This window comes from Lagopus leucura, unplaced genomic scaffold, assembly GCF_019238085.1.
Source record: "Lagopus leucura isolate 7727_CA_CO unplaced genomic scaffold, USGS_WTPT01 Super-Scaffold_100049, whole genome shotgun sequence".
In the NCBI taxonomy this organism is placed as follows: domain Eukaryota; kingdom Metazoa; phylum Chordata; class Aves; order Galliformes; family Phasianidae; genus Lagopus; species Lagopus leucura.
The window spans coordinates 956302-1100480 of NW_024962295.1; positions in this window are offsets into that span (position 1 = coordinate 956302).

Here is a 144179-nt window from a genome sequence, read left to right on the forward strand (position 1 = left end):
AGCCAGGGCAGGCAGTGGGGAGAGGTCTGATCTTGTGAACAGAGCCCAGGCCAGGGGAGGAGGCAAAGGCTCGTACAGTATCGCAGTTCTGGCGAGTTCTTGCTATAACTGCCAAATTAACTTGTTTGCCATAACTTTAATAAAAGCCCTGGAGAGCTCAGACTGATGTAGGGCAACTTTTAGCTTCTGTGAAAAGGGGGCTGTTGTATGATTTGTAACCAGTTTGGAAATGGAAATGAAGCTTGAAATGCTCTGCTTTCCTCGTGTTTGATTCAGATGTGCATCAGTAATGCTTTTCAAAAGAAATCACTGTGCGTCATGATTGAATGGTGGAATCTGTGGTCAAAAATGCAAGAAAGATGGACCAAAGGATGAAAGCTTTTCATCTCAGCTGTGAGGAGCTATGAGTGTGAGGCTGTGTCTGCTGCTAGAGATTGAGATGTTCATGGTTGCAGACAACAGCCAGGGCTCACTGCAGTGCACAATCATGCAGTTGAGACCAATGCTCAGCTGGCAATCTGTTGATCCTTGTAGTTTGGAGAAATCTGCTCTGATGTTATCCCCTCCAGCTGGACTTGCTTTCCCAGGAAGCTCCAACACTGGGCTGTGCTGGAGGCAAATAAGTGCTTATCAGTATGCTCATTCTGGCTGTCTGATGGGGCACAAGGCTTTAGTTCAGAAGTTATACTTTAGCTCAATGAGAGCTTCTGTTGGAACTTGCTGTTTTGCCAGTCATTTCATTGAGATTTGGGCAGGCCTGTCAGTATCTGAAAAATACACCTGCTAGGTTATAGGAGTTATTTTGTCTTTGTCAGATCTCTATAACCGTGTCAAAGGTTATTTAATCTCAAGCAAGATCAAACCATTGCACTTACTGCTATCTGTGTTCCTTGGGTGGGATTCCCCTACTGGTATTGGATAGTGCAGGTGCACTGCCATAGAGAATTGTGGCAGAAGAGCATGAGAATAGGCCCTGAAGGCATAATTTTGTCTTGTCTAAGCTGGTGGGATGAAGACTTTTACTACTTTGAAAACGTGTCCTGGTTGTGCAACTTAGAGTAAATCAAATCCTGAGATTACACCCTTTCTGCAAGGTCATGTTGCTCCCTCTTCATCATTTGGGAGTTTCTGCCACCTCCTCCCCTGAATATTACAGCGTACTGTAGTGTCCAAAGCTTGCTTTTTGAGAGGTGTGTTTGGAAGTCAGATAAAAAGGCAAAACAGAATGGTGAGATATGCTTTATTTAATGGTATCTTTATTTAATGGTATTCTGTTCTGAAACCCATATGCTGCATCAGTTAGCAGCTTTATATAGGACCCTGATTCTACTATGATTGTGACAGATGACCACAATGGCTGCAAGCACGTTTCTCCATCACAGTTAGCCATGGCCATGAAAATCTGTGACTTGGAACCCTGACAAGATGTGAGTCCATTCCACACTCTTTTTCAAGAGTCTCTGTGCAGGATGTAATTGTGTTCTCTTTAGATAATCTGCTCTCACCTGACCTATAGATGGAAGTTGTTTGCATTGTGTGCTTTTTTTCCCTCCAAGCTTGCTCTTGGTCCACCTTTGGTGTTTTCCATTTGAGTGCTTGAGAGCAAATAGTGCACGAGGAGGTATGTGGTTCACCTTGACCCTGAAGAAGGTTCTTGCTTCTCTGGTAGGTACTGATAGGAGTCTTCATAACTTCACTGTAAATTGCAGTGACACTAATTTGTTTTCAGATATATGCTCCTGTCTTAAAGGTTTAGGTCAGTGTGTGCTGCTTCTGGCACGCAACATGACTTTCTAAACCCAATGCTTCTTCTTTATCCTTGCGCCCTGGAATGTGGTGTTTTCTGAAATCCTCCAAAGTCAAACAACTTGTTAATGGGAGCACTATTGATTTAAGTTGTATCTTGATGCCCAGAGCTGTAAACATGAGGAGCAACTCGATATGATTTGTGATTTCTCTTCTGTTCTCTATCATTAAATTCACTCGCGGCGGCTGTGATGGGAATCTGACAACTCCCCTTATTCTTGTCTGCATTGCCTTGAGATACATATTTCCTGTTCTTCATTCTTCAGAGGCATAAAGCTTTCAGTGAGTTGTCTGAGTGCTGAAGAGCAGTTACTTGCATTGCCTATGTACTAGAGAAAGCAGCAGGCATATGCAGAGTTTCTGACACAGTGAAATATTGTTTTGCCTTTAATGTTGAAAGAAAGCAGAGGGCTCCACCTTTTGCAGCTCTTATTTGAGTTCCAGCAGGCTTTGTGCTTTTTTATCAAATTCAGAACAAGGTGGAAAGGCTTCAGTGTCACTGTGCTGATTGTAAGCTTGCATTGCCATTCCATTAAAGCCAGTGAGAATGGATATGTAGGACCAAGAACTCTTCATATAACGATAGTGCTATGCCTATAACCTGGTCCTTTGCTAGTTGCACAGATGAATCTGCTTACTTCTGCCAAACTGACAAATAGGTGTGGGTAGAGAAGAGGGAAAGTACTCTGAATCAGAAAGAAAGAGGATCCAGGGGAAGTGTAAGTCACAGTTCAAGTTTCCCATCTTGGAGCCACAAAGCCTCTCTGAGTTCTGAGAGAATGAGAAAGAATAACTTATTCATTAGGGAATTAGAGGATTCAAAGTAAAGGTATGAGTTATCTTTCTCCTCCAGTGAGAGGTCACACATTGTAATTTATAGCATTGAAAGAGAGGTGAAAAACACAGACGTGTTAACTGTTGGTTAATTGTTGGTATGTTGGCTGCCTGTGACACCTGCCTTGATCTGTTATATCTATCTCCTTTCTGAGTTTTCAACACCCTTAAAAGCCCCATCCTATGGTGGAAGTTGGAGAGTTCTGCTCCCCTTTCAGTAGAAGGCAAATATTTTCTGCTACAGAGATTTACGTGATCTCATGCTGAGTTTTCAGATGGACATCCCATGTTATCCATATGTATCTTGCTTTTAGCCAATCACATCTTGTGCACCTTGTCCTAATTTTATTTAAACAACTTTTATTTCTTTCCCTCTGTTAAACAGCCGAATCATAAAGCATTTAACCAAATAAGATGACAAGGGGAAAAGCATCCTCAAATTCATAAATTTAAGTTCATCTCCAACTGTGATCTTACTGATTGTCTGAACAATGTGGATGAATCACCTATGCCAAGAGCTGGTGGGATTTCTCCTTTATTTTGCGAGTGTGCATTTCAGTATTTTTAGCAAGATTATTACAAATAGTATCTGTCAATACCCAGAAATTGTCTAATGATATACTTTCCATTTCTGCATAGAAGCCAAAGTATTCCTTTCTCAACTGCTCGTCTTAGGGGTTATGTTTGTATGATAAACAGAACATTATCGTAATTGTCAATTTTGCTCGCACTGCAATGCCATGGAAAATGGCTGTATTTTCAATGTGACTGGGAATTGAAATATTTAACTGAGGAAGCCAAGCGTAGCCTTTTCATGATTATGTTATAAGAGCCAAAGAGAGAAGATTAGCAGCAGTGAAAGTGATGTTTATATTGGAAGTGTGAGGGGCTACATATACTGGATTGCTCCCCCCTTCTGAGCAGCTGATCCAAGGACAAAAGGTATACATGTCCCATATGTAATGGTTACACACTTAAACTATGCTGTATTAATTACTTGGCAGTGTTTCCTGTCAGGCTTATTGACAGGAAATTACTTGGAAAAAACACCATTGTAAACTTAAGGCAAGCACTGAACTCTTGGAAAAAGCAGCGTTGTTCCTCAGTCTGGTTGGAGTGGCTCCTGCAGCGTCAGGCTTTGTGCCTGAACGTCACACTGTGCTGTGAGCAGCATCCTTTGTAGTGCTTGTATGAAATGCAGGTTTTAACAGGAAAGCATAACGCAGATTGTGTGTCTTGTGTATTTCAAGGTATTTAGATAGGTGCAAGAGATGAGAATCGATGTCTCCATCTCCTTCGTGGGTATGGCAGGGTATTCTGAGCAGTTCTTTACAATGCAAGGTGTGAGAGAACAGCCAGAAGGAAAGACACGTGCCTCCTTTGATGCTTGTTTCAATGTACTGCACGTGGGTTCTGGGGAAGAACACAACTGGCTCCAGCAGCAGGTGCCTGCGAAGCAGCCAGAGCCAGCAGTGCCTCCGGGTGCTCACAGTTAATCTGAAATAAGTTACTAAGATTTTGATCTATGAATCCTCCCAAAGGATTTCAGGAGAATCCTCTGTGGAGGACACTGGTAGTCAGAATGAACCAAAGTCAACACCTGGTTCAGGCACCTTCCAAGCACAGGTTAATTAGTTATCTCAGTGTTCTTTCTCCTCTAAGCTGTGAAATTTATACTCTAAAACAGTCTGAAGAAAATGGCTTCCTTCAGAGTATGACTTGAAGCCGATGTGTAGAAGAGAAAGGAAAGAAGCATGATGAATGGTCTGATGTTTTTTCACTGGAGTATCCAGGGATCAGTCTGACATTTGTTAAATACTGGTTTCAGTTCTTTTCCTCCTGCATATCACTTCACTGCGTATCAGGCAGTCTCCTTACTCACATCTGTCCTTCAGGCGTATCCCTTCCCTTGGAGCTAGAAGATGGTTTGAGAGCTATGATTTTGGTTTGCTTTGGTATTTGTAGCATGTTGCCTCTGTTTTCAGTTTGAACTCCTTTTTCGCCCCCTTCTGTCAGTGATTTCCCTGAGTCGGATGGCCAAGCTTCTCCAAGACACATCTCCTGAGTGCTTGTCCTACTTGCTCCCTAAATAACTACATGTGATGAGCTGAAAAGGACAGATAATTGACTATTGAATACTAGTTAGTGAAGGTCAAACTGTTTGTTGCCTGGCTTACCCTGTGCTTGTCAAACAACTCTATTATTACAGGCCCTATTCAAACCTATGATCAGCTGAGTTGTGCTGAGATGGAACCTTCTGCTTCACTGAACGTATTTTCTGCTGCAGTGCAAGGCTTTGTCCACCTTGGCAGTACAGACAAAACATCCACTGACTTTATATTCTGAAGCCATCATGTTTCTAGTTCTAAATCTCATTTTAGAAACTGGTAAAAAAGAAAATGTTGAAGATAATTGTGTCTCAATAGCCAGTGCTCCTAGTGAGTATATCTAGAGGATATGGTCTAATCCTTCGTCTGATAACTAGTCTCTGAAGTCTTATAATGAATTACAGCCAATGTTGGCCTATTTCTTCAGCATCTGTGAATGTATGCCAATTAATGAGCACAGCATTGCTAAGGACTTGTTTTTTCCTTATTTACGCCTTGGTCTAATTACAGAAGGCAATGATGGCACTGTTTTATGCTTTTATGCAGGCATATGATGTGTACGTAATAGCAGCACTACTCTGTCAACTCTGTGTTAGTGCCTGTATGGATACTTGATGAGATTTACGTAATAAACTTCTAGACTTGCTAATGAGCGAAAGCTGGTTTAGGACTGAATTCTACTGATCTGCTTCTTGAGGCAGGAAGTCTCAATGAATCCTAATGAAGAGTTTTACAAGCATAAATTTTTTCAAGTTTTGTTTTTTTGTCAGTCTGGCCTTGTCCAAATTAAACTCAAACCTCACTCTTCCTTGTCTGTTTGAGCTGAAAGATGTCTGGGGAAGAGAACACAGACCTCCCTGCGTGTGGTTTTGAGGCTGGCTGAAAATTAGTTAATGCAAATTTTAGACATCCTGGTCTCAAGTGTCTGCCTTCTGTGAGTAGTTCAAAACCACCTCTTCTGTTTCCTTGGGGAAAACGGTAGAAAATCTGCTAGATTTTAGGTTAGGAAGGCTGTGCCAAAGGACTTAAGACTTAATACAGAGGACCAGATGCTTCAAGAGGATGAGCAACTGGGTCACCTCCAGTCTTTCAGATCTTGGCTTGGATGTTCCAGATAACAAATCTTCTGCTGTTTCCTCGTACCATGCCATTGGAGGAGCACAGCAGTAGATGGACTGAGTTAGGAAATTTCTGAATGATAAGCTACTAAAATATCTAATCCAGAATCATTGGAGTGGACGAGAATTTGGGTGAGATTTTATGATCCTATGTGTCTTCTGTGGTTATCATACTGACTTGCAGAGAACAATTCTCTCTCTGACTCAAAAGCGCAGTTTTCTTTTTGCAAGAGATCACTGTTAAAGCTTGGCACTAATGAGATTTCTAAGAGCTGGAGGTGATCAGTGTGGAGGAAGTACTTAGTGCTGCTCTTGCTGATATGAGCTGCTTTTGTGCAACAGTTCTTGGAACTGGAATTTTTGGTCTGTGAGTCCATCTTCTCACCAATTTCTTGGTGATAACTATTTTGCAGGCTAGCTGTTTCTTTCTTAACCTAAAAATATCTTCTTTTGGAGCTTGTTTTTTCTTCAGGAAAAGCATATTCTTGACCTTCACCCCTGTTACCCTGGAGCCTGCTGCTCTTGGATTCCAGAGCCCGCATCTCACAGGAATGCATGGCGATTCTCTGTGCCTGCCCAGAGTGTTCCTTGCAACTTTCAGCGTCATTAGACAGAGTAAATTACATGTTACAGTATTACAGAAATACAGCTTTGGTGAATTAGCAAACAGTGTGGGGGAGAGGGAATCCAAACTATCTCGAAACAGAACACTGCTCTCAAAGGAGTTCAGAGCCTTTGTCTGTGTAGAAATGCTCGTGAAAGAGGAGAAGCTGCAACGTTACAGCTCTGTATTTACTTTCCCTTAATATGAGAACTCAGATCTCACGCATCTCTTTGGAGCTATTTTATTGTAGAGTGTTTTTGCCGTAGAACGACTGGTAAAATAGTCTCTGAGCAATGCATACAGCTGCTTCACATAGGGTGGTCTCTGGAGCTGCAGCCTCTCATGGGAAGGAAAGTAAAATGTATTCCCTGCCTTGAGGTTGAAGGGAACAGCAGTCTCTATAGAGGAAAACATCAGTTTGAGGGTGAAATTCCTTGAAGAAGCATTTGTTACTCTCCTCTGTTCTAGGGCTGTCGTATTTGAAAATGAAAGAGTTGTTGAAAATCAACCAGGTTCCACAGCAGGCTCTTCCTTCATTAGACTTCTGTCACAAGTGATGCGAGCGAGCTGCCTACCTTTAAGCTACTGCCAAATCATTTTGATTTACTCAATAGGATGTGAAGCAAAAGTCTCCGTTTTCTTTCTCCTCTTATGAATAAGCTACTTCCATCCCTAACTGACACCTGATGTTATAGAATACACTTTCTGAATGCCTCTTCTCCGCAGAAAATGAGTGTGGAGTGAAGAAGAGGCTCTGGTCCCCTTGCTTGCAAACAGAGTACAGATGGAGGAATAAATTGTCTTTTCAGAGCCTATGGTATATTCTGTGCAAAATTTGATGGTACATTCAGCAAAGGAAGAACCTGGCTTATAGACCGAGAAAGATTACTGGATGCTTTGAACTCTTTGAACTCCAGCACAGTGGAGTCAGAGCGGTGGAAATGGCATTGGTAATTCAGGAGATGAAAGTGCATTGCCTTTCCTACGCAGACATTGTTCCTGCTCCCTGTGAGAGATTCCAGCATCTCTGCACTGTCAGTGAATTCCCTTATTCATGCACTGGGAGGAGCAGAGGAGGAAGGGAGGGAGTTAAAGCAGTTCAGTGTATACAGAAATCAATAGAAAGACTCCCATTAACTTCAATGGATTTTGAATTTGGAACTTAAACTCCTGCTATACAGTCTCTTCAATAAAAGACCTTCTGTTTTTCCACTTAAATGAGAGTCCTTGAAGACTGAACTGAACTTCTCCCTAAAGGTGCCTGTGCTGTGGATTTATTACAGTTGTGTTAGAAGCAGCCAGTTTGGTGCTTTTGATACATTAACAGGCTGCCAGTTGAATGAGGTTGTATGTTTGGGTGGAAAAGAAATCCAGATATGTGCTATAGACAGTGCTTGCAATGGTAATTAGAATGGCAGTTCATTAAGATTAGCAATGCAAAAAAGGTTCCAGTTAATGAACAATGAAAACATTTTGGCATGAAACGTTGATATTGCAACGATGCTCTTGCTGCTGTAATTTAAGCACCTAATGTGACTGTCCATTATCAGCTCGGATTCTGAGAGGTTTGTTCTATCAAAGCATTAATTCTAAGCTGAGAGCTGGCGTGGAAGACAGGCGAGTAAGTTGTGTTACATGTACTATGTATATACTTAATGGAGACAGACTTGAAAGAAGCCACTAGCCAAGATTCTTCAGTTCCAGATGAAAATTCCTGCTCTTTTGTCTTAACTAGAAGGTCTTGGGAGAGGCTGCATGGCCATGACCAGATGCTGCTTTTGGAAATGGTCCTCTTCAGTTTATCTGCAAGTACAGCTCCAGCATGTCAGCATGATGGGTCTGTGGAAGATGCTCATGAATGATCCACCAGCTGTGCTGAAACAGGCCTCTGACAAGCTTTGCTTTTAGAGGTAGAAGAATGCAGGTGCTAAAGCCATATTAAGAAACAGAGAAGAGCATTTGGCAGCTGCTGTTTGACTACTCCAGTGTTGCCATGGAAGACACTTTTGCCTCTGACATTAGTGGAAGCAAAGTTAGCACTGGGCTGACCTCCATAGGAATGTTTCTCAGGGGAGGAGCAGAGGATAAGGTGGGTGGGATGATGGCTGCTGACCTGCAAGGCCTTCTCCACGATAGTGAATAGCTAGGCTTGAGTCTGGCTCTGAGTCAAGGACTTCAGACTATTTGGCTTTTTGGGCTTCTTGCTAACTATTGAAAGAACTTGGTTTTAATCTAATATGAAAACAAAAATACTCCTGATTTTTCAATTGGCTCTAGTCAAAATTGTCATCTTGGCAATCACTAGCGCAGGAAAACAAAACACAAGTACTCCAAAGTAATATTTTTTTAAGGAAAATCAGGGTTAGTTCTGTGGAACTGAAATGTCTTGAATTTGTAGTGAGGAGTTCTCTTGCCTCTTATTTCCCAGTCTCAATTTTTTTTTACATTGATTACTTCCTTCCATCTTTATTGCATGTGCTCTGTCTCATGGAGCTTTGAACCAGCAGTCCTGCATGCCTTCTTCCTCTCTGCAGCAGATGGTGTGGGCAACCTGGCCCCATTTCCACCATCAGTGAGCAGCTTACAGTAGTGCCAGGTTGTTGGCTGCTGTAGGTGCCTGGTGGTGGTTACCGTTTAGCTGTAGAAAGTGATGCTCCCTGACAATTAAGCAGCACAGTTGGTATTGAGCACATGTGAATATTTTCATCCAGAAAATGGTGGGGGTGTTTAATCACTGTGACTTTCTTGCTGTGAAATTATCTGTGAAAACGGGAGCTTGACCTGATGCTTTGGCAAATCGTGCACGTTATTCCCCTCGATGGTTAATTCCAGTCAAAGGAACTTACTTTCCCCCTGATGTCAGAGGTGTTTTTGTTCCATCCCTTACCAGTTGTCTTTCCATATTAATTACTATGAAGGTGATTGTTTTATATCCACACTTTGGATTAGATTTGACTTGAAAATGGAAGCTTGCTTTTATTATTCACACGGGTCACTAGGTGTCAGGTTTGATTTGGTTGTGCAGTGTTACCAAGGAAGGAGTTGGTCCTGGGCTGGGTTCCTTCACGTGCTGATATTGCTGGGAATTTTGTACTCTAAATTTTGGATCCCTGTTGCAAATTGTTATACGCTGGGAAAGACACTGGAGGTTTTTGCCCTACGTTCCTTCATTCCCCTCTTCTGTGGACTGTTCTCTTTTCTCATTGCAGACAATCCATAAAGAGGATCAGTGCAGCACAAGGAGATTTGGCTGTAGTTCTGGATGAGTAGAAGGCAGACATAAGAGTGTTATAGCCAGGCTGGTTTTGCCCTGTTTCTCCCAGCAGGAGAAGAAGAGGTGGTAGTTTAGAAGTAATGAGGGGATATGGGTGAGGTGGAGAAGGAAGATTATGTATAGAAGACAGTGCTTGTGAAACACATCAATTCGATTGGAAACTATTGGCCTGTAGCCCTGAGGAAAAGATGTATCAAAAGCATCAGTCCTTTGGAAAAGCCAGGGAGAGCACCTCACTCGATCTCCCAGGTCAGCACTTGGTGTACCAGGTACTGTGCCTGCCAGCTGCACGTTGTTATTCTGACACATCAGCCATTCACCAGCTGATGCAACACAGTGAGCTTCACATTGCTGCCACATCGCTGAATTGCATGTCACAGTCATGCCTCCTGGCCTGGTCAAAGCCCGGTTTAACTTCATTCCATTAATGGTCGTCTACAGCCACAGGAGATCTGTGTGTCATGCTCTTAACGGACATTTTCACAGACTTATTGAGATGTGCAGAATGCACAGTTTAGTTTTGATGTATGGATTTTGCTTACAATGCTGTATACGATATGGCTGTCATCTTTATCAGTTCTTTGTTCAGTGATCAATGCAGAGGGCTCAAGCTATGTATCTAGCTAGTGGTGGTGGAGCCTGGAGCATCTCCAACTCCTTCAATAAGAGCTGCCAAATAGTGACCTGACTGTGGGAGATGAGGACAGCAGAACTGAAGAGATAAAGATGTGGGAGTAGCAACCCTACCGTGTGGGGATGGGGTTGCCTTCCTACCTGAGAACTGTTTCTGACCTGACATCCTGTGTTTTCCTGAGGGTCTGTTGTAACTTCATATGAATAGTTTCTCCTTTCACACTGCTGCTGTGATGCTTTCATGAAGACAAATTCGATGCCTAAATGGCACCTGGCCTCTAGAAAACCTGATCCCAGAGATGCCCCTGGAGTGTCCTGTACGGGCAGCCTTTAACAAGCCATTTGGCTGAGCTCTGTTGTGGTGGTTGCACTCGTGCTCTCACCCAACAGCTCTTTTGCACTCCTCGTTCTGTTAGGAGCAGCACATGGTTGTTTCCTTTGTCAGATTTCTGTTCATGCTGGACATTGCAAGCTTACAGCTGCAGGAACAACACTGTGGCTCTTCTAAGCTCCGGTTACAGTTTCTACCATTCTATTGAGTTTGTGTTTTGTTGCCAAAAGCAAATGCATTAAGATAAAGGTTCTTGCTGAGAAAAAAAATAGTATTTAGTAGATATGCTAATTAATATCTAACAGCTATTTTCTTTAATGAATTTAAGTGCAGAAACATCTTAGCTATGTGAATGTGCTTAATCAAGTCACACCTCCATTTCTTCTGCAAATTATATTAGAGATAATACTGAACATGCCAAGCAGATTTTCTGCTATGGAATATGTTGAAATTTAATGAAAATATAACAACTATTCTATTGAAACTAATTTAGTAGCTTATTTCAGACACTCATTTAATGTGTTAGCAAAATAAATTGTATGCAATTGTAAACAGCAGCCTCACAGTGTGTGTTACTGATTTAACAATAGGATTTAGAAAATGTGGGAAGTTAAAAGGATAAGAAGCAGACTTGAAACCTTTCAAATTGAAATGGTTTCAGCTAACCATAATGTTCAGTGGGATTCCCTTTCTCGAGTTCTTGTAACTTTTAATTCTTCTCTGTCTTTTTCCTTTTTTTCCTTTGCCATGGTAATTGCTACAAACTGGCCATCAATAAGCTAAAAGCATGGTAATACAGATGGACTCAGAATATCGTGAGCTGGAAGGAGCCCACAAGAATCAAGGAGTGCAACTCATGCACTACATAGATGTTAAATAGGCAGATACTTTCATGCTAGTGATGTGAACGTAATGGTTATCGACACCTCCTTCAGAAGTGTGTCACGATTCTCTAATGATTAACTTGACTATCTTAAGAGGCCTAATCACTAAGAAGTGATGACAGTGAGTCCTCAGCAAAACTGAGAGCTGGCTGAGGTTTCCCATCTTTGTTTTGGTTCTGGGAGCACAGCATGGTTTTACAGGAAAATCTTTTAAATACCGATATAGTCATTTGCAAGAACTGGAGGATCTTGAGTAACTTCACTCTGGGAGAGAATGGACCATGTCTCAGTGACTTGTTGCACAGCAGCAGGTGACAGCTTGATCTCAGCACTGCAGCAGCACTGGCACAGGCTGCAGGGAGCTGTGTTTGCTTTACCTGCAGCTTGGCAGTGCCAGGCCATGACTACATGTCTAATGCTGCCTGGCCACAGCTCTGCACTGGGTAACTGTATGTATGGAGCTTATTTGGACCTGTGTCAGAACCAGCTCATCCGAAGGAGTGACAGAGTCTGCCTGAAGATGCTGAGATCTGCTTTACTGTTGGATGCTGATTTTCTAGATGACAGAACAGCTATGCCTAACTACCTTGGAAATTCATCTGGCATTCATCAGAATAACTACACATTTGCATCTTGCTAACATGTTTGCTGTATAATTCCTTTCCTCCGTGCTATTCCTGCATTCAGAAATGCATCCAACAGTGCTGCTTCAGCCAGAGCTGAGGGTTATGAAAGGCTCAGGAGTGTGGATGACAGGGTGTGAGTTACCTGCAGAGCAGCAAATGCTGGGCCCACTGCTTGTCCCTGACAGGGCAGCACAGGCCTGAGTGCTTTGAAGGAGTTTTTCCTGTTTATAAATTGAGGAGAGAAACTGGTATGATGTGATAAGGACATGACTGAGCTGCGCAAGCAAGAATTTTCCATCTCCACTGGGCTCCCTTGTCAGCACTGGGTGACAGGCCTGCTGCTGGTTGTGGATCGGGGCATTTGGTTGCTCAGTGTGCGTCTCATCAGGAGAGCCTAAAGCCACCCATTTTGCTGAATATGAGTCTTTGTCCCCACCTGGTGACTGGACGGTTCAGGTGGTGCACAAGTGACCCTCAAATCTATTAGGCAAGAGGATCTTATTTCTCTAAGAGCCCGTTCTGTGTCAGTGTCTGGGTACCTTGGGGGCACAGTCCTGCCCTGCTAAACTCCTGTCTCTTTCACTGCTGAAAGAGAGGAGTCAGATCCTCCTCACACGGGCTGTATGAGCTGTGTGTGTCTGTGGTCACCTACATGCAGACACCTCACATTTGTCATGGTGACAGGGCAGCCCAGAGATGCTGCTGCACATCCCTCAGTTACTTTTTCTCTCAGCTGGACCATTAAGCTGCTGCAGTACCCCGGGTGATTCCTTCAATATCTATGTGGCAGAACATGCTCTGTACAGAGACAGTTTTTAGACTTGCTTCCTTTTGTCTTGCGTGCGTTTCTTCTAAAGCTGTACTCAGATTACATGAACCAGCATTAAAACGCCTAGTGCTATTCTGGAGAGATATTACATCGGCAGAACACTTTGCAGACCATTCAGTACATGATGCACATCATAAGATCACATTATGTCTACTTGTCCTCATGTCAGAGCACTACCAGTAGGGATAATGCTCCTGCAACAAGTGAGCTGAGCTCAAGGTTACTTGGTTCGCTGGGGACAGAGGGAAGAATAAACCATGCAGACCTACTTTACATCACACCCAGACTTGAAACTTTGAAGATTTTAAAATTAGGAGGCGTCACAGAGAACAAGGATTCTCTACCCAGTGTCAGATTTGTCTTCTGTGGCAGATTTGGAAAGAACTCTCTCTTAAAGCTCACTGTCTCAGACACAAGCAGATTCTCTGTATTTCCATAATGGATGCTTTTTCTCAAGAAGCCCATTTGCTTTGCTGGGTTTTGAGTGTGCAGGTTTTGGACCATGAGGTGAATGCAGTGCAGATGTGCATGCACAGGTCCTGCTGAGCTCGCCTTGCTTTTGAACCAGGGAAACGGGCGCTAGTTTGCCTTGCAGGTGCAGATTTAGGCTTGTTGTACGAATTCAGGCTTTAAAACTAGGTATATTTGTGCTTGCTTTCTCTGAAAGCTTGGTTCTCCTGGCTAGAAGATACACTTCACATGGAGGGATGGTTAGGACTGGGAGAGTGGCCAGCCTGGGTGTGTAAATACATCTTCACATGATCACCGTGCTCAGGACAGAATAGCTTCTGACAGGTGGTTGTTTGACCCCACACATAAGCTGGAGGTCCCAGCTTTATTTCCAGTCTTTCAGTAAACCTCTCAGTGATCTGAGTCACTTCACCTCCTCAGGGATTGTTTTTTTTCTGTTGCTATATGTGGTATTTGATTTAAATCAGGATTCTTCCAATTCTTTCTTAGAGGAGGCTGCTGTGAGGGCTGAGTGGATTGAAAAGGGCTGTGAAGATCAGGTTATATGAGTGCTAGGGGCTTGAAAGCTCTTTTTAAAAACAACATATGGAAGAATTTTCATCTTGTTGGACTGAAACTCATAAGGATCGCATGGGCTTACTTCTGTGGGGGCAGTGCTTTATGAGGGCGATGCAGAGATTTAGAAATGTAGTGGTTTCTTATGTGCCTTAGGCACTCCTGTGCTCCTGGGGTTCCCTCTGTGAAGGGAATGCAACCCTCCACTACGAAGGCTTGTACTTGCCAGCTGTATTCTCACCTCTTCTGGCAATCCTGTCATGTTGTATTGGCTCAGGAGCCTGCTTCACCAATACCTTGGGGACAGAAAAGAGAAGAACACGAAAACCATTAACCTTTTAGGGCACACAGGGGTGGAGGAGCCCAGAGGGCAGAGAAGCTGCTGTGAAAGCAGAGAGCTCAGTGTGCGTGGAGCCCAGGTGCTGCAGTGGAATCCAGAGCTCCTTCTACCAACCCCACTCCAGCATGCTTTCTTAGGTTTTTACTGCAGTGTTTGTGCAGAGATGTTGTCTGCTAATTGCTTTTACAGTAACTGCTGCAATCTGGAAAAGGGAGCGCTGCTAAGACATCAGTGCGTATATTGCACAATCATAACTAGAGGGTTTTTTTATCGATGGGATTAGTACTTACATTTACACTCAGATGTATTGGACATGGTTCTATAATCTCCTGTGGCTGCAAAAGAAAATCTCCTATTGAATCTTTACTAATTGGGGAAATAGTTCAATACATCTGTATAACACCATAAAACACACTTCAAAAATACATATCCAGTTAAAAAGAATTCAATTTTACTTTCCCTGCTATGTGGAGTAATACCATTCCTTACTAGCAGCCCAATTGATTTCACAGGAACTGCTCACAGAATAATGCTTGATGCATTAAAAGTGGTATTCATCTTTGAAATGATTTCAGCTTTTATAGTGATCATCTCTTTGTATATTTTAAAGGAGAAAAAAAATTGCTACCATGTGTGTTCAACAAAACAGCTCAGTTAACCGAGCTATGCATTCTCTGTATTAATAGAAAGCAAATTCCAATTTGTAATTAAGCCTCGCTGAAAATCTGACTTTGTATGGAGAAATGTGACTTGTGGAGATGGAGCAACCGTTGTCTGGTCAAAATCAGATTGCTCTCTGGAGCAGCTGCTGCTTTCAATTGCTCATGCAGGGAGGGCAGGTGCTGAGCTCCCAGTGCTCAAGCCCAGGTACCCCAAGCTAGCCTGGGTGGGTTAGCTCTGTCCACCACGGCGTGCATGATAGGAGATAATCTTTGCATTGAAAATTATTGTAGTGTAACATCAAAGGGAGTAAGCAGCAATTTAAAAAGCCTTTTTGAGGTACTCCAGTTACTTGACAGTACCAGATTGGTCCCTTAAAATCTGCTTGCTCCAGGATCTGAGCAGTGCATGAGGATTGAGCCTACCTGAACCCAGTGCAATGCTTACACACTTAAAGCCATCCTTCAAGTTGGCAGTGTATGATTTATCCATGGGTAGCACTGCAAACTTTGGGAATTGCTCACAGGTTTCATATACGTCTGTTAAGTTTTTATAATGCGTGTGCAAAAATAGAAACAGACAGCAGGTAATGGGAACAGGAGAAACGGGATTAGGAAATTCCAGATCTAAAGCGTGCTATGGAGAGCATAAAACACATTCGTCAGGCTTTGACCTTATGGGTACGTGGGAGACAGGTCTTGTGCTGCTCAATTCTATTAGAAATGATATGAACCGAAACTGAATTACGATGTACTGATAAAGTGCAGTGCAATGTGTGAAAAAAAATGATGGACTGGCAGAAACTATTTGAAGTTTGCAATTGGAAGCAACAGTGTGTTGGGCAAAGCCACCCAGCGATGTGAGAGCTCACCTCTGCTCAGCATGATATATTCCACTGCAGTTAGTCAGGAGTTTAGCAAAGCGCCTTGTATGACTCCTCTGTGGGCTTCAGTGAAACCAGCAACGTTCCTGGAAGCTGAAAAATGAATCATTTTCCATGGTTCCTGTTTTATGGTCCTACGGAGTCTTTCCTTAGTTGCAAAGGAGTGTTTTATATAGGAGTCCTTTACAGTTCATTAGGTGGTTAAGGTGGAATTAGGCAATTTGTAACGTTTAAAACCTGCACGGGGTTCAGAGGGAGCAGAAAGAGGCAGTTTTGATATGAACTCAGTAAGGAGCTTTAATGAAATTAGTAAAGACAACACGGTATTGAATCAGGCTGTGGAACTCATTGCCGCAGGGAGCTGTTGACGCTGGGAGCTCTGGAGATCAGCTGTTGATACGTATTTCAAAATGTATTCACTGTTGTGCTGTTAATTTTCTTGGAGGGCTATAAAACCACATCCTATGATTTTAATGGCTATCATGCGAGTCAGTAGATATTTATGGAGAAAAAGAAAGGCCTCTCGTCTTCCAGTTGAAATTTCTTAAGTTTTCTTCAGAGGCTTTCAACAGGGGCCTCTGAGACCTTTAGATCCAGCCTAGTTTGACAGCGCTGTATTGAACATACATGTCACATTTCATACTTGTCCTGTGAAAAGCTCTTGATTTTATAGAAAATCTTAAAGTTTCTGCAGTTTCAGCTTCATTGAATGTGTGCCAGCCTGCTGCAGTTTCACCAGTGCTATGGCTCAGGAGCCAGGCTGACAGTGAAATATGGTCTTCCCAGAGTCCCTAAGTATCAGTTCTGGTACCTGAGAAGACTGTGCAAAGCAGCAGTTAGTTCCAGCCTTTTATTATATTAAGAGATAGAAATTACTGCATTTTTTCCTATTTTCCTTCACTTTCTACATCTCAAGGATAGGAGAAACTTGAATTGGCTTCAGTGGTAGCTTTGCTGGTTTGTACTGGCAGCCTGTGTTTCTTTCGTGTGCAGACCACTCAGTGTCCCTGAGTCATATTTGTTTCCCAGGTTGTGTTGTTGATAACACTGGCTAGTGTTTTCTTGTTTTGCTTTTCTGGAAGTGGAAACAATGAATTCCCTACTACTTATCTGTAGTTTTTGTTGGTTGATCTCTGAGAATCACAAGGTTTAATACAGGATACCTGCAAAAATAAAGTTGTGGGTGCCTTATGTAAAAACAATGGCCAGAAATCATTCTTTGCTCTGTTTGTGTTAGTAGGGTCAGTGGAGCTTGACTGATGGAGTAATGAGAAGCTAAATATTGCCAAGTGTTTGAGCTTGGCAGCTAAAGGTGTTATTGCTATACAGCTCTAACCCAAGCACATGTTGGATGGATCTTAGTGGTGAGGTTTTGTGGGTTTTCTTTCAAGACCTTGATTTCCATTTCTGGTTCAAAAGAATGTAGGAGAGCTTTGAGGAGCTCGCTATGCTTTTACTAATGCAACTGCACTCACAGTGGAGTATCTCAGATAAAGACGTACTCATGATGTTCAGCAAAGTCAAGTGCAAGGTCTGGGTCATAGATAACACAGGTACCTACTTCATGAAAGACTTTGCTGAGATCTTCAGCATGGGAGTTCTGTCTTTTCTGTCTTTTCCCTTACTGCTTATATGCTGTGATGATATATGCTCTGAGATGGCACTGAAATCACTAATTTTTGGACCAATTACGAAGCAGAGAACTGTCAGATCCTTTAGTGCTTCAAAAAATCACCTTTCTATCAAGCTACCTTTTTGCTGACTCTTGCCATATTTGTTCTAAATATGGTTAATCACTACTTTGCATTGAACACGTGTTCCAATGAAGTGTGGGCTGCATTCCAGTCAGCTGCAGCACTGCAGGTCTACGTGGTGAGCAATCTCATCGCTGTGGACTTGATGTGGAATATGTCAAACCACTATTAGCATCTCCAGTTATTTCATGGAATCACAGCAGGGTTTGAGGTTAGAAGTGACCTCCGGGTCAGTCTGGTCCCATCCTGTCCCAGCAGAGCCACCCAGAGCAGGATGCCCAGCCCTCCTGCAGCTGGCTTTGGCAGAAAGCTGAGGAGACCCCACAGCCTCTCTAGGTTATTCTCTCAAAATTTCTTCTGATAGTTCTCTGTAGGTTGATTATCGATTTCTTTAGGTCTGATTCAATATTTATGGAGTTGTCTGACAGGTTCCAGATACAGTTTGCCCTAAAGCAGACAGCTTTGGTTTCTCCTTTTCTCTCCTGGTGTACTGGGAGTTTGCCTAGAGTTGCCCTGGGTTGCAAACAGGAGCTCTCATCTTCCTTAAAGCCGTCTTCTAATCACTTGCAGAGCCTGGGGACATTTCATCAACACAGCAAGAGGAGATTCTCTGTGGGGAGTAGTTTGCCCAGTTTGTATTGTTAAAACTTAATTAGTTAATGCAATTGACTCTGTTGCAATTATTTCTTAGCGATGTATAACAAGTAGCTGTTCTTACAGGCTTATAAAATGTTCCAGAGCTCCATTAATTTGCCCTTCATTAGCTATGTAATTTTGCTAATGATCCAGGATATTTAGAGGCGTTATGTCCTATGAGAATTATGAGTTTGACTGTGAGGCCTTATGGAAGAGTTGTGCACATTGCTACATCCCATATTAGTCCCAGAAATTTGTTCTGCCCTGCTGCATCTAATTGTATTTTTCCCTTCTGTACTGAAGTAGAGTCATCTATTGATAAATGAATAATTATTTCATATGTGAAATTACACATTTAATAGAAGTTTGAAGTGTTGGTGTTAAATGATTAGATTTGTTAATTGTGTAATATTGCTGGGCATAATGATGCATTTAACCATTAACATTTTTCCAGTGTGCTGCCTTTTAAATTCTCATGTGGTGCATTACATGTTCTCGTTGCCTTTTTATCAAATGTTAATAATTGTAGAAAATAAAGATTAGAGACTAGAATTGGAAATATCCTAATGGCAGTAACAGGAGGAAAAATGGTGTGCATCACAGCAGACCTCCATTGCTAGGTCAGGGTCTGAGATGTAAGTAGTACATAAATCATTCTGAAAGTAATACTTCCTGTTTATTTCCGTGGAAGTTGCAACAGATACGAAGAGAACAGTAACACTGTTTGACAAAGCAAACTTTCAGGTACCAAACAGTGTTTTTCAATGCAATTACCACCATTGGCTATGTATTTTTGCCACTGATGAACGAGAGTCTGCATGCTGTGTTCCTTAAACACCTGCACCAGCAGAAGTGACCGCTGCCACCATTGTGAAATGCACCCCCACCCCTCACTGCTACGTCCACTGCTTGGCCTCCATCAACGTTCAGCAAGCATAGGTGAATGTCATTTAGTGCCATTTTTTCTGAGTGTAGGGAATTTAGTTATGCAGCTTTGCTCCATAGGCACAGGCTGCCCCTCTGCTGCCATCTGGCACACAGCAACAACACATGATGGGATGGACATTGGTGGGAAGGTTCAAGCTCTGCTGCCATCCCACCAACGTCTGCATCTGATGTTGTGGGCCAAACTCTGCTTGGAGAAAGGGCTCGCTTAGATGTGCCACACAGCCACTCCTCACATTTTCATTTTCACATTGTATTTATAGCAAAAACTGCAAATAGTGAGACACACCAGGGCTGTAGATCCTGCTTCACTCTGTCTGCAGTTTCTTTCAGCCTAGGAGATTTGGTTGGGATGTGCCACATCTCCTTTTCATGACATTGCAGCAGGATGAAAACCTACATGAGATCTCAGAGCTATCTCTAGCACGAGTATGTGAACGTTTGTGTAGGGTGTGATGCAGAACATGGGCAGTGAGGCAGAAAGCCAGCAACTCTATGGCCTGTGCCTGCACCTACAAAAGTTATAAGCAAGATGGGCTGCAGCTTGGCTGGCCCTGGGTCCCACAGGGAGCTGTGGGGATGTGGCCATTTCCTCAGCTTTGCTGCAGCACAGTGGCTGTGCAAGTACCAGGGTCTGACACAGGGTGTAACCAGGCCTTGACCTCACTCTTCTCTGCAGGTGAGCTGTAGGTGTGAGCAGGGAGGTGCTGAGAGTGGGCAGCAGAACTGGAGGGAAGTGCCACATTTACGTCCGCAGCATCAGCTCAGCCTCCAGATTTACCCTTGTTTGCAGCTTACACCTGCAGAAAGCTGATTGGCCTCTGTGTTTTGGGTACAAAACGGTCTCCAGAAGGATTATCTCTACAGATACTGCAGTAAATCACCTTTCACAGATCAAGCAGATCAGGCAACATCACATCACCGTTAGACCAAAGTTGAAACAATCCTTAGAAAAGCCAGAAAAGCCTCGGAAACTGCCTCAAACATTATCTTTGAAAGGAAAGCCATTTTACTTCAAGATTATCATCGCAATTTAGATGCTGTACATTGTACTAGGATAAAGAGGGAATTTGACAGATGAGCTTTTGCCTCTGGAGCCCCCAGATGACTGGAACAAGCTTCCCTTTCAGCTTAAATCAGCAAACAGCATAATCTTCTTTAAGCCTGGGGTTTAAACTGCTGTTTGAAGGAGGATTGTGTAAAATCTATTTCCAGTAATATGGTTACTGGAGCTAAAGAGTGCGTGTTGTTTTCGTGAGATTTTGGATGACTCTGGTGCGTATTAAATTATTTTAAGATTGTGTTTTGCAGTTGATGGCTTTCATTTAATCGTTATGTAGAAAAAGGCCAGTGGCTGAGGACAGCACTTTGATTCTTGGACATTTCTTTAAATGCAGTAAAAAGAATAGCTGTCAATGCCCTGAGCAGTCCCTTATGCTGGCTGGAAGAAAGATTGTGTCCATTGTGCCCATCGAGAGTCATTGTCCAGGTTTCATTTTTTGATGTGTCTAGTATCAGCAAGAGAGCCACTGATCTTACTAATTCAATGGCAGCAGCCTTTCCTCTATCAACAATTTAAGGGTGAAACAGCCATGGACTGAAAACAAAGGTGCTGGGGGGACAGGAAATGGAGTTTGTGTCTTTTAAGTTGACGAGGGTTAATTGAGAAGTGGCCAGCCCACCATTGGGCTGCTTTGTTGCTGTGTTAGCCACAGGAACATTAGTATTGCCACTCTCTTCTTGCATGTTCTTTGTGGCAAATAAGTGGCAATGATGCTTTTAAACTCCATTAACAAGAGCTTGAAGAGGCCCAGAGTCTTTCTAAAAGAGGAAGCACTTCACCAAGAGCTGTTGTAAGTGGTATTCTGCACAGGTGGTAGGCAAGAGGTTGATCTTCTATTTGAATCATAGGTTGCCCAAGAGTTTTTCTTGGTTTTCTGCTTTGTTTAAAGAGTTATCAGCCATCTGGGCAACTAGCTAACTGGGGCAAAATGGTAACTTTGCACATGGATGACTCCAGTGCATGCTCTCTGGAGGCTTGCGGCAAGTAATGAGAAATCCACGTTATTGGAGTCTGCCTGCTTGAACACTCCAAGAAGACTGTCAGGTGAAGCCCTCAGGGACTGGAAAAAGGGAGATATCACTCCTATTTTTAAGAAATGGAGAAAGGAAGATCTGGGAAATTGCAGGCTGGTGAGCCTCGTGTCTGTGCCCAGGAAGATCTCCCTAAGATCCTTCTGGAAATCACGTCGAGGCACTTGTGAGACAAGCAGGTGATCTGAAACAGCCAGAACAGCTTCACAGCTTCACCAGGAGCAGACTGTGCCTGACCAAGCTGGTGGCTTTCTACAATGGCAGGATGGCATCACTGGACAAAAGGAAGGGCAATAGATCGTATACGTGAGCTTGTGCAAGGCCTTTGTTAAAGTCCCACATCGCACTCTTATCTCCAAGTTAGAAATATACTGATTTGAAGGGGGATCTATTCAGTGGATGGGGAGCTGGGCTGTGTGATTTCTGATGTCACCAGAGAGTCACTGTCATCCCATGACCTCACAAACAGATTCCAGCCTGTGTTGCCAATCCTGCTGGTGACTCTTGAGTCCTCAGAGTCCTCCTCTGGGATCACAAGGCACTGGGAATTTGCCAGCAGCACGCAAGACACCAAGATGCTGGGAGTGGATTCTGAGGCATTAGCGATCTAGCTTGTAGAGCTACGAATGTCAGAGGTCCTGCCAGTGGCACTCGAGGAGTCTCCCACTGGCAACATCACACAAGAAGTGCTGAGGACTGGGATCTGCTGGTTGCTCTGCAAGAGGCAGCCTTTGGTGAGCCATCCAAAACCCTCTGTGCCAGGGGAGCTATTGACGTGAGCCAGGAGGTGCAGGTGCAGCCTTGAGGAGGACAACAAGCCCCCTCTGTCTGCCCGCATCGGCCTATTGGTGCTATCCTGAGCCTCCTGCCATGCTCCACAGGGGGCATCTTGACCCACTGTCTCCAGATAGTGTTGGGAAAGAGCATTTTCCCAATGCTCCTGGAGCATGTTTCCCCAATGTGCAAAGTGCAGCCCCTCCGGCCCCCCTGGCAGCAAGTCTGCAGCCTGTCTTGGTGTAGTGGGAGCATGACTGGTCCAACTGGTTCCAATCACTGCAGGGCACTGAGGATGCTGAATGGCTGAGCTGGGCTAGATAGCAGCTGGCAGGTTCTAGAGAACATGCACACCATCACACCAGGCCCTGCTTCTGAGCAGGCAGCCCATCCTCACGTGACAGCAAGGGAAAATGAAAGCAATGGTGGTAGAGAAATCTGAGATGCTCCACAACTTTTCTGTCTCAGTTGCCCCTGGCTCTTCCTTGGACTGCAGTAGGAGAAGTGTCACCAGCAGCTTGAGATCATCCTTCTGTTCCCCTCTGCTCACCCCTGGTGAGTGTCCAAGTTGGGTTCCCCAATCCAAGAGAGACCTGGACAAGTTGAGAGAGCGCAGGAATGGCAGCCAAGCTGCTGGGGGGACCAGAGCATCTCTCCTGTGAGAGAAGAGAGCTGGGAGTGCTCCTCCAAGGAAAAGGCAAGGGGGATCTTGTCACTGTCAGTGGGCAATCGTGCAACTGATGGTAGAACAGTTGCTTGTATTTCCTTTTGTGAGATAAAATATAAACTCACCTTGGATCCCACTGTAAAGAGAACATGGAAAAAATATATTGGTCCAAACAAACCTATCTTATGATATTTTTCTTTGCCTGATTGCTCGAAGAAGGGGTCTGTGCTGCTTGCTGAGCCAGCAGCTGTTCTGCTTTCAGAAGCATCTCTGGCGGAGACCAGGTTGCTTTCTGAAGCATCTGGTTGGCTTGGAGCTAGCTGCAGTGTTGTACAGAATCACAGCATGATTGCTCTGTCCTTAGCAGCGTCTCATGTGGCCCAGTCTGCAGTGAGAACTCAACCCTTTGAGCAGCGTTCTGCTCATCAGCATCCTCCAGTATTTGGGTGTAGCGTTTTTAAAAAAAAAATGCCTATTCGTTATAGTGCTGCCTCCATGAGAGATTAACTGTGCTTGAATATTTATTAAGACTACTAGCAACAAACTTCCCTTCAAAGCTGCAGGCAGTGCTCTAAAATATCTGAGCTAAATTACAGGTTTCTGCAAATAAAATGCTGTGTTCTCAGCCTCTGTTAGAATCACTGACAGTGGTTCTGCCAAGAAATGCACACAGCAAACTTATTTCTTCTTAGATTTTTGCATCTTTATTGCTTTTGTTATCAATGCAATGTTTGGACTGTTCCTCATTCTTTCCTGCCTTTCTTTGCATGAAGGGGATGAAGGGGTAAGAGAGAGAGCTGTTGGAGAGGGTCCAGAGGAGGGCCACAAAGATGATCGGGGGGCTGGATCTCCTCCCCTATGAAGACAGGCTGAGGGAGCTGGGCTTGTTCAGCCTGAGGAAAGAATGCTGTGGAGTGACCTCATTGCAGCCTTTCAGTACCTAAAGGGAGCCTACAAACAGGAGGGGAATCAACTCCTTGAAAGTGTAGATAACTGCAGGATGAGGGAAAATGGTTTAAAGTTGAGGGAAGGAAGATTTAGGTTGGATGTCAGGGGGAAGTTCTTTACTATGAGAGTGGTGAGGTGCTGGAACAGCTGCCCAGAGAGGTTGTGGATGCCCTGTCCATCCCTGGAGGTGTTCAAGGCCAGGGTGGATGGGGCCCAGGGCAGCCTGGGCTGTATTAAATGGGGAGGTTGGTGGCCCTGCATGTGGTGGGGGATTGGAGATTCATGGTCCTTGAGGTCCCTTCCAACCCAGGCCATTCTGTGTGTGTGTGGATGAGAGTGATCAATGCAGGAGTTTGAACAAACTGCCCTGGCTGTGCCAATGGAACACGTAGCAAACAGTGTACAGCGACAAACCTCTACGGGAAGAAGGTGAATTTAATTTAGAGTATATGCTTGTTTATTCACACTCTCACAAGTGCCAAGTAGCACAAGGCTGTCCAGCATCCAGGCACCACAGCTTGTTTGCCCCCATAGACCCTGTAGATAAGGTAGAATGAGGTATGCTGTCTGCAAGGTCATGGTGATATGTCCTGTGTGCTTCCAGGGCTGGCTGCGTGTGTCTGTGCTAGTTTTGAATGCGCCCACTGTATACTTCAGGATGATAGCAATCTATTTTTCTATCATTTCATTTCTTTCTACCATTAGGATTTAGTTATGTGAGTGCCTTCTTGACTCCTCCCTTGTTCTGTGTCTTCCCACCATCATCTCTTAATTCTGCATTTCACCGTCCTTTATTTTTATCGTATGGGAGTGCCTGAGAAATTGACTGTAGATCTGGTGGGTCATGGCCTTCTGTCAACAACTGCCACTCTTGCATTCCTTGTGCATTTCTGGTGCTTCCACACCTGTATCTTCCCATGTATTCACTATTTGTACCACTCTCGACATTTCTCTTTTTGCACAGTGACCACATGAGTTCTTTTTGTGCTGTTTTACAGAGCTGTTCTCTATGTGGTGATGACTTCATTCCCTTGCACTGTGTTGGGAATGTGGCAAGTTGCACAAGCACTTGATTTATTTATCATTCCATATTTTAAATATTTTACTGAGTCGCTGGTACTGCACAGATAATATCTGTAGATCTTAACAACTGATCATGTATGGTTATGGTAATCTGGAGAAAATGCAAATGAGCTATGAAAACTGCTTCCTCTATAAATAAAGCCATTTAGCTTCAAAGCAATATTACCATGGAAATTCTTCACTGATAAAGTGGGTGTGAGTTCTTTTTGCATTTAGATTTCCTGAGTCTTTTTATTTTATGTTGACAACATGCCAGAAGAAAAAAAAAGCCATAAACTGGGATATTGCATATTTAAAAGATGTTATTTTATTTCATCTTCTCAATTGCAAATCTTTCCATTTACAATATGCAGCTATGAATGAAAATAGATAAATGAGAAAAAGGGGATAGGAAATGTTATCGTTGACAAGGATGAGCTAAATCCAGTGCTTGCTGAAAGCTTGTGACTTCGTTTCCAGTTGTCTTCAGTCTTATATTTTAAAATATTCTTCTAATCAGCATTTCTTAAGCGCATTTGGACAACTTAGTCTGAACAATGGAAGTAAGGAGCCCGTGAGAGAAAACATGCCTAACAGATGTGAGTGGTGCACCATAGGGCCAACTGCCACTGGTGCAGGGTGGTGGATGCCAGGTGGTCGCACTGGTTTTTACTTGTTTGGGCCCTGTGTGCTGCACAGAGCTCTGTGCTGCATCGCTGTTGCACTGCTGGAGCTCGGAGGATCCGGTTGGAAGCTTGTTTAGCTGCTGTTTTAGTTTTATCCTGTCCTTAGATTTCTCCACGCATTTTCCCTAATAATCCACATGCATCATCAGCACTATGATTTTGCTTTACAGAAATTATAATTCTGCTATTATTGCTACACTTGTGTGAAGCCACTGCACTCCATAGCACTGACTTTGTCTAGAGTAGGTACGTGTATTCTGCAGTATTTCAGTGGAATTTTTCATGGCAGACAGTATTGTTTCTTCTGACAAAGTCTACATTAAACCACGTTGGTCGTGACTGAATTTAAAGTTGGCATAAAGTTACTCTTGGAAGAATTTATTTTTTAAGGTGAATCAGTTGAACTGAGTCCTTTGCAACCATTATGCTTTTTGATATCGTAGCAATATCTCTAACTGCATTTACCCTAGAATGACTCTGATTTTGCAGTCTCTAAGCCCTATCAGACTTTGCATTCTGAATCAAACTTAGAGATTTCTGGATTAAGTTTTGTGTAGGAACTTCTGCAGTCACACAGACTTCAAAAAGATCTGGAGGTGTGTTGATGCAGCAGTATGAATGAAGCCATCCAGCCATTTATTTTAAGGTATGGAGGAAGAGCTTTGTTCAATATCCATTTTTTTAGCATACATTACCTACAGGCAGGCTAATTAGCCTATACTGCTAGAAGACTGGAGTCCTTATGAATTAATGATCCAGTGGTTAAGATAAAAACTTCCCTTATTGATCATTACTGCTGCATTCAATTAAACTGAGAATTAGCTTCATGATATCAAGCTCAGCTTAGTGGCTATGATCAAGCACACCATGCACACTGTTAATGTCACCCAAAGGAAAACTCCAGCTTGGTACTTCATGCCCCATCTGGCAGCAGGAGCTGGCTGAGTGCCCCTGCTATCTGATGCACAGATTGCTCATCCCCGGCCTCGTCTCTGTGCTCAGAGGAGTGGTCTTTGTGTGTAGGTTTGTATTTTCCTACAGTAAGGAGGCCTCGTTATCTGCTTTGACTGAATAAAGTGCATCGCTGTCCCATTGTGAACCCCTCTCAAAATCCACGCTGCGAGCAGCAAGAGCTCTTGTTTTTGGCATTGCTAAAAGTAGAAAAGCAGTGTGGATCCCCATGGCTCCTTAACGGAATTGAAGAGCCGATTTGCAGTCAAAAGTGTGGATTCCCCTGAGGAGTTAATATCTGACAGATGAGAAGCGAAAGCTTTGTTGATAAGACAGCAGATTTTGAAAGTATTGAAGCATTCAAAAAGGACCATTCAGCTTAACACACAAAGCAGAAAGTAAATGGGCTTTCAGCCCCTCTGTGGCCCTGGGAGTTGTGGTTGCTTTCAGCACACCCCTTTTGGCTGAATTTGGCTCCCCTCAGCAAATGATGTTCCATGTTTCTTAGGCAAGCCTCCCTCAGAAATATGACAACCTTCTTGGGTTACTGGTGAGGTACAAGGTTATTTCCCTCTAACAGTGCTTGATATCTCTTTTCTCACCTGCAGAAATCTAAGTATTCCCACACCTATCACTGAACGATTACTCCTCAGAACAGTTTGTTTCCTTGTCAAATGGAAATCTGCAGGTTCATCCCCCTTTGAGGATTACATGAGTGATCACCAGCCCTGAGCCAGAAGGCACAGCCTTCTGCCAGCCCTGTGCCCTGTGCTGCTGATGTGTCCCAAATTGCCCCTGGATAGGGAAATCATGAAAGCTGCTTCGTTCTCTTTTCCTTTTACCTGAGCAGATAAATTTCAGTGGTGAATTGTCCTCTTCATTTTTTTTTCATATTCCATATATGACAGTGTGCACAGCACCTGTGGGCATGATCTTCACTAAATCAAGTGTAATCGTATGGACCACTGTGCACGCATGAAATGGTCCCTGCTGTGACTGAAGGTCAAGTAGTGTAAGAAGAAGGTTCTTTCAATGTGTGCAGAAAAGAAAGTGTGCAAACTAATTATTTCTTCAGCCTCTGAATGTAATTATTTTCCCCTAGTGATACTTAGCCTCCATACAAACTGGATGCTTACTGGCATATTCCTGACTAATTTGCTGAGGTTTATTTTTTTTCATAAGGAACTGATTGTATGAGGGCTACTTCAAGAGAAATGCCTCCTATTTATGGTGTTGGCTCACTGTCAGATGTGGATGTTGGTGGGATCAGCAGAGGTTGAGCCTTCCCACCAGCATCCCATTACATGTTGTTGCTGTGTGACAGATGGCAGCAGAGGGGCAGTCTGACAAATGGCAGCTGATATGGAAGTGCGGATGGAGAAAAGGGGTGGGACAGGATTGTCTTTTGGGGATGGGAAAGGGGTGATCCTCCTGGATGTGCTGGGACCACACAAACCATCAACCCTGACTGCTACACCGCATTGCTGACTAAGCTGAAGGCTCAGACTTTCCCTCAGGCTGGGGAAGAAGACAATCCATTGCAACATGATGATGCTGGTTATCAGTTGAAGTTTGAAGATTGCAGAGCACATTGCCAATCCTGGCTGGGCTGTCCTACCACACTCAGTACAGTGCAGATTTGGTGCCTTCTGAATTACATCTATTCAAGCTAATGAAAGATGGACTCCATGGGCAATATTTTCCTAGCAACAATGCCATCATAGCAGCTGTGAAACAGTGGGCCAACTCTGATGGTGTGGATTTTTACAAGCATGGATTTTGTTCATTTCTGGCAAAAATGCATAGCTAAAAGCGGTGACTGTGGAAAAATACTGTTTTGCAGCTGAAAATTTACTCTAATGAACAGTGTTATTGTGCTCTCTGTGTCTGTTGTAGTTTCCATGGAAACAAATATGAGGCATAGGAGGCATTACTTTTGGAGCAACCCACGTGCTTCATGCTGGTGCAGAGTGCTGTATTTTCCTACGAACGCTGTCAGGAGCAGTTCATGTCTTATGATCCTTTGATTTAATGTGTAAAAATCACAAGAGTGAAGATTGATAGTTTTGCTTATTTCTAATCATACATTCACAGTTTTTTTTTTTTTTTTTTACTTTGTTTAATCTTCTAAATTCAAAGCTTGACAAGTATACATCCTTAGAAAACAGAAACTTTAAGGCTTTAGAAAGTTACATAGGTATGGATGCTTTCCTTTTTAAAACATTACTGGTTTTTGGTTGTGGAAGAGCTGATTTATACATACATAAGCCTTCTGTCTTGGAGGCTAAAGGGCAGAAAAGAAATACAGTGAGAGCTATGAACTGGACTATTTAAAATAAAAAAAAACTGAGCAGAGCTTTTCCTGCATAAATAGAAGCAGTATTAGTTTATCTGCTGAAAATCCACTGAACATTGATTTCATAACGTAGGAACCCTTCTGACAGCTAAAGCCGCCTATAAAATTTTTATGTCATCATTATTACCCAATCATTGTTTGAAGTGTACATTATATATGGCTATTTTTTTTAACCACTAAATTACTTTTGGTGAATATTCTGACAACCAGACTTTGCAAGTTTTCTTTTTCTTCTTTTTCCCACCAGATGAGTTGTGGAAACTGTTGAATACTCACTCTGTGTCAGGAACTTACTTGAAGAAAATATTTTTTAGTTTTTCTTGCTTCCTCTACCAGAAGAATATATTAAAACTTTGAAAGGATAGAAAGGATGCTTCCATCTGACAATGGTTCAGGAACAGCAGAGTGCTGAGAGAGGAAGCCTGCTGTGGCAATCAAGCAGGGGAACTTGTAGGACATGGTGAAGGTGTTTGCAGCACTGCTGCACCCTCTATCTAAAATTGTTTGAGAAGCTGTTTTCTTTAAAACCTTAAAGCAACTTGAAGAACAAAAGCAACTTAGGAGAGTCCAGAGAATCTTCTTCATTTTGGGCTAATGCATTAGCTTGTCAATTAATGCATACTTTTGTACATATTTATGGCAGGTGGCATTGCCCTGTGCTGGCAACTTCTAGACTTGGATGGAATGAAGAGTGCAAAGTAGAAACTGATTGAAGTTCGAATTGCTCTCAAGTGTCGCATGCAAGAGGAGGAGAGAGCCTTGGGATTCTCGGTGTGGTAGAACTTGTGGAGTTTTCAGTGAAGCCCTTAAATTTATTATCTCTTCTAAGTAGAAAATGTTGGTACACCCTAAATGGAACTTATACCAGTCTGACAGTGTGGCAGCTGAGAATGAAATGTCCCAGAAGGCGTAGCCCCCTCCTCTTTTACTGTTGGGCTACAGAATAATTTCTAAGCTGCGTCTTAGATGCTGAATTTCCCATTAAGTTGGGCACCTACATATCTTGGGACAGCTTTGAAGGGCTGACTGGCTTGTGTGGCTGTAACCCTTATGTAGAAAAGAGAAATTCTACAGGGGCTGAGTGAAAAGAAGCAGCAGCTGTGTAAGGCCATGCTTTTATTGTCTTGGTTTTAAGTTCAGGTAATTTGGGCTCCTTACATCTGTAGATAGATAGGAAAGTATCAGCTGGTTGTCAAGGGAGTAGCTATTATTTGAATGGTTTATTGGGAGGATTGGAATGTCTGACTCACAGAGGCAGAAATGTGCTTGATAGATGATTGAATCTGTTGCTTCAAATTTATCTTATAGTGCACGCTGTGCAATCATGTTAAAGTGAATTGTATCCCAAATAAATTGTGACTTGTCATAGGTGCGTAAGAGAGATTCCCAGCTCCAAGTGCTTATATGTCCAGCTCCACATTCTGTGATGATTCCTCCTAACACAACTTGCTGTTGATGAGAGGAGCCTCTTGTTAGAATCAACTGTAAGTGAATTAGTTGAATTGGATTGACCTCTTCCACAGATGCTGGTTTACACTCAGTACTCTGGGTTTATTTAGTATAAGAAGAAAGAATCTTCAAGATTGGATAATCTGGCTTCTACTGTTGTAGACCAAATTCTACTTCAGTTTCTACTCACCTCAGTTCTGAATTAGAGCATTCACTTGCAAGGTCTGGACTTTGAATTGGTTTGTTTCATCCATTTTCACTACTTCTGCGTAGACAAATTCATAGGCATTTAGAGAGGCTTCTTTTCTACTGTGTTTTCCATCTTGAGAGCAGCTTGCGATATTTTTGTCACTAGATACCCACTCCAGCCTTCAGCTGAAGGCATTAATTTGCCCAGTATCCAACAACTTCATAGTACATACAACTGCGTTTAACAGTGTTGATGACTGGTTTGGGAAAAAAAAAAATCTTGAGGAAAGATTAGATTATCTTCATTTTACTCTAGGAAACAGGGTGTTGCTAAACCTGGATGGAGGTAACGAGGAGTGGAAGAATGCGTCACTTTAAGGCAGTCTCTGAGAAGCGTAAGGATATTCTACTCCTTTCCTCCAGTTCAAGATAAGCTGCTTGGTGCTGGGAGCAAGCTGCAGCAGAACAATTAGAATTGCACACATCAGTCCAGTTAAGCCATCCTTGCTTTCATGTAGCCAACAGACCTGGGCAATGTGTATGGACACATACACAATGTGGAGAGTTTTGCTAGTGCTGAGTTCAAAGCAGTGCTAAGAAAAGCAGTGGTGTACACATGTGCTAAGCAGGCTGTTCAAGCACTACAGGAATCAGCTTCACCTTTCTGAAAATATTCATGCAAGAACTTGTTAAAAGCTCAAGAGGGTGAGTGTTATTTGCCTGGTGTGCGTGAGTGCTTTTATATTCACTCTATGCTGGATCCCCGAGGGTTAATCTTTTGTAAGTGTGAGGTTTCTTGTGACATGCTTGGCCAAATCTGATGTAGACTTCAATTTGAAGTGAGCAGCGTGTTGAAAAATGAAATGTTTCTGAAAGTTAAATTGCAGTCATTTATATGAAAATGCCTCAGGTAGTTCATTTCTGTCCCCCCCAAAATACACTCATTTTATAGCACATCAATAATTCATGTGCATATGAGCGGCAGGCATAAAGCACAAAAATGTACGTACTTCATAAAGGTTTTTGTGAAACAAACAAGAATTGCTACTGCCTGAATGATCGTAATGCCTTATTAGCTCCCATACTATTTAATTTTTTGATGGATGTTCATGATTTTTCATCAGCACAAGAAAGGAGGAAGATCCTCTGCAGTGGTTTGTGAGAAGTCTCCAGGAATGCCTCTCCCACAATATCAGTTTTCTAAGCAGAGTGAGGCACTGTGAGGCAGAAAACTTAAGACTGTCAATGCGTTGCATTCATGGCAAGCGACTGTACTCTGCCTTGCTAATGCAGGTTCAGGAAGAAGATGCTGATTGTGCAGGATAACCCAATGAACACCACGTCTCTACACTAGAGTGGGGATCTCCAAGGTGTGTTTGGTGGAGCGATAAGTGCTTCCTTCTCCAGAATCAAGGAGGATTATATCCCCCCCTTTCTCTCAGTGTACGCTTTTTAAAACAAGAACTTGGCCACTCAGGACCCTTTGGCACACAGCTATGATAAGGGTGCCCCTGTCTTGGTGCTGCCTCGCACTAGTTCAAGACATTTCTTTAATGAGCAAACACCGTTGTGCCATTAAAGGTTAAATGATTCTTGATCTCCTGTCCATAAAAGCCTTACATACTAGTAGTTGTACATACTAGTAGTTATGCTCTACTTACATACAGATGAATTTTTTGTGTGTGCAGTAGATGAGCAGTCCCCATAAAGGTAATGTCTTAAAGAGCAGAGTCTTTCTCCTGCTTAGAAAGAGCAGCATCCCTTCTTCTGAACACAGGCATTACCAGTACCTGGGAGCAGAGCATGGTGTGGGCTGTGTCTCCAAAGCACGAACGTTCAGGATGCTGCTGCTTGGGAAGCCACTACCAGAGAGCAAAACTCTGTCACGATCTGGTGTCTCCACGGGTTTCTGATCGGTGCAATCCAGCAGGATGTATTTGACCCGTTCAGTCAAAGAGCAAGCCTGAGCAAGGGCTGCTACCTGCATATATCCTTTCTTCAGCTTGTTATTTGGCAGATGCATTGACCTGAAGAAACTTGAATTAGTTCTGACTTGGTAGAGAGAGTCTGTCTGAGGCCTGTTCCTCCAGAATTCATTTATTCTATGAGGAAGCCTGGATGTATTGACTTGCAGGGCATGCCATACAACATTATCTGTCTGAGCACTGCCAGGAGGGAAAGATTAAGAGTTTTAGGGCAGCGGACAGAGAGGTATTAATTTTAAATTTGTACTTGAGGCTCTGAAGGATTCTTGCCTTTAAAGGAAATGGCCATGGGAATTTTGGGCAAACACAGCTATTTTTATGTAAGTTATTTCATGGATTTGATTTTTAATGTCTTACAGCGCCGTGGGTGAAGTCACTTTTGAATATAGGCACTTTTAAAATAGAATAGTGATGATGGTAAATAATTGTAAGTACTGAGAGACACGTTTTGGAGTGAGGACTGCAGTTACATCTTAAAAGAGCAAAAAACCAATTCTCTGTAATTCTGTGCTGCGTTTTTACTCCTGTGGTGTTTTAGTGAGGTGGGTTTGGTTTTGAATATGCCTTTGAGGACTGTGGCCCAATAAGAAAGCATAATCAAATCACTTAAGGGATTGATATGGCTTTTTCTGTGGATCATCTGGCTGTGGCTGTAATAACAGCGTTTCTTTCCTCTGGCAAATCAGTGCTGTACACTGCCATGAAATGCCTGCACACTTAAACTTTATTGCAAATTTAAATTACTTACATTATTTTGTTGGACAGTAATTCCCCAAAGCATTATAAACCAAATCATTAATTACTGTTTCTAATGTGCAGGATCCATTGGAAAACATTAAACAATGCTCACGGTTCCCTTTATTGTTATTGCTCTTCCAGTCCTCGAGGCAGCAGATCAGATGGGAACTCCTGGGCAATCTCATACTGACATTCTGTGCTTCTGACATAGATGGCTACGGGCTGCAGATGTTCACAGGAACATATGGTATCTGCATATTTTCTTCTGGAGTTATGAAATATACTGTTTTCAAGGGGAAAGATAACCGGATCATAAATATTAATCAGTGCAGCTGTAGTTTGAATGACTGTGGAAGTGTCATGATGGAATTCCATACTTGTCTTGTTTTCATTCACAGATGTATTTCTTATCCCCATTCTACTTTACAAGTTAAGATCTGTTTTTCAAATAGCTCTTTGGTGAGCTTTTATGTATTGTCTGAAAATGAGACCTTTTTTCTTGACACAAACATCTGAACTAAGATGCATTTGTACAAGCAAAATGTGGTTTTTATCAAAAGATTTAAACCGGTGACTTGCCTAGCAATAACCTGCTATCTTGTTTTTCTCCAGAACATTGGTAGTCACATAACTGTAGAACTGAAAATTCTGCATCTCTCTAAGGTTCAGTAACGCTGGAGCATTCTTTAGAACCCTAAAATGATCTCACTGTTAGGAGTAGGTTGGAAGCTGTTTAATTGAATCTCTGTGACTGTCCCTGTTTTTATCCTGCAAATTAATGTTTCCAGTAAGTATATTTCCAAGATCTCAGGAAGATTTGTTTGAACAAAGGTATCCATTACTAGACCTCTTAGGGTGGCTTTGTAAAGCCAGCTTCTTTGTAGCTTTCTACTTAAGGTTCCTTATGTCAAATATGAGCATCTGCAGGTGCAGTTAAGCGCTACATGCATCACTTCATACTAACTTCTATTTGGCTGGGTGATAGCTAGTTTCTCGTTAATATCTAGTTTTCACGTGAGCCCTTTCTTGTGTTCGTGAGTACAAGAAGGAAACTGGCACCTCTGCGGTCGTTGTACCTTCAGTGGAAACCAGTGGTCTGCGTAGCTCATTTCTCCTATTGGTTTTGCTGCTTGAGGTCTTCCTGGCTGCTGATAGATGCCTTTGTTTTTTTCTTTTAATTAAAGGAAAAACAACAAACGCATTTCTTTCTTGGGAGCACTTACCAAAGCTGGAGGGGGAGGGTTACTTTCTTCAGAGCAGTTGCTCAAATTCTCAAAATATTCTTGTTTTGATTTTTGCTTTAATTTGCGACATTAATTTGTGTCTCTGCATGCCAGTTTGTAGAGAATTGTCTGCATCTTCTGTGCTGACAAAATAAACATTGGCTGTCGTGTTTTAATTATGTTATATGATGACAGAGGATTTGATTGCTGTCTTGTACTGAGGGTGGTTAAATGCACTTATGAGGGCCTAAAGCTTTCTTGTACGTTTTTAGAAGCTGCCCTGAAGTATGTGTTAGTTTTTTGTTGTTGCTGGGTTTTGTTTTTTTTAGAAGCTGTCCTTAAGCATGTTTTGAATTTTTATCTTTGGCATTTTTATTAAGGAAGGGGTTGAGGTGGGGGAGGTCATTATTCTGGGTACACTTGCTGTGAGGTGATTAGGAGAGATTTTGATGCTGCATCCTTGAAGGACCTCCTGTATTTTCTTAACCCATAAAGTGAGTGTCAATAACTCATATAGGAACTCATATAAGAGATTCTTCAGAAAGTAGTCTGCCTTGTGGCATGACCTAAGATTAAATGACATGAATTCGAAACGGAGCAGGGTCTGTTATTGCCTTACATGCAGTGATGTATTTATGGAACCTCAAGTTTTGCATGTACCACTTTAAATCTCTTCTTTACAGAAAGCAAAACTAAAAGACTGTTTATCTAACAATCTGGGAGCTTTTTAGTTTGAGCAGGTAAGAAAATCTGGAGGCACTTTGACATAGGGTTTGAGTGATGTGGTGTGGAACCAGAGGTTGGTCCTTGTGAGCTCCTTCCAACTTGGGATATTCTGTGGCTCTATGAAATACATTTATCACAGGCCTTCCTAGGAGAAATTCATTCAATTTAATGGGATTCATCAGAGCTGATTATAGCTCAGTGGGATCCATTAACTACTTCCTCAGTCAGTGGGGCTCCCTTCGAGTGAAATCGGTGGCACTGAGCTCAAAAAGGAGCTCAGCACCACGTGGCAAGTTGGCCTCTCACTGCAGCTCTGCCTGGTTGTTATGATACAGTCCTCTTTTGTTACTTACATTCTTTGATTTTGGCTTCATCCTTTCTTTCTAAATGCTGATAAGGCAATAATTGGTGTAGTCCTGCCCAGGACAACAGTACTGGCCTTTGTTTTTACTGATGATTAGCAGAGAAAATGTGGTTTGGTATGAATATGCACAATATTTTAAGTCTTTTCAATTTCTGCATTGTCTTACGTGATAATTTCTTCTTATTTATATGGAGGGCTGTGAAGGATGAGTATTAGATTCTCTACTGTAGTTGTGTTGTAGGGAGACTCTGTCAGAGCATTGACCACATGCATCCTTTGTCACAGGGGGACCTTAGGGCACCAAAAAAGTCTCGGATTTGGGCATCAAAATGTTCACTTACAAAAAAGGCTGTCCCTTGGAGTTTTCTGATTTTCCATTTGGGGTAATTAAAAACATAAAACCCTTGCAAACTCCTTCCCTCACCCTGAAACCTATACTCAATTTTAGCAGTGAGAGTAAATTTCAAAGGCATATATTTTTCTGCTAATGAATGACTTAAATCAATTAATTTGTAAGAGTGTTAGAGTCTTGAAATGCTAAATATTTGAAGGATAAGAGTGTATACAACTTCACTATTTGAATTCCAGCTCTTAAAGTTTAAAAGGCTCCCTCAGTGATAACTAGGACTCTGAGACTGTTAGTTAGAGGATGAGGCTGCTTGTTCATGTGAGATATTCTATGAATAAAAATTTTGCCTATTGACTCCTCTTTTGTCTAGGGAATTTTATAGCAGTCTCTAAGCTGCTTAGTGGAAAGGAATTTATCGAAGCCTCTCAGGTGTAGTTTTAATTTCAAAGGTCTTGCACTGCCAGGAGTGCAGGTTTCTGTAAAGAAAACTCTGTAAACCTTGTCCCCACAGCAGTTCCAGGGAAGATTGATTATACCAACTCATCTGTTGGACTCTGCTTTAAGATTTAGCAGACTGAGAAACAAAAACACAACTATGATCCAAGCTGGAACTGTCAGTTTACAACTGGTGCTCCCAAAAGAATATTCTGAAGCAAATTAATTTTATTCATAATCGGTCATTTTTGGAGTTAGATGAGGGAGGAGAACATTGAAAGATTGCTACTTTTTTTTTTTTTTTTTTTTTTTTTCCTTTAATCCTCCAGGTTGATCCATGGTTAAAGATTCCTTGGAGGGCCACGCTGAAAACTGATGTCATAAGTACTAGAAAAATGTTCTGATAAGTGGTGATGGAACCTTCCTTGTGAGGAACATAAACCAAAAAGATCAACAGCTGAATACACTTTACAAAAACCTTGTAAGTTCCTCACAATGGAACGTCTTGATTAGCTTCTGCCATTGTGATGATGAGCACAGTTACTGCAAAAGCACCCTGGGGTGCCTTTGACATGGAGAAGCAGAAGCTGGTAGCTTAACAAAGTTAGGTTATAGACTCTATTTTTCCTGGCATTCCCAAGTACATACTGTAGATTCCCTTAAGTTAGCAGTTCTTCCTTGACACTCATGGACTCCCTTCTCAGATATTTTTTGTTTTACTGAGAATATTTAATGGAAGTATTGTCAGCAACTTATTTACTGTAGTTGGCTTTTCAGTACAAATCAGGCTGCAATGTCATAAATTGAGCAAATTGATTTTTCTCAGTAGGTAACTCAAAAATACATCGTATTTCTGTTGGTAAAGCAAGCAACTGTAGTGGGTGGACAAAGACAGAGATCACAGAGCAAACCAAGCAGTGAATTTCAGGTTGGTAAAGGATGTCTCAGCAATGTATGGACATCCTTTGTAACATCCTGGTCTCACAAAACTTATTGCATTGAGTTACATTTGAAGAAGGGATTTGAGTTTATATTCAACTCGTTGCGAATCTTGTCGAGGGTGGGAAGGGCAAGCAAGTATCAATATTATATAATGTTTTGTTATTCCCTGGATTTTAGCTTTTCACAGAATGGAAGGATGGGAGAGGTAAATGAGTCCTATCAAATTTGCAAATGAAATTCAATGCAGAGTAGCTCTATAGAGGAGCTCAGGCCTTTTCCCCGTGAGGGACAGTAACTGTAATGGCAACTTGCTCACTGTGTCTTACTGTAGTGGTCATTAAGAATGACAATAGTAGTTCAGTTGGATAGGACCCATGTAACTGTTGGATTTCTTTAAACTTGCATTATATTCAGCCCTTCCTTTAGTTTAAGATTAGACAGGCACACAAACACTTGTAAAGGGGGGAAAAAATGGGATACTTGTCCATGACCAAATAGGCTTAGGAGCAAAACTGATAGTGTTGAAATAGCAAGGTAAGATCCTACTGTGAGAGGAGTGATGCATGTTGTATGTATCACTCAACATCTCTCCTACTGATAGAATTGTAGCTGAAAAAGACTGGATACAAGCCAGTATTATTACTGGAGAGCCAAGGGACATAAGGAAAATGCATTTTTCTTTTAGTCTATGACAGGTCAGAGTAACTGACCTAATAATGTCGTCCAAAAGTTAGTTATATGCACCTATACTGGGATCAATTTAATTTAGTAATGTACTGTAGAGACAAAGATAAGAGAGAAACCATACGTATTGTGATGGATACCATATGATTCTGGTTGGTTCACATCCTCTGAATTCCTCCCATTCTCCTCATGGTTTGTAAGAGCAAAAAATAAGAACAGATGAGAAATGTATACCACAAAGAGGGTGTACCTCCCCTCCAAATCCCAAGCTTTTGGATTCACCTGCATCCAAGCAGGAGAGGTATGCACACTGTTAATAAATGACACCACTGTCAAGTAGGTGTACATGAAGGAAAAGAAACCAAATGAATGTTGACCTAACCTCAGGAAGATGAGCCTACTGCTGAATGGAGGGCTTGATCAAAATGTTTATGGCACATATTCTGGATAAGCATCCTGTGTACTTGGTGCTCATTTTTAAAATCTGTTGTTCTGTAGGAAGGAGTTTGTATGATGCTCTGTGTGTGGAAGTTCCCATCTCTGGGGGAAGAGAGGTAAAAGCAAGCAATTGTTAAGTGTGAGAACTAACTTTATATGAGAATGATGGGCTTTCTGCATGCAGCTTTCTACAGGATATTGCTTGCTCTCTTATCTTTCTTTATCTGGTAACATATCTGGTGGAGGAAGAAGGATTGAAGTGAAAGAGACCAGTGAGAGTATCATTATCTGATCTTCTCATACAAAAAGATGGCATTTAGATATCCAGACTACTTTTTGGTACAATTTTTGTTTTACAAGGTATTCAACCAGTGCAGAATAAATTACTGACCTGAAAGGATATCTGATCAGAGGAAGTAATCCCAATTTCACTGAACTGTCTTTATCCACTTTGGACCAAACCCTGTACAGACAAAGCACATTTAGTGAATGATTTACCAAATAATGGAAACTATGAAATCACGGGGAAAAAAAAGGTGGCATTTCAGCTTTGGTGGGCTTTTTCAGACTTGACAATTTCTATTTCACTGAAGAACTTTTCTCCTTGGTCTGCTGCTGTCTGCAACGTTGCACCTACAGGCACTCTATGGCTGTCCTTTATAGATGGATCAAACGAAAAGACAGTTACGTGCCTTTCTAACAGAGTTATCAACCATTCTGGTTGTCCCCACTTTTCATATATTTTGAGTGATCAGAGATAGATCGGGGATAGTTTGCACCCTTCCAAAAATATCACCAGCTTGGTCATTTTGGCATAAATGGTAACAATTATAATTATCGTCTCTACTTGGAAAGCATTTTTGATAGATACAGGAGTGCATCAGGAATTTTTATAGGTGAGAATCTTCTAAGCCCCTTCTGTGTATCAAATGTATCAAAAAAACTGTTTAATGACCTAATTGCTAATATAAAATAAAATTATTTTAGGTAGTTATGAATAAAGTTTTCTTAAAACTGAACAATAGGCAATCAGAGGAGACAGTGGAGCTTTCCAGTTGCTTATAGGCAATAAAGGCCAGCACGCACAGGCTTGTTTCATCGTGCTTGGGACTGTGGAAGGAGCTTGGGCTGTTGTAGCCAAGCGAACGTCGGCTGGGCGCTTTTAGGCTCATTGCCTTGCTTTTCCTTTTTGGCTTGACGAAAAAAGAGCTGTTGCATGATGAGGGGAACTGCAGCAGTTTCACTGCATTCAGGATCTCATCCAGAGCCCAGGGAAATAACGAATGGCGGTAGACAAGCTCCTCTGGGACATTAACTACCCTAGGAGTGGGTTTCAGTGTTCAGCCTTTCCTCTGGCCGTCTTCCCAGTGACGTGAAAGGGAGCTTTGTCTGAATTAGGACTGGTGAGTGCCGGGGGATTTCTCTCTGCTCCAGCTCAAGGATGTTTTGTGGGCCCTTTGGAATCACTCACTGTTGGCAGCCTAACATATACTCTGCATTCTTCCAAAACACTCATCCAGATCAGGGAAGGGCTGCAGGGATATAAATCCAGAAGAACATTGGCAACGCCACTGACATTTAACTATTCACCCTGTGGAGTTCTTTAGCTATTTTTTTCCTATCACTGACTTAATGCAAGAACAGAAAAAGCAGATAAGCGTTCCTTTGTTGAGACACAGCCACAAGGCTCCAATGAATTAATGCCTAAAGCACAGACAGAGCATCTGAATGAAATGACCTGGTCAGGTATGGCCAGTAACAGTGTCAGCAGGTCAGTGTGCTGCTGCAGCTGTTGCTACTGGCAGGTAGGTTCCTGTGGAAGAGTTACCAAGAAACAGCAGCACCCTGTGAGATCTGTGACCACGCGAACTTCAGTGGGTTTTAATTTCCCTCCTTTTCATTGCAATGCTTTAAGGTATCCAAAACAGCAAATAAGCAGCACTGCTGTTTGCAAAGAGAAGTTGCATTTTTATGGTGGGGGTATTCACTGCAGGAAAGATTCTAATTAAGTGGGTGGCTGAGAAGCATTTGTTCTACTTACGGGACAGTAGCAGCTATAACATCTCGATATTGTATGGACACAGAGCTACTTTATGGATCAAAGGGCAGATCCTCAAATATTTATGGAGATAGATATCTGATGGTTTGGCTGCTGAAAAGTTTGAAACAACTTAGTATGGATAATTTCCAGAAAGCGTAGTTGTTTCTGTAAGAACACTGGGTTTCAATGATTCTGAGTCTTGTTCTTAACCTGTAGCACTTGCTGCACATCAGTTGTTTCAGAGACGTTACAGGAATGAGCTTCTTTGTAGAATTTGTTAGTATACCACCTGCAGACAGCTTTGGAGAGCTGTAGGGAGATGGAAGATCTCTGGAATGTTTTCATTTGCCATGCTCTTCATCATGGATGTCTTGGTCAAAATGGTGAGTTGGCCAACTGTGTTCAGTACAAATCAGATTTTCAGTAGAAGTCAGAGGGGATTTAGGGTTGTAGCAACCTGAGTCCTATTTTTGTAAAAGCCACATCAGTATGTCAAAGTTTCAAAATCTCATAACTATTGTCCACCAGGCTCGTTTCCAAAACCTTTTCAATACAAATAAGATGTGTAAAATTCTCTGTTCAGTAATGTATTTAAATATGTGCTCAAGTCGGTCATGTCAAACCCAGCAATGAAAGCAGTAAAGAGTTCTGGGCATACACTTAAAGCTATGCTGAAAGCATATGCTTAGGATCTCTGTGATAAAAAAATTCAAACATTTTTAAACGTTTGGTAGGCAATCATACAGGCATCACAGTAATTGCAATCAATGCTTTGAGACTTAATCAATGTACCAGCAAAGTAAATGTCAATAATTTAAATGACGTTTAGTAAATACAAATGCTGGATTCATCCAGAAACACAACTCCTGACATCTTGGTGATGGTCTGGAGTCTTCTCCTGTATGTCACCAGTTTGGATGACAGGATCCTTCTCTGTTCTCAGATGGAAATGCTCCATGCTGTCAGCCATCGAGCTTGTGTTTTAGCCTGTGCTAAAGAACTAAGAACGTAACTGAAAGTGACTGAAATGCTTGCTTATCCTGAGTTATTTGCCAGATCTGATTTTAAAAATGAATGTTTCCCCTAGCAGTGTTCCCTCCTGTAAATACTGCTTCCTGCCTGCCCATCTCGTATGTTCTGAGTGTTATGTTCCTGAAGCATTTTGTTCAAAGCTGCTTCTTCAGCCTCCTTTTCTGAATTCAGAGAGTTGTGCCTGATTCTGTAGTAGCTGACGTGAAAACCTCTGATCCTTTTGAATATATTAATGTATTACAAAGTACGATAAATGATAGAAATCTCACCTAAAGGAGCAGTTGAAGGATGAACCCATAAAGCTAGCCTCTTCATCTTCTATGCTGATTTTATTACAGCTGTAATAGGAGCAATTTCAGTTAAAAGGCTCTTGTCAGACAACAGTTACTGTAGATTACAGCCGCATAAGAAGTAGTCTTGGTCAAACACAAATCAGGAATTGCTCTAAAAAGCTGATCATTTGCAAGTTCCCTTCCACTGAAAATGATCAGATTTTAGTCCAGTGAGCAGTGCAGAGAATTAATTGTAACAGGTGGCATAAGTGTATTGGGTGACATTCTCGAAAAAAGGAAAAGCATTTCTACAAGGTTTGTACAAATGAATTTTATCAGCCACATTTTGACATCACGCATCCTTTAAGGAGAAGATATTCCCCTGCTTCCCTCCCATTCTCACCAAAAAATGACCACAGCATTTTGTATTAAAAGTAGTTGTTCTGTGATTGCCAGTCGTTCAGTGGTCCAGCTGGAATGATTCATTTGCATGAAGTGTGGTGGGGATAATATAGAGCTCAGCGTGTGATGTAAGCTCAACCAGTGGATGTTATTATACAAAATGAGAGCTATCTGAAAACTTTTTCAACTGCAGCCTGCTGTCTTCAGAGTGAAAGTTGGGCGATGTAGCTTGCAGTTTGAACGTTGACATTTTTCAGTAGAGCTATGGAACCTGTAAGCTTTTTGTCAAGACAGTTACATAGCCTCTCTGTCTTCATTGTTGTCCAGGACTTGTGTGAATATTTCATTTGACCATTCTGCCCAGAGGTAATGTTTCAGCTTTCTGCCCACAGAAAAAGTTTCAAAATCTCATAACTATTGTCCTATGCAACACAGCGTGACCAGCATTCTGTAATTGAGCCACATGTCAAAAGTAAGAGTACAGTAAGAGTCTCCCCATCCATCCTTAATCTCCTTTGCTCCTGTATCTCCACGCTCACAAATCCCAGGCTTTTTTTTTCTGGCTGTATTTCCTGCTCTCTTACCCCCATTCACTGTTACCCTGAGCTCATTCAGCTCAGAGTACAGATGGAGGAGGACAGAGCTTTGGAGCGTGTCACTGAGAGAATGGCATTTACTCAGCCTGGTAGATGCATGTGTGTGATTGATCAGAGGCAGCTCACCCAGCTATGGACATTTTCATTCCATGGGGATCCCTAGGTGACATAGTCACTTAGGATCGTAGCATCATTAGAATTGGAAAAGTCCTCCAAGGCTGTCAAGTCCAAGCACCAACCTGTCTTCACCATGCTCACTTGAATTATAAGATCATAGTGTCATTGAGGTTGGAAAAGACCTCCAAAGTCATCAAGTCCAACCGTCAACCCATCCCCACCCTACCCACTTAAACCATGTCCCTCAAACTCTTCTCCATCCGTGCCCCAGCGTGGTGAAGCTGGGCACATACAACCAGTTTCTGAAAGTGGGATTTTATTGCTGTCAAAATTTGCATATTTAGTTCATTTTGACCCGACACTCATATAGTTATAGCTGTTTATTTGTTGCATTTCATTAAGGTTAAGAAAACACAATGATTTAAGGTCATGGAAGATTGACTCCTTGTTTCTTAGTGATGATACTTATCTGAGTAGGTTAGGCTGGGGATTATGGAGGAGCTAAAAAGTTTGGCATCTACTGAGACATACACTGAAATAGACTCAATGCTTAATTCCCTATGAAACCCCGAGCAAGGTGAAGCTGTGTTGAATGGTCATCTTCAGAATAACCCGAAACATAGGAAGGATTTGTTCTAACATTGAGAAGAAACGGGAGGTGGGAAAGGGTTTAGTCACTGTTGATAATATGCTGTCAGTCTTAAGGCATGCCTTTAGAACGGGTATAATGCAGATCCTGGTCTTGTTGTCTCACATGGATGGTGGTCACAAGCTTTAGGAAACAATGTCTGAACACCACGTTCACCAAGTTCCTTTTGCAGTGCTGGAACTCAAGGTATCAGACAGCAACGTAGTTGTATTTACCTGAGCAGTCAAAAGTGCTGTAAAATAACTTTGAAAATGCATAAATACAATTTTCTGACATTTGGACTTAAATAAGTGCTCCCTTGCATGACAAGGTTCATTCTGGAGTGAATTTTTACTACTGAGTTATAAACCCCTGGAGTAGCGGTTTCTAATAAAAATGCTGACAGGCCCTTAATGGCAGCAGCACGAGTAGTGCAGCTGTAATAAAGAGAAAAAGGGAATCATTAGGCTTGCTTTTTTATTTTATTTTATTTTATTTTTATATAGTAGGCCTTTGAGAGAGGAGCCATTGCTGACGATATTCATGGAGCACCGCTCTGAGCCATAAAATTGTTGACAAATATACAGTCTTTATACAGAGCACCAAAACCCCAAATATTTTCATTTGGCAATTCAACAGCTGCCAGTGACAAAGGACCCAGCGAACATTAAGTCTTTAAATTATTTATCGTGAACACCACATCTCACACACACACACACACAAAGAAGAAGCGTTAGCAATATTAGAAAGCATCTGAGTGGAAAAACTGATTATTTTGTTATTCAGCGCCTGCCTTGCTTGACATTTTTCATGTTGGTTATCTGCAGCGCTGCACGCTGTCGGGAGAAGCTATTTTTCCTGCGTTGAAAAATCATTTATAGAGCAAGATACTGATCGTAAGGAAATGAGGAGCAGTGGCATTCATCAGGCTGGGGCAGTACACAGAGGCACCTTGATCCCATGCAGAGCACCCAGTTGCAGCGTGGGCAGGACCCAGTAGGGCAGTGTGCAGGTTGCTGGCTGGAATGCAAGCGAGAGGGACTTTGTAGCTGTTTCCAAAGGAATGTGTGTATGAAGTCGTCCTTGAAAGTCCTCTCCAGCACTCACAGTTGATTCTGTGACATGTTTGTAAAGCCTGACACAGTGAGTTGGGCTGTTGGAGCTTGTATTGAAAGCTGAAAGAAGGCAGGAGAGCAGCTCGGCAGCTGAAGTGTTGTACCACTTGGGAGAGCACCTCTCGCTCCTGCAAACTGAGATGTAGCTGTTTAGTGATGCTGTAAAATATCCCCAACTTGGTCTTAAATGAGGCCGTAACATCTTATAGGGTGCTCATTTTTAATTGCTTCAAAATCAGCCTGAACTTATCTTTGCAAGCTGTTTATTATTATTGCTCATTTTACATTTGACATTTGTCCCGGGTAGCCGGACAGCTGAAGTTATGCAGTCAGACCTTTTTATTCTCAGCCTAGATGGATGCGTGCGTTTGAGCAACACCGCATCTGGGTGCCTCACCTGTATTTAAAATGGGAATTTGTTGTCTTCTCTGATTACTCCCACTTTTAACAGGCTTTCATCTTTTCTTACGTATTTTCTGAACACAACAGAACTATCCAGGCAATGCATTTTGGGAGGTAATGAGCTATCTGATGCTGCAACATCTAATAAGCTCCTGGCATCTGATACATACTTGGTTTAGAGACCCTGATCCTTTTGTTGTCTCCCATCTTTCTTCTTTCTTTCTTCTGTCTCACTGTGTGCCAAGAGCTCTGTGCATGCAGATGTTGGGTGTGCGCTGGTTCTCAGCCAGGCCAGTAGCTGAAAGTTGTTACTGATGTTCAGAGTAGATGCCTTCCTGCAATGAAAATAAAGAGCAGGTTTTTTAATGTGCAAAATCAACCTTATTTTAATTACAGCAGCCCTGGTTGCCACTGTGGTTTAAATATAATTAGCTTTAATATGCTCTCTGGGTATAGAAGGTCCGTTTCCTTCTCTATCCTGTTCCATTGCCTCTAATTTACCACAGAACTAGTGGGACTGTGGATTCTAAAAGGAGCGAGCTGAGCTGGGAGCTGAACTCAGTTAAGAATTTATCTGATATATTAACTCTAAGTAATTTTCCACAGGAAGGAGTAAAAAAGAAACCAAAGCTTCAAAACCCAAGGTAAATATTCCACTAAAGTCCAGGGTGCTATTTCCAAATACTCTTTTAGGTTTTCCTTTTTCCCAGCCTCTCCAGACCTATTATGCACTTACACGAGCTACAGTAATTTGCGTGACCTTTTTTTCCTTGTTATTTATTTCGTTAATTTTTAATTTATTTTTAATGTAGCATACACTTATTTTGAAACTTCAGCTCAGCTAATAACTCAATGACTCTACCCAAGTGCCTGGTATCCGTACTGTGCCTGTAAGGGTAATATAAGCTTTTTTACTACCTCTTTGTCTGCTGTAGGGATTGCCAAAATACATTTATGTTGAAATGCCCCAGAGGTTTATTTCTCTCTGGCTTGATTCTCAAGTGTTCTCATGTGGCAGCAAACAGGGAGACAGCGATCTGGCAGCTCAGAGGCACAGAAAGCTTGTTTGATCTGCCGTGACCCAGTAACAAAGATTTAGAAGTAATGTAAGAACTGAGCAGAAATGGTGGTGTTCCAAGAAAGAAAAGGGCAAAAGTAGAGAAAAACAAAAAACTGATAAGAAACGACCTTACTATATTGGAGTCCACATCTGAGGTCAGCGCCATATGTTCTGTCTCTTTCTCAGCAGCAAACTGCACTGCAGATGGGCTGGATATGCAGAGGGCATTGTGGGCAACATCGCGTGCTTGTAGCAAGCCTTGTAGACAGTTCAGTCTGAGTCTTCAGCCCTGAATCTTGAAAGGGCTTGTGGAGGAAAAGGGCTTGTGGAGGAAAGGGCAGGGGGAGGAAGAAGACTTGAGAGGTATCTTAACACCCCATCTAGACAGCCAGCACAAATGCCGGTGCCTGACATTCTAAAGCAGTCCATTTGGGATAATTTGCCTTAAATCACATGTCACAGCACTGGAAGCCCTGATGCACAGGTTTCCCTTTCAGAAGTCTGGTGGTGTTAGAACTTAATGTGTAGAAACTTATGCTCAGTCACTTCATACCATGTTCCAGAGGTAGGGCACTCCCTCTTACACCTATCTTGCATCCAAGTAAACAACAACAAAAGGCTGCTCTTGAGCTTTTCCTTTTTAAAGGTGTGATAGGAATCTGACCCAGTAAAGCAGAAGTAACAGAAACTGGGAAAGGACAAGGTTAAAGATATTCTCTGCTGTGCCTCATTATGTGAGCCTTGCAAGGGAGCCTGTAATTGCATGAGTGCACAGTCAATCCCTGGTGTGGTAAAGCTGATACAATTTAATATAAGCACTTAAACATAGCTTCATTCCTGAAATCTTGCACTTCTGTTGCTTTAATTACAACAATTACAGAGCTGTTAGGGAAAAAACGTCAGCTTGCCAGGAGAAGGCAACATCAAACACATATCTGGTGCGCTCTGCTCAGCAGATTTCTGCTTCTGAGAAGGCTCCCAAGTGATCTGTCCTAGTCCTTTGCAGGACTTAGATCTAATGTAGCACAGAACTTCATGCAGACCACCCTCAGAGGTAACGAGATGCAGAGCATTTCGAGTTGAGAACACACAAACGACCTCCAGAAAGTGAGAGAAACTAATTAAAACTGAAAGTAGGCACTCACCACATGTTTGCAATTGAGACTACAAGTGGGGACGAATATTTCAAGCTCATATTCTGGTCAGGGATGCAGAATGTGAGAGCGGCAGCTGCAGAGCAGAGCAGGGAATTGCCCTTTGGTGGCCTGGAGAAGTAGCATGGGCGCAGTTGGCTGAGGACAGCTCTCTTCTGGAGAGTTGAGTTAGAATCAGCAGATCCTCAATAGAATCATAGAATCGCTCAGGTTGGAAAAGACCTTAAAGACCATCAAGTCCAACCACAACGTAACCATACTACCCTAACAGTGCAACTCTTTGCTCATGGGGGTGGAAGAAGAAGAATATGTGCTGTGAAAATGGATTTCTTTAGGTCCACCATGACTTGCATGAGCATGGCCCAGAGCTAGCCAGCTCACTTCTCTGATTCAGTTCTCAGTTTCCTAACTGCTGATTAAGGGGCATGAAGGAACCACATCCATTACCATACTGTGCTGAAGACTGCTGTAGTCCAGTGTGTGGATCCAGCAGCAATTGGGAATCCAAGGAGCTTTTCCAGCAGAACACGTCCTTGTGAAAGATGGCACTCAGGGGAAGGTGGTAGCTCTAGCTCTGGGTTTTTCTACCAGCCTGACTTCTCGCAGGCAGCTTACACCAGGGCTGAAGTAATCTTCTGTGGATTCCAACCAGCGTGGAGGCTGCAACCCGCGTGCAGTCAATTTTGCATGCATTGTACTGAATTTTGTAGCCAATCAGCCAGCTTCTCAATCTCTGTCTGCAGTTGTTCACAACAAGCCCCTAGAGCTAGAACAGTTAATGTCCCGATCATCTATGAAAAGTGAAGGACCTGGCTATCAGCATGAATCCTTTGCATTTTTGAGCGATCTCCATCCTAAAACAACAGCAACAACAAAAGACCATTTCCTACGGTATTTCTTTTTTTTTCATTCTGTATTTTGATCGGTATTTACTGATGTGTACTCTCTCTGTGATGACTGCTTAGTTTCCTTAACAGCATCCTGGAGGAACCTGATTCCCCCTGTCTTACAGACTCGTTCAGGGACTTTCAGTACATTTGGAGCTTGATTGCTCTTTATGAAGCTATCTTTATTTTTTTCCCCAAATGTTCCATTTGTTCATTTATCACAAGTCGATTTCTTTACTTTAGTTTCTATTTATCTGCCTTGGGGAGTCGTTGAGCTTATTGGTCTACAGTTCCCTGGGTTCTCCGGATATCACATCTCTGCTTCTAGCACCAGGGTGATTCAAGAAGCAGAATATCACGGCTGGGTCTGAGCCATTTCATCCTTCGGTTCTTCCAGAGCTCCTGCACTAATATCCTCTTGTCTGATGATTTGTTGGTGTTCCTTTCTCTGTCTGCCTTACAACCTCTCTTACTCACAATTCAATCTCACAAAGATCCTGAGCCCCCCTAAACAAGGTTCTGGTCTGGGAACTTCTGGTGCTCGCAGCTGTTCCATCATATGTCTGCCATTGACAGGTAAGCAATCACGGCCTTGGTCAATACTTGCAGGTTTAATATTGGATGCTTCTGCTGTTCCCTGGGGAGAGGTAAGTGATGTAATGGAACTGACAATCATTTGAGTGAGCTGCTCCTCTCTGACCTAGATTTGGTCCCAGTCCTATACAGATACTGCATTATGTAAACGGAGCACGCACACATCTCTCTCTGGGTATAAGAGATGCAAGCATAAAACCTCATGTGAACAGATGCTGAGAATATACAATTCAGCCTTTGATAACCTCCTGTTACAATTAACCTATGGCAGTTGAGATCATATATTAGTAAAACTTGGCCATAATTTTAAGTGACTCAAAAAAATACCCCCCAATTAAATCACTTCATGGAGCAGGTAGAGATTTGATTTACAGCTCTGCTGCTTTCATAATGGGTTATTCCATGGGGGCAAGAAATGTATTGCATCTCCTTGAATTTTTAATGTGTGAATAGTTTGTAAATAATTGATAAAGCCTGTCCTTTATTGTTGATTTGTTGGTTTTTTCCTATTTTTTTTCCACCGTTGAAGGAAATAACATTAATCAGAAGTTTGAAGTTTAAGTTGTTATCTCTTCCCAAGACTCAGGGGAAATGAAAACAAACAGGTAGTTTCCTTGCAGGAGAGAAAGGATTCCCTGAATACTGTGACAAAACCAATTGCTGGACCTTGGTCTTATGGAGAAGGAAAACATTGCCCTGTTAAAAATCGACTTTGCTGTTGTGGTTATAGAGGACAACTTTGTTGGAATGCTTGTAGCCCAGGAGGTAAGGAGTGCAGCTCTAGCAACAAAATGATTCTTACTCTGCTCTGTGAGGGAGTAGTAGTACATCCTGACAGAAAACTGTGCACAGGTGCTAAAGAAGAGCATTTCATCCACAAGTACTTCTATCAGTGCTTCTCGGGGCAAAACGAAACCATCTTCACAGGAGGGAAAAGGCCCTGCACTAAACACCCTGCTCTTGGGAGCAGCTGTGAGCTTTGTTGGCTTTGCTGACCCATTACAAGCAAACACAGTTCCTGAGTTGTCCAGCACAAGCTGGGCTGGATGGAATCTGGTTAGATGATGTAGGTGTAGATGAATGCAGCTGCTAATGAGATTGGGAGAGTGTTTGTTAAAAGCTGGCTGGCCAATCTTGTCTTTGAAATGAAAGGATTTGGGTTATGCTTAGTCCAAGTGATGCTTGTTCTCAGATTCTTACACTGTGTGCTCTTGTATTGCATTTTCACAGAACTCCACAGACTTTATTCTTTGAATTAAGTTGTTTGGGATCCATGTATGCTAGTGGTACTATGTTTTTCTGTTTGTTTTTAATATATTAAGCCTCAGTGATGCTCTCTTGTATCCAGTTTGCTGGGTGCTCATCAACCTCATCGACAGTCCCCAAAGTGTCCTGTTACTGCATGCAGTGCTTTGTTTGACACTTGCTCTCATCAGCATTTAAAAATCTGATATGGTGGTAATTAAACCCTGGGTGCTCTTCAGCTTTTTGGTGGCTTAATTATACCCTGTTCTTTATATGAAGCCCAGTTTTGAGTATCAATACCTATTGCTGACTGCTCATAAGCTGTAAAACCAAGGGCAAGCCATTCTCACCTTCAGGCATTTTCCTTTTTCTCTTGTAGATATCAAGGAGAACTGTATCTTACTCCTTTGTGCGTTGAGTTTTTCTTTGGCTCCCATGCTGACGCACATTGATTGAGCAGAAACAAAAATCTCAAGGGACTCCATTATTTAAACATCTCCAATGAGACACTTTGAAGCCGTACAATTCTTGAGTCACAATGGAGATTCTCTCTGGTCACCTGTGAATGGCCTTTCTGCTAGTGGGACGTTTGATCCTGACTTTGAATGGCTTTATCCATCTGCTTAATAACATCGGACAGCTCAAATACATGCACTTTTCAGTCCTGCCCGTTGATCTTGTTCCTGGCTAATTTTCACTTGGACGTGTACAACATCAGGCAGAAAGCAAAGATGGCAAGATTCGTCTCCACTGAAAGCTGGTTGTGGTCTGGGGCCAGACCCAGCCTTGCCTTGGGCAGATATAATTTCCTTAGACATCTCTGAATGTGGAGGCTAGGGATGTGTAATACAAAGTATGTGGGAGACCGATGCAATGCCTCCTACCCATTACTCAGTGCTTTGTAAGAGCAGTTTTGTCTTGAAACTGGTGTAATTAGCCAAAATAGCAAACGGCAAGTTGGCACTGTAAGCACAAAGTGCTTGACAGTGCAAGTAAGCAATTAAGGGTTAGCTGCATTGCAGATGAATCAGCCTTTTCTTTTTTCACTGTGCACGGTTTTTACAGAATGAAATGCTTCCCTTGGGTGAGAGTGAGTGAAGGGTCTTAATACTTTCATCACTGAGGAATTGGGCAATGGGGTGAGGGAAATCAGGAAGCACCAGGAGTACCCGGAGTCTCACTCTGAGCAGAGAACACAGCCAGAAATTTGATTTTACTGGCACAGTTGGTAAGCTTTGAGTCAAACCGGTGTTAATAAGGTATGTTTTCCCTATGGCTGCTTTCATTTAATCCCATGCCTGCAGTTCTCTGTGTTGTTCTATTTGTTGTTTTTTTGATTCTCGGGTACATGCACACCACTCTGTCTTTTATGCAGCAATATTCATTCGCATCCTGGTTCTGTGAAACGAGCTGTCCCTGCTCTCTCACTGCCCTCCCCACCCATCAGAAAAGCCTGGCATCAGCTGAGCACAGCACAGCTTCTCCCTTCAGAGTTTGGGAAAAAAGAGCACTTTCTGGGGAGAAGGGTTTGTGTGAGTGAGGAAGGTTTTGGTAAAAGGAAAGCTTCTTGCAGTTCTGCTCACATTCTCGATTTCATAAGTATCTAAGCTGTATAAATTCTAAAGAAAGGCTTTTAGCTCTCAATTTTTAAGTCTTTTTCCTTTTAAGAAAAAGTAGGAGGCAGGTTCCGATCCCAGTTTGGCGTCCCCTTCTGCAGGCATGCCAACCAAATTAAGTGCAGAGGGTTTTGTTGCAACCAGGATTGATTCTTCACCTGAAGGCAGCGTGAATGTAAGAGTATGGCTCAGCCATAAGAGATGAGCATTTCTCTTATATGGCTCTTTTTTTAACTGAAGTTATCTTCAGCACTGATGTGCTACTTCACACTATGACGACTCCCAGCTCAGTGGGACTTAGTGTTTTTAATGAAGCGTATCGGTTGTGTTACTCGGTTAACTGCAGCTGAGGTCTTGTTATTTCAGGTGCTTCCCATGGAATAACTGTTGGACAGTGATGGAGGCAACAGAAATAGGGCAGGGCTGGGGACAAAGGTATTGTCCCTGTGGGACCTTCTCACCATACAGGTGCCACAGCAAGGAGCCACCCTGATCTGTGCCCAGAGGCAATGAGCAGGGCTAAATAGTGGAGATTTGAGAGTTATTTGGTAATTGGTTGTTATTTGTATCTGTCCCTTCATTCAACCTGCTCTGTCCTAGGCTGGCCACCTATCTACTCAGCAGCGTAGTGCAGATCACTTCTCTCTGACTCCCGTTTGCCTTTGTGCCTTTTTATCCTCTCCCCAGAAAAACTGGAGCAGTGTGCCTCCAGGCAATGCTTGGTGATAAAAGGCAAACGTTATTGTAACAAAATCTTGCAGTCATCCTGCTGTTAGTATCATTGTGCTCGCTCTGTTAGGTATTGTAAATGAGATTAAAGAAAGTGGCTGTCCTTTACAATTTAAATCCTGAACAAATCAATGAGCAATATCTGCATTATAAATGCTGGGCCAGAATGCACATCAATCTGCCAACATTGAAAGAGGAGGAAACCCCCTATGTCTAATGGGGGGGGGAATCAGGTCCTGTTATACATCTAGCTGCTACCAGAATAGCATTGCCACTTCAATCTTATTCAAATGATGTTTTTAGCTCAAGGTATCATCTCCTTGCAGAGGCTGTAATCATTCTTATGGCCTCCTTGACCCCAGAAGCTAATAAAAAGGTCTGGGGAGGGATGTCTTCTGTCATTTGTTCCACTTAAAATGAGAAATTGGTAAGTTAAGGGTGACTTTGATGCAGTCCTATGTATTTATACAGAATTTACAAAGACCCGCATCCCTGAAGGCAGCAGGACACAAGAAAGCTCACTTAAAAGCTGTCATCTTTGGCTTTTCCTATGGCCATGTTGCTGATCCATGCTCTGTGTGTATGTCTTTTTCTTTTCTGTCTTTTCAGTGCATATTTTTTCTTTTCCTATTTTTCGGTCATTTCCACTGATCAGTGCCTTCTCCCCTGGAAGCGCTGCCTGACATCTTTGAAAATATCTCCATAGAAAAGTTAGTTCTTTTTGTAAGGAATAACAGTCTCCTGGCTTTATATGGCTCTTCTAGGCTATTGAATGCATCGGTGGGGTCTGTATCAGCCCAGAAAATAAGTGTTTGTTTGCCCTGTATTAGAATCAGAACCCCACAGGTGCCAGGACTTTGCTGTTAGGAATTTAACACACAGAGCAGTGAGGGCCTCACCCTGAAATCTTATGAGGCATCAAGGAGAAGGAGGTGATGGAGGTTATAAAGGAGATATTGCCTGTATGAGTAGCAGTGTGGCAGCAAGACAGGATTTATTCTACCTGAAAATGGGAGAGATGCAAAACTGTGGTAGTTGTGGCTGTTCCTCCCAGGTGGTCAGGCATTTCCCCTGCAGGTCAAGGAATTGCAGTGTCCAGACCCTGAACTGGATGAGGAAAAGGGCTTCTGACTGTGTGGCTTTGGAAGGAGACTGGTAGGTGCTGGGGAATGAGTGACCTCGTTGTGAATGTTTGCTCATTCCCATGTCAGGCTGAGCCATCCAGCTTTCCTTCTGAAGCACTGAGCTCCCTTACTTGGCTTTACGAGAAGTTCTGGCTACAGATCAAGCCCCAGGTGTCTGTGTTTGTGTGCTCAGGTGGACCCGTGCTGCCACCAGGCACTCAATTCATGAGTCACAGCAGCAGCAGTAGCTACGAGCAGTGCTGTGGTCATGCTGCTTACAGTAGAGCTGGGCTCAGAGCTCACTGTAGCTCTCTATCCCTGTGCTGCGTGAAGAACTTCTCCATTGTCAGTTCAGTGCAGAAATGCACTCCTGCAAGCTGTGAAGTGCCATTAATTCTCCAGGAAACCTCACCTGACACTCTTTCACAAAAGCTGTGTGAGAAATCAAGAGCATCCCTTGAAGTTTCTCCTAAGTACGTGCAGTAATGAAAGAGACTTCTGTATTGCACTCAACTGTGCCACAGACAGGGATGCCATATCCTGCTTTGCTCAAGAGAAGCATTTGTGTGCTGGAGCAGGGGTGAATTTATTGGTGGGAGGAAGAAGCTGGCTGCTATCTCCTGTGGCCACACAACAGTGCCTGGCATGATGTACAGCAGGGCAGCAACAGGGCACCGTGTCACTGCTGGCTGTAGTCCCATCTGACCCAAGGATATCTCACTCAGTCTCTGCAGTCAGGTGTTTGAGCTTCTTATTCTCATCACTCACAGTTCTAGGCCTGAGTGATGGCTCTGGACACACCCTGATGTTTCCATATATCGATGTGCCTGAAATAGTGACTGGAGATAAAAAGAAAAGTGGATGTTGCACGGAAGCCCTATATTCCTTCCATTGCTATTTATTTTCAGGCACGTTGCTGAGCACAGGATACATCTCAGATCTGAGATAAAAAAGAACAATTTTCCTTTGCTAGAAGAATTCAGTTATTTTAGTGTGAAGTACAAGCTAGGAGCTGGGGCCTGTTTTGAGCTAAACAAGGTCAGCGCAGCTAATCTACGCTGAATGTGAGCCAGCTCCTGAAAAGTTGAGGAAATCAGAAAATCTGCAGATTCTATTAATGTGAACTGCTCTGGATGCTTTTGGAATACAAAATCAGCAAGAACAAAAAAGTATTTTGGGGAATTGATGTGCTGGTGCAGTGCAAAATCACAAACAGCCAAGAACAAGCAAAGATTATTCAGATAATGGTCTCAACTGAGAATAGCTTATCAGGCCAATTAGCCATTATAATGTAGCTGCCTTATGACTAATTTGAGCAGTTTGTGGTGGGTGATGATTATCTTATGGCACTTGCGTGAGCAGAGCAAGCAAACACATGGGCTGCAGTTTTGTAGAGAAATGTCTTGCTGGAAACCTGTTTACAATGGTCAGCTTTCAAAATGGGGATGGCTGCATTAGATATTTCTGGGTGTCGTTTCTGTGGGGCCTGCAGGTCACTGGGGAGGGGTGCAGAAGTTGCTTGCTAGGAAGGACCCTTCCTTCAGAGGAGAGCAGAAGGAGATGGGAGGTGAGAATGACCTCTGCAGTGCCTCTGGTGTGGATTTCTTCCCTGGTGGAAGCAGTTGGAGTGACTGCACTGAGGTTTTATCTGGGACTGAAACACTGAAGAGGGTATGTAGGGTCCTGCAGCCAAATCCTGATGAAGCCTGCTTTGAGTGCAGTGTCATTGAGCACCAGTCCAGCTCTGAGCAGGGCTGGAGCAAGGAGCCTGGCTGCTCCAATTCATTTGCTGAGTTACAGCTTCTTGAGATTAATTTGAGATTTTGGGTGTAGGAACTCCTTCCCAAAAGGATTGCTAGTGATGGACAACAGCAGAGATTGAATGTGCCAGAAAGAGGAAAGGGGCAGGAGGAAACATAAGCCCCCCGGAATCAAAGGTGTGAAAAGAAGCTTTTAGGAGCAATAGAGTGCTGAGTAAAAATGAACGGCTGGGTTCAAAGGGGCTTGCTGACACAAATAGCGACCTCAGTTCATTGGTTCTGGTTGCACATTGTGCACTATACCAGACTTCCAAACAATGCCTGCCTGCAGCTTAGGAAGTCAAAAGTCTTCCTTTTCATATAGGAGTTGTCATTTTCTCCATAGAAATTGTAGGCTGCAATTTAAGGGTTTGACAGTAGGAGGGTGACTATAATTATGTTGAATATAATTGAGGAAGAGATGATCACAAAACAATGAAGAGGAGAGCATTGTAAGAGATGGCTGAAAACAATAGGGCATGTCCTACTGCTTATTCTTATTGTCATTTTTAATGTGCTGCTGCTTAATGAGTGACGGAGGTGAGCAAAGTCCTGCTGCCCATGATGGGGAAAGCTCAGTTCCTAATGATGGCGAATGGCTCAGTGAGTGCATGTTGAACCTAATGAGCAAAGGTGTCAGCAGTGTACATTTGGGACAGGGAAATATTGGAAGCATTATTGCTGCACAGCGAATGGGTAATGGCAGCAATCAGAAGAATAGAGAAAGAACCAAGAACTGCCTGCCTTACAGTGATGAAAGAGTAACTGCCATGCTGGTCTGGATACGAGGAAAGAACATGATGTCTAGGAATATTTTAAGAAGAAATTTGAATTCTTGAAGAATGGAAATGTAGTGAAGCAAAGCATTGGTAGTGAGAGGGATTTCTAGAGACAAAGGTCTGAAATTGATGCTGGCATCAACTAGTAAGAAAAACATAGGTGGCACGCTGCAAGGGAAAAGTCCACCTCAGGTTTTGTATCCACAACTTTTTCTTTTGTGTGTGCATTATTTTGTGTACGAATAGATGGAAACTGACGCGTGAAACAGCCCGAGTGGTCTTTATAAAGAAATGGGGGAAAGAGTTCTCATACTTAAGCCTGGATGCTACTTGGTATCCTGTCTGCTTCTGTCTTTATCTGCTCATTGTTTAAATTGCCTAATTGCTCTGTTTTTGTTTATGTAATCTAACTTCCTGTTACTGTACAGAGATTTTAATTCAGCATTAGAAGATTATTTAAAGATTGTTCTAATGTTGTATTATTTTGGTGCTTTACAAAGTATTCCACAGCCAAAACCTTAAAGATATCTGCAGCCTCCAGCTGAAGCACGTAAAGCAAGTTACAATCTGTTAATTAGAGAAGAGAAAGAAATCGTTAAGCTAGTTAACACTTGCTGTGCTTGCTGCTGTGTGCTCTTTGCAGGACCTCTGCACTTTGTGCCTTCTTACAGCCCTGCTTGCAATATCAGGCTGAAGGGATGCTCTGCATTGCCCAAGTACCAGTGACTGTTGCATGGAGTAACTTTGGGTCTGTGTTGGCTGTTTGCGGTGTTAGGTTGTCAGATGGTAATAAGTTCTGTCGACCATGGATGGTTCTATGAACTGTTTGCTGTACTTGAAACAATACTCAGCTGGCATCCTTGCTAATGCTACACCAAGACGGATACAAGGCAAAAAGCAATGGGCAAGAGAAGGCAGGCATGCAGTGTAGTATTTCATGAATGAGCTGAAGAAAACATGAAAATTTAGATCTGTTGCCTGTGAACCTGATGGTGTACCTGAATTTTGTCAAACCCGATTCCTTTTTTGTTCCACACATTTTGCTCGTCATTCCAGACCACGTGTATCTGCAAAAACTGCTCCACTAAAACATCACCCCGGGACTGCTTGTCCTCTGGGCAATGCCAGGCTGGCAAAGGGAGTAAGTCGTGTGTGCTATCAACAGCTGTGAGGTTGGAGCGAGGGGGGGGTGATGCTGAAGCTCATGCCTACCCCATGCCCTCAGCAAACCTGGCTTTTGTTGCCAAAGGCCTGGAACAACAGGGTAATCTGTAGAGCAGCTGAGCTGACCACTTCAAGGCCAGGCTGGATGTGGCTCTGGGCAGCCTGGTCTAGGGGTTGGTAACCCTGCACGTAGCATACTTGATGATCATTGTGGTTCTTTTCAACTCAGGCCATTGTATGATTCTGTGATTCACTTGTCGTCGGGCTCCATCTCAGGCTGGTTCCTCCAGTGGTGTGTTCACTTGTGTTCCTGACAAGTGAAGAAACAAGCCAGTGTCTGGGGGAGATGTGTCTGTGTGCTGCACGGGGCACCAAGTGGTGCTGAGCTGGCACAGGCAAGCCCCACTATGTACCAGAAGTGCAGTGTCTGAATAATGGAAAAAGGGAAGCAGACATCCAGGGGGGGCACTGGGATTTAAGAGTTCTTGCAGGTTTGAGTTGGAAGTCCGCTTCTGCTCTCTCTTAGGATGGAAGTTTTCAGTGATGGGGCACTTAGGAAGCACATCTGCTCACAGATTTGGGATTTGCTGCTGAGGAATAGCTCTCTGGGAAGGCCTCCTGCTGCCTTGTGCCTGTGTTCTCCTTCAGTACCTGTGCTCCTGTGCCTGGAAAGCACAGACAACTGAATAATGTGTTCGTCAGTTCTTTTGGGGCACAGTTTTATGGCATTAATTTGCAGAAGTGTTTTCCTAACTGTGTTTCAGGTAAATTACTGTTTTCTATAAATTAGTACTTTCCTGCAGATGTGGGTTTAGATTGTTTTTCTTGTGGATTACGAGTCTTGTGAATTGTTTCAGCGATGCTTTTAGGAGAATAAATAGATAAAACAGAAATAAGAACTGTTTGTGCCAAGACTTGATAGATATTTTCTCGTTTCTGAAACAAGCAGGCAGCTGGTTGATAGTTGCCTTTTTTTTTATTTCTCCTTTTTTTTTCTTTTTTTTTTTCCCTGAACTCTGCAGAGAGGCAGTCAGGCAAACACTGTGGAACTGAGATTTAGGTGCTGTGTGTGGGCTTGAAGCACAAATACTGCAATTAAAACATGCAGCACATTGCTAAAGCTTGAAAAGTGAAGCACAACAGAGTGTTACATTGAGGTGATGCAGGTCTAGCCCTGTGCTGTGTTTGTGCAGCAATGCCCAGGCTGTCCTGAATGCCCTCATGAGTGCTGCTGCTCCCTTCCCAAGCTTTCTGCTGCTCGTGAACAGACTGGGCCTTGCTGTACTGTTGGACCAGGTGCAAGGGACCATGTGGCTCAGATTGCTCTCTGTTACAAAACGTGTCAAAATATGAACTTTTAAAAGAATGGAGGTGTTAACAAAAGGTCTGGTTCCTTTCGCCCTAAAAATGCACTCTTATTTGTGGCATACGATCACTTTGGCCCTGTCGAATTATGAGTGTGGTTTTAGGAACTCCATAAAGCTACCTGTTGCAGTGTTAAGTGTTCAGCTTCCAGCAACCCTATCCCTGCTGTGAATTTCTTCTCTGCTGTGTCCTAAATCATGTTCAAAATCCCTGTCCAACGGCTGCTCAGTTACTCCTTCAAGTGTGCAGATGCTGAGGTTACTATGGAAGTGTGGTGGGATGGGGAATTAATCTGTCTGGAATAGGGAGGGGGTGATTGCCTTGACCACATGTGGGAGGGGAGCAGGAGTTTTACTGTGTCTGTATGCTATGCAGTGTGCAGTAGAGCAGTTTTGGTGTAGTAGTACACAAGTAGTTCACATGTGCAGAGGACAACCCCGAGCGTTTCTGTGAGATGTCCCAGGGTTCAGTAATGTTGCATCAAACAAGAGAGCAGGAGTTGTTTGGTTGGTTGGTCTACGCTTAACAGAACTCTTCACCACCTGAATCGCTGTTAAATATCTTTGCTTCTCAGCAAATGTTCAGTGCACCAACTGGAACGGAGCAAGCTAGGAAGGGACTTCAGCAGGAGGGGCTGCAAATCTTCCCAGCCATCACAGCAGCAGAGCAGCCCTGGACCTGAGGAGGCGATTAAGAATCAAGTGCCCATGACAAATAGCCCTTCAGAGGAAGTTAGCTTTTGTGGGAGCAACTCGAGCTGACCCTGAAGTAGGATAGTTGCCCAGAAACGATATGAATTGCCAGGCACACTTACATATATTTTAGTTCCTTGCCCTCCTGATTGTAATTAAGTGCCTCTACCAGATCAAAAGCTCTTTCGACTCATTTGGAAATAAAATTACTGTGCCTCCTCTGTAAAGTTTAGGGAAACCTTAGTGAAACAAATTCTGTCAAGTGCTTTACTACCCTAAGATATTTATTTTAAATGAAACCAGTACAGATTTGTGGCTTAAATTTGTTGCATGTGTTGTGTGGAATCTTTTTGTGGGAGATCATTGATTCCAATAGCACTGAATATTGAAGCACTGGGAATTTCAGTTTTCTAATCTACCAGCTATCTGCCTACCCAAATCCCTGCTGGCAGGACTCACCCCAGAAATAATTTATTCTCATTTAAATTCTAAAACATTGAAACCTGTTTAATTTGAGTGTGCCTACTCATTCTGGATTTGTCAGTGTATTTCTGGAACTGTAGAACTTGGGCCGTATATCTGACAGAACTGTGCACTTCATGCCCACATTGGACCAGCAGGGGTTGTGACAGCAGAATACAGAAATAATTGCAGTGACATTCTGTGCTTTTGTAAAGCTGCTCACAAGCTTTAGCTCTTCACAAAACTTCCTCTATCTCATTCATGTAAACAATTATTTTCGGACTCTGAATGGTGGTAAATGAGAACCCAAATTCAAACTGACTGTGTTGAAAAGTTAAAACGAATTAAATTTTTCATTTTAGATATAAAATTCTGTGAAATTAGATATTATTTCCCTTGTGCAACATTTAGAAAGAGGCATATGCGTTTCTTATATTTCAGACCAAGCTCAATTGAATGTTCCAATTCATTGAAAGCCATGTGGATTTCAATCAGACTTGTTTTATAGGATTTGGTAGGCTTATGTATTAACTCAGCTTTCCTCTCCCTACTATTTTTGTTCAGGCATTACTCTTGAAACCATAGAATCATATAATCATAGAATGGCTTTGATTGGAGGAGACTTTAAAGCCCATCTAGTTCCTTCCCGTCTGCCACAGGCAGGGTTCCCAACCACTACATCAGGCTGCCAATGGCCCCAGCTTTGAATGGCTTCAGGAATGGGGCATCTGCAGCTTCTCTGAGCCTAGTGCTCACCACCCTCTGAGTAAAGAATTTCTATCTAACATCTAACCTTAATTTCCTTTCTTTAAAATCATTCCCCCCTGTCCTACAACTACAACCGTGTTAAAAGTTGATTTCCCTCCTTTTTATAACTTCTCTTTAGGTCCAGAAGGCCACAGTGAGGTCTCCCTGGATCCATCTCTTCTCCAGGCTGAACAAGCCCATCTCCCACAGTCCATTTCCACAGAGGGGTGCTCCATCCCTCTGAGCATCCTCTGGGCCCACTCCAGCAGCTCCACATCCTTGTGCTGGAGGTCCCAGGCCTGGACACAGTACTCTAGGTGGAGCCCCACAAGGGCAGAGCAGATGGGGACAATCTGCCCTGCCCTGCTGGCCATCTCTCTTTTGATGCAGCCCAGGAAAGCCTTGGCCTTTCCTGTTGACTATATAATTCATGGCATAGAGACAAAAGTTCAGTCTGAACAACCCTGAACCCACCATGGTCAGTTCAAGACATTCTCTCACCCAGCACGCAGGAGCGATGTATTAGACCTCTGAGCAGTGCTCCAAATATGGGGACTAGGCAAGTTAACCAGACACTTTACTGGCTTGATACCATATTCTGAACCTTCTCTTTAGTGATTACTTGGGTCACTCATCCCTGTGAAATGCTGGTAATGCCTGTTTAGCATCTGCCTTTGCACCTGTGAAATCCCCAACACTTCACACCAGCTCTACCAGGCAAACCCTCTCCTCCACCTGATCGTTTCTACAGAAAGCAGGTGACACTGTAGACACACCTGTGGATAATCAGCTTAACAAATGCAACAAATCTCAATTGCACTTGTGGGAATATAGGGTACTTCCTGTGGTAGAGTGGTGATTGCTCTAGACTTAAGAGAACAAAGATTTGTGGTCCATCTCTGGTCAGTGTGGATTTGTTTGGCGTGGTTCATTGCTGGGGAACCTTTGAGCAGAAGGACGAATCCATGGAGCTCTCTAAAAAGCACTGTTGATTGTCTAAATGAATGTTTCCACGTGAGTAAATGTTGATGAGCTATCTTCCTAGTGCTGGTTTTGGGAATACTTGTACTTTCACCCCACACTGTGCTGAGCACTGAGCAAGAGGTTATTTTGCTTGTGAAGCAGAGCTAAACTGTTCGCCTTCTGGATAATGAAAGTGAGCAAACTCCCTGAGCCTTTTCTGTCTCAAAAGTGAAATGTTTAGTTTATAAAAACTGTATTTTGACCATAACTCATCCTCAATCCCCATTCTCCCTTCCTGTAGTCTTTCTTGTTCATTCTTTACGCGTGTTCACAGGCAAATAGGCAGTATGGTCACCAACAACTCTGGGAGACTGCAAGAGAAGGCTGCAAGGAGAATGGAAGCAATAAATGTTTATCTTGCACCAAAGGAAATTCTTTTATAGCTTCACAGATAGAACCTCTTGCTAATTTGCAGACACGCTCTGTCCTTTCTGCTCTATTCTGCTTGGGAAGCTCGTCAAGACAGATGAAAATACAGCTGACAGATACAAAATAAATTGAGATTATATAGGTCAAAGTGGTGGAGGAGGGTGTGTTACTGTGTTCACATTCAATTGCTGTTATCTCTCTCAAATGCTCTTCCTTTCTCATGTTGTATCATTGTGTTATGTCATTATGTTGTTACAGGAAGAAAAGCCTTTTCTTTTGTAGAAACTCAGCTCTGGAGTTGGGATAAGTCTTTTTCAGAGGTGTCCAGTAATCAGAACTACCAGGTGCATTTCATAGACTCAGTTAATCTGATCTGTTTTCTACAAACCTGGCACATACAGAAGCTGTTAAGGATCTTACAGCTGCATTTTCCCCATTATATTCTAGGAATGCCAGTGCACTCCTATCCTATAAGTACATTGCCCTCCTAGTAGCTTGTGCATTTTAATAAGAGGGGGGCCCAGCACTGCTTCCCACCCTTTAGAGAGGTAGAAATACTCAGAGTAGATGAATGCTATACTATTTGCATTGGCTGGATGATGGAGATCTAACTCATGCACCCTAGACTGTGCTACTGCTACTTGAGCAATTGCTCTATTGCATGAAGCACAGAGGTTAGGGAATCCATGCAGAATGCCTCAGTGCCTGGTTATATGGCTCAGATTTTCCAGTGGAGATTGTTTTCTTTTGATGGCTTATGAAAAAGGGATGGGTGCCCTCACATGCCACTGTTTTTGTTGTAGAGGTGTTGTTAAACAGTTGCTTTGGCTTAAACAGGAGTTGTTCCTCTGGTTTTGTAAGCATTCCATTTCTTTAAGCTGCAGCAGTTCTTAATTGTATAACACCAAACTTCGTGAACATCACATAGTGCAGTGATGCACTGAGGAGTGGCAAACAGAAGAAAGGTTAAGCTGAGATTTGGAAACTACCATCAATTAATTTGCTCCTGCAAATCCCCTGGATTCTGTCTGCAGTTGGCAGAGGTAACAGAGATGGAAGAAGAAAAGTGAGAAGTTTACACTTGGCTGTAGAAAATAAAAAGTTGGTGTTCAATAGTCATAAATCAACAGTGACATTCAGTCCTTTGTGTATTCAAGTTTATGAAATTCCACAGATCAGAAGGTTGAGCATTGAGCAGTGTCTCTCAGGCTGTTGGTCACATTACCAGTTCTCAAGAACAGGAAGATGCTGCCAGTAGTAACAGCACTGCAGCTTGCCCAAGAAATGAGTATCAGGCCTAAGGCTCCTTGGTATCACCTAGCTTTTCTGACTACCGTTGCTCTGAGAAATGTATTGCTGAAGGTTGGATGTTCATGTTCTGTTTTTACCCTCTGAAGCTTTGGAAAGCTGGCAGAGTGAGTGTTTTTTGATTCAAACAGGCATCTTAAACTTGCCACTGTTGGCTTCAGGTGAAGCTCTGGTGAAGGTGGAATTACCATTAAAATATTTTAAATTGTGACTCTTCACTAACTACAATTACAGCAAGATGTTTTCTAAAGTATCTGATTATACATAACAGTCAGAATTTCTAAGTAAAATGAATAAACATACATTAAGAAAGAAAACAAGTGCAAGTGTCAAGTGTGGAAACCAAGAGAGGGTGCTGAATATCAGAGCTTATTGTTAGAGCTTGCAGGAGCTCTTGTTTCTTTTTTTGTTGTTGTTGTTGCTGTTTCTTTGGTATATTTAAAAATATACCTCTAGAATATTTTCTATATTTTCTAGCCTCTAGAAAAAGAGGCTGAACTGTCACCTTTGTAACCGAATCCTTTATCAGCAGAATGCAGTAAGTATGAAACAGATCACTTTTACTGCATTTACATGGTTAACCATTCTACCGTTCTGAGTTTTTCCCAACTCAGTCAGTGGAAGATTAGAGCCTTTTTTTTTTCTTTTTCTTTTTTTTAATGTAATTGCTTTGTTAAACCACTTCTCTGAAATTAGCATTTAAATAAGGGCAAATTGAGCACTGAGCTGAATTTCCATGAAAATGCGATAACCCCCAATCCTATACAATGTATATAAGCAGAGATAGCTGCAGCTCTGCTTACCAGTGAGTCGAGTGTGAAAGCAGCCAAGGTCTGCTTGGCATCCAGGGCAAGGACAGCACACGAGTGATTGTCTTTCAGGACGGTAAATTCTGCTCTCGCTGGCATCTCTAAGAACAATTACTGGTACAAAATATTAATGCGTGTCGGGGGCTCTTTTTGGTCTGCTAAAACATTTTGCTACGTGCAGCTTCAGTTTGGGATTCGACTTACTCCTTTCAGATGCAATGAGGAATCAAAAAGGAGGGAGAAAGGGAGCTTAGCCATGCGGCATTCCTCCCGTGTGCTGTCTTTTATTGTCCTTCCAGATGACAACAGTTGAGTGAGAAAGTGATTTGTGCATTGGAGTCACTTGGGCAGCCTCTAAGGGAGGACAAGTGTTTAAAGCACATTTAAGGCACGATGCAGGCTGCTGGAGGGCCTCTCAGGTTTCACATGCACACTCGCTGGCTTTTTAAAAGAAATGTGTGAGCCAGCTTTGTGGATGCAAACCTAAACTCTCCTGCAGCTCACCTTCACTTTTGTTTTGGTGGGAAGCCCTGGCCAGCGCTGCTGGGTCTGCCTTGATTTGAGGGTAAGGGCAGAGGGCCCAACTGGGGTCTTCTAGATGGACTGAGTGTGCAGGAAGGGATATTCAGATCCCAGTCTGGGCTGCAAGTTTGCCTCTTTGGTGTGGTCTAACCCAGCAGCAGTTGAACGCTACACAGCTCTTTCTCTTTGATCCCTCCCAGTGGGATGGGGGAAAGAATCAGAAAAAAAGTGGAACCTGTAGGTTAAAGTGAAAACTATTTACTAGTGTGGAAAAGGAAGAGAGAAGTGTTAATGTTATCAACATTGTTTTGTTTGTTTGTTTTCCTATAGTCGAAACAGCCTCATACCAGGCACCATAGAGAAAATCAATTCTGTCCCAGCTGAAGCCAAGACACCCTGAACTTTGCAAGAGGTCAAGTATTTTCAGCCTTGCAGTGTGGCTCAGGACACTCAAAAGGCACAGCCACTTAGGAAAGGGCTCTTCATCTCTGTCCTGGGAAAATGCAGAGGAAGCAGAACACTGTGCAAAGGAAGGTGACTGAAAGTCATGTAACCTCATGGCAAAAATAAGGGAGAGGTGGTGGTTTGACTACTTTGTATGAGAGGATGGGAGAAGTGATGTGAGGGCTGGAGGTAGGGAAAAGGTTCCTGATAATGTCACCTATGGCCAGAAATTGTTATTAAGTGTCTGAGTATTTGGAGTCCTCCCCTCCCTAGATTATAACTAAAGGGATTGTAGTTAAACTTGAACCGACTGCCTTATCGCTGTCTTACTTTTGGCTAAATGTTAAAATCTAGGCTTAGAAGTCAGTGATTCTTTGTCAGTCAGCTTACCTGGTGTTGTGTATGTGTTGGTGTGTGACTGCATATGCACATATATAGTCAGTGCACATACATATTACGAGTATTTTGGTTGGGCTGTTTTCATAAAATCATAGAATCACTAAGGTTGGAAAAGACCTAAAAGATCACCCAGTCCAACCGTTCACCTATTCCCAATAGCTCCCACTAAACCATGTCCCTCAACGCAACATCCAGTCTTTCCTTGAACACCCCCAGGGTCGGTGATTCCACCACCTCCCTGGGCAGTCCATTCCAGTGCCTGACCACCCTTTCTGAAAAGTAATACTTCCTCATGTCCAGCCTGAATCTCCTCTGCCATAGCTTGAAACCATTCCCCCTGGTCCTATCACTAATGACACGAGAGAAGAGGCCGACCCCCAGCTCACTACAACCTCCCTTCAGGAAGTTATAGAGAGCAATAAGGTCTCCCCTGAGCCTCCTCTTCTCCAGGCTGAACATTCCCAGCTCCTTCAGCCTCTCCTCATATGGCCTGTGTTCCAGACCCCTCACCAGCTTTGTTGCCCTTCTTTGAACACGTTCCAGGGCCTCAATATCTTTCTTGCAGTGAGGGGCCCAAAACTGGACACAGTACTCCAGGTGCGGCCTCACCAGTGCTGAATATAGGGGAACAAGCATGTTTTGCAACATGCTCTTTCAGATGAGGCTAAGAAGCAAATTTACTGTCACTCACTCTTGATGCTGCAGTAAATTCTGGCTTGATTGAGCTCTGTACCTGTAGAGATGACAGCAAGAAGCTCTTCATGGTTTAATTGCATGGGAAAGCTGAATGTAGGAACTTTTTGTGATGCAATGCTCAAGGCAAAGGAGAACAAAAATGCAGTCCGTCACATGGTAGTGCCCACCTCCTCACATCTCTGGGGTGGTATTTTCCAAGTTTGCATGGTGGCTGTAGTTCAAAGGCTGTGGGAAGTTCCTTTATAATGCTTGCTAACGTCACTCTGGGGGCAGTGACTCAGGTTGACACGATTGTCGGCTAGATTCAAAGCCATGGGCATAGGAAGGTCACCCCGTCTGGATTTTAAGAAGAATGTATTACTTGCTAGTGTTACATTAATGTGCTTAAAAACTCAGTGTGCTTTGTTAATTAAGAGTCAAGATAAGGAAATATATAACACCAAATATCATAATTGTTTTATTTTGAAGTTCACAGGTGGTCACGTGTTTATGAAACAATGGCAAATGGAGTGTACCTGTTTCCTTTTTATTAATATTAAAACAATTCATCCCAACATGTGGGGTAATATATACAAAAACATCAGAATAATTAGGCACAGTTCCATCGTCTCTGAGAGCAATTACTGATTTGTGGATTCGCTGGAATAACTCTAAAAACCACCATTAAAATGGCTCTTCAAACTCTTAGTTCCATGAGTGGGCCTAGAAGAGATGTGGTTGGGGTGAGGATGGGGGGCAAACGTAATGGATCAGACTGCAAAGTGAGAGTGTGTTGCCCTTACCCTCATTGGTTTGGTTAATTAACGTTATACTTTTACGGGTTATTTTTATAAATTTGAATTAATGTTTTCTCTTTTAAAATCTAATTAGAAAAAAGAGGAATTTGTCAAGTATGCTTGAAAACTAACCAGTGCATTGAACAGTCTTTGGTCATAGGCTGGTTTCTGACTCGGATTTTAAGGCAGCTGTTGTTCTGGTTAATGAACTGAAGCTTTTGGTCAGCATCTGTCCTAGTAAAAGAGAGTTTTATGCTTTTACCAAACACCTTTGGTCCTGCAATGCTGCTAATGAGAGATTTTTCAGGAGCAGATGAAGCAGCTATTTTAGACTCACACCATCACTATGGATAAGTCAGGTTTTCAGAATTTGCTATGTGTTGTCCAGAAACTTTCTATTCCCAGGAGCAGAGCATTGTCTGCCGTGGTGTTTGGAGCAGACCCCACTGCTGCCTCAGCTGCCTCTGCCCATCAGACAAATGGACAACAACTGACTCCTATTCCTAAAACATCAGGGATTTTGGAAGATTTTAAACAGATTCTGACTGTGGTGAGGCACCTCTGGTTATAGAACGTCTGCATGCAAATTACGTAAGTGCTCAAAGGCTTTGCTCAGATTTGGTAGAAGCCCTGGATGTGGATGTTCCATCAGGGTGTGAATGCCTCCTTTAGATTGATTTAATTGTTTTTTGCAGGGATTTCAATAAAGAGCTGAACTTGCAGCTCCCTTTTAGTGCAGTTCCCTCTAGTTATTGTTTTCCAACTGGGTAGTTTACACAGAGTCTTTAAACTGCAGTTGCTGAACATCTGTCCCTTCAGTCTTCTGAGTCTGCTTCCCTTCACATTTATGAAAGGAAGCAGCACTATGAGTCTTCATAGAGATGGACAGAGTGGGACAGCTGTGTGGGCCACAGTATTTAGTCTAGTGCTGGCTTCCTGCAGGAGGAAGGAGTTGGAGGCTGTCTGCATAAGGAGCCGGGCTACCAGGAATTGCAGGCCTTCTTAAAGACCTTCACTTTAGGAACCTTGACTTAGAGATGGCACTCAAGTCTCAATGGCAGTATTCTCTGATGAGTCTGCTTTCTGTTAATCTGTTTGCTAATCTCATTGTTGACCAATACATGCACTTGGCCTCCACACATCCTGTGGCAATTAGCTCCACATGTGTTATGTGAAAAAAAAAAAAATGAGACTGGGGGAAGGGAAATTCAAGTCAAAAGTTGAGAGTGATAAAAAGTCTGAATAATACAGGAATCAGCTGAGCAAAGCCTTTGCAGATCTGCTCAGTTTTGTACAGGGTCTGATCATGATTCTGCTCTTGCTTTGATATTTGTGCTAGGTTGGTGTTGCCATTTTTAGGTGAGACCAAAATTAGGCCAGAACGCTTCTAACAGAAAGTAACATCTGATGTTCCTGTTAAAATAAGTAAATCAGCTCTTAATGAGAAATAACTCATAGTGCTTGAGAGTAATGGCTTCTTGCAAAATTTAAGCAGCATCTGAGATCTATGAAAATAACTGAGATCGTGTTCTTTCCCTTTCATATTGGTACCCATGTGTTTAATTAGAAATAATACTGATGTCTTGGAGTGCTACAGTTTTGATAAGAGTTGATGTGTTGGTCTTTGATACAGTTAGTTTGAAGAAATTCAATTAATAATTAAAGTGTTTGCCGATATCAGTCATGAGGCACATTCAGAGGCAATTACTGCATTCTACATATTTGACTTAGACAAAAACACTTGTATGTCTCTGCTTTAATCTCTTGTTTAAGGCTTGTTTAAAGGCTGTGGTGTGTCTGACCAGAGAGAGAGGGTAGGAGAGGAGAGGGATCCAGTCAAGCCCGAAGGCAGTGGTAGCAATGCGTGCCAGCCTGCTGGCATGGCTGGGTGCTTCTGCAAGGGCGTTGGAGTCATTTTGCCCCTGTGTGAATGAATGGCATGAAGAGGATTGAGCCTGTTGGTCGGTCTTTTAAAAATGACCTAGAGCCATCCTCAGTGGGTGTAAAACGGCCAATAGGCACTGGAATCAGTGGAGCCATGCCTTGCTGCTGTCTTTCCTCTAGCGTGTCTCCCAAACTCTTTTTTCCCCTTTCCATTCTCCCCTTGTCCCAACCCCAGATTTCAAACCTAGCCTACTACTTTGCTTTTGTTTTTCAAACCGAAAACGTGAACTCGGGCATCAGCGAGATACACCAGCTTGTTTGTGGCGAGGATATAAGCCATTTCCCATTGCAGCTTTGGGTACCTGGTGGGTTTGAATGGGCATGAAGGCAATTGAAGTTACTGCCCAAGTGAAGGCCCTGGCAGTGCCTTTTCCTGAGGTGTGCATCGCACCTACATCCTGCTGCCATAAAATACTGAGTTGCCTATCTTGTAACTGCTTGCTAACGAGCCTCTTGACCTCCTGCTGTCATGCTAATGCGACTGCTCACTTGGAACCTTCCTGAGCCAATAAATTACTTCTTTTCCTAATACCCTTTTACAGATTGCTGCTATCTCTGTAACAGAGACGACCTATCTCATTAATTTGTAATTTCGCTGAAATATTGAAGACTTGAAAGTGGCATATGAACTAAAATACAAATACAGTAGATGTAGTGCTGCCTAAAGGCTATATAAAGACGTATAGTTAAGCTATATGGTACTGCAGATTAAGAAGTGATTTTATAGTTCAGACTCTGGTATTACTGTGATCCTTCCTTATACACAGGTTGGAGTAACGTAAGGATAAGAGTAATGGAGATGGAGTTTACATATGTCATACACCTCTAATAATCCAAGTGTGCATAAACACAATACATAAAATATCAGCAGTGTGGAATGTTTCTCTTGGCATTAAGTGGAAGAAACACCATTTCTTATCCTTCAGGTTGCTGAACATGGATAGTAACCCAGGTGAACATTTATCAATAATTCTTGGTTTTAAGAATCATAGAGTCATGGAATTGTTTGAGTTGGAAGGGACGCTTAAGAGCCATCTAATCCAATTTCCCTGCAATGCTCAGGAGCACCTACAGCTCCATCAGCTCAGACCCCATCCTGCCTGACCTCGGGTGTCTCCGGGGATGGGGCACCCGTCACCTCTCTGGATGGAAAGGAAAGGAAATTAGCAAAATATGGCTTGTGCAACAAAAATACAGTGCAGGTAATCTGACAGAGATAGGTAATGTCTGAAAGATTTTCATTTGGATTAAATATTTATAGGCACATGTAGGGGTTTTGCATGAAGAACCTGTCTATGTAATGCTCTGTCGCTTTACAAATTCCTTTTGCTAGAATTCCATGCAATGAACATGTGATTGATTTTTATGGGTAAAACGTGATTTTGTGAGTGTGACTTTAATGGAATGTATCATGTATGCAAGTCGGTTTGGTTTTCATAGAGTTCTGGGGACAAATGTCATTTGTCATGCAAAGCAGTAATGAGTGACACATTTTTTTCCATTATACTCACCTGCAAATAGTACTTTCCAAAGGAAATGAGTGCTCCTTTCTGCTGGGGGAGATATGCAGAGGGAGGGGACAAAGGAGCATGCCCAGCTTGGGCCAGCTGCAAAGCAGGATCACAGCCAGCATCTCCAGAGCTCTTCTGCTGCCTGGTTTGCATGGGATCTGCTGGGTTTAAAGTGTTTTAACAAGATGGCAAGGATTTTCTGAATGATTATACATACAGTTTCGTGATTGAAAAAGGAAACAACCACCCCCAAAACCCATAGGGGTGTGACCCCTCACTCACTGTTTTATTTAGTTCTTATTGAGGTTTGTTTGGGGAGCACAAAAGAATGTCAGATTTCTGCTTTTGGGGGGCCATTAAGTTGTTTTTCTCTCTGTAGTTCAGAACATGAACTATCAGAACAAATAAAGTGGGATGATCTACCTATGTCTGAACTGTTTTTGTTCAAATCCTCTCTCAGGGGCTGAGGAGTAATGTCTTTTCACTACTAACACTGTCATGTTTTTTCATGTCTTCCTGTTATCTATATTGGACATAGAGAAATCTGTTTTTCCCACAATGTTTTTAACAAACACTTCGAAGACCCTACTTGAAAACATTTTAAGCTGTTTTTCCTTTTACCTAATTTCATTTTTTTTTCTTTTATTAAAGATCAGTAAGTCTTAAGTTGACAAAAGAAAACATCCCTTTTGAAAAGCATCCAACTTCTTCAGCATTGCTCTTGAATTGAGCAAAGGATAAAAGGAATGCATGGAGTTAGTGATGGGGAAAGTGCACAGCATCATGCAGAATGGGGTGACCCTGTGCTGAGCTTTCACAAGAAAACAAAATCTAAGCCTATTCCTGCTCCAGTTTGATCCAGGATCCTTGAAGCAAAGTCTCCTCCTGACAGGAAGGAAAATTGGGGTGGACTTAGGGCACATCAAGTGCAACAGTGGTCACAAAATCTGAGGCATGAGGGAATCAGTTCAATGGCACATCTAAATTCTCTTTAAATTAAAAAAAAAAAAAAGTTTCCTTTTAATTTTGTTGGGACTGATTAAAGGCAACCCAACAGGTAACTAATACCCTTCCATACCTAGTGGATGATTAAATCTTAATATCAGCTCAAGCTCAGATGCTTGCACGTATCTTTAAGATGTGTGACAGCTTACTTTTGTTGGAAATTAAAGTAAATCATAGTGGCATTTACTGCAGGATATAAAATGAAATGTACTGCCTTAGCCTTATTTTTAGCAGACTAAAAATTAATTCCAGGTGCATCATTCTCCATAGTTTACAGTTATTTTTGCCCCGCTCGTTGATTTTTAGTCAATGTTTGAACATTCTTCCATGGAATTGTGATTCTCCCTTGTTTTCTGAGGTAAATCTACTCACACTAGTCTTTGATTTCTCACAGCTCTGTGTCTTTATACAGGAGATGTGGAGCTGGCTGATGCTGAAATTGCAGATGGTTGGCCTTGCTGCCAAAAGGAGTGCTTCACTCCTTGCAGCTTGATGATGCATGCTCTGGGGGCAATGTGAGGCTTTGAGGGATAATGGGAAGGAATCTGTTCTGAGATGCATTTGATTCTATTACAAGTAATCTTGAATTTGTGTAACAAGTACTCTGTAGTACTTGGTTAACAGATGGAGTAAATGCGAGTAGCCCAAATGGGAGATTTATTTCCAGAGATTTCAACTCTCCCCACTGCCTTGGAATCATATTGGGAGTCTCCTCATGTTAAAGCAAATCAAAGCCACTTCTAATCTAAAGCATCTACACAAGTGCTCAATACCAACTTGTTGATTTTCAAAACACCAAGAATTTGTTGATTTTTCAGTATTACCTGCTTTGGAAGGGAAAATAATGACTCTCTGGAAATGAGATACGGTTGTAGGTCGGAGATACACAACCTATTTTACTGTATCATAGGTGTTCTGATAGATGGCATTCTGTTATTTATAGCAACCTCATACATGGATAAGTGAGTGTGCGTGGGTGATATTTTGTGGAAGAAACAGGGCTATTGAAGGGAGGGAGGCAGATTTCATTCCTGAGAAAATTATCTTATTGCGACTGACTCGCCCATTGGGCTCATTTAAATGTGTTCAATTGATTCATGCACATTTTGAATGGTGAAGTTGAAAATTGCTTCCAAGTGGCAAAAATAAATAAATAAATAAATAAATAAAAATTCATAGGCTTCCTCGGGGTGTTCGTTTCATTTCATTTATAATGACCCAGATTAGAGCAGGGGAGAAGAGGAGGTTACCTCTTTCTGTTAGTGTAGTTCTTATGAACTACCAGGTTTGGACAAACCTCTGGGATGACAAGGATTAATCAGTAAATTGTCTTCATTCACCAGTGTTGCATCCCTGTGGCTGTGGGCTGGCAGCTGCCTTTTATCCCCATGAAGCTCTTACAGTGTCCTGCCTTTGGCAGATGTATTGGCACAAGCTTATCGCTCTTTGGGCAAATGCAGTGCAGGCACGGTGTTGCTGCCCAGCCTGGGCTGCCTTGTCCTGGAATATCTGGATTCCCATCTCTTACTGATGTGCATGAACTGGATGAAGGGAGAAGTACTTCTTTAAGGCACAGATACCAGAAAAAGACTGCTGTAATGGTTGTCTATTTTTTTTCAGGCTAGTAATAATGTTTTTAATAGAAATCTTTCTCTGCAAGGCTGGATTCTCATTTAAATATGTTCATATACTTGCCTGAGTCTGAAAAATAAGTTTTGTGCACCTTTCCCCTCAGCGGTGCAGAAATCACTAACCCCAGAAGTTCTAATTTAGTGAAGCGTAAGTAGTTTTTAAATGAATGATGAAACATTCTGCTGAATTAGGGTCTCTGGACTCAGTTTCACAAAAGATACAGTGCTGAAGACATTGGACCAATGGGGAAAATGGAATCTGTCTTACTGAATTTTCTTCATTGATACGAGCATATTTTTGGCAGTTCTGCAACGTTCTTGACAGAGGTTGGTGGCTTTGAACACCGTGCACTGGAGAAGCTATGAATCTTAGAGTATGTGAAGTGTGAGTCCCTTTGGGGACCTGAAGTTTCCAGTGCTTGTTGAAATCCAACTGTTTGGATGACGTTTGTCAGTGCTGAGGGAAGAAGCAATTTCAGTTAGCAGTGTTTAAGAACTTAGGGTACAGTTGGGGTACAGTGTTAGCACTTTGAAGCTGGCTGGAAGAAAATTCTATAAGAACAGATAAAATTTAGATTAAATTTAAACAGAAGTTCAAGTAATGGTGCTTTTAGCAGAATTAGGTGGCTTTTCAAGTTATAGGAATATCCAGTTTCTGAGATGGCATAACAGTAGTAGGTACCTATCTGATCTATAGCCATAGAATTGGAATAAATGCAGAGCAAATGAATGTGCAGATATTGCTGAGCCTGGACTGTGCCAGCTGTGCAATGAGCACTGGATATGCTTTTCAGAGATGGGGATTTCCTCCCTCTTACTCCAAGAGGTTTTCTGCCACAGCTCAGGCTGCCTCCAGGGCACCAGGAGGGGAGATGTGCTGTGAAGTGAACAGGATGGGGGGATGCTTGGGAGAGGTGAAGCCTACCTGACCTGTAAGGTGCTTGAATTCTCGGCAGGGAAGTGGAGGGGAGAGCAGGGTGCTTGTGTAGAGAGGTAGAGATGTACAAGATGAAGATGCTCACCACTCACACTGAAGAGTAGTTACTGAGAGATTTTTACTGCTAATTTAGGGTTAGAGTTGCCTTCAGAGTAACAGTTGTGCCTTTGTTCAAATATCTCTGAAAGGATTTCACTCCGTTTTTGCCGTAGCTATTTCTATTGGCCTGGGAAGAGCTTGGCAACTTTTTCTTGAGAGCACACTTGTATTTACACCTCCACCTCTGCTCAGCAGTAACACAGAACAGCAAGGTAAAATGGCAGCTTCTCCTTATTTATCCTATTAGAGAGAAAGACAGAAATGCAGAGTAGAAGTGTGAGAAGAGAGGCAGCCACGTTGGGAGGAAGGCAAGAAATCCCAAAGGCTCTTAAGAGCAACAGCTCAGCCTTGAACATGTATTATGTTCCCTAAAAGAACGAATGAGTTGTTTAATGCCAGTGTATAGCACACATAAAGAAAGATCTATGAGGGAATCTGGTGAAACAGCATGCTCTGGAGCTGCCTGGCTTGTGGGAACTGAATGCTGGGTTCATTTTTGGGATGTTACGACTGAAGCTTTCCAAGAGCACAAGAAGGGCCTTTCCCTTGTTGCACACAGGCAGCCTAGAAGGAACAGTCTGCTGAGAGCAGGTAAACTACAAACCTGCTAGGATTGAGGTTGCTTTTAACTCTTTTCTCGGAACTATGGACGTGATACGCTACAAAAAAATTGTTCTGCTGTACAAAGCTGGTAAGATCTGTGGGAGACAGGAGCACTTGTTTTCCTGGGTTCTAGGAAAGCGTTTAAGAAGCACAGAAAATGCACAGAAAATGCACAGAAAACAGGGTATTTGACAAATCATGCGGATGATTTTTGAAGTGCAATTATTTTCTAGGTGAAGAACTTCACTGGTGATCAGGAAACTTTATAGACAAGATGTTTTAATTTTTGGAAATTCTCTCTGTGGAAGTGGTTATCTCTTTGTGCTTTCAGATGAGGCTTAACTTCATCTTATCCATGTTACCAATTAATGAATCACTCCCTGTACTCTTGTTGCTTGGGAAAAATTGGCAACTGTGCAAGCATGGCTCACAGGACAATCTGTTACCTTGAAAGTCAGATAATAACACCTTTGATAATAGATGATAACACCTTTGTAGCACTTGTCTATGAAATATGCAGTTTGTTAGCTGTAACTGAGTAGTGATACTTCAGGTTATACACCTCTATTTGTTAAGGAAAAAGCCAGATCTAAATGGAGTGAGATAAAAAGTGACGAGGTTTCAGACAAAAGACGAAATGCTTCTGTTCATTCTGTAGGTCTGTAAATTATTGTCTTGCTGTGGGTTTTCGTGAGAAAGGTGTTTTCCGATCTACTGTTGATTTTAATTGCTCTCAAAAGTTGTGCCAGTTTTTAGACAGTATTACATCAAAGTGCAACCAAGCCCCATTGCAGAGTGTACAGATAGTTGTTACCTACTGAGGCTCACTGCTACCTGTGACCACCTGCTTTCTCTCAGCAAGATGCCATGGTGCCTCAACCTGCTAATTTTTGTTTTCAAAATAACCTGCTATTTTTGTTCTGTTAGAATCTCCTAATTTTGTTAATGCGGTGCAATTAAGGGGGAGAAACTGAATGAGACTTATTGATAATGCCAGCTAATAACAGTCTGTAAAACAAGACTGATTGCATACTTAACTGATGAAAAATTAAATTCCTCTCTACCAAATACCTCTGACTCTGCTTTGTCTCTGCTTAATACATTAACAAGCCTTTTATATGAACTGGGTAACTTTAGGAAGAGCAGTTAGCGTACAAACAAGTGAATTTTTTGCCCAGGCAGCAATCCCACTGAAATACATAGTGTTAGACTGAGTACAAGTATGCTGTGCACAAGTATGTTTTCCCTCTTAGAAATGAACACCAGCTGCACATTTTTTCCACCTTAAGGAAACAGGGAAGCTTTCTATTGTAGGCTGACAGATCCTGAATGTTGTTCACATAATGAAGGTGACAACTTGTACTAACTTTGGTGTTCCTTTGGCACAGAGCGTTCTAGCTACTGGAATGTCTCTGTTAGATTAGCTCTAGCTGATTTGTGACAGATGATTCTCCTGAGTTTAGCAGAGCAGTCTGAAATCCAGATTTTGTTTTTCAGTCACAGCAAGGAATCCTGTGCTGGAATAATGGCCAGCCAACAGGTTGAGTTGGAGGAAATCTCTTACATGGACAAAAGCAAGGAACTTCTAGACTGTGAAAAAGCATAAGGTACCTTTTGCCTGCACAGAGTGAGAGGATGCTGTGACTTCTGAAAAGCACTGTGCCATCAGGGAGGCAGAGTTGTGCCTGACCCAGCTGTCATTTATATCCATGCTTCCCCATCACTGAGCTGTGGTGGAAGATAGTCCTGCTTTAGACAAATCTTTGTTTCCTTAAACAAAAGGAAAAATGCCTAAGCTTGTTAAAGCAGAGATCTCATTACTGAAGAGATACTGACTTGTATAATCCATGTTATACATTTTGTTAGAGTTTTCTCCAGAAGTGAATACTATTGAGTCTGGATCTTGGAGGTATCAGTGTTTGCGTGCATCCCTATTGGTAAATAAACCAGCTTGTATCATAGCCTGGTACCACTAACAGGCCCTGGCTGCCCTTCCTGCCTCACTTCTGGGTGGGTGCTGACCTATGCTGGAGCTGGCTTTGGTTCCTTCTGCTTCTGGCTGGGCTCTTGGACTGGGTTCCCGCTTCATGGTTTGCCCAGGGCTGCTAATGGACATTGTCACCAGCCTCTGGTGCTGGAGGCCAAGTTTAAACCCGAAGGGTTGTGGCCTTGCTGTTGGGGCCATCCTGAGCTCTGCTCTCCTCAGGGAACAAGCCATCAGTGCATTGCTTCCAAGCACTGCCTGTGTGGCTTGCTGCATGAGAAGAGCAGATGGCCTGTTTCTTCTTGGCTGGCAGCAGGATCTGGGGGGCTGGAAAGTGCACTGTGCTACTGATGCTGTCTGTGCAGCTGCTCTGCCCTAAGACCAAGCTGTCTGAAAGCAGCAGGGCCAAGTGGTGCTGTGGTTTCAGTGCAGGGGCTGCCCTGGTTTTGCTCCTCAGCACTCACCTGCAGGGCACCCGGGTCAGAGCCAGCACAACTGCTGTGGCACTACCAGGGTCCTGCTGAGCCTATGCATCTTTCTGGCTCATGCTGTCTCCCTTTTTCACCACATCCCAAACAGCTTTCTTCAGAAGCTCCTTTGATGCTTGCCTTCTGCAGGTTTGTCCTTATTCTTTAGGAGGAGCTGTTTCTTCTCGGTAAAAACCTGTTGCATTTATTGTCATATTACTATCTGTGGCTCACAGAAGCATAAAGCACCCAAGAAAGGAAAAGAAATTAAGTTCTGAATGTGTCCTTTTCTTTATTTTCTGTTCTCCATGCAGCCACCATCTTCATCATTAGAAAACAGCCTACTGACCTCCCAGACATAGCTGCGTTCTTTGCTTAATGTCCCTTTTTTTTTGGAATTTCTTGTGTATGTCAATTATCCTGTACAGGAAATAATTTACCTTTAATTATCATCCTTTGCAATTCTGTTTTTTTTTTTGTTTTTTTGGGTTTTTTTTTTTGCCAGCTCTTAGAACAATGAGGCTGGAGACTGCTGGCATCCAATGGCCCTGACAAACAGTGTCAGCTCAACATGCTCCAAGCCATCTGCTCCTTGGCACAGGTAATTCTGGCTAGCATTCATTCCAGCTACTCATGATCTTCAGCCTAACTCTGCTGGGGAAATCAAGGGCACGAGGACAAACCCCAGCAGGGAGTTAAATTAATCTGAAATACAGCAGTCCCTATTTGAAAAAGCCATCAGTGCGGTCAGCCTGATGCAAAGAGTTGGGTGAAGTGGCTCAAATATTAATTTAATGGATTAGAAGCCTTTGTGACCATGGTTAGTTTTCCCTTGAGGTATTTTGGTGATTCACAACATCTTTTAAATGCTGATGAGAAGAAGAGGTTGATTCATCATCTTAACATTAAAAAGTACTGGAGGAGGCTAAAATCTTTGTATTTCCAAAGCATAGGATGAACTTTATTATGAAGAGCAGACCCTGATGTGGCTGTCTGTTAAAGGACTATTTCCTCACGAAGCACCTGAGGCCGGTGTATGTTGGAGACATAAACAGCAGTGCTAAATGAGCCTTGGTTGCCACTGCTGGGATGGAGGACTGAGGGCTAAAGTCTCTGTAGTGTTTGCTTTGGTCACACTGAAACACCTCCAAATGCGTGTGTTTCTGTTTTTGATCAGTAGTGCACAGGACTGGGTGAAAAAGGCAGATCTTTAGCTGCTGAAATTACCAAAGCAATAAAGAAACCAAGGATTCGAGAATAAAATAAGATCCTTTCATGTGCAAATAAGATATTGGACACATGTAGATGAAAAGAACGCAGCCTATGTCAGTACCTTTCTCTTATGTTGAGATCCTTGTGTTTCCCAACTTCTTCTTGACATTAACAAAGCATGTCTGTAGGCTAATTGTCACATACTGTACATCCTTGTGCCTGGGACAGAGTATTAACATACAAAACGTTCTGAGTGATTTGTATAATCCAGCGCTGAATGCAGATATTTTTGACTGCAGTTCACTTTCTCACTGGGTTAATTTTTCATTGGGTAGGCTTAGCTCACCATAAAAGCAGGTTAGAATGTAGCCACAGGTATTACGTGCTAGTCTGTGCACTGCAACTCTTTCACTTGCCTTGTGATCCCTTGCCTTGTGATATCGTATGCATGTCCCCCCGCCTGCAGAAAATGGGGGGAGCTGTCCTGGGACAGTAATTATATATCACAGAATAGGAACACATTTTCCCAGAGATATTACCCTACTTTGAATGAAATGAAACAGAAAGGCAAATGAAGCAGAGGTTGAGATTTGTAAGGAAATGTGATAACAGAAGCTTCCGTAATCTAATGCTATGTCAGGTGTGTGCACAATTAATAATTGAGAGGCAACTATTCACAACTTTCTTACTCTTTTTCCAATCTTCTCTTTCCCAAACCTACCTTGGGCTGCTGTTTGAAGGTAAGACTGCTGGTTTCCTATGGGCTCTGTAATACTCAAAGCTTTAACATGTGACTGCTTTGTAATGACAAACTTTTTTCTAATACCCCTTGGATGGAAGTTTCATTATTTTGACAATGAGTGCTGAGTTAGAGCCAAAAAAAAAGTTCAATTTTAGACTTCCAGATTGATTTTTTTTCATAACCCTTGACGTTATTGACTTTTTCTGTCCCATGTTCACATTCCAGGAGTGAGTATTTGGCAGCTGGGTAAAACAGCCCCAAGAATCTGGATTTGATCTTTTCCAAAATGTTTGAGATCATTTTCTCTTTTGAACATATTGCAAACAAGAGGAGATGGATTTTTGTAGCTGATGACAGCTGATTCAGAGCAATATCATAAGATAGTGTGGGTTGTAGGGACTGAGAGCTTGTTAGGATGCGGATATGGTCTCCTTGTCTTGGGCTAGCAGTTGAGTCAGAGGAAGTCAAAGATAGCTATTGGCAATGTGTCCGAGTGACAGAGAAATAAGCTGGCAGATTCATCTTTTGGGTTCTGTGGCATTTCAGGAAAGAATGCTCTTTTAAAAATTTGTGTTGGATGTGACTGTGCTCCCATAAGGGTAGGGAGAAGGAGAGGATGTGTGGCAATTTCTGTAGGTGCTTTCTGAAAGGAAAATTATCTTGGCAGTCCTGCAGCTGGCAAATCCACATTGCCTTTTCTCCAGGAATGCAGGTACTGATCCCTTCTTCTTTAGTAGTAGTTAAAATACGGTGTATTTGAGTTTGCTTTCCAAAATCCGAAAAGGTCTGCAAAATACGAGAGGAAACAATGCATTGTTTTGAATCAATGAAGGAAGATAAAATGACTTGTATTCACGGAAGATCAAGTATGGGTAGGGGTGCCCTGAAGAAGGCAGAGCGTCATTATGTCGGCCAGCAGGAACAGAATGAGAACTGATGGCTTTAGTCAAGAAAAAGTAGGTTGAATCTTCACATCAAGCTTTATTTTGGATGCATTTTGTCAGGCTGTTTCAACAGCAAGGCTGTAATGCACTGCACTGTGCATCTAAAAGGGGACCGCCTCCATTCTGCTTTGCTACAGAACACTTCAGGTGTTTACACTTTGCCATCAGTTAAACTTGGAAAATATTTGCACAGAAGTACAACGCAGAATGAAAACTTTCTTAGTGGTGGAAAGACAGAAAATCCAGTAGGTCAATTATTTTTTTGTGTATGTACCTGGAGAAGTATTTATCTATATGGGTATACAGCCTACACAAGTCCACACAGGGGTGAAAGCAGAAGACAGACTCCTTCATACCCAGATAAGGAGATAAAGGACATTGTATAAGTCCTACAGATGCGTAAAGGTGAGGAGACGGGTGGGAGAGAAGAAAAGATCCTGATTGCTGGGAGCTTCTAAAGGGAGTGAAAAGCACATCCCAAGCCTACATATCCTCAGCAGGCTTGGAAGGATGCAGAAGGCACAGCAAAGACTGGTGTATTTGTTCCCCTTGTCTTGTCTTGAGACCTCATGGGGAAAGATGCCTGTGTGCTGGCTGCTCCCCTTGCACATGTGAATCTGGTTGCTTGAGAGAAGGTGGATGGACTAAGACATGTTTTAAAATCAATTATAATTATGAGTCAATTACTGAATAAGCTCTCGTGTTGAGTTTTGCTACAATACTACAGCATCATTTCCTGAGAAGAAGCTTGCTGACAGCGGAGAAAAGCTTGTTAGGGAAAGGACTTTTCTCCAATTAGGAGGCAGTTGCTGATGCTCTTATCTGGCTGCTTTGTAGTGTTTTAATGTATAAACAGCCTGAACACTGCAATAATGAACTCTGCACAGCATAGGGGAGTAGCCAGCTGACATCATTAGTGCTATGGATGTTAAGCAGGGACAGTAATAGGAGGAAGATACAACCGTTTTCACTAGACAGTAAATATAGGTAAATTGGTGAGTATATACTGGAGTAAGTTCATACTTAGTCCTTGTTTGACTCCAGAAACAGCAGCAAGGTCGTTCTGAATACCTTTCACGTATCTGCAGTGGTGCTGTGCTGACTGCATGTCAGAGTTTACGAGCAGAGCCAGCTGAGCTGTTTGCTGTGAGCAATTTAGAAAATATCCCTGGAGTTAAATACACATCCTATACCTCCTGCAGTTTCTCTTCTAGCAGTTCAGGTTGATGTCTGTGAGCAAGTGGGAAGGTAAAGAAGCTCTTATCTTCTTTCTTCAATTCTACTGAGCCAAACTCAGGAAAATTACTGTGACCGATAAAGTGAGAGAAAGCTGTTTGCTGGTGGCATCCTACTCAAACACTGCAAATGTCAGGTTTTATCACGGTGGAAAGTCAGAATTGGCTGCAGCAGCTGTATTTTCTGTAGGTAATCTCTGATCATCAGACTCTGCATATACTCTTGCCTCTATCCGGCATTTCTTTTCACATGTCTTTTTTCTGTCTTCCCTCCCAGCCCCCAATATGAGTTTTGAGAAATTTACGAAGCAGACTGCAGAATGCCACCGCAAGGTAGGCAGGGCCTGTGCTCTGAATTTGGTCTCTCCCATTACAAGGCAAAGAGCATAAAAATCAGGCTTGCCTTTGTGGCGAGGAAGAGAACAATCACTGAAAATTTGGATGGCTACTTGCTGTCTTTTTTCTCAGCCAATTATGGTTGGGACTGAGTATCTTATGTAGGTGGGATGAATCTGATAACTTTGTCTCTTTGAGTCTTCCTTGTTTGGCTTAGGAGATCTGATTGAAATGAGAAAGAAGATGCTCTCGTAGACACTAAACCACTAGGAACAAAACTGTACAAAACGTTGAATACCATTTTTAAGTATATTACTGAGTTCTTGTTCTTTTTTCAGCATGTCCTTCAGTGAGGATATTCTGATACAGTGAGGATCTTCTGATATATTTTTTTAAATACTTGTCCCAGATTGTTCAAAAAAGTGCTTTCTCTGTGATGAAGATAAAGTTCCTTCTGTCAAACCTCAGCTTTAACAAAAGTGACTGAGCTATTTTAGATCAAAACTTCAGCTAAAGTACTTGCCTTTGGGAAGGCCAGCCTCACAAACTTTCTGTATGGTATAAAATCCAGGAATCAGCATTAGTAGAACTTGGTGTTCACAGGGAAAACTGATGAAGGAGTAACCTGGCTTGAATAAGGATATGATGCTTTGAAAGGTAAAAATTACCCAAGTCCTCTACATAAATATATCTTACTTCTGGAAAAATACAGGCATGTTTCGCCTGAAAATCTCTGCATCCTCCTAGGACAAAGACCTGGGCTTTCAGCTCCTGAGCCCTGCTGTGTGGATGGCCTTGAGGGCATGGACCCTGTGGCAGTGGCTGGGCAGTGGGCAGATTGGCACAGCCTGGCTGCATGGCACGCTGCTGCTGTTCCTGTTGCCATGGCTCCAGTCTGGAGCGGGGCTCTGGGGCTTTTAAGCTCTATGTTGTTGTGCTGATGGCACTGGAACACAGGGTTTTCTCATGCTTTTCCATCTTGTGGGTTTTCAGTGGCTGAACAGGGTCCCCAGAGCTGATGAGCCCCTGTTAACTGTAGTACTGTCACAGCACGCTATAGAAATTCTTCCAACTTTTTGCACTGACGGGTAGTGACAGGAAGAGGAAGAATGGCTTTAAACTAAAAGAGGAGAGATTTAGATTAGATGTTAGGAGGAAATTCTTCACTCAGATGGCAGTGAGGCCCTGGCTGTGCTGCCCAGAGAAGTGTGGGTGCCCCATCCCTGGAGGTGCTCAGGCCAGGCTGGATGGGGCCCTGAGCTGGTGGGGGTATCCCTGCCCTTGGGAAGAGGTTTGAGAGTAGAGGTGATCTTTAAGGTCCCTTCCAACCCAAGCCATTCTGCGATTCTATTTTTTTCTTTTGTATGAATGATTTTATCAGCATTTCGCACGGTGAAGCCAGGGTTGCTGCTGCAACAGTGGTTCAGGTGAGTGGGCAGAGGCTCCCAAGGGCAGTGAAGCTCTTTGCTTTGGGCCCTGCAATGTGTAGGTGCATGGCTGATGCATGCAGAAATGCTCTGCTGGAGGCTGAGTTCTTATGCTGATGTCTGCCCCAGGTGAGGATCTGGTTTTTGATAGTCTTTTGCAGCTTGGGTGTACATAGCCATTTTTTAATCTTGTCCATTGTTCCGTATTCATTTCTGTTTTTGTTTGAGGCACTTGAAGCAGTATTTGCTTAACAGCCTAATGTGAAGGGATTGTCATTTAGGGAGCAGATCAGGCCACTGCTGAATTTACCTGTATCATTTGTTAGTTAGGAGCAGCATCTCAGCTCTGTGCTACCATGCAGACACAGGCAGGCATGGTTCAATTGGTATCTTGGCATCATTGGCTATAAAATATAACACTGGGCTTTGTGTGACAGCTTTAATCAACTTCTGCCTCAAGGTCACCCTTGGCTTCTGAGTTATGGGAGTACAAAACCTGCTGTGATTTATTTTGATGAAGGTAAGTCAGTCCATGTTTTCTGGCAGTTTGACTGTTCTGTGATCTGTAACTATGTTGCTCCTAGTACTAAAAATACGCTCTGGACAAACATGTGTGGATGGACAGCTCAAATAATAGCAATCCATCTTAGCAAATGGCATTAGTTCTTCTATTGTTTCTTTCAGCTGACTTCTCTCTTCATAAAAGGAGGGCTCAATGACTCCCTTAGGAGATTCAGAACAACCATATTTGTCGGAAAAGTTTAGCTTTCTGGTTCTTACATGGTTTTGGAAGTGAGAAAGGGATTTGCAAAGGTGTCTGGGCAGCTCAAGTCAGGATGAGGAGAGGGAGTTGGATACCCAACAGTGCTCCAGCCGCTAAGCCTAATGGCTGCAGAAATCAAAACCTCTTACTTGCTTTCTCCCTTGTGCTCCCATTTCCAGACTCACATACAGTAGGATCAGGAGAATAGCTTGCAAGGTCAGCATGCGTGCCTTAGGAATGATATGTGACTTGTGTCAGAATGATTGCCAAGTGACTGTTACAAAAAATAATAGTGGATGCTGTGGTGAAAATCTGTGGAGTGTTGTATGTAGACTACGATTGTTGTATCCAGATAAAACTCAAACTTACCCTATAGTTGCAGTCGTGATGTAACTGATTAACAGAATGGTGTCCATGTGGACAGCCAGCACACTTACTGAGCCACTCCATGTTGGTCAATGAACTCTGAAGCTGATCTCTGCACAGAGGATGTGTCTGCCTGCCGACAAGGTGGGTGGTGGAGCTTCAGCCAGACACATGGCAGCAGGCTGCCCACGAAAGTGACAAAGTTGCTCCCCCTGGGGTGCTAAGAAACATGTGAATGTGGCACTGAGGAATGTGATTTAGTGGGCATGGTGGTGGTGGGTTGACAGTTGGACCTAATGATCCTAGAGGTCTTTTTCAGCCTCAGTGATTCTATGATCCAAGGCAGAGAACAGGAGCTTTGCTGGCAGGGCTTTGGGAGAATGCCAGAAACTCATGGCTGGCTTGTGCTGTGCACAGCTTGTATACTGGGATATGCTGGTGAACTCCCTGGGCAGGGAATCCAGGAGTTTCTGGGGGGTTCTCCCTGATGGCATCTGCTGTAGACAAAGTTGCTCACCAAACTCTATGCAGGCGACCTTAAGTATTCGTGCAAAACTGTTTAGTAGGAGTGGTCATGTAGAGCAGTTGGTTCAGATATTTGAGATATGTTTTGTACGTTCTATCAATAAGCACTGCCCTATGTAAAAGATGCTAATAGCTTATGCCTTCTTGGCCTTCTTCTCATCCACGTCTATAGAACAGCATCCATCTAGCACAGTTACGAGGCTTCTACTGGGCTGCTGCTAGCATCTACCCTGTATTGACTGCCACTTATCTCCTACTATCTACGCTGATTAAACTGAACTGATTTATTATTGCTTTCTGCTTTCTGTTCTGGTACTCAATATGTTTGGTTTCATCATCTGGCAGCCAGCCAAATTGCTGTTTTATGTAAAGCAGACCAAAGCTTACTTCAGGTAAGGTGAAACTTTGGATTGCTTCTGCCACAGCGTTAGCCAGCTTGTCTTCCTCCCGTTATCGAAATTCCTCAAGTTACAAGATTAAAACTTAAACAGAAGTTGACCTTTTCTCAAAACGTTTCTACTTACTGCTCACCCTAAGCTTGTCGGTCCTGTAACATTTCAGTTTGTTGCTGTAGCTGCTGTGAAATGGGTCTTCTGAGGCACTGCTGCTTTGCTGTTCTGCTTGGACCTTCAACTGAAGTGTTCCATCTTTCTTTTTCTGAACTCCTACATCCAAGTAAAGAGGCACTAGAATTCGTACTTTATATAACAGATACAAGCCAAAAACACAGGCTTGTATTTACAGACAAAAATGACTGCTTTTATCAGAGGAAGTTAAAAATAGCCCAATTTTTCAGGCTGTTCCAGATAATTCCAAAGACTGCAGCACAGCCATCACCATTAAGTGTGGGACAAAGGGCAAGCTGGTCTTCACTGCTGTGTGTTTGGACCAATTACTACATAGAATGAAAAAATAGGCTGAGTTGGAAGCGACCCACAAGGATCATCAAGTCCAAGTTGTGCAGGCTTTTGAGGCTGGGCAGAAATTAGTTGTTTGCACCTTTTGGGGTAATCCTTACTGCTACTTAGAATCTGACAGAATCGCTTTATGGACATACAGCAGCTCCTCTGCAGAGTTTGGCTGTCTATTTGATAGCATGATTGGAGTGTCAGAGCTTGTTCTGAATATGCAGAGGGTTGCAGACTCATGAAGCTGTTAGTGTTACCCCTGAGGGTAGATAACTGATGCAGTGTTTTGTGTGGTGCCTTGGAGTGGCTGCTGCATATTTGCCGAAGGAACAGCTGCCAGTTCAACCTGCTGTTCTCATACATATATTGATGTATTAAATTAGCACATACCTGTACAGAAATCTCTTGGCAACCCAACGTTAATGCTTCTCCTCATGAACAGAGTTTCTCTAAGCAGTATTTTATTGTCCAATTTTTAATAAAGTATTGCAAATCAGAAGTAAAGCTGAATAGGAAGGCATTACCTTACAACAAGATATCAAGTAAGTAAAAAGCAAATTACAGCTAGTCTCATACATCAGTTTGACAGATAAGCTATACTGTAACAATACTCGTGTGGACCATTCATATGTGGTATTGTGGCTGGAAATTAAGCTATGTTAAGTCTTTGAGCACCCAATGGGAGATTTCTCCCATCTCAACTGTCCTGAATATGCAGAGGAGTTTGGTCCAATTAATTTCTGCAGCATAGGAATTATGAAGGCTCCTACTACAGCTTTTTAAGCAGACAGATTTCACTCGAGATTAGAGCTTCAGGATACAGTGGCTTGAAGAGTCCCTGTGGCAATATCTGAAAAGAAACATCAGTGTCATGTTCTTTCTATTTTTAAAGCTCTTTGCTATGGAAACAGATGTATGTTTCTCTGCTGTGTGTGTCTGTCCATCTCCCTAGTAATTTTGAACTGTTGGATGATATCAATCAAACGTGGCAGAGAGGCAAAGGTCTTAGAGCTAATTAGCTTCCTGCAAGTTTCTCTGAAAGTTACTGTCTGGATAGAAAGAGGAAATCCTACTTACTCCTTTAGGAACTCAATCTGCAGCATGCATTTGACCTCACTTACACGGCAAGAATTTACAATGGGGGAAATTGTCTTTTGTTTTCCAGTAGTAGGTAAGATGGCAACTGGAAGACATTGAATCTGTTCCCATCATCTCCGGCAGCTGCAGGACTGTACGTTTATGCTGAAGGAACATGGATCCTGGGTAGGATGAGCACAGTGACTTTGCTCTGTGCCAGTGGTAAAAAGTGCAGAGTGAGTTTTATGTCTCGTTTTGGTCATTTTTGATCAAGGCTGTTGTACCTGAGCTACCTATGCTCTGTAGAATGTGAACTTAGAATGACAACCCAGCCAGGCTGGTGAGGCAGCTCATGGGGAGTGGTGAAGGGCACTTGGGATAACTTTCTTTCTTTTGTTGCAGTGCTTTGGGGTGTGAGGTTGTATACTTCTATGATGTCAGGCCATGTGATGTATACCTGTGCTCATGTCCATCAGTATTCCCTACTGCATCTAATACCTGCTGCACCGTTTCTTGCTAAAACTGTTAAATCTGTGGGTTTCACAACTGAGATCCCTCGTTTTAATTTCCCCCCACTTCTGACCTTATTCAGTGGCCCAAGAGAATGGGTTTTCTGCCCAGTCTCACCTCCAGACTGTGCCTATGTCCAAATTAAACTGTGGGATGACTTTAAGAAGGTAAATCTTAACCTTTTGGATAAACGATTGTCTATTCATTAGCCTAACTAATGTTTGTAATGCTGGCAATTCCATGTTTGTTAAAGAAGCCCCAGGATTGCAACGATGGCCCTTAAATTGGCTGTTTTTACAAGTATCTCCTGAATTCACATTTTACCTTACTGGCTTACTTCAGTACAGCCTGAGTAAGAACCCATATCAGTGGGCACATAACAGAGTGCAGGGTGCCCATTCACCTTGTCTTACAGCATAAGAGGAAGAGAGCACTAGCTCATGCTGAAGAAAAGAAACAAGCTTGAAAAGCATTCGGGTGACAGATAAACAGTGTGGAGCATTTGCTGTCATGGGAAATCATTAGGGCAAACAGTGCAGCAGGACTCAGTGTCTTGGATACCAATAGCAGCTGAATAATGTAACGTTTGTAGCTGCAGCAAGCAACTAAATAAGTTGCTTCAGAAAGAATATCAACAGTAAAACTGGCAGAAATGTTTTTGAAAGACGTCCTTGAGCAGCTTAAGCATGGTTAATTTAGATTTTGATAATTGACAGGAAACGAAAGGTGAAAATTATTTGTTTGCTATGGGAAGCTGAAAATAGCCATGCTCCCTGCTTGTTCAAGCAGCTTTTTCTCTCTTTTTCCCAATTGCTTCCAGCCATGGGTACTTGCTGTGCTATTCTCAGCCGTCCCAGGAGTAAGAGGAGTCAGAACCAGGAGAGGTTGGATGCTTTGGGGGAGTTGAGAGGGGAAATGGTAGTGGAAAGAGACAACTACCTATTGGGATTTTGGCCACTTCTTTCTCAGACTTGCCCAGCTCCTGATGGGCTGTCTGCCACAAGCAGGGAATCCTTGATAGCAAGTATAAAGGAGGTGGGTAGCAAAGGGCCCTTTTCCTTTAATGAAAATCATTAATTGCTGTGCTCCTTTCTCTGGGTTTTTGTGTTTGTGCTTTTGGGCAGTGCTGCAGAGCTGTGCTGGAGCCACATGAAAAGGGAAGAACAGTCAACTGTAGCCACGCTTTAGGAGGCAGGTACCTTTCAGAAAGGTAGCAGTTATCTTTGGCACAACAGAAGTGCTTCATTAGAAGTATAAATGAATACCTTTCCATCTGTGACCTTCTCCTTGAATGTTAGCTTGAAGCCTTCACGTCTACCTCTTTCACTGTCAGGCAGGCTGAAAGCATAAAGTGATACTGGGTGAGCTGGCTGGCAAGTGTTGTTTGCTTCTTGTTTACTCTGGAATTCACAGTAGATTTGGGGAGGGGAATGTGGATGTGGAGGAAGAGAAATGCTTCTCTGCTGGTAGCATCATTACTTAAACATGAAGTCACTCTGGTGGGAGCAGGACAGGATCAAGTGGCTGAAGACACAGATCACAGAATGAAATGAGATAAAGCTACAGTTCTTACAGTGCCGTTCTGGAGATGGCAGAGGATGCAAGATTAATTATCCTTTAATGTGTAAGACTTGCATACCTAACCTTTTGCCCTCAACACTGTCAGTTACCCTGAAGAACGGTATCTCTGAAGTCCTTGTCTACGCTTTGCTATAGGGAAATGAAACAGCAACATAATGCTTATTTATTTAAATGGGACATAGCAGGCAAGAGCAGAAAGTGGTCTGTCTTCTGATTGAAGATGAAACAGCTTCTAAACAAACAAATCAGAAATTAGGCCAGCCATCTCCAAATACAAAATATTGTGAAAAAAGGGCTTTAGGCTAATATTTGATTATGGCTGCTCAAAGTAACGATGGCTGAAGGGTCACCAGGGGATTTTAAAGACAACTGACTTTCTAAGGGTTTGCACATCTCTGTAAACTCTCCCTAAGCTCTGCCTTTCAGGAATGAGAGCAGCAAGGTGTTGCAGATTCCTGCAGGCAAAAAGTGTTATATTAATCCTTCTGCCTTATGAAACAAACTGTCTGGAACTATAAGTAGAGTATTTCACCACCTGATGGGATCCTTGGGTAGTCACTGGGAGCACTTTAAGTACCTGCACTGTGTCAGCCTTACTGTTTTATCTCAGTTGTGTTTCTTGAACGTTGGAAGTTGTGCCTGAGGTAGAGCTTGGAATTTCTTCTTTGCTTTGTGTTGGAGTATTTCTAGAGTAAACGTAAAGGAATGTTGTGAAGCCTTTGGAAACCGGGTAAATTAATTTACTTTGAAACTTCGGTGGGGATCCAGACCTCAATCTTGCAATGAAATTTGTCTCTGCATAACTGATGGCAGAGCTGGGACCTGTGCTTGTATGGAATCCCCTTTGTTGTTGTTGGGAAGGCATCTTCCAAAAGTCTCAGTGTAGACTGGATAGCTCTCTAAAATAATTGGTTGAATATTAATTTCTGTGGTTCAGTGTAATTGCATTAATTATGGGGAACTCATCAGGCACCAATGTAAATATTAGAACCTCTTCTGTAACATTCACTGTAATTTAATGCTAATTCACAGAACCATTATTAAACTGTTAATAGCCAGGGCTGCAATTCACTGAAGTACAGAGCATCTCATGCAATCACTAACACATTGCAGTTGGTGAGCAACGTGCATTTTGGTCCAAATACATGCTTTGGAACATATACTCATGAGCTTTTTTCAGGCTTACTGTCACCAGTTAGAGAGGGTGTAGAGTAAACTGTCAAAGATTCATGGGGTAATAGCCAACTTGGCCCCTCTGTTTCTCATAACCACAATAAATGCATAGCTCTGTGGCTAAACTACTGCATAACTTTGTATCTCATGTAATCTGTTTGAAAGCTGAGGTAATTACATCTCCTCCATAGTTTTTAAACTTACCATGCTAACAAAGGCACTTTCCCAGCCCTGTGTTTATGTTGTATTCATGCACTTTGGGTTTCCTTGGCATAAGGGCTGCTAACACTGGGCTGTTTCTGTCCACACACACAGCTTGTAGTCATCTGGCACAGCTTGTGGTCATCTGATAAAGCGGATGCAGCAGGGGGATGACCTAGTTGCTTTTTGTGAAATACTCACAGCTGTTATTTTGTTAGTCAAGGGGCAAAAAGGTAGAAATGAAGTCAGACCGAGATAGCCAGGTGACAGCCCAGCGAATTGCAGGCTCTGGGACCTGCTGTGTGTTAACACACAACTTTCTGTTCTGAAATGACAAAAACACAAGCCAAAATAAACGTAGGGTTTGGCTGGAATGTAGGTGTCTGGGACTGCTGTCCTGAAGGAGTCCATTAGTGGCTGGAAGCATGTTCCTGTGCAGCTGGCTGCAGACATGCAGCAGCCGTACGCTGGGCCAGGCAGCGGTGCTCTGCAGTCTCATGGTCTGGGCTGGAGCTCCTCTGCTCAGGCAGTGCATCAGGAGCATAGGAACGGCGCTCAGGATCGTGCTTTCTTTTCCCTGGCTGGATGCCTAGAAGCTGACTGATACAGGATCTAACTCCTGGAAACTTTAACTGAAAAGGGTTCTGCTTACGTAGACTATGTTACTCTCAACACCAACTTTTTTTCTCCTTTACAGCAAGAAAGGCACAACACGCCATGAAAAGAAGCACTTTGGGTGTTTTTAATAAATGTAGAGTTAATGGAATGGAATTGTAAGAACTGTAGTTTTATCTCATTTCACTCGGTGATCGTTCAGAATAACGTTACATACTATTAACAGCACCATCTGGTGGCCCTCAGGTGATGTTAACATTAATCACAGCTAGAAACTGTTTCTTAGAAAATTTCAGGATAGGAAACATTTGGTCGGCTTTATTACAAATACTGGAGGAGGCGTGTTGATTCTGAAAGGGTAAATTCGGAATAAAACCATAGACCTTGACAAAAACATGTTGCTGAACTCGCTCACATTCTGAGTATGTCTGGTAAACAGTGCAGGATCCAGGGCTGTATGTGCATAAATATTTAATCTGCATAAATGTTTGAGTATGCTAGAAGTGGTATGTTTTCCTCACTCCTGTAATGTGTTTAATGAATCCTAGTGACCATACAAAATATTCTGTTAAAGGTTATTTTATGCTTGCTTCTAATCTCCTGCCATGGATGTAGAGTCAGGGCAGATCATTGAAGTGACTGCTGGGAGAACTGCCTTCCAAACAGCACGAGGGCTCAGGAGTGCAGACTTTGGTTTGGACTTATTCATTCTCAGCAAATGGAGAAGGGCAACATTGCAGCAGTGAGCCAAAGCTCCTTCATGTTCAGCCAGGGAAGCTTCAAAACAGAACCCAAGTCAGTCTGTCTGTTTAGAGCTAGTACTAACAGACAGTTTTTGGAGCAGATGTGTGTTGGACATGGGACGTTACCACAAGAATTCCTGCATGGGAGTTTGGGTGGGCAAAGCATCCTGCTTGTCCTTCCCTCCCTCTGCCATTGATGCTCAGCAGGAACATACCAGCTTTCACAGTGTGCTGCTTTTTGTTACTGATATGTGGAAGGCATTAAGTGTAAGGCTACAAAGAGATCTGTTCTCATTGTGACAACAGCTGATGGTTCAGCATCAGCTCTTCCTTACAATGTGGTGGCCTCTGAGCTATCTAGAAAATCCGATTCCCTCAGTGTTAGGCAATCTCTTTGGCTAAACACATCAGAATTTACATTTGTTTACAACAAACCTTGGTGTTGACAGCTTAGCACTGGCTTCTCTAATTAGAAGCATAATATTTTCTTGACTGCCTGGAAGACAGAAACCTCTCTGGCGAAGAGCTTCAGTGCTTCCCATGGTCACCTGGAAAGTAAGAAGCTGAAGTGATTGTACTGCAGGTTATTATTTCTAAGGAATGTAGGCTATTAAAGCTCAAATTGAGAGACAGTAAGGTGCAGATAATTTAGTAGAAGGTAAGGTGCCAGCCTGTCTCAAAAGCTGTGTGCTCTGAAGCTTACTGGGGCTAGGAAGCAGAATTGGCCAGATCTCTGTTATTTCCTCCATGCCTGTTCTTGCCCTCCCCATTATTGCCTATTGAGTTTTGAGCTCATAATAAAGATTTTTTCAGTCTTCCTTATTTTGCATGATGTAATGCTGCCCTGATTATAATGATCTACAGCCTCAACAGATGCATGTCACTTTCATCACTGTAGTGGATGTGGTCTGTTTGCAGCAGCATGGAAGGCACCCTTGTGCAGGAGATCCTGGAGGCACAGCAACTGTGGTCAGTGTATTTTTCCATAGAAATTGTGTCTATTTTGTATATTTCCACTGAGCTTTCTGTTTCATATCTGGAATGAAAGCGAAATAGCAAGTGATGAAAATAGAGATGAAAATGATGATGGGGATTTATGTGTATAATAATCATCTCCAGTTATTAAAGTTTTGCAGTACCCTTTTTCAGAGATGTTCATATGAATCACTGAAATCTGATGACTTGCTCAAGGTCACATAGCAAGTTTGTGGCAGAGACAGAAATAGAAATGGCATTTGAAAGTCAGTACAGAATCAGGCTTTTATTTGTATGGACTTGCAAACCCTTGTGCTGTGTGATGCAGCAAGGCTGCAGGCTGTGGAGGAAGATGGAGGCACACCCAGAAGTAAGGCAGCAACGCCTGGAGAGTTCAACAAATGTACTTTTGCATTTAACTTCTGCATGGCATGAATTTGTTAACTTCAGTAAACAAAGGTCATACAGAAGCCATGTTAAACTGTTTTATGTGATTCTTCATGTCTCGATGACGAACCTGGCACGCACTTTCCAACCTCAATATAATCATTCTTGCTGGTTGGTGCTGGGTGGGACACGTGCAGAGCTGAGCCTGCTTGGATTGTAGGAGTTGGGAAGTGATGTTTGTCCTGTGTGCATTAAGGGAGCTGCCGCCTGTGGTGTCAGCATTCGGAGCTGCTCTGTTGCTATGCGAAAACTCTACTCGCTTTAGCCCTGTCACAGTGACACATGTAGGATTTCTCAGAGCAAGAAGCCTTCCTCTGACTTAGTGCTGAACAGCATACAAACCTGGTTCGCTCTGTCAGTCCACGCAGTACTCTGGGGCAGCAGAAATAATGTAAGTGGTTCCAGAATCCTTGTAGGAGGCCAAATAAATCTACCACAGCCATGCTTAGCTTCAAGAGGTATGCGGAAATAGAGAAGTAGCTCATGCCAGCTTGTTAAAAGGAAGCTGAAAGTTACAGATGGCATGGTTCCTGTACTGGAGGCAGAGAATAAATGTTTCCCACTTGCTGCGAAGCACTTCAGAAAGGGCAGAAAAGCATCATCGCTTAATAGCAGCATGATGATTGCTGCTGAAAGCAAAAAAGAGTCCTCTAAGAGCTTAAAGCTTTATACAAATGAGGAAAATATAAATCTGGCAGGTTAAATGTACAAGTATAATAAGATGGACTGAAAAAGCAGTCAGAGGACCTCTTGTAAGAAGGCATGAAAACTAGTAGAAGATATGTATTAAAAAACATCAGTGTCGGGGAGCCTGCCAGAAAAATCTCTAGAGCTAGTAGATGGTCAGTAATTACAAGTGTGTTATCTGCATCTGTTGCTCCTTGGTAGCTGACACACTCAAACCCTTCTTGAAGAAGAATTTGTCAGAAAAATTGGTAGTCAACAGTATATTGAAAACAAAATTGGTGGATACAGGGATAAACTTCTTGCAGGGGCAGGACTTGGCCTGGCTTGTGGAAGGAAATGCCAGGCCCCCGAAATGTTGGAGCGTTACTGATGAGTTATCAAATGTATCTGTTTTGAGGCCTCCGGAGGTCAGCACATGCATAAATGATGTGTTAAGAGTCTGAATTCTTGATGTTATTCGTTACTGTACTGAATAACTTTGAATTATTAATGATGACTGAAGAATTTTATAAGAACATAATGAAACTGAGCGAGTGGGCAGTAAAATACAAACGAAATGTGGTGTAGATGAATCGGGTGAAGAGTGAATCATGATGGGCTCTGAGCTGGTCCTTGGGTGAGATCTTGGATGGGACAACAGAAATGCCATCTCAGTGTTCAGGAAGGGTCCGACAGGTATGTCAAACATTAGAATTATTAGGGTAAATGTGGGGAGCAAATCTGTAGTGGAGTTGCATTCTCTAGACACTCGTTTTAAGATAGAATTCCTGCCTCCTGGATGCTCTTGAACTTCCAGCTCCTCCACTCCCCACCCTGCACCACTCATACTAAAACTTAAATGAAGTGCATAGGAGACAGCAAAGCTGATTAAAAGCTTTGAAATCAGTGCCGTAAAATAAAGGAATAATAAGGCTATGGCTTTTCAGCAGGGGGAGGGAGGGCCACTGAGGTAATTGGTGACAGAGGGCTATAAAGCTTTTGTGCTGTGGAGAGAGCAGGTGAAAATGGATCCATAGTTCAGAGCAAGAGCTAGGGCCATTAAATTTAGCTGGCAGGAGGCTGGGCAGAATAAGTGTGGCTGTTTGTGTGCCCCAGTCGCATGCTTGTCCCCAGCTTGCTGGGTCTGGTTGCCGTTGGAGGCAGTGTGCCAGCCTTTGTGGGCCTTTGCATCTCCTGTGTGACTGCTGCAGCTTTTAGCAGCAGGGCCAGCCTCCCATCAACGTGTCACCTCCTTGTCTGTGCTGCTATTTTGGGGTCAGAAACCAAGTAGGAGGGAATTAACAGCTGCTTATCCTGCTCAAGCCTGCTTCTGTTGAGATCCTCATGGTAAATCTTTGTTGTTGTTCCTTCAGAGCCAGTCTCTGCACACAGAGCAGGGGGGAGGTCTGAGTGCATCCCGCAGCCCCATTGAGCAGCTGTGCCCAATGGGTGCAATCCTGCTGGGGAGCCATCCAGGAGCAGGAAATTGTAGCCCTGAGCAACGAGACAGGAGTGTTGGGCTTGGGTTTGCAGTGAGCTGTGTTTTGGTTTCAGCAGGATTTTGGAAATGAAAAAGTTGTGCGCAATTGGAAAAGACTACAGAAGCCAGAAGATAAAAGCAGGAGAGCCCCATATGTTTTTACAACGTTAAAACAACAACAGCTACAGCTGGGTCACTGCCAGCCTTTATCAAAAAGCTGTTTTTTTGCATACCAAGCAACAAAGGATGAAATGACAAAGAACATACTGGCCCTTTGTGTATGATTATAGAGGAGAGGAAGCATCTCCAAAAGTATTGAAATTTTTCCTTGAAGAGTCTTTTCATGTTACTTACAAACATGAAAGCTGAGAGCCTGGTGCAGGTACAGACCAAATGGGTTAAGTGAGTAGCGAGAGCATGAAAATGACACAGAAAGTGGTGTTTGTCTGAAGGGAATGGTCTTCCCCATAAAGAATGATTCGATGGAAAATGACTTGAGGAATTGCTGAGTTTTATTTATCTCAAAAAATCTTGAAAGGTTTTGCATTTCTGAGTACTTTTGTGTCACAATTTACATATGCAGGTACAGGTAGGTTGGTTTTTAGGATGCAGAGGTGTGCAATTGGACTTTCATTCTGATATCCTTCAATAGCTTGCTGGTGTTCCCTTTGCTGAAAAATGCCTTTGGTTAGTTGACAAGTCTGGTCTTAATGCACCTTGCAGAGTTACACCTAAGAAATGTACTCATAGGTTACTCAGATTTCCACAGATGGAGTCACAGCAGCAACCAGTTGTGTGTGCTGCCAATGCTGCAGAACCTGTTGGACCTGTACCAGTTGCTTAAACATTAAGGTGTCATTAACATACATGGAGGTAACAAGTACTGGCTAAACACTCATGAAGAGAAACTGAGAAATGTTAAACTTTGAGCTTTAAGATTAATACTACTGCTACTAATGATAAACACTCAAGAATCCTCACGTAAAAAGAAAATTGGTATTTTATCAGAATGCTGGTTTTGGTGCCCTTTTCTGCTGTGAATCTTAAAGCGTAGATGAAGAGTGCAGACCCCTACCAAGAGAAGTTGTTCCTTCTCTTGCTTCACAGGAGATGAGATCCAAGCTTAGGTCTATTTATTCCAATTCTCCTGTTACTGTGCCATCTATTTCAGATGAAGCTGCAAGGAATGTTAAAAATATAATAAACGGTCTACTGGGAATAATTGCATACTTCTTCTGAGCTCACGATGATTAAAAATGGGCTTCTTTTCAATGCAGTTTGAAAATGAATTTTTTTTTTTAAATCAATTTGTGCCACATAGATCTTTAAAATGACAAAAGAAATCTTTTAGTAGCCTTGAAAATGCTTATTTGTATCTCTGCGTGGTATATTTCTTATATAAGCAAAATAATTTCTTAACAACAATTTCCAAAGGTAAAGGAGGAAAATGTGTTCCATTTTGGTACGTGCCAATTCTGTTCGGTAACTGAATTTGCTGTCAGGAAACAGATTTAAAAATGCAGGTGTTAAGAGATAGATCAGTGCTAATTGTTCTTTTCCAATCGTTTTCATTCTGGAGAAGTTCAGCATTAGTTTTCCAAGATAATGGAGAAGTTCTTTTGGAATTACAGGAGCAAGGGTGAGAAGTACGGTGCTCGTATACCTTCAAACGTTTGAAAGAACATTTTAGTTGGTCATAAACTAGATTATTTTAGTGAAATGTAAACTTATAGTTATCATGTATGAGATTTAATAGATCACGTAGTTGATGTTATAAGATACATTTTTGGCACCTAGTCCATGTGACCGTTTTCTGCTGGGAAAACTAAAAGAATTGTAGGAAAATCTGGATAAAATAATCCTAAGCAATATTTCTTGAGTGTTCAGAAACAGCATGCAGTGGAAATAAGAAATTGCCCTTCTCCATCCTGCTTTTGGGCAAAGCTTTCCATGAAAAAATTTGCTCAGTTTTTGCTAGCTGTACATAGGAATGAAAATAAGAGACTGTAGAAATGCTGATTATTACACCTAGAAGGATCAGATTCAGATGCAATCATGTGTGAATTGAATGATAAAACATTGGCACACATGATAAGAGTCATCCCAGTGAACTGGAAGGAATCTCTTAACCACATGAAAAAATTATGCCCTTGTGTTAAAAGCTACTGGTTTGTTTTACTTTTTCTGGCACTTTATGGTTCCTGAAGCTTTAAAGAAAGCAGCCTTCTCCCTCCCACAATGAGTGTTGTAATAATGAACAATAAGAATGTCTTCTGATTGTTTTGAGTTAGCTAATAACTGAATATGCTAAATAAATCAAGCAGTTCCCAGCCCAAACGAGGCGGCTGGTTTGAAGAAGTGCTGTGGGCTCCCTCTCTGCTATGTAAAATAGGCCTGAACAGTTGGAACAAATGTTCTTGTCGCTGAATTATAAATTACAGCTGTCAGGAATAAAACATTTAGTTCCAGCACTCAAGAAATAGATTTTTAAGAAGTCTCCTCATTTATCAGTTCAGCCATTGATTATGTGTGTAGGGTCATTGAATCAGTGGCAATGAATGAAATTCTTGATTTTTCAGATAGCAGGCTGAATGTACCCACAGTTCTACACCAAAACCTTGATAGTACTTCAAAATGCACTAGAGCATTTAAGGAACTAATGCTGTATGCAACCATTTACATACTGCCTTTCTGATCACCAGCAATGTTTGCTGAACAAAAAAAGGAAGATCAATTAGCCTCTGAGCTTTTTCCTTGACAGGTTTCTGACCTGCCAAGTGTTACACAGTCCCAGTGAACTTCCCACTTCCGACTGCCTTGATGGCTTAGAGAGCACTGGGAGGTCAGGGCTGCGGTCTGGCTGGGTGCCTTGCATTAACCACTTCACTGACAGTCCCTTTTTCTTTGGTGCAAGAGTCAGAAGGAAGAAGCTTGCTGAAGGTGTTCCAAAATAGCAATGATCTACCATCACAAAGGCTGCAGGCATTCCTCCGGCTTGAGATGAATCCAGAAATAACCATGCAGATTAGATCCACTATGCTTTTCAACACTGCAGTCTATCTGGTGTTGGTACAGTTTTATTTCCCACGTACACCGGTGGCTTCAGCCTTTACCAGGATAGACTGGGCTGCTGGCTGCAGCCTTCTCAAGTTTTGCATTGTTGTTGTCACAAATCTGTACTAATTTAACTACATTGGATCACAGGGCTGAGGAATATCTTCTGTCTGCAAATTAATCTTCTTTCTGCCTTAGGAGTGTCTCTGAGCTATTCAGTTCCCTTCATTTTCTCTTTGAATGTATTCAGTAAGCATCTTTCTATACCCTGTTGACAAACTCTGACTTCAGTGCTGCAGTGGGAAATCCAGAAGTTGTGATGTGATGTCTTTTCTCCTCCAGTGAGAACACCAACAATGAAAACAGTGAAAACGCACCAATTATCTCTGTGCAGATTGGTTTCACTCACAGATTCACTTTGAGAAAATATTTTTGGAGTAAACTGGGTCATTCAATTGCAGAAAATGAGAAGTCTGTTGGCTGCATGGGCAAAGTGAATGTGTTAGGAGATTGAGTCTGGACAGAGGTGTGTATCTCAGCTCAGTCATTCAGCTGGAATAACAAAGTGTTCATGTTTCTCTAGCATGTACCACAAAGATGGTATGGGGTATGTAAGCTATTTCAAATTTAGAGTTAGATTTGCTAGGTTTAATATAGCTGGCAGAGGCCAGATCTGATCTCTGGTAGGCATCTATTTATTCTGAATTTACTGAATTTTGGCCATTGGCTGTCTTTGCTTTACCTCCTTACACTGGCTTAAAGGACTTGATATAAAATACTTCTTTGCTGTAAAGTTATTATTACATAGCCTAAGAAGTCTACTTTCTTATTGTATGTTGTGCAAATTTACTCATTTACAGCCATTAATCTGCTTAAGCATCTTGACTTTTTTCTTGTTTAGTTCCACCTTTTCTTCAAAATGAAACACTTTCAGGTTTTAAAAGAAATCACATGTGGACAATAAATTTTGATCATTCTATCACTTCAGAACCATGGAGAATAAGATGGGAGCACAGGCAGCTGTGTGTGGATAACGGAGTCCTGGTATCATTGGATTTGTAGTTATGCTTCTTGTCCACTAAGAAACTCTTCTGTAAACTCACATCAGTAGAAGATCTGATCAGAAGAAGATTCCGAATTCCAGAATCAGTTCGAATCTGCCTTTATGATCATTAACAATTGTAGAATAGAATCCAATGAGAATGACTTGGTCCCAAATAACCACGTACGTTAGGTACCAAGTTGCCAATCCTTAAAGATTTGATGCCATTATTGTATGCTTCCTGAACCATGGTGAGTGCTGCTACGAGGGCTTGTACTCTACCTAAGTGAAAATTTCTGTTTCTATTAAACAAAAGTTTTTTTTTCTGCTATTGCATTTTAACATGTCAGGAAATTTCACATTTTTCTTCTTCATATTTTCTTTTGAAGTCAATTATTTTAAATTAGCTCCTGAAATGTTTTGAAGAATAAATGATTTCCTTTCTACTTTGAACTAAAGGAAAAGTAATTAAATAGTGCTGAACTGAGCAAACACCCATTACTTTTAGGTGCCACAGAATTATAACCCAATAATTTTTTTATAGGTCAGTCAAGCTGCAAATTACCCAGGAAACCCCTCAGGTAGACCTTCTGCTAATTATCTGACATGGCTGCCTGCTTTTAAACCAAGAGCTATCAGCTGAAGACCTGTGCTGTGTTAAAGAAGGAAAACTAAGAAAAAAAAAAAAAAAGAGATTAAAACAATTTAATATGAGCAGAATGGTTTGTTTCTTAGCACTTCTGAGTGTAGTCCCACCCTGAAGACAAACTGCAGTGAATGATGAAAACTTTAACTCAAGATGTTGAAGTTGTTAACATAAGAAAATGTTACAATAGCCAAATATATCTTGTTTGCTGAAATGGCAGATCATGCTTTGCATACAGGTGTCTGCCTATGAGAATTGAAGAGAATTATCCTCCACGTAAGTCACTCTAGATTCAGGGCAAGGAGAAGGAAAAAAAAATGGAGAATGTCTCCACACTGTTACCACTCATTTTCCTTCTGTCTATCTGTTACTTGGGCACCTGAAGCATATCTTATAGCTAGATTAACATCTAGGAACACTGTGCATAGAACTTGCATTTGTTTTTGTTTTGTTTGTTTTCTCTCTAGTGAAAGGAAGTTATCAGCTGCCATGCCTGCAGTGGTTTTTTTCCATTAATTTTTCCTGTCTTCTCTTCTGCAGAAACATCCTTGGAAAGCATCAATTTTATTGGCAGACGCATAACACAGGAATTATTGCTCTTTCATTGAAGAAGTAGAAATGTTTGTTTCACAAGTTCTTTTAAATTCTCTCCTGTAACACTATATTGTAACCGTGATATCCACAGTAAAATACGTCTCAGCATTTCAAATGGGGGAAAGCTAGCAGCTGAAATAACAAGAAGCTTTGCCTGCGCAAGATCGCACTCCCTGTTCTAGAATCATGAAAAAGGAACTCCTGGAATGTTAATAGGCATAGCAGTTGAACTTCACAAACTGTGGCCCTACGATAGAGTTGTGAGTCTGTACAGTGGAAATCCTGAACAAGGTTTAGTCTTCATGTATTACTTGGAAACTCTTCAAAATTGGACAACACTGCTCTGTAGTGAGCCTGACTTGTTTATGCTCACCTTCAGAAATGTGTTGGTTGCAGGGCCACTAAGTTTGCAGTATGAGGTAGTATGCAAAATGACATAGTGGATACAAGTCCAATTACATTAAGGTCTACATTAGGATGCACTTTGCAGGGACAATATCTGGGGCTCAAAGGAGCTTTCCAGAATGTTCTGTCTTGTTGAAAACTGAGCTTGGTTGCTACTGGTTTAACCTTACCTACCCCATTCCTTGCTCCCACTACCCCACTCTCCACCATATCATTCTATGACACGTGAAATGGGGCAGAGGGCAACTGCAATATAAATATTGATAGTGTACTGGGATTCTTTTTCACATCTCTGTGTTACTGGTTTGTTTGTTTGTGTCTGCCCCCCTGTGATTTATTCCATGTTTGTTCCGTGACACTATTTTAAGCTCTTAACTATTCGTTTTATGTAAATGCAACTCTGGAGCTGCTCAGGGTCAGGCAGTGCAAGATACTGAGAGCTGATGTTAGGCATGTAAGCAGTTGGCCAACTGTGGCTGCAGATGTGACTTAGATACTAAAGTGTGAGTGGCTTTGAAGCAATTTGTCACTTAAAGGTGTGTCCTGGTTTCAATCCTATTTGCCACATCTTCCTTCAGCCTGGGCGTCTTCAGAACCATTTCAGATAGCTGGCTGTTGTTGATATTCTATTACTGGTGTGCAGTGCGTGTGTACTAAAAGTGTGTCTGGGAAATAGATATTGTGTAGATGTGATTGTTGATCTCAGTTGAGCTTGAGATTCCTACTTTTGTCCTTTGATGTGCACTAGGAATGTTGTACTGGTCTAAACCCACGTACTGGAGGGAAGCGTGCAAACCTTCATCCATCTTAGGTTCACTGAGCTTTCTAATCTACTGGCATAGGGATCTATTCCATTCTCCTAGCTTTGTTAGCTTTTTAATGAGAAAATCTGATAATTAGCAGAAGATTTTCAGCCTGTGGACATAACGAATCTGAAGATTTAAAAAAAAAAAATTCTCATTGCAAATACTGCCAGGTCTGTTTCTTTGCTTTGGTGGTTCCTGTTATGTATGTTTTTTTTTGTTTGTTTTTTTTTTTTTTTTCATGATTATAGATACCTATAGATACTTGTCACAAGACTTACTTTAGAAACTTGCACTTGACAAGCTCTGTCAGAACAAAATAATATATTTCTACAGTTTGCACATGTAATAGGTTCTTTTTAGGATCAGTGGAATATATTGGTGGGATTTAAAGATGTGCTGAATGTAATCTTCCAGGAGTTGAGGAAGTATTCATTAGAATGCATTGTCTCCTGCTGAGTTTGACCTTCACTACCCTGCTGGAGCGCACTGCAATTTTTCAGCTACCTTCATTTTACTTTTCCTCCTTGGGTGATAATAAAAGTAAAGCAGTTTGCATGTCCATCCTTAGTCCTCTGCAGTCTTGATGCTTCCCCGCTATTCAGGCTCCTGCTGAGGTCGGTGTCCCTGTGACTCTGTCTTCAAATCTCCAGTCTCTTTGTCTTGGTTTCTGGTTTTGACAGGCAGATAATGAAGTGGTTTTGCCTTCTGTATTGCCCTCACGCTTAGGAGCTTTTGTTGTGTATTGGTTTGCATGGCAATTCTATTCTGATTTTCAGAACTTGCAAGGTTGACAGTCTCTGCATTCTGTGCTTCTGCAGAAGACTCCCTTTTTATCATCTTTATTATTAGAAACTGTACTTGATCCCACGGAGGAGTTCTTAAGATTAGCACTGGAAAAGCAGTGGTTTTTGAACCACCAGTAGAGTACAATTGCTGGCACTGGCCTGATCAACACCCAGTAACCTGTATTAGAGCTGGGAAATGGGGCAGAGGGATCTTACTTCCTATTTTCCAACCTTTAGGGCATGGTACCTGAATTCTCTGCTGACTATTGCATCACAATACTGGGAAATGTGACTTCAGACGTGCTTGCCACAGCAACACAAGAGAAAGGGCATTGATCAATTATTATATCCCACACTGAAAAAGACCACTTTATTTGCATGTACTGCAGTGCTATGCCCCTAAAGTTTCAGTGGGTTCCAAGAGAATCTGTATGAGCAGAAAACAATGTGAGTAAGTCTTGGATTTTCAGAATAATTGCACGGATGCCTCCTTTCTACCCCTTAACTCCTTCATATGTTGTGAAGTTTTCCTAGAATTAGTTCAAGCTGAGAAATTACTGCACAACACCACTGATATACTTGGGTTTGATGGTGGTTGGAGGAAGTGATTGTTGGTACCGTTTATCCTGTGTACAGGTAAGTGTTCAAAAGCTTCACATTACAGTTATGCCTTCCAGAAACCGGTTTCTTTCAGCTCCTTACCAAATATTTTGGAAGACTGCTGTGTTCATCCTGACATTTGCAGTATGGTATCTCCCACCTGAGTTCACAAGTCACTTCAAAATTTGATACTGCTTTATTGCTGTGGTTATTATACGTTTTGTGTAGTGAACTGAGCATTCCAGAGCTTTGCTGACTGTCTTTCTAGGTCTGAGATTGGGTCTAGGCCCAGCACGCCTTTTTGTCAGATAAAGGCAAACGTTGGTCTGTTGGGTGACTGCTGGGTCATTGCTCCTCTATTCGTGAGCCTGTGGAAGTGCTGACCATCACTGATTGATAGATGAAGCTCTGAAACAGCTATAATTAAGGTACTGTTCACACTGCCGTAATTTCAGGAGAAAGCATTTTTATTAACCGAGATTATTTATTAACTACAGCAATCACAGCACATTTCGATTAGTCACAGGAGGACTTGACAGAACATGGATGTTAATATTAAACATTCAATGTGTTAATTTGTAAACCTGTCATATTTGCCATGGTGGCAGTAAATGGTGTTAAATTGCTTTTTCAATAGACTAATTAGTGGTGACCTTTGGGTTGACATATCTGTTACACTTTCTACAATATTTCTAGATTTGTATTTTTTGGGGGTAAATCAAATGTTAGCATTTAAATTAGGCTCATCAGAAAGAGTTGAGATTTTACTCAACACAAATTAAGAAAATTATTTAATTGCTCTGAATTATTAAATTTGGTGCCTTAATGCAGCTCAGTTCAGTTCTCAAACCAAGCCTGTTCCTTTAACTATTAAAGGAGAATCAGAGTTGAGGCGCTCTGGCAGCACTGAATTGTTTCTGAATTTTCTGTCAAGATATTAAAATAAAATTCATTCCAATGTTGCTATTGCTTCATCCTGAGCCAATAAAGAGGATATGTTTGGCAGCAAGTTCAGAATTAGCTGTGTGAATCACCAGATTAAAAACTTAGCTAATGATCATGTAAGCAAAGAATTTAGCTGAAGATTGAATTTCAGTCTGGGCCTTCTTCTTTTTTGGTTACTTTAATGGCATACCTTCCATACCAATGTATGGTTCCTCAGATAAGACTTTGATGGAGAAAACTTAACTTACAGTTTTTTGTCCAAGGAACTGCAATAATACTTCTGATTAAAAAGCAGGGTTAATTTCAGCTCATATTAATATTTTACTGAAATATTGTTATCATGCAGACTCAGGCAGTAAGGGTGAGAAACGCAAGAAAAGCTGCTAAAATATGTCAGGGCATCAACATGAGGCCAGTTCTGTAATAATTAGATTTGCTAGCAGTATATTAAATCTAATAGCACAATTAACAGTGGTAATGGGCCTGTTGACTGTGATGGCTTAGTATAGGTTCGTGCTTGATGTATAAGGGCTCACACTGCTAGCTGTGGAGCGTGTACTGCTGTTAGGTAACTTTTACCTATGTTGGTACCAGCATTGGCGTGCCTACTGCACTGTGCCCATTACTGTGCTCTGTTGGGTGGGTGGAAGGGAAGCTTGCGCTTTAAAGCAAGGTATTGTTTCATGTCATCTCTAGCAAAAAGTTCTCAAGTCGTGAGCTTACAGTCGTGAATTGAGCTGTGACCAAGAGGTGATGGTGCAACGCTCTCCTTTATGCTGCAGACCATTTCTGTGTTTCCCAGTTTTGACATGGATGGAGCAGTCACAGTTCTCTGGCTGGCTCATGAGCATGGGGAAGTTAGAATTTGTGCTGAAGGCAGTGAGTAGTGCATTGGCAGCCTCAAGTGAACATGCACAATATCAGTTCCATGTACTGGAACATTGGAACAGTTCCATGCAATGCTTCAGAAAAATAGACATCGGGAGTAGAGGGGACAAACCACATACTTTGTTTCCTTGCCAACGTAAGATGATTCTCTCACATTTTATTGATTCTGGATTCTGTTGTGAGGAACAGAGGTCGTGGTACTTTCCCTAAGAACACAGCAGACGTGTCAAGAATCTTTCCTTGCTATCCGTCTTCATTTCTCCCTTCTAGTTATATCTTTGGGCCAGCCTGGCTTTTTTATTGTTGTTTATAGCTTCATCAATGTTTTCCCACCTTGCCTTCAGTCAAAGTTGTACATATTCATCGTCCTTTCTAAAGGAATTTCTCCTATCTCCTTGCAAATTGAAATAAATTGAGAGAAGCTTTTGTCAACTTTTGTTTAGGCATGATTGGAAGATGAGAGAAAGGGAGAGGGATCTCACATTCACTTTCGGTGACTCACATTTGACAAGGAAATTTCATCAGGTTTAACTTGAACTCTGCTTCCTATGCTTGAAAGCCTAGCCTTAAGCTCAGTGTAAAAGGTGATTATTAATTTCTGAAAAGCTCTACAGAGACCTGGTAACACACAGAGATGGGATACAGAACAAAAGCAACCCTTGTTTTAGCTGTGCATTCAGTGCAAACAGTGCGTAAAATTTTAACTCCTGACTTGTTCTCTCCAAGGAGCCATCATGGTGCTAAGAGCACGAAGACATGTTTTTGCAGATTGCTTTTTCATTCATGAAGTGTTATTTCACTCCCTTGTACTGATCACCTAGTTTCTCTGGGATGCTTGTCCATGAGTGTGCATGCTCAGGCCCGACTGTGCACACAGGCATGACCCATACCAAACAGTGTATTTTCTGTTCAAAGCTATTTAAACGTGGGAAGAATTTTCTCTTCCAATTTACTGTTATGAATATGAGTGTATCATATGCATACAAAACTCATAGGAGAAAGTACTGCATTATCCCAAGGAGCTGAAGTAGATGGTAAGATGCTTGTTTGTGACAGATGCACAATTTCTGCCTTGTCTTTATACAGCTCCATGCCTGTAGTACACTGTAGCTCAGCATGGCCAGCAATTCAAATTTTACTTTTGTAGAAGGTATGCTGCCCTGCTTCCTTTTCTAAAACCACAATTCAGATGAGCAAGATTTTTGTGATATATTCACTGCTTTTTTCAACTTGTCTTTTCTCAGTGATATAGAATACTAGATAAATGGCTCTGAATCAAAATGCAGTAAGTCTTCCCTTCAGCAGTTGAACTAGGGAGCTACTGGGATGAATTTAATCCTTCACAAGAAATGCATGGTATTACCAGTGGAAGATTCCTGTTCATTTCCTACATCTGTTGCTTGATTGAACATCCAGTAAATGATGGATTTGAGGCTTCTCAGCTTGCAGTAGGTTCAAGAGCAGCATTCTGAGCAAGACTTCTGCTGTTGTTTGTATAGTGTTGCTTTGTTGCTCTCTTAAGGTATGTGCTTCACAGAGTTGCCTTGATAATGTACATTTATATTCCTAACACCTCCTCAAATGAAAACATACACAAAGTAGAAATGCAGCATGATTACAGGACGATGTGCCTTCTTTGGGAATCAGAATGAAGTGATACAAAACTGGCTCTTGGTCAAACCTGACTTTTCACTGTGTAGGCTGCTTGTGATACAGTGGGCTCATCAGCCACTGGGGTCTGCCCTCTCAAGGTCCCTCATCTTGATGGGGGATCCCAGGCTGGATGTGGCTCTGGGCAGCCTGGTCTGCTGGTTGGTGACTCTGCACATTGCAGGGGGGTTGAAACCAGATGATCATTGTGGTCCTTTTCAACGCAGGCCATTCTGTGATTCTGTTGGTTCAGAGTTCCCTGCAGCAGGCAAGGCAGATCTGTGCTCTAGAACGGAATCGTTGGTGGGAAATATTTAGCTGGTGATTTTTCTGAGGACCGTCATTGTCAGTCTGGGCTTATCTACTTGCAAATACATGTGCAGCATATAGCAAGAGCCCTTAGAAATGTGTTCAGCTGAATGTGCAGATGTAGTACTTGAAGCTTTACTGATATGGTTGGCATGTCCATCCATGTATATACACTATATGACTTTTTCTTTGCAGTGGAGAGATTAGTTGCAAAAATGGCTATATTCATCAAGCTGTTCAGTTGTGACATTTGTAAGCATGTGAAACAATCACAGAGTGGCATATGGTAGACCATTGTATTTAAGGGAGTTAAAGTTTGTTACCTGTGGTACAGCTGTGCTACCAGAGCTGTTGATTTGCTGGCAATATACTGCTCTGTGATACCTGTTCACATTTCTGAATGTAAGGGAACTGAATGATAGCTCTGCTTTGGATCAAGGCTGTGCCTGAGAGACCAGAGTCTGATGGCCATTAAAATAGACTGACACCAATCAGAAAGCCATTGTTCACCTTTCCAATACCTGTTGGTTTTTTTTATACGAGGACAGTTTTTGCAGTGCAAGTTGTTGAGAACTCATTTGAACTTATTATTTTGAAGTGTCCAGAAAGGAGAGACAACCAAAGCAGTTAAGCCTAAAGTTAGACAGCAATTGTAGACTTTTGGATCAGCCTAGGGAGAAGATGGTTTGCTTGTCATATCAATGAGCTCTGTCTCAGTTGACTAAATCTTCATTTAAAAGGAATGATTGGCATACATTACTGTCTTCACTTTCCATGAACTGACAGCTAGACTATTAAACGCGTAATGAGTCTTTCTAAATTTAGCTTGAATATACAAATTCATTGTAATTGAAGCTTATTCATGTTAAAATCCTCAATGTTTAGTAAATAAAATTGGATTTCAACCAGTCACATTTCACTAACTGTTGTTTGATTATGGAACTTCTGTAATTTGGTTTACTTCTTGATTGGATTACTTGCATTGTATTAAAGCGTTAATTTTACAGTACTAAATACTCCAGTGGCTCCAGACAAGTTCTACTCTCAGTAGCACTGTTCTACCAGTACTCAGTTACAGCAAAGATTTCATTGCCTTCCTCTCAAGCCTTTGTACACTCATGAAGGATAGAGTGAGCTCTTCAATGCTAGGAATTTCCAAGTTGATAGAATAAAAAGCCAGAAGGTTAAGTGGCTGTCCTACAGGCAGGGAGCAGTGGGTAGCGATTGCCAGTCCTGGGGCCTCTCTTTGCCATCCCATCATAATTTAGTGGCTGCGCTTTTAACACTCACAGATTGGTAACATGTGGAGAACTAAATGCTGTCATAGCGTAGTTCAGTTCTGATTCTTAATACATTATTTTTCTGCCTAAGTAGGGCAAATTCTTCAGGGATAGAGTGACCTGGAAAAAAAAACCAACAACCAACACAAAACCAAATGAACAAACAGCCCTATTAGAAGGCATTTCTAATCTGTGAAGTGAGCTGGCAGTCCAGTTAGATTTTCTAGCAGAGGACTGCATTTCAATTTCTTACTGCCAAATTCAGTGAGAAACAAGAAAGGCATGGAAGCATCAGGTCTCAGCTGGAGGAGATGGATATCAGCAAGGCTACAAGGCACTGCCAGTGACGAAGGTATGGATTTTTTTCCCCATGGGGTGAAGTTTTAAACTTGGTGCTTATGGAGAACTCTAAAATTTCACCTTACATCCCTTAAGCACTTCTGTTTGTGGCAACAAACTTGCGTGTATTACATTTTATATGTATTACACTTGCATAAGATTGAAGTCGATAGAGGAGGAAGTTTTAAATGCAGACAATTACAAGCACAGTTGTGAGAAAGGTCTGGATCTATTTGCTTTTAGTTTAGCAGCAGGCAAATCTACGGAATGCCCTGCAGAACGCTCACTGAGGTCTCAGTTTTCCAGACAGAAGGAACTTAAACAGACTTACCTATTTTCTCTAGCAGCTAATACGTGTTGCTCACATCTTGCTCCCCCTGTCAGTGTATTTATCCGCAGTGCTGGGAATTAGCTTTGTTAGCAAATATACACGGGCCTACAAAAAGTCAGATAGTCATGCTTCTGTCTTGAGATTACTTTTCTCAGTGTGTATGGTGGAAATTCACTCGTTTATACATGCAACAAAGTACTGTCTGTTGAAGTGCTTACAAAACTGCAGTTAAATTTGAAGTGCTGGAAGTGAACATGGCTGTTGTATGTATCTGTCAGGCTTCTCCTCTGTCTCAACACTTCTTTGGAAAACTAGAGCTGCAAATGCAGAAATAAGATTGTGCTTGTAAACTGTATGAATTCGATTATTCATTATGCTTATATGAATTCCTTTATAAAGATGGGTGGCAATCGTTTGTCATGCCCCCAAGTAGGAGTGTGGAATGCTTTTAATCCATATACAAACCCATGTATTGCTTTAAGGAAATAGGGGTGTTTTGTTTCTTTTCACTCTTGTCCCTGAGGAAATAGTTGAGGTGAGCCTGCAATATAGAAAGCGGGAAATACACAAACTCTTCTTGACGTTATAAAGATGGAAAACACATCAACACGTTTTGTTTTTCAGGGAATGTTTTGATCTGTGGGTTAGAACAGAGGAATCCTTAGTAAGCCGTGCATATGCTTGTTAATGATAAGCAGTGCCAGAAAAGGTGCTACACTGAAGTATGACACCATTTCTTTAATTTAAGACAGCAATAAAAGGCACAGTGGAGGAAGGCTAGAGTGCTTAATTTGCTTGCAAGATATTTTTCTGAATTATGCTAGTTGTCTTTTTATTGCTTTTGCAGTATCCTGCAAAAGCTCATTTTCTGAGGTTTAGCTTAGGCCCCCAGCAGAATTCATTACTGAATTTGTAGGAGAACTACAGTAGATGCCCACAGTTGTGACCTGTGGTGCTGCCTTTTAGCCTTTGGACTCCAGCTCTGCTCTCTGCACTGTGTGCAAACATAAGCCCTTTTCACATGGACTTCTATGAGCCTTGCCGCTGCAGTGGCAGTCTGAGGTGCTCACCTTCCTGAGGTGCTTATAGGAGCTGCTCCCACTGCCCGCTTCTGGCTGCCTTCACCAAAGAGCAGCATTGCTGCTGCTGCCAGCACTGCTCCTTGTTAAACAGGCATGGGGTTAGGAAGGACAGAGGTGCTTTTAGGGTTTGGTGTGCACAAGATGGGCTTCTCAGGTTGGGAGCACCTCCCTTTTCCCTCTGTAAGGGGCTAGGCAGCCTACTTGAGCTGAAAATTACTGTGTTTGACCATCGCCTGGATGAGGAGCTACGAGATATGGTTTAGTGCTTGTGGTACTAATAGGAATGGGAGGGTGGTTGGACTAGATGATCTTGCAGGTCGTTTCCAACCTTGTGATTCTGTGATTCTGTGATCGTGAGTGTCAGGGACTGAGTGGGTGCCTTCCTCAGCCGGTGACGTGGTGGGAAAGCCTGGGCTGAACCTCAGGATGTCACCTCTGCAAGGTGGGCACTTCCTTCATGGTTCCAGGATACAGCTGGAGGAGGAGCATGGCACAAACACCACCCGTGGCCTGCCCCAAAACCATGTCCTCCACAGGTCCTCCCTGCTGTGTGGACATCCCACCTGCCTTGTTTGGCTCATCTAGTAGCTAAGTTTGCTCAATTAATGTTTATATTTCTGGAGCACTGCAGAAATGATAGTGAAGTTATTTTTGGTAGTTACTGTCCCATGTAGCCATCAATGCAGTTGATGTTTAAAAGAGTATTATTTGTGGTGGTTAGCCTAGGGGATGCCTGACTGAATGCCATTACATCTGTATTTCCTGAACATTTGTTATCAATTGAGTGATGGCAGAGAATTCAAAGCTGGAATCTGTGCTTCCTGTATTGCAGAAGTTGGACTGTTTCAGTAACACTTGGTGGTGATCTGTAACCTGAGTGATGTTTTTCCCACTGGGGGATGGGAGGAAGGTGACCTTCTTGCTTTTGAGTTGCTGAAACACTGGTAATTATGGATGAAGTGGAGATGGGAATGTTTCAGATAGGGTTTGAAAAGACATAAAAGTGAATGCTCAGTGAATGAGCAACTCCACTTTTTGGAGATCCTGGTTTTGGGTAGGTTGTGTAAGTTTTTGGCGGTCTTCTGTTTTTCCTCCCTGTAAGGGATAGCTGTTCCTGCTGGAAAACCTGTTTCATTTTGTTTTAAATGAAAATGAAAGTTGGAAGTTGATGAAGGATGAGAACAATAGGAACTGAAAACAAATTGGTAAATTCATTTTGCTGTTGTGACATCTGTTTATGGTGTGAATTGGACCTGCAGAGCCTAATTAGCACGTTCCCAGCAGATAGAGCTGTTTGAACAATAGGAGGAATGTCACGTTAAAGTTAACTTACTGTGTGTACAGCGTGTCAAAGAAACAGGAGCAGGGGGCAATCATCAGCTTGTTTTTAATGAATCTGGAAGCATTCAGCCTTATGCAGGGAGATGAAAAACAGAGGCTAAGGGCTGTTGTGGCTTTAAGGCTTCACGAGAATCACCAAATTGAACTTTGATTTAACAGGAAGAAAAATGTGATTTGCAAATCACCCTTGTTCTGATCCTGTGAATGGCATGTGCTGATAAACAACAAATAGAATAAGAAATACATTAAAGTTCAATAGGGTCTTTTAATTACTGAAGGAGTGGGGGTATTGAATGTGCTTTCTGTAAGGACAGAACAATGTGAAGAGTTGATGGGGAAAATAAAAGGTATCCGTTGTGATGTTCACAAATTGGAAATTGGAATAGATGTCCTGGACAATCCTCTTACAGCACTTTCTCCATTTTGGATGCAATAAGCTTGAGGACAAACAGAACTTGAAGAGGCTTATCTGAAAGTCAACACACGTGTACATGCCAGGGCCACCAGGCTGCAGCTGCTCCGTAGATGGTCGCTTTACTAAAGATCCATTTCAGCTTGATGAAGTTGCTTGCGGCTCGGCACATGGTATGCGGAGAACACCAAGCTCTGTAAATGAAGTAATCATTGATCTGAGCTGCGTGTTGACTTCTTCATACTGTTGCCATTCCTCCTACTTGTGCCCTGAACACAATTAAATGTGCTCAGATCCTATTTTTAGGGCTTGCTGTTACTCGGTGAATGGCTGGAACGTTCTGGGTTCTTGTTTTCCTTGCTTTGTGATCGTGGGGTTTTTTGTTTGTTTGCATGCTTGTTTAAAATGGAGTTCTGCAGGCCATTTAAATCATGTCTGTCTTAATTAAGAAAGTACGCATCCGTTTCTTTAGGCAGTAAGAATTGATTGAAGTGCATTGGCTCTCTAGTACCAGGTACTAACCTATGCAGTTCCTGAAGGTTATGGCATAGTACACAGTAATACTATAGGTAAATGATAACCAGACAAGCTGTGCACTGGCTTTATTAGAAAGGAAGGCTAAATTGTTTCTGTGAGGAATGCTGACACTGGCAGTGACAAATTTTACTTGTGAAATGCTAGGGCAATTGATAACTAATGAGGGAAGACTTGTGACATTTGTTGCCCAGTCTGTCTGGCAACTTATCCAGACTGTATCTTATTATGATGAGAGCCTGGGAATTCAGTGAAATGTTCTTTTGTCATGAGGATGTGATTTGGGTGCATTTGTTTTGACAGTGCTGGAGCTATGTAAATCACAGCAGATGCAGTGCTGATATGCAAAGCAATCTAAGCATGGTAGTATAAAAGCTGGGACTGTGACACACACCTGAGTCAACTCAACACCAATTTAACATCTCACAGACAGGCTGTGCTGCAGAACCAAGAGCATCACAAAATCCAGCTGATATTGCATAAAGAACCTTCATTTCATGCTCTGTTTTCTAAGTTTAACCTTATTTCAGGGAAGTTTGAAGCTCTATTCTATGGGTGTCCAATCTTTGGTCTTGTCTGGGCCACACTGAGTGAACATATAAAATATATAATACAGTTAATGTATGGACGTAACAAAACTTAGTTTTTTAAATTTATCTTTTATTAGAATATGAAAAACAAAGAGCAACAAAACCATGAAACTAGTGGGATATTTGACCCTGTTTTGTGAAACTGGTGCGTCAACGTCTGGTGCAATGGAGAAGGTTGCAATTCCTAGTGAGTTCTCAAGGTGCTTGTTTGAGACTTTTGATGAAATGCTGCTCTTCCTGTGCTTCATCCATGACAATAATTGTTCACAAGTGTACGTACTGCCAAAAAGTGGAGACCTGAATAAAGTGTGCTTGTGAAGCAAGGGCTATTTTTTCAGTTAAGGCAGGTCTTATGAAAGTCTAGTAAAGGTGAATGTCATCAAGATATCCACTGTAAATAAATGGGTTAAAAACTGGACAGTTCTAGGCATCAGTGACTTGATTTCCCTACTGTGGTAGTGTAACTTGGACCTGCAGCACTCACTGCATTCATAAATGACATGGAAAGAGTGCTGAGTTTTGGGGGAGACGGTTTGAGTGTTTCCAGACACTGATACTCTGTAGAGTTGCAGAAAATGCCATGAATGAACAGCGTGATGCCGGATGGAACTTGGTGTTGATACACACAAATAAATGCACATCAAAGGGAAAAGAAAGCATAGAATCATAGAATCACCAGGGTTGGAAAAGTCCTCCACTCCGACCATTCACCTACCACCAATATTTCCCACTAAACCAAGCCCCTCAGTAGAACATCTGAACACCTTAAATATTCTTGAACATCTCCAGGGATGGTGATTCCACCACCTCCTGGGGCAGCCCATCCCAGCGCCTGACCACTCTCTCAGAGAAGAACATCCAACCTGAAATTATCTAACTTTGCATAGGAGATTTTGAAGTCATTTTGGGTAGTTAGGAAAATAAAAAGGAATGGTTATACAGCATGGAAAAGAATAATGAAAGGTTAGGAACTACTGAGAAACCAGCGTGCCTCTCCTTGGGAGTATTGTGTGAAGAGAGTGGAAGAGCTCACAATTAATCTCAAGGATATATTAGGGCTGGAGAAAGCACTAGCAAGTGAGAAACAGGTTATGTACAGTAGGAGGGAAGCACCAAGGCCTTTTTGCTTCATGAGAAGTACAAATGAGGAGGGTGTGACAGATACAGAATTTGGAGCGGTTGAGAGAAAATGAATAATGGCATTAATACTGTGTCAGAACAAGGAGTTCCCTCTCGTGTTCAGCCTGCCAGGTGCTGAAAGATGGTAAGAGGAGGACTCCGCTGTGCAAGTGCTGTATCCTGCTTGCTGTGTCACCCCACGTAGCTCTGGGTTGGCCTGGGGCTGCCTGCCAGCCTTGTGAATTGCCAATGTGCTCCTCTGCTGCATGGCCTTCAGGTGAGTTCTGAACTATGACTGCATTCCTGTAGTGCTGCAGGATGGCAATGGGTTCCCTTTGCCTTTAGGTACTTCTGTAGTAACCATTAATGATGATTAGCTGTTGAATGACTTAGCTTATAAGAACTATGGTTAATTTTTTTTTTTTTTTTTTTGTCCAGACTTTTCCCTATAGATCTATTTGCTTAATTCCGCATTATCATTACATGTAAGTGTTAAGAATGCACTGAGCCACCTTTTTATTTAATTTTAATTTGTATTAAATGAAGAAGATCACAATCTCAAATATTATATCCTTACATATATGCCCTAAGCTAACTTCATACCAAATACTAAATTATTCAGTGGATTCTGCAGAGCAGTAACACCTGTGCCCAAAATCAGGGAATTGCACAGCATCTCAAATACCTACAGCAGCAAAGCTGCTGTCTTTTAGCTTCTGCTCTTCAGATTCATTTTTATTCCTCAATCAGTTTAATTAAACAATTTTTTTGATAGCGTCACCAGATGGAGAAGACAATGAGCAGTGTCAGTAACGTTGGCAAAGGATTACATAAGGAGGAGCTGTTGCCATTAATGTATTTATAGAACTGTCAGCTTATTTTTTGTTTTTGTTTAGAGTAGTGTTGCTGATTGTGAGAAAAAGGAGGGAGGGAGGTCTTAATGTACCCATGGAGCAGTGACTAAACCTGTGAAGTAGTCACTGTATTTGAATAACACCTTTTGGTTATGGTTTGTCTCCAAGAAATTTTGGACCACCTTCAGCTTCTATTTGTGGCTTTACTTGGAGGGGTGGCTTTTCTATTCCCTGATGCTTTGTTCACCCCATCCATGGCTCATTAAATAATACTGCCCTATTAGGACAGCGGTGTTCAGATCCTCTGGTGATGTTTCTCATGCTTTAGAAAGCATTTGGTTAAAATTAAAGCCACTGAATTTCATAGTGTGGTTTCTATTCAAGCCACAGGATTAATCCTCGGATTTCTGCTTCAGTTTGAATTCACCATTTTCTTCTTTACAATACTTTAATACTTGCTTACAGTTAAGCATTTCTGTAAACACACCTTGCAAAGGCATTAATCATTTGCAAAGTACAAAAGAGCAATGCAGCGGAGCTGAGCTCTATCTTCTCTATAGATCCAACCTCCTCAGGGTTTTTCTAGCTGTTGCCATTGAAAGAAGGTAAAGATAGCTGGAGATGTGCAGTGTGGGAGCTTCTTGCTTCTCCTGCTTTGTCTGAGATGGGTGATGTAAAAAGAGGAAAAAGTGGGTTTGTCTTAAAGCAAGAAGTGTTAACTGCTTGCATTTTTAAACACACAATTGATAGTATTACTGCATTGTGGGTTTAGGTTTGCCACAGTTTTACCTCCAGCTTTCCTCTGTGGTGCACATTTAGTGCTGGGAAGAATCAACCACAGCAAAGTCTTACAGCAAAGACGATATTTCTCCTCTGCTGTTCTGATTTGGGAAAATAAACTTTTTCAAATGATGAGACCAACCTTTGAAATGGAGACCAGGACACATGAAATATGGGTAAGCTTGTCCAGCCACAGGGCCGGAGTTCAAGCCCAGAGTTTGCACTGTTTGTATTTAAATATGCGTTTTGGTTACGGACCAAATCAATCCAGGTGGATGGATCTTTCCAGCCTATGTTTGAAATAGTGTTCCCAGACCTGAAAAAAAATCTCTACAATGAAAGTATTAAATTATTTACATCTTTAAGTTGGCTATTTACCTGAATATAGGGATGGTATAATTTCTTAGAGCTAACTGTTTTGTTGTGCTGGGAGCATCGGAGGAGTACAGCAAGATGGATGTGGATTCCTTTAGCTCAAACCTGTTCATGTCACCAAGCCATGGGTGCAATTTGGTGATTATTTAGGATGATGCAATGTTATTCTTGCTTACAACAATCCTAGAAGGACAGAGCTTCAGCCCCTTCTTGCCCATTTGCCATTGCTTGCAGTTGGTATCACAACTGCTGTTGGGTGGCTCCCGTGGACTTAGGGGGGTTCTTTTTGTCTGGAGGTTTAGCATCTGCAGTGTTGGGACTACAGAGTAAGTGCCACTGTGAGGTTGTTTTCCCTGGTATGAGAAATAATAGGTTAAGATGTGTGCAGTAAAAGAGCTAAGTGTGTAGATGCATTTAAAAAATTTGTAAAACCCATAATACTTAAACTTATGAAGGATTTAATTTGTGTTATTAATGGAGGGCTCATTTCACTCCAGGCCATAAACACTAAGCTCAGTAAATCTGCTTGGTCCATGTCCTGCTGCTTCAGGAAGATACAAGCTTGGTACGTGCCTTATTCTCGAGGCTAATAAAGAGAGAGCAAGATGAAAAAGATGAGAACTGTGTGGCACAGATGATTATTAGCATCTTAGTTATAGATGATTGTAGTCTAAGGAACACTGAGAATATCTAATCACTGATTACACTAGATGTAGAAATGATAATTAGCTTAACCTTCCATATAAAAGGGAAGTGCTGCCTTTAACTGAAGAGCTTCTTTTGGGGCTTGTTTCTCACCAGCAAGTTGTCTTTTTACTTGCTTGTGTTTTCATGTAACTCGAGATTTATTTATTTTTAAGTGGGAACAAGGTAAAAGGAAGAGAAAAATGGTTCTGACTCCAGGTTGTTGCAGCTGAAGTACATCTTTATTTCTTTAGTGAGGCAAATTTATGTAAATTAAAACTACCAGCAATATAGTACCCAAAATAAAATAGCAAGCACTAAGTCAAGTAGGAAAGTTCCAAAACAGCCCTCCATTGCTGCATTTTAAATATTCAAATAAACACTGTAAAAATTTCAGGAAGACTTTATAGGGCCATAGACTCGCAGTGTGAAAATCATTCAAGTTCTTCTACCAAACCACACCAATAGTTCAACGTACTCTTATCAGTCAGGGTTGAAAATGAGTATCATAAGGGAGGGGAGTAGGTAAGGTAGTGCATAGGTGTAATTCATCTCAAACTGGATGTATCCTGCTTCTTTCCCTTTCGTACCTTTGCATATAAAATCAAGAAAGTGATACAGTGCACAGAACATTGATGAAATAAGCGAATTGTGCTCAGGCATGGATCAGGATCTGAAGAAAGGAAGAGTCTTTTATTTCACCTTAGGGTGCTTTGCACGTGGTGTGTGCTTTGGTGAGGGCCATAAGGAGAGCTAAGGACTCTGCAGCACGTCTGTGTGGGGGAAACAAAAAAAAAAAACGGAAGAAAAAAGAAAAATAGAGAAAATAGAGCTGAACATTAATCTAGAGATTTTTCTTAAATTAATGTATTTTTTGTTGTTGTTGTGGGTGGCCTCCTCTTGCTTCTATGGTTGAAATGTATTTAATGGAAAAGAGGCTTTTAGGAAAGACTCCAGTGGAAGCTTTAGTTGAATTTGAAACGTTTAAAAGGTCTAGTCCTATTCTCTAATAGCCTAGCATTATGCAGCATTCTATTTGTGTAGCTGGGAGTAGACATGTCCAATAACAAACTGTTATCTGGTTTGTTATCTGGTAGTCAGTTTGCCTACAGTGAGCATAACTCCCAAAGCTTGTGTTCCCCATGAAGAAATTGCTTGAAAATGTACTGACATACAGAATTTACTGTAATTGTTTGGATTTTTTTGGACCACCCTTTCACTGAATAAAATTTTATTCTGCAACCAGCCTCGTTGAAATCAGCGGAACTGCTATATGGAGAAAAATAAATGGGAATGAGGATAGGAGAACCAGATTGAGAGTGCTCTGGAGTAGATGAACAAGATACTAAAAATGAAAAGTACCCATTAAGTGGTCAAATTTGCTAATCAACCACACTGTTCAGCAGATGAAGCAGCCAAGGGCCTATCCAGTGCTGAGGTGCTTCTGTTGACATGGCCTCTGGGAACCCTCCAGGCATGCACATCCTACTTCAGTCAGCTGTCTGCTCAGCCCACCTTATGTAGGATAGGGCTCAGGGAGAAGAATGTCCGTGGCTTGATTTGCAGTCTTCAGTCACAAAAGCAGATGATGTGCTTAGGTAGCCTGAGCTTTCTGGTGACCTGTAAGGTTTAGCTGAATCCAAACTCGGAAGAGATGGAGATTTGTAAAGAGGATATTGCGGAAGCATGAATTCATGCTGAGGTATATTACACTTTCCAAAACTCGAGGAAGTTTGGTAAAACAGCAGCTTGGGTTGGAAAACTCTCCAGAGAGAAATTGTATGAGTGTAATGAAACACTGGTTATTGCTTTAATGTTTATTTAATTAGCCATTTCTATAACCACGTAATTGTTTTCATAATCATTTTAATAGTTTGTTCTAGCGTTAAGTAAACTGAAAAGAGGAAGGATGTTAATCCTTAAGAATGATCAGTATTTTATTTTAAGAACCAACACTGCACCTTATATTTGTCCTCCAGGGCCTCAGCTGTGGGCTGATGCATAGTTTGTCTTCTGGAGGTTGGTTTTTCTGGTTTAGTTTCTTTTTTGTCATTCTGGCTCACAAAAAAAAAGGTTTCTGTTGATAGACAACAAATGGTATTGTGTAAAAGGAATGCATTTGGGATTTCAAAGATCTACCCTTAGCTCTTAGCTCAGCGCCAGCATTCCTTGAAGTCATTTAATCTGGATGTGCTCCTCATCTGGGTCTTCTTTTCTGGATGGTATGGTATAAGCTTTTTGAATACAGGCTAGTACAGGGAATCCCAGGTGTTAATCAGAGCCTCTTACTGCTGTTAAAATGCACATGCTGATGAAATTAATTTCTGCTTTATGTCTTTAAGCAATTAGATCTTAATTATATGCAAGTGTGTATTCTTCATTTGTAAAGAATGGTGTGAAACGAATGCATTCCTCCTGTACAGAAAACTGATCACACAAGCGTGAGGGGAATGATTTAAGAAGAATAAGTGGGAAGCTTACAAAGGACTGATAAGGTCCTCAAGCTGGTAGAGCTCTGAGTTCCTTGTCCATCTGTCTGTGTCCCTGTGACCTGGCAGGCTCATTTCCAGCCCCAGCAGCTCAGACAGCTATTCCCAGGCCTATGGATGGGTGCCACTCTCTGGGGTGTCACCTTAGACAAGGTTGGGTTGGAATGAAAGTTGTTAGTTATGAATTAAAAGCAGCCATTAATGGTGAGTCTCAAGGAGTTTATTCTCTTGGTTGGAAAGGTTGAAGCTACACTTTCACGGATTCATTATAGAAAGATGCTTTTTTGTCTTAGGTAAATCAGTAAACCTCTCGTTGTAGCAGTTTTTTGCATTTTTGTCAAGTAATGGGGAACGGCAGCTTCTAAAATCACTGTCTGCATTCATGTTGCTGTCTGAATAATGGTACTGTTAGAAACAGAGAGCAGCAATTTTGTTCTAAATTAACCTCTGAGATCAGTTGTGTACATCCCTTTCAGGCTTTCGTGCTGGCACCAGCTGGTTCTGAGTGCTCATTCTTACTGAGGACCACTTTTGTCCATCACAAGTAGAGGAAATTGGGCCCTGAGTAAAGACTCAGGAATCCTGTATATATATATATATATATATATATATTATGTGTGTGTATATATATATATGTGTGTGTATATATATATGTGTGTGTGTATATATATGTATATATTTGACATCAAATGTAGGATGAGTCAAAATATACCCTTTAAAATGACCATGAAATTCTCTGATCGGGAGTTAAATGATCAAGACAAAACCTTTTAGCCTGCAAATGTTCAGGAACTCTTGACAGGGACAAATGAATGGTTTTTCTTCACTGTCAACACAAATGATGTAATTTTGGTAAACACCATTTGTCACAGTTTCTCCATTTTCTTAGCTTAATGATAATGATTTAATAAAATATTTAATTGGCATGAATAATTAACCGATTCAGAAAAGCACTTGGTGCTGTAAGTGCACTGAGATCTATTAAAATTGCATCGTTGTGTGTTGTCTGTTAGGTTGTTTTTTAATTTGCTTGTCTGATGTGCTTGTTGGCTGGCTGGTTGTTTTTTTGGAGGTGAAAGGAGTGATCTGCTTAGACTTCTCCCAGATAACAGGTCATTTCCAGTAAACTTGCTCTGTGTTTTTTAGTTCCAGGATCTCACAGTTAACATACTGAACCTCATAGCTGCTCTGCTTGCCCTCTGAGAGATTTGGAAAGGATTCATTTTGACGTTGAGGAAGCTCTCTGTTGAGGTGGTGCTAATAAGAGGATGGTCTTTTGTTTTTTTTTCAAAACTGCTCAGGTTTTATATTAAACATCGTTCAGTGTGTAGTGGGTGCTTTGAAAATACGAGCCCCCCTGTATAGCTTGTCAGTTAAATATATTGGTGGTTACAGTTCAATATTTGCTGCTGCATTCCAAACAACGACTCGGTATGTTCTGAGGAGGGGGAGCCAAGTGCTTGTTGCTGCTCAGCAGTCTCCTTCTGAACTGGTGTTTGTGTCTGTGTTTGTAACACAGAGTAGCTTGATGGATGCCGAAATCCCAATGGATGCCTGTGGAGATCAGCATTATTTTCATGATTTAGGCCTCCTCAATGTCTAGACTAGTTATAGTAATGCTGACTCAGTGCAAATATCTCTGAGAGATGCTTTGCTCATACAAGCTCATCTGATGAGAGTGCTTTGTATAAATGGGGTTGTGTCTCCATGGCATTGATGGCAAAACTGCAATACTGCTGCTCAAAATGTGAGCGGCAGTGGGTACAGAGAAAGGACTGCACCAGGTGGGAAACACATCATTCCCTAACACCCCAACCTGCTGCAGCACTGTCTGCCCTGGGTTTGGTGTGTGTGGGCGTCTTTAGGTGAAGACAGAGGCCGGAAAAGACAGAGAAAATAATTTTCTACATGCCATATGCCAGAGCAGATGACGTGACATAACACTGAATGTCATGAAATTGATTTTATAATGAAATTGATTATGGGCCAGTAGAATTGATACAGACCTCTGCTAGTGTTAGGATTGCTTTGCTGAGTGTACGTGGATTTGTATTCTGTAAGGCAATAAAATGAAATTGGCAAATTTATGGAAACGACAACGAGAACATACTCACATTTATTGAGTAACAAAAACAACAGCAATGACTTCACTGTGTGTTAGCCTAATAATTATTGAAATGACAAGTAGCGTGCTGAAGAATAGATTTAAGATGATTAAATTGGTCTGGGAAGGTGTTCTGGTGCCTTATATGTTGATGTAAGACTGGCAGGAATGCAGTGTCTGGTCTTCCATGGTCAAAACACTGTGGATGGAGTGGCAGCAACACAGACAGTGTGTTGGGGCTGCAGAGCCTGGGCAGCACTGCTTTGGGTGCACTTTGTACAGGTAATGTTGGTTGTCTGACAAAGTGAGCCAACAACTCAGCTTTTAAAGTCATTCAGGCCTAATTTTGGCTCTTACCAAGAGCTGGACATTTTGTTGGTACAGACTTAAGCAGATGCAATTTGTACACACCTGTAGAAAGGCTTGGGTGAAGTAACTTGAAATATTCAATATCGTGGAAGCACACTATTTTTTTCCTGGGCGAAGCTGCATGAAGAGCAGTACAGTTGTGTTAATTCATATGCCCTAGGAAGCAGCATACAGCATCACACAAAGCTCTCTAATATCAAGCCGTAGTGATGGCAATTCCAGGAATGCCTTCAGCGGTGGAGGATTTCATATCTGAAAGTAAGAAGTTACTCCATTCTAATTTCACTCATCTTGTGCTCCCTTTTTATGCCCAAAGCGCTGTATCCTGGAGTCCCAGAGGGAGAACACACACAGGTGTGGTGCCGACACGACACTTTCTAAGAAACACAAAGTTTAGATTCATTTCCACGGGTGCTTTTAAGTACGTCCAGCATTCAGAGGAACCTATTTGATGGGCTAATCAAAACAATTACCCAGTAAAGCAATTTCCCTGAAGAGCAGCTTATTTCAGCTGTCAGTCTTTTCATTTATCTTTTACCAGGATGTGCGGTAATTTATGTATTTATTGCTTAAGAAACCTATTCAAAACAAAATCTTATTGGCATTCTTTTAAAAATTGCCCAAGGATTTATTTCAGGTTAGCAAGGAGGAGGGGAACTTCAAAATTATGTTCCGTGTTGAGCTGTTTACCCTTTTCAGACCTTGTAAGGCATTTTCAGGTAGACTCAAGATTGTTCAGTACTTTGGATCATCACGAGGAGGGTGCATAAAAGCAACGTTTCCCACATAATTGCTCTGAAGTGGAAGTGCTGTGGTTGTATCCTGGCTATTAGTCAGGTTTGTTTTCTTTGAGAGCTCTGCTTATCAGCCTCGGCCAATTTTCCAAGCCTGTCTGCCTTCCTGGTAGTTGGAATGTGTTGGGGCTTTTAAATTATTTTTTTTTCAGAATATTGCCACTAACTGGGCTGTGCTGAAACAGATGATTCTTTAGTGGTTAATATAAAGAGCTCTCTGATCAATGGCAAGTCTCTTAACCTCCGCCTCGTGAGCAGAATAAATTTGTTCAGTGTCTAGAGGACGCTTCAGTGGCCGAGAGATAAAAATTTTTATCAGGATGTTGCCTATTAGACTAACAGGACAGGAAATTAAATCCATTAAACAGTAATGCAGAATACAAAGAAAAAGCTACTTTAGCATGAAAATATGCAGAGGAAGCACAATGTGAAAAAGATGGCCATCGAATTGAATCAGTGGGCATAGGATTGTTTTGCAGTGGCATTAAACTGGAGGGAGCTGTGATGAGAGGCAAGCAGTTGGATAGCATCCCTACAGCTGTGTGAGGTTAGGGCAACAGACTTTTTGTGTTAAAAGCCTTTCAGATGACAATCGGGCTTTTCATCTCCCAGGTGAGGTAGTTGAAATTTAGTGGAAAATTACGATTTTGGGAGGTTGATCAATGAATACAGAGCTCTCTGCCTTTGTTTTTCAATGGAGTACCGATCAGAGAAGTTCTCAGCAGCTGGTCTTTGCCTGCTGATGTCAGGGCTGACCCCACAGGGTGATCCCTGCTTCGGGACAGGGAAAGAGCAGAACAGCTCGGCAGTCAGCATGTTGGAGTTAGAAGCAGCAGTGTGTATAAACATGCATTGAAGCAGTATGGTCAAAGGAAGTTAGGAAATGGCTGAATTGGTGTTGCCTGTTCACTCCTAAATGAGCCCTCTTGTAAGCTAGATTTTACACTTGAATGTATTTTCCCATACTATTAATGTTTTCAAACTTGCTGGTCTGGAAATCTTTCCTTAACCTTTTTCTTTTTTTCTTTCCTTTTTTTTCTTTTCTTTGTTTTCCCCTCATTACTGTACTTTATACTGATGGCTTTTTGAACTCAAGGAGTTTTAGTATCCACGTTTTACAGACAGAAGTTCCACTGTAACACTGTGTGAAGAGTTGCTTCCTCTTGCTTTTTCTGAATTTGTTGCCTGCTGTTGTGATGCACTGTCTTGGAACAGACAGAAATGAATGAATATTTCCTCTTGCTTTTCCATGCTAGGATGGAACAAACTACTCTTGTATCCACTGCTGGGTGCCAGATTGAAGACTGATAGCTTGGGTGCCATTCCTTATGGGGCACCTTTATCACACTTTCGATCATTTTTTGCTTCAAAATCTTTTCCAGCTTTTCTGTTCTATTACTGAAATAAGAAAAAAGGCCAGAAATGAATAATATAATCTTAGAATGGCTTGGGTTGGAAGGGACCTCAAGGATCATGAACCTCCAACCCCCTGCCACATGCAGGGCCACCAACCTCCCCATTTCATAGCAGCCCAGGCTGCCCAGGGCCCCATCCAACCTGGCCTTGAACACCTCCAGGGATGGACGGGGCATCCACAGCCTCTCTAGGCAGCTGTTCCAGCACCTCACCACTGTCTCTGTGAAGTACTTCCCCCTGACATCCAACCTAAATCTTCCATCCTTCAATTTAAAACCATTTCCCCTCATCCTGCTGTTATCTACCCTTTCAAAGAGTTGATTCCCCTCCTGTTTGTAGGCTCCCTTTAGGTACTGAAATGCTGCAATGAGGTCACCCTGCAGCCTTCTTTTCTCCAAGCTGAACAAGCCCAGCTCCCTCAGCCTTCACAGGGGAGGTGCTGCAGCCCTCTGATCATCTTTGTGATGCACATTGAATTCATTCTTCAGTGACAATAATTCACAGAATCATGGAATCACCAAGGTTGGAAAAGAACTCTAAGATCATCCAGCCCTGCCATCCGCTTACCACCAATATTTCCAACTCCATCTCTTCCACTCTGGGTTTGGGGTTCCCAGAGCTGCTGGTGGGCACATGAGGAGATGCTGCATTCAGCAGGGCTCTGAGCGAAGGCCTTCAGCTTCTACTGTAATGCAACTAAATCAAGGGGAAGATGAGTATCTGAAAGCTATCTATCCAGATAGATAAGATTATCAGGATAAATATTATCCAAAAACTGAGTATCCAGATAAATGAGAAAATATATTCTAGCTGTTTGATAGTAGCAAATAGTAAGATCTACCAAATATTTTTAAAGTTAAAATAATCTGTGTTGCATGTTTCTATTCCTAAGTAGTGATAAAAAAGAGGAACATGTCGTACACCACTGGTTTCCTCCAGTGTTGTCCTTGGCACAACAGTGGATGAGCTGCTCTCAGCCAAGGTAACGTGCTGTGGCCAGAAGTTGAGTCTTCAATGATGAGAGCTATTCAGGATTCAGATTCCATGCCTTCTTGCAGCTTCTGTATTGCTCTCTGATTCTTTTTTAAGCTGCACCCAACTTGGAAATTGTCAAGTATATTTTGCATGGGACACTACACGCGTGTTACTCTCCTACCTACCACTCAGTTTGAAGCACTCTGTTCTAACGTGTTTGCTGACCAGCTCCTTAGTTTCAGTATATGGAAATCAGTCCCCACCTGGAGCATGTTGTCCTTAGCAGCAGCTCTTCTGCCTATGTTCTTACTTTTTGATAATATGGGGGGGCTGTGGTAGTTGGTGATTTAGTCAGCAGTTACCAGTGAGTCTTTCTCGTACTCGTGTGTTGTTCTACAGTCCGTTTTAACTTGCTTCTTTGTATAGTTATACTTAAATGCCTTATATTTTGCCATTCTTTCCCTTCATATAGAATCATAAAGCACCATAAAATAAGTAGATAGTATCTCAAAGTGGTTTATGGAAAAGGTTAATATTACCACTCATTTTGCAAACAGAATACATAAGGCAGAGACCAATAAGGCAAATCTTTCTAGATCATGCAGTAATGAGGAATAAAACTGAGAATTAGTGTGGGGTTGCAGCGCTGAATATTGCTGTCTCCTTGATATTAATGTCCAGTAATAATGCTAGAGCAATGCACATTTGCAAACATTTTTATTTTCACTTTCATCTTTTCAGATAAGATATTTATCTTTTTGTTTGGAATTTTATTCTATGAAAGCTAGAAACTTGACTCTCAGCTCAGCTATTCTAACTTCACTCTATTTCTCAATATTAGGCTGCTTTTATGTAATCAGTTTTATGTTTCCAAACAAGAATTTCAGCAAAAGCACATGCACTTAAAGTCTGGTTTCAAATGAGACACTGTCTTTCCATCCAAATCCATGGCAAAGTACCCCATTAATTTAAAGTACTTTTGTAAAACTTAGTGACAATGTAAGATTACTCAGTGTTTTCTATCTTGGAGAACATCATTGATTAGTCATTGGGAAAGAAAGTAGTTTCGGTTAGAATAAGATATTATGCAAATCTAGATCAAACTATCTAAATTGATTATCTGCTAAGCAAGATTTGCCATCATATAAATGATTTTAAGTGGCTTTCTGAGGGAAGGATTGAATTGGGACAGGTGTATTAAAGAAGACTGTCCCATCTCTGGTTTGCTCTATCAGAATACTTCTGTCTCATGGCAGTGAAGATGGAGAAATGGATCAGTGACAAGAAAGAAAAAAAAAAGTGTAATAAACTGATATGTATATGTACATATATATATATATATACCAAATGACATGTGCGTGTATATATATACACATGCTTCATTCAAAATTCTGGCTCTGAAGTTTTGACTCAGAGCACAGTCGTGTTTCTGTTGTGAGAAGATTATCTAACCGGGATGAAAAGTGTCGTTCAAGTGAGATAAGCAGCATCTTGTAGAGTTTATGTCTAGCTACAAAGTTCCCTTATAGATCACTAAAAACAAAAATTGATAATTTTTAGGTCTATAGTCCAAAGTACACAGACATGTCCTCTGTCAAAAATAGTGTAGTCTGAGATATGTAACTATATATGTGCACTACATGGATAGAAATGCAAAGTGCTTGTGTGGGAGACATAGAATCAGTAGCTTCTGCAGATGGGAAGGCTGTGTGTTGTTGGCAGCAAACCATTGGGTTAGACACATATTAATGCAATGTAATTTTTTCCTACTCACCTCCTTGCCAGAAAAGCTTGCATTATATCTCTTAACTTCCTGAGGTGCAGACTGCAGTTATCTTACAGAACAGTTATGCAGAGTTTCTAGTAACACTGCTTGATAGCTAAACCAAACCGCTGTGTGAGTGCCTAGCAAGCTGCTGCGCTGCTCTGTGGGACTGACATGGTAGAACGTGGCAGGCAGAACAATCCAGTCCGTCACTGACCACCCCAGTTCTCAATCTTGAGGAGCACAGGTTAAGTGCCTTCAGCTGCCAACAGTTGCAATATCCCTTCTGAAATGTGTGTCATTTGGTTGTTAGAATAAAAGTAAATTGCAAGTCATGCCTGAATTTAGCTGTGACAGCCAAGCCTGGTGTTCCTTTTGGGCTCAGCACGTGAGGCTTTTCCATTACAGGCTGATGCTTTCAAGAGAAAATATTTCCATTGATTTGTTTCCTGTGTTAGTACATACAAGCCTGGTGATTTGTCTAAATTACAGCGTCACAAAACAATACGAGATGGACAGAAATCACTGCATTCTTAGAAAGCTCTAGAAAGCAATGGTAGCTGTCGCAATCATCCTGTCTTACATGAGGAAATGAATGTGAAATTCTGTTTTGAATGGTCCCATGCTTGGCTGTGTGAGAGGTTGAGCTGACTGCCAGGTTGGTGGAGGAACATAAAATGGTGCCCACAGATCTGTGTCTGCTGTGTTCTGTCCCCTCCGCACCGCGCTGAACACAGGCAGTGTGTGAGCATGAGAGCTGACAGTAATTGTCAACAGCTACCAGTTACTGCAGCAGTTCAGGTGTTAGGAGGGAAGTCAGTACGGTTTCTAGTTCCCATCATTCAAATGATTTTGCACTGCCTGCAGTGATTGAGCTGTTTATTGACTGAAGCAGATGTTCCACTTTGGAACATGTAAAATGCATCGCCTTCTTGAAAAGCAGAATTGTTTGAGATGCCTCCCGAGAGCAGGGAGACCGGGGGGCTCTGGAGATCTTCTCCAGCTCTAGCAAGGCATAGCTTAGCATTTCTGTTGGGCCACCTGTCAGCCGTGCTCCTTGGGTTTTCCAGGGAGTGAGCCAAAACTGAGGGCTCATTTACCTTGTAAAGACCACACTTCCAGCAGCATCGTGACTTTAGTGAATGCCCCATCAACAAGCAAACACTAATCATAAGTATATTCTTTGCTAATCTTTGAAGATTTTATCTTCAGTTTTCATGTCTGGTTTTGAGCAGTACAGAGTGGACACTGTGGAGGGTATTTATGGACAAAAGGCCTGCACCTTCTTCCTAGAGAAAAGTGTCTGCACAGCTTCTCCACTCCTCTATAGGAGGAATTGCACGGCCACTGAATGATCTCATGTTGCAGATGTTCCTTTGGGTCTGGTGATCCATTTAGCCTGGTGAACGGTGATGTTTTACCCTCTTTTCTTGAATGAAAAATGAGTTGCATCTGGTGGGAGAGTTCAGATGCTATTTCCTCTCACGATATGTTAGAGAGGCAGATCCCAGCATGAAGATGAAGCTGAGAACAAGGCTTTCATTGTTGACTGATAACCCATTGGACCACATGCCTGGGAGATGTTCACATCTTTTCCTCCCACTCTCCACTACTGCAAGCCCTCAATGTGAATGATGGATCCTGTGGTAAAACTGCTCCCATGTATAAGAACTAAGAGTGGAAGCTGTATAGATGAGTACTTGAGTCCTTGACCTTCCAGAGGCTGAGTTTTGTCACAGTACAATCACACAGATTCTGTACCTTTTCTACACTCCAAGAACCAGAAGTGCTTCCATTAGACTGTTGAAGGTACAAATGCTGTGTATTCTTCTGTCAGCTGAATGAGAAACCATCAAGAAGGGAACCTCAAGTTGGGATCTGAGTGTCTTGGCTGGTGCAAGGTAAATCTAAGTTAACTGACAACTTATAAGCAGCCTTGTTTCAGTACTGGTGGTTTGCAGTTGGCCAAGAGCCTGAGTGACCTTGTTCTTATTTGCCCACAAAAATCTGTTCAGGAATAATGTAGTGTGTAAGAGCAGGCATTTCACCTGTTAGGTGCAGCTGCTGGAGGCTCTGAGAAGCTTGGATTAACTGGATTTTTCAAACTGCATGCCTTCAGGGCATTTGTCGTGATTGAATGCTGTACGGATGGTGCATTATCTATTCAGAGAATGTAAACATTGCTAACTTACGTCATTTGTAAGAAGTTAATATCCTTCATAATACTCAAAACAAATGAGAACGGGAAAGGTTAATGTGAGTAGGATGCTGAGGAGTAGACACTCATTTTGAATGTCGTAAGGCAAGTACTGGAGACAGTAGTCCTTCCTTAGGGCACCAGGATAGACTTTGGATTTGATAATATTCCTATATTTAAAATCCAGACCAAACATACTCATTTTTAACTTTGACATTTGCCCTTCTGTGATTACTAATCCCACAGCTGTGTTGTTCTACCATCATGCATCATGCACCGTTTGGACACAGAACAGGCTTCCAAATCCTCTTTCCTGCAAGGGAATTGACCTTCTCATTAGTTGGAAATAACACTATGATAGGTAATCAATATTTCGTCGAAATACCAGCATCTATCTCATCCTAAGCATTACTCATCCTTATATCTGGAAATTGTAAGACTAAAAGCAAAATATTTAGACTAGTTTGTGTATGGCAAACCTGCCCTTATATATACAAATCATGTGTATCCAAGTGTTACACTGACTGTACGGAGTGCACACTTGCATCTGTGTGGCTCCCTACCCTTACATTCAACCCCGATATCAGAATGCAAAGCAGTTGCCCTGAGTGCTGCTGAGGACATAGTGGAATTGCTGCTGGGACCTTTGCTAAATAATTCAGTGACTTTTTTTTTATTTTTATTTTTAAAGCAGCTGTAGACAGTTGGTAGGAAATTACTGTTTTTCTCTTTGCACTTCTAAAAACGTGTCAGATATAAATATTGATGCAAGCATCGATTGGCAGAATCATGAAGTCAGTTTAGTTTGAGTGCTTGAAAAGAAAATTTACCACCACTGTCCCGCATTCTGTGAAGTCAAAGAAGGAATGAAGCAACTATTGGAAAATGTGGCTTCAGCTATTGGATGAAGTGTGACTGAATAGAGGCTCAGCTCAGGTTTGGAATCAGACTAAAGGTTCTGTGGACATGGAAGCCACTTCCTCTAACGTGCCACTTACCTCTCATGGGGTGGTGCAGATCTTGGGCCAACGCATACGCTTCCCTGCAGGTTTACTGGCCATCTCCTCTAACTTCTTGGTGTTCTAAAAAAAGTTGTATAGAGATACAAGAAACTACGACAGATGTTGCAGGAGGACTCTGAAGGGGCATGTCTTGTATCTTTTCTGCACAAACAAGCAGGTAAAGACTGAAAAGTGTTTCCTTTTCGCCCTGCATTGGTTCACATATCTCCTCTATTCACAGCACACAGTCAGGTCTGCATCTCGGTCTGCTTAGGAAATTAATCAGAGCAGCAGGTGTAATTAACAGCTGTGATTAATTGATGTGCAATGCTGAAGCAGAAACCACCTCACTCTCCCTTGGCTTGGGGCTGTAGTTTCACAGCCTTTTGCTGCCCCCGAACTTATCTTTTTTAAATAAGTACAGCAGAGTAAAAGTGTACGTGAGCCTTACTGTGGCACTAGTGAAGAAGTAATTTGCAGATAGAAACCCCAAATCCTAAAATCAGTACTATTAGAATAAGGACCAGGTTGTGTATCTTCAGGTTAAAACTAGTTTATCTAAAGATAATTTTTTCCTCTTATCATTCATCTTTAATTCTCCACAGAGAAAGGTGTGTAACCATGTAGGGGAAATAGCTGATAGTATTCACTTCAGATAATAAGCCATAAACAGCACTGCTGCATCTGCTAGGTTCAAATTGCCTTCATTGCTGTGGAAATTAATCAAATTAAAGCAGAAGAAATTCTGTTTCACTTTGCTTTTCCAACGTGGAACCTCAAATACCATGAAGGGGTAAGGAACCATGAAAGTAAGTGTATGAAGGGGATGCAGACTTCATTCCCATGCTTCACTGGTGCCTTCTTTGTTTTTAAATAAAGTTTGGACACTTAATTTTAAGGCATGTCTTTCCATGCAATGTGATAGTGTCAGTGCTTTGGCTAGTTATACCTGGTTACCTAATGTAGTAAAGGTTTCAAAGGCATTGCTTTTTCTGTTCTTCAGTTCTTTCAGTCAAGAGAGGAGCACCTGATTGTAAAACAGCTTTCTGGGAGTCACTGCTTTTGTTTATTCATCCACCAGTGGAAGCCTGTGATAAGGCTATGTTTCTAGAACAGTAATACGGGATTTATGAGACAAAAGAATAACTATTTGAGACCAATAGTAGCAAAACAGAGTGATTATTACTCTCAAAACAGAAAGTTTTGAAGTGCAAATGACTACTGAAGTAACACAAAGATTGAAAACAAACTCCTAAAAAGTTTCTGGAGGCGCAACATATTTTAAGACACCGCTTTGTCTGTCTGCAGTTTGAGGTGACACAATTTAATTCCTCAATATGCTGATGATTTCACAAAACCTCTCTTAAAATCAAAGGAAATCCACTTACGTATCCAATCAATGCTTTGTTGCTCTTGCAGTTGGTAGACATGTAGATGCTCTGTGGGAAATAATCAGATTACTGTAATGGATTTGATTAGTGACCTGTCTAAGCTCACATTTTCACTCTAGTCAGGAGTTAAGATCAGGATATCCTGACTTCACTACATCACCAAGGAATGGATAAACTAGGTGTGTTCGTTGGGTAGAATCATTTTCCAGTAAGTCTCTTCTCACAGCTGGTTTGCTCTCTATATGCTGCTAAGGAGCATCTCAGCTTTAACTGCTTTTCATTGTCATGGGATAATACTGCTTTGTTCATTTGTTAGAAGCATGCCCATTCTGATGTTGTTGCTTTTTGTCTGTTTGTTTTGTTTAAATTAGAGATTTTTAAGCAAGCTCTTGCAAACATAATAAGTCTATTAACAACTTGTACTTAGCTCCTGCTTATAATAGCCTTTGGTTTTTAGATTAAACATGCTGAATTAGTCTATCAGAGATTTTATAGGGCAGAGAAATCAGCACATTTTTCTCAGTGCCCAGAACAGCAAAGGAAGCATAATATAAAGCATTAATCTGCATTGGTGCTGAACGATGTTGCTTGTTGTGGAAACTTATTCTTGCCGTCTGAGTGCAGATTTTGCAGAAACTGAATACAATCCACATTTTGCCAGAAATGTTAAACTTATCTCTTCCTTTTGAACATATTTTTCTGGGAACGGGAGTGGGGGAAATGCTCGGGTTGTTGTGTAAACTGAACTGAACGGCATAGAAAGCTCCTTAGCAATGCATCAGTATCATATTAACAACATTTAGTTCAAATTTATGTTATAAAAGTGTTGCATTATACTGTAGTAGGTTTAACACAGGTCCTTTGGTTTTGTCAGTCTGCTGTGTGAGTGTTAATTGACTAACAGCATTACTCACTTTCAAGATACCTTGGCTATTGACTCCAAAGATAAAATGCTTATTTGCTGTGTTCTGATCATTTGTAGACCTCTATTTCATATGCAGTTCATGGCGGAAAGGGATTCATCAATAATTCAGGAACCATCCAGTTGGTATGGAAAGTGCAAGGATAGCTACGGAAAGAATATTACTAGAGGGGCCAATAAAAGAGCAGGAACGTCCTGGAAGTATAATCATGTGTATTCTGAAAAGCAGTCAGCACTCAATTTCATATGCAGTGGATGTCATCTTTGCAAATGAAACACTGGAAGCTTCCTTAGCGATGAATATAAAAACATGAAGAATGGCTATGCAGAGAAAGGAAATTAAAAAGTAGCTTTTGTACATAGGTGTGGTTGTAAGTGTGGAATATCTTTTAATTCTTCTGGGACAGGAAGCCTGGTGTGTCTTTTACTGGTGGAAGACTATGCCCTTAGGATTCACTTCAGCCTTCAAAGAATTATAGGTTGTACAGTAAATTATTTTTTTTCCTTGAAAGTTGCAGACAAGCTGCATGAAGACTCGCTCTCTTGGGATTATTGTGGCTGGGGGTAGGGAGGAGAAGAAAAGAATGGCTTTTATTTGCAGCTAGCATAGTGCAGTAACGGACCTGAAGTATATCACACCAGAATAGATTTTCAAGGAATTTGCAATGAGGTATAGTGCAGCAAAAAGAAACTGCAATAGAAGCACAATGGAGTACTCCATCTTATGACTTCAGGTGTGACCCAAGAGATGATTTTCACGGCACTTTAATGGATGCTTTCTCCATAGCAGGTAATTCGAGGCAGGGAATAGATGTGGGGTTTGCTCCAACCAAACCACTAGTTGAGTGGAATGGAGTGGTTTATGTTACAGTGCCACAAACTTGTTTTCCCCTGTTCTCTAGCCCTATCTCGTGCAGCAGGTTCTTTTTTCCCCTCTGCTTTTGCTGTGAATGGTGATTTGTGTAATGGCTGCGTATCGGGAAGCTCTACTTTTGACAGATTGAGCAGCTCTGCCTCTGTGTATAACAGGGGGACAAGAGGCTGGAGAGCATCCCTGTGGAAAGAAGTCTGGGGGTTTTGCCTGATGGCAAGTTGAATCGGAGCTAGCAGTGTGCCCTGGAGCCAAAAGGACCAATTGTACCAGGGCCAGCACTGCCAGTGGACCAAGGAAGGGGTTGTCCCCTCTGCTCTGAGCTGCACAGCCTCACCTCCAGCACTGAGTGCAGTCTGGGTGTCACCGTAGAGGAAGGATGCAAAGCTATGGGAGAGCAACAGAGATGATGAGCAGTCTGGGAGCAAGGTGCGTGAGCAGTGGCTGAGGTCATGAAGGACAAATAGCATTTAAGGAGCTTTGAGATTGAGACTGCCTGCTCATTTGACAGCAGTGACAATTATCTCTGGTAACCTGGCTTGTAGCCTAGTATTACCTTTTATAAATGCATAGCACAGGCAAGCATTAATTTTAGTACTTGTATTCATGGTAAAATGGATGATGAGAGCTTTCTGGCTTATATATCAGGCATACTAGAGATGGGAGGAAGGAGAAAGACATTAGAACATGGCTACTGCTCAGAAGCTGCTTTCTGACAGGGATTGTTAACATCAGAGGGATGAGGTAACTGGCTATTTTTAGATGCCTATAACTTTTAGAGGCAATTTGAAGCAGTAGGTATCACCCAGGGCATGTTTTTGTGCTGCCAGAACAGCACCTTGAGATAAGCAGGACTTCTCTCAGTTTAGAATCCTTAATTTCCTTCAGGACAGAGACTGCATAAATTCAGACTCGTGCATTACGACCTGTGTGTCAAACAGCTTGTGAGATGCTCTCCGACAAGGAGAGCCAGCTGGCCATTTAGTTGAGTGGTAAGAAGGGAAGAATTGGCATCAACTGTAGCAACAGCAAGGAGGCACATTCACAGATGTTCATTCACTTTCTCTCTCCTGCTGTGCCAACAAGAAAAGAAATAGAGGTTAGAACTAACAGAGGAATTAGACTGTGTCAGGAAGTATGTTTAATTTTAAATTAAAGGTGGTGGGGAGGGAGGGCATCAAGTTAATTGTTAAACTCTGGCTTCTTATTGCTGCTATGATATCCTAAAACTACAATGAAATTGGATTAAGTGTCTGGTAGGAAAGGCTATATCCGTCTGCTCAGACACTAGTTCTCAAGATGTGTGAACCTGTGCTAGCTGTAGATGAGAATTTCAGGGAATAAAATTACTCCTGGTAGTCTACCGTCCTCACTGAGCAATGTGATGCAAATTGCAGAAGCAACACTATTAGGTTTCCACCTGGACTGTCACAAGTCCATAGGGCCAGATGGGCAGAGCCCATGTATTCCTCTCTGGTGAGGCTGCACCTCAGTGCTGTGTTCAGTTTGGGGCTCCTCGCTGCAAGAAGGACATCAAGACCCTGGATTGCGTCCAGAGAAGGGCAACAGAACTGGCGAGGGGTCTGAGCACAAGTCTGATGGGGAGCAGCTGAGGAGACTGGGATGGTTTGATCTGTAGAGGAGGAGGCTCAGGGGAGACCTTACAGCTCTCTACAACACTCTGAAAGGAGGTTGTGGCAAGGTGGGGGTCGGCTTCTTCTCCTGTGTAAGTAATGATGAGAAGGAATGGCCTCAAGGGAAGGTTCAGTCTGGATATTAGGAAAAATTTATCCTCAGGAAGAGTGGTCAGGCACTGAAGCAGGCTGCCCAGAGAATTGTGGTGCCACTGCCCCTAGAGCTGCGTAAAGAAAGGACAGACATTCTCATGGTTGAATTTGTGGAGCTCTTGCCTTGTGGCACACAAGGTGTGAACGTCCAACAGAGTCAGAGTGGGATTAGGGTTTTCAAACTGCTCCTTTTAATTTTGATCTCATGTGCTTTATTTGGTACTAATTAAAATGATCGAAGAAGCACAGATCAATTTTAGCGAAAAGCTATGATTTTGGTATAAACTAGTCTTATAAGAGTTCAGCATGGTGGAATTGATCTGGCTTCAATCACTATGTGACAGATTACTTTATTCAGGCACCAGAATGATTCTGGCTTGACTTTCTTATATTAAGAGCAGTTTACTTTTAGAAAACATAGATTATTACTCCTCAGGTAACAATTCGTAGCTGTGGGGACAGGCTGAATAAGGAAACCATCTCTTCATACATTATTGCTATTGAGAGCTCTTCATACATTATTGCTGTCACTGCAGTTCAAATTAGGTCTTATAAGCCAGAAGCACGTTGCTTTCTTTCCTTAGACTTTTAGGTCTCTTTAGGTCTGAGATGGAATTAAAACAAATATCATCCAGAAATTCCAGCAAAGCAAATTAAGTGAATCCAACCCCTGGAAGCCTTCGTACAGAGCCATAACCAACAGACACCCTATATATATCCCAGAATATGCACTTCCAAGAAGGTAAGTAGTGCTTCCTTTTGCTGGACTATCTGTGGGACCAGCACAGAGCCAAAGGTCTGAGATTTAAAAAACGTGGAAGAGATATAAGTGATACAGTGCTTACAGAACTTCACTAAAAATTCATCACCCTGTTCCTTTGAAAAGAATATACTGATAGATTTGTAGCTTTACACGTTATGTTATCCGTTCATTTCTGTTTTCTTTTTCTTTGGTCAAGCCTTTGGTTTGTTTTTTCCCTCTTTCACATAAACAAAAATACCAGCAGCAACAAAAAGCTGCTAAATGGAAAATACTGGAAAGTAATTGCAGGAGTCACAGGATTTGTTTCTCTGAACATGAGTCTCTTTATAACAACCCCAACAGAACTTGAGAGTTAAATATGCTTGAACAGCACTTCGCACTTGTTGTTATATTAATGATAATTGATTCTGAAACACACACAAATCTATACTATGGTACAAGCCTGTGACATCTCAAAATACTTTGCTTGAATTGCAATACTTGAAATACTCTGGGGTTTAAATCAAAATGTAATTATTTTGTTCCTCATAAATCAGCATCCCTGAAGATAATGCTGGCTTGTCTAAGAACCCAATGGCTGTGCAACCATTTGTGTGACGAGCTGGAAAGGTTGTAACTTCTCCAAGGAGACTCCTTGGGCTTGGAGCTGCTAGTTCTGTGCAGGGCAGTGGTACCTCTAGTGCAGTGAGATGACATACTCCAAAAGTTGGACAGACGTCTGAAATTCACACCAACTGACTCTAAAAGATTCTGTCTAGAATGCATGCACAGTAATCGTGTTCCCCCCAGAAATATTAAAAGTCTATTGTAATTTTATGGTTGCCAGTTCTTAAGGCAGACTCCATGATGGTTGTTCTGGAGATTCGTGCTTTGCAACGTGCTCAACATCGCTGTTAGTTTTGTGCCCATGTAGCATATAACTTTAACTAGTGGGATCTCTACAGATCTTTAAATACACTCAGCAAATGCAAGATACTTGGACTTGAGGAGGGTGAATATTGAGGCCTGGGTTGTAGGAAAGGCTAAGCCCAAAAATATGACAGATCAAGAGTTGTTCAATGTTACTACTGTGTAAGGCTTTCACCTCTAATTCAATTTGCAGCAATCCTGAAAAGTAGCTTTGGAGTTTGAATGGCAGCTACCAACGGTAGCGAGAATTTTTATGCAGCGAGGTAACGGGGAGTTTCTACTGCTCCATTCCTGTAGTTCTGCTTGTCTCCTGAGGTTATCATATTGGAAAAAAAAAAAAAAAGTCAGGGAGGTGCACGCATCTGCAAAATGAAGGTACTGTTGGCAGAATCACGTCCCCTCATAGTTGTGGACATGGTGTTATTTTTAGACCCTGTAAGAACAGTGGGTGCTATGAGCCTGGGCTGTTTTTCCTAGAGCCTTTGGGCCATCATTGCTCGTGGGAAGCTATGCCTTGGCTTCCTCTGGCTGGACTGACTTCTAGCCACAGAGCAGGTGTCCCTGGCTTCTGCCAGCAGCTTGTAAACTGCAGAACCGCATTGCCTTCCGTGGCCTTTGACATCATATGGCACTGCTGATGACACCGGGTCCTGTCCAGGATGAGGTGTACACAAGTACTGCAAGTCAGACCAGCCCTTTGCTTCTCAAGCTCTGTCAGAAATAATCGCATGCACATGTGAACATTGCCATTGCAAGAGCAATGCTTGCAAGAGTTGAAGCCTGCCTGCTACCGTAATTTGTTTGCCCCTGCGTCTGCGAATGCTGCTCCTCTGCGGAGGACTGCTGGTCTCGTTTCCTTCCAGCCTTGTTCCTCTGTGCTGTATTTATTGCATGCTGTTCACATCTTGATCTGAATAGAGAACTATTGATTTCCTTATGGCCATTCTGTGGTGCTTATTTGGAGAGGAGAGTTTCACAGTGCTAATTGATCCTCAGCTCATCTGTTAGGTGACAAGATGGTGGGTGTTCCCATTCTCCAGATGAAGAGCTGGAAGTCAGATTAAGCCAAGCCCTGGAAAGCTCACATCTGTTTCACTAATTTGATGTGGCAGTGCTCTGGCTCCCACAGCTCTGATGCTTACTGCCTGCAGTCCCTTGAGCCTGGCTGCAGCTGTGAGCACTTGTTCTGTCTTTGAGACTCCAAGGTCCTGGAATCCCAAAAATGAGCAAGGAGATCAGTGTCCCTGTGGATTGATTAAAGCTCTGCTCTTGGTCTGTAGCAGCTCATCCAGTGGTGACTGCAATGCTCTCTGCCTCAGCCACAGGGAAGTCCTCATTGCTCCCCACTCTTCGCAGCTTTGGTTGACCCCTTGTATCCCAAGGACAAATCTCCTGCTTTAGCTGTTCCTTAGGTCCTAACAACCTTCATTCACATTTCTTTCTCAAAGGTCCCGATTAACATCATTAGCTAAAACTCAGAGCATTTGTCCTCATCATTAGAAGCTGTTTCTGGGTTTCCACAGAACTATGCGTTGTATTTCCACCTGTAGAGGTAAGGGTGTTGAAGCCACATGCTGGGCCACGCAGAAGTCTAGTTTCCTGAATCCAATTTGAATGCTGCCATGCAATGCTATGTGTGTCCTCACGGTCACTCTGGCTTGCTGAAATGCAAAACTAATCCAACATCAACTTTGTGCTGAAATATGCTGCACATCCAAGCAAAGTACCCAATTTTAGGAGCAACATGGATATTGTCGATATGCCTTTTTTTTTATTATTCTGGTGAACTGGATTTGCTTAGCCTTTTTCTTGCTGTGATGATGATTATTATGCAAGTTTTTCACAGAATCACAGAATCACAGAATTGTAGGGGTTGGAAGGGACCTCCTGAGATCGAGTCCAACCCCCCTGCCAAAGCAGGTTCCCTACACCAGGTAGCACAGGTAGGCATCCAGGCAGGTCTTGAACATCTCCAGAGAAGGAGACTCCACCACCTCCCTGGGCAGCCTGTTCCAGTGCTCCGTCACCCTCACTGTAAAGAAGTTCTTGCGCATGTTTGTGCGGAACTTCCTATGCTCCAGTTTCTGGCCGTTTCCCCTTGTCCTGTCTCCACTCACCACTGAAAAGAGTCCGGCCTCGCCATTCTGCCCCCCACACCTTAGATATTTATAGACCTGGATCAGGTCCCCTCTCAGTCTCCTTTTCTCAAGGCTGAACAGACCCAGTGCACTCAGCCTTTCCTCATAGGGGAGATGCTCCAGGCCCTTCACCATCTTCGTGGCCCTCCGCTGGACTCTTTCCAAGAGATCCCTGTCATTTCCATGGATCAAAGTAATCCCAGATAGGTATACAGACGGAGAGAAGAACTCCTTGAGAGCGGCCCTGCTGAGAAGGACTTGGATGTCCTGCTGATGAGAAACTGAACACGCAGCAGCAGCAGGTGCCTGGCAGCCTGGAAGATCAATGGTATCCTGGGCTCCATCAGAAGAGAGGTGGCAGCAGGGACAGGGAGGTGATTGTCCCCCTCTGCTCTGCTCTTGTGAGGCACCACCTGCACTCCTGCATCCAGTACCTTTTAAGGGTTTACAAGGTTTGTTTCACTGTCCATCCTGCTATCAGGACACCGATAGCAGGGAAGCAGGGAAGAAGGGTGAACATAGAGAGTCAAGAAGGAAAAGGAAGAAGAAACCTCTTCTTGTGGTCTTTTTCAGCTTTTCTATTTCCAGTATATCTGCTGTAAATACTGAGTGGGTTTTTTTGTGATGTTTTGTGCCATTTTGCTTTGTTTTCCTGAAGCCCAGGAGGAAAAGCCCTATGCTTTTTCAGTTGAGATGATCTCCCTGTGTGGCACTAGGATTTGAAAGCATTGTCCTTCCATTACCAGCTGGTAGTGAAATGCAAAACAGAGCTGTAGGCAAACTCAATTCACTTTGCTCTTTTTTTCCACAGGCAATGCTTGATGCTGTCAGTAGCAGGAAGGAAGCTGCCATATTATGTTCTCTTCATTTTGTCACTCAGGGTAGGATTTATCCTGTAGCTTTAGCGATCTGAACTTGGGTTTCCAGCCACAGTTGTCACTAATGCTCCCTGTATGGTTCCCAACAAGCAGAGAAATATGTTTAAGAGCTGATTTATCCTTTGCTAGAAAAGATGTTTAGATGAAAACCTGGTAGAGGGAAGGTTCAAGCTGGATATCAGGGAAAGGTTCTTCACCAAGAGAGTGATCAGGCACTGCAACAGCCTAACTGGGGCATGCCTAATTCATGGCACCAAGCTTGCCAGAGTTCAAGAAGTGTCTGGACAAAGCTCTCAGACATATGGTCTCATTTCTGGGTGGTCCTTTGTGGAGCTAGGAGTTGGACTTGATGATCCTTATGGGTCCCTTCCACGTTGGGATAGTCTATGGTTCTCTGAGTTGAAATCACCCTTGGCAAAGACTCATCTTTCTCCACTAACTACAGAGAAAGCTGAAGGATAGCATTGGCTTTCTTACAAAAACTTATAACTTGTCCAATTTTAGAGACTTTTTTCACGTTTAGTGACTTACTGGTTGTTCTCAGTGCGTCAAGGCTCCCTCTGAAACAGCCCCGGTGATGTTCATTAGCACCTCAGGTTACAGAAAGTCAGAATACAAAATGTATTTTCATGGTTTTCTCTGGATGAGGATTCTTCCTCCTTGTTTTGTACTCCAGAGAAGGCACTGCTGTTGGTTTCATCTTGTTTCTCTCCCACCCAATGCTTGACACGTACGCTTCTGATTTGACATTCTTTTCTCAACTGCACTTTTAGCTAAGTAAAAAATGGAGAATCTCAAAGAAAAAGGAAAAAGGTAAACTTTTATTCCTGTTCTCTCACAAACTTTGCAAAATTTCTCAAGCTTTGGAAAAGTTTGGGACGAAAGGAAAATGAAACACCACCTTCTGCCATTAACTTACTGAAGCTGGTAAAGTTGTGAAAATGGTGAGGCGATAGAAGGGGATTCGGAAGGAGGATGTGAAAGAAACAGTTTCTGAAGATTTTTTTTATTGCACTGATAAAAAAAAAAAAGAAAAGAAAAAGGGGAAAATGCAGGAGGAAATGTGTCAAAACTCCACATCTCAGTTCTCAAAAACAAATGGAAATGCCGTTCCTTTTTTTTTTTTTTTCTTTTACTGTTTTCCCCTTCTTCTCCCTGAAGTGTTTTTTCATAAGAGTTCTTATTAGGAGAAAACTGTGAGAATTTTTTTAACCCAGTTGTGACTACTGTTATGTTAACAACGAAACGCGGCAGGAATGTGTTTGTATGCTGCTGCAGATAAGATGTATGCATTTTTAATGATTTCAGTAGAATTTTTGTCTAACTTTCACCTTCCTCTATTGCATCTTAAGTCCTGTTAGTGTGCGTGTTTGTTTCAGAACACAATGACTTACCAAAACAAAGAAGAAATCCATTCTTATATGCAGCCCAGAGGGGAATACTGCCGTGCTCGGTATTATTCATCTCCTGTTTGTGCTTTTCTGCATGTTGGGTACCTTGACAAACACCATCCCAGCTTGGCAGAAACTGACAGCATCAACACTTAAAAACAATTTCTGATTCAGTCTAGCTGGTGTATTGTGTAGAAATAACTAGAATGGTGGAGTGCATCACAGTGCTGGCACTGCAGTGGTATGAGTTCTGTAGTGGAACAACAACCAACTAGTTTGGAGCATGCCCCTGTCAGTGGGGAACTGTATTCACAGGACTGTATATGGGCAAGCATTGCAGTACAAGGGTGAAGCAGCATTTTGTTTATAGGTTGACTGGGCTGGATTCTTGCTTTTCCAAGCATGGGTTTGATGTTTGCATCTCATGGAGATGGGGAGGATCAGTTACAGCTTTCCTCTGTCAGCTGGGTCTGCTTGGCCCAGGTACTGTCTAGCATCTTGTCTTACAAGGCATACTGTATGCCTACAACATTTCCCCCTCTTAGTCAAATCTCAGCCTCTGTGTGTGTATTTTTATATCTTCTTTTTTTAGATCCCAGGCTGATTTGTATTCAGTTTTCTTTTTTTCCTTTGAGTTCCCAGACACTGAATTGTGCATTTTTTAAATCAAAGACACGTGTTCAGAAATTGCAGCAGTTCAGTAGCTGGAAGATTGGAACAGTTGTGCTTAATGTCTTGCTTAAGTTTTAACAGAAGAGAACAATGGTAAGCAACAGGATTTTTAGAATTTAATATAGAACCAATGGCTTTCAGGTAATGAGAGCCTAACTCGATATATAACTGTCTCAAGTTCAGGTTTTTCAGTCTAGTGTATATTTTTGAGAAATTTTAGTGTGTACAAGGTCAGCTGTAATACAAGAAGACTCCAAGTTATGAGTGTATACATTGCATCTGCTGTGTGAGTCACTCTGGAAAACAGCGTAATCCAATTGGTAATCAGTTGTATTCTATTGTCTTTGTGTTCTCTGAGTTTTTTTTTATTACTTTCTGTTTCTCTGTGATCGGGATAAAAATGTATTAATTTAACAAGCCAAGAGCCTAAACATCGTGTTCTTTTCGATAGCCTGTAGACTGTGCAAGGCTATAATCACCTCCTGTGATTGAGGATTGCTATTTCATTGTTTTTCTTCTACAGAGGGCAGAAAAATACACAATGTCAATTTTGATTTCCTCTGTATGTATTCTGTTTAAATTGCTGTCGTTTAATCAGAAGGAGCTTCCTCAGCTCAGAGTCCTGAAGCAGTGTCAGAAGGGAGGCAGGAGGGCAGATCGGGGACCTGAAGAAGCTGTCTCCTAAATTCCAAGAGAATGCTGTAATTGGTGCCAAACCATTTTGGATAATGCTGAGAATACTGGTGTCTGGGGATTTGGTTTTTTGGTTGGTTGGCTTTTAGGACGTGTGAACGTTCACAGAATATAACATTTTCATTTCATCCTAGTCATCCTAATACAGAACAAGATTATTATTTTTTTTTTTTTTGAAACTGTGAAAATTCCTCTGAAAGGAGTTGCTTTTATTTCTGTAAGCACACAAGAGCTGTGAGCTTTGTATCTGATGTACCATGGTTTGTAATGATGATGACAATGAGGAGGCAAAGCAGAATCTCAGCTAGAGGAAATAATTCTGTTGATGATCTTCCTTTAGAGCCAATATCATCATGCTTCTGCTAGAAACACCACTTTCTGCAAATATTCCCCAAGCATTTGTACCAACCCCCCAAACCTTACTGAGTGCTGTAAGAATACCCACACTTTGGTGAATTCCTATTTTCTGTTGAACAGTGTGTGCTGCTACTCTGATCCTTTTTGATATCTGCTTGCACTCGCATTGATGGGATTTTGTAAGCCTTCCTTAGAATTAGACATTCTTCTTGTACATTCTTCAGTTATATTATGCGCTTCTTAATTCTTCACTGGACATCGTGTCTGGCAGAAATCCTGAACATTTCCTGAATTGTGTATGTGAAGTATCAGAGAACCATCCTTTCCATTTTGTTGAGCAAAAGGTCTGCGCCCCTCCTTTTGGGAGTATAACTGCATTTCTATTAGATAACTGTGTTTAGCTATGTCAGTTCCTGTCACTTACATCAGATTGTGTTCAGTGGCCAAGTCTCAGTAGGACATACTGAAGCACAAAAATGTCCATTATTCCCTGGCTAGCTTGTCTTTAGGACTGAAAGAGACTGCTGTGGCTTAGGAGTGTGATGTTTTGCAGCACTTTATAACTGTGTGTAAAGAATGTGACAGCATGTGTGCATCTGTCCTAAACTCCAGAAAGGATGGATGTCTGCTTACCATAATTGACTAAGTCAAAACAAAATAAACCCTTCTGTATACCCAAAGTCAACGCTAAAAGCACAATCCTCTTTTATGAGTAAATTTAAGATTTTGTCCAGAGGAAGTCATTGGACTGGAATCTCAGGAATTTCAGTAATTTTGTCTTCTAGACTGCAGGTGTTTTAGATGGTGTTGAAGGAGTTCACCTCCATTTCCACCCCTGGAACAGACAATACCTGTTGCCCATCATTGCCTGCTGTTTCCAAGATGAAGTTTCCAGAAGCACGTTCCTCTTCCTATTACCATGTCAATTGCAGCTTTCTCTTTAATGATATAGAGGAGATAGGTCAGTGCTGAATGTTCCTGAAATAAACAGGATTACAGTGAAGAGGAGAAATTCCTGTCCTTACAAGCAGGTCGTGTTTCATTAAAGTCTGATTCCAGTCCCTGATTTTGGCTGTTCACTGAAAAGGCTTCTGTATAATATCACAGTACTAAACCCCCACGTTTGGCAATAGCAGAGCTAGCAAAGAAGCATCTTTGTCCTCAAATTTTTTCTAAGTCTTGATAATACTTCCCTCCAAAGGATTGCTGTAAATATTTATGAAGTAGGAAATGGGTCATTGCTTAAAGCTCTCCTTGGGCAACAGAAATTGCTGCTATCACATTCATATATATTAAAATTCCTTCTGAACTGTTTGGAAGTCTTAGAAAAAATAAAACTGAAGATCACATTATTCACCTGCATTTTAATAATTCTTCCTCTCCTTGCATTTAAGTTCTGAAGATGGTTATGTTCATGGGCAGCTTCCTCATTCATCCTTTCTAAAGCAGCTGGATGGCTCTTCCTTCTAGAGATTCAGAGCTTCGTTAGCGAAATAGCAGCCTAATTGCAGGGCTGAGAGCCAGCTGTTGGGTGTTGTAGAGGCAAAGGTTGAACAGTAATGTTTATAATAAGAAATATTACTAAGCTAGCTTGACGTTCAGAGAGGAAAAGGGGGATGGCTGGTTCATGTGTGTTTTCTTCCCCTCTGCTGCTTCCATTTCCCTCACTGACACTCACAATCGAGTTGTGCAGCAACCTAATTTTGTTTCGGATCTTCCGTTTCACTCCTTGCCATTATTTAGGATCTAGTTGCAGCTGTATTGTGTATGCTTAACAAATAAAAGCTTTCAGAGAACATCATTCAATTCCCACCTCCTGCTAAGGGTTTTCGAAGTGTAATACATCACAGAATCAAAATGACTTTCACTAAAAGTTCATGCTGTTTAAATCACACCAAATGTTATATTGAGCTGTAGCATACATAATTCATGTATCATTAACAGCTTCTACAAGTCTTTGACTGCATGGCATACCAATGAATCAGAATGTCTGGGTATTTTTGATACCTGCCTTTGCTTAAATTGT